The sequence below is a fragment of the Pseudorasbora parva genome, chromosome 11 (genome assembly GCF_024679245.1).
Source record: "Pseudorasbora parva isolate DD20220531a chromosome 11, ASM2467924v1, whole genome shotgun sequence".
In the NCBI taxonomy this organism is placed as follows: Eukaryota; Metazoa; Chordata; class Actinopteri; order Cypriniformes; family Gobionidae; genus Pseudorasbora; species Pseudorasbora parva.
This window is the reverse complement of record NC_090182.1, coordinates 32,199,684-32,343,862: the sequence shown is the minus strand read 5'-3', so window position 1 is coordinate 32,343,862 and position 144,179 is coordinate 32,199,684. Positions and strand designations below refer to the sequence as shown.

Here is a 144,179-nt window from a genome sequence, read left to right as displayed (position 1 = left end):
CATCTCCAAGAAGATGTCTTCACTGTCAAGCCTTATCAAGCTCAAATGCCAAATCTGCTTCAGAAATCTGAAAAACATTAACCCAGAGACTATGGCATCTCCTTTCTGTAAACCATCTACTTACCATGGACTCAGTGGATTATTATAATAACACTCTCAAAAGCATTCTGGATCTTCATGCCCCAGTCAAAACCAGAACAGTCACCCGATCAGCCCCCTCGTATACTGGTGAACTACGGAAAATGAAGGCAGCTGGGCATGCCATTGAGAGGAGATTCAAAGCCACAGGTCTCACTGTGAACAAGCTCACTTTTCGGGAACACCAAAAGGAGTACTCCAAGTCACTTATGGAGGCACGGTCAAATTTCTACTCAAATGTTATCAGTAATAGTCCCGGAAACAGCTGTTCTTCCCCATAAATCATCTTCTCAAACCACAAACCTCCTCACTTACAGAAACTACAGAAGAGCACTGTAATAACTTCCTGGACTTTTTCAAAACAAAAAAGACTCAATTCACTCTACCTTTCCTGGATCCTCACCACAATCCACCCTGACAATCCACTCACACCCTGCAATTTTGAAGCACCTACATCGCTTTACAGAAATCACACAGCAAGAGGTTGAGAATATAATTAAAAGGATGAAACCCACCAGCTGTGCGCTCGACCCTTTTCCTACAGCTCTAGTGAAAGTAAATGCCTCTGTCCTAAGTCCTCAGATTACCCCTATAATAAACCACTCTCTCCAGTCTGGCAAAGTTCCATCTGCCCTAAAAACTGCTATAATCAGACCACTTCTCAAAAAACCCACCCTTGACCCAGATGTGCTTGCAAATTACAGGCCCATGTCCAATCTTCCATTCATCTCCAAAGTACTGGAAAAAAGTTGCAGCTTCCCACCTCCAGGATCATCTCAAATACAACAATTAAAAAAATATAAGTCTTGTTTCCTTTCCGCACAAAGTACGGAAACAGCCCTGGTTAGAGTCACAAGCGACCTACAGATGACAGTTGATGCAGGCTCACAATCCCTCCTCATACTCCTTGATCTGTCGGCTGCTTTCGATACAGTGGATCATGGCATACTCCTTAACCGGCTGCATCAAACCACTGGACTCACTGACACTGCTCTAAACTAGTTTAAATCTTTCCTCACTAACAGAATAGAGTACATTTTGCAAAACACAGTTACCTGCGGGGTCCCTCAGGGGTCAGTCCTTGGCCCCATTCTCTTCATCATTTACATCACCCCCCTCGGCCACATCATTAGCCATTATGGAGTCTCATTTCACTGCTATGCCGATGACACACAACTGTACATGAAATCAGAAACACACACCTCTGCAATTTCACCAACATCATATTCAACACTCACTGCCTGTCTGGAGGAGATAAGATTGTGGATGAAGCACAACTTCCTCCAGTTAAACAGCCCCCTCCTAGCTCTAAACTGAAGCAATTATTGTTGGCACACCACATCAAATACAGTCTTCCTCCATAACTGGTATAACTATCTCTGGTCAGGACATTCCCCTCTCCAACACTGTCACAAATCTTGGTGTAATATTTGACTCACAACTCAGCTTCAAAGCCCAAAAACCTCTGCAAGACATCTTTCTATCATCTCAGAAATATTGCAAAACTCAGCGGATGCTAAAAACTGGTCCACGCCTTAGTCTCCTCCAGACTGGATTACTGTAACGCACTTCTCAACGGGATCCCTAGCAAAAGCTTGCAGAGACTGCAGTATGTTCAGAATAGTTCTGCAAGGATCCTGTTGAGAGTTCAAAAATACGATCACATCACACCTATTCTCCATTCACTTCACTGGCTTCCTGTTTCTGCCAGGATTGAATATAAGGTCTCCATTCTAACCCACCAGTGCATCTATGGAAATGCTCCCTCCTATCTGAAAGAACTACTCCTTCACCTTCAACTACAACTCAAACCTCCTTCATCCTTCCAAGACTAATCTCAGCACTATGGGTGATCAGGCTTCCTGTTCTGCCGCTCCTCGGATTTGGAATGCCCTACCCGACCATCTGAGGGCACCTCAAGCTCTTGAGACTTTTAAAAAAGGACTAAAACATTTATTTTTATGACTTATGACTATGATTTTATCTTTTTTTTTAATGATCTTAACTGTAGCACTATGTCTCAAATGTAAATTGCAATACAAATAAAATGTATTATTATTATTATTATGAAACGAAACGCAATATTTCCATCACAGTCATCTTTACATTTTCACCTTCCACTTCAGGGATACCAGCAATCAGTAGATTCTGTCGTCTTTTGTATGCCTCCAATTCATACCGAGACCGAACCGAATTGTTATAACCGATAGAGAGTGTCACGTCTCAAATAGCCAACTAGCAGGCTAATTTCCAAGAGCGTATAGGAAACAGCCATCATCCTCAAGAAAAATAAGGCTTCTTAATTTTGTCAGATTAATATTTAACATATCTACTCATATGAGGAGAGGTTAGATCAAGAATTGCACAAAATAATTTTGAGAGCAGCTAACAACAACACTTACACAGGCACCATCTTGGCCCGTCCCCTCCATTAGTTTTGTAATATCGGATTCACCAATAAATGTTGGAAAACGCCAACTAGTGAACGTTTTGAGAATTGCGTATTGCAGCCCGCCATTAAAGGACTGCGTCTGAGGGGAGATGAGTCAACAACAGTGTTCGAAGGTAAAATAACCTGCATCCCTTAAAGCTACACTGTGTGATATTTTCCCCCATCTAGTGGTGAAAAGGTATATGACCATCCAGCGAATATTAGTTTCTGTTCCTCTCAATTCTGATTTCGTTTTAACTTACGGTGGCCGATTTAGTCCAAGATTAACATGGCAATCCCCCTCCTCACATTCCACACGGCCATCGAGTGTTAAAACGCATTAGGCGAAGCTTGAATTTAAGGGTCTGTCCCTCTTTGATTAATATTAGTTTCTGTTCCTCTCAATTCTGATTTCGTTTTAACTTACGGTGGCCGATTTAGTCCAAGATTAACATGGCAATCCCCCTCCTCACATTCCACACAGCCATCGAGTGTTAAAACGCATTAGGCGAAGCTTGAATTTAAGGGTATGTCCCTCTTTGATTAATGTACTTTCAAGATGGAGGGGCAACATGGCGACCAGCATTCAAACCCCTCACCCGTATGTATTTTCAATGGCATTTTATAAACTTACGAGAATAGTTTATTATTTGAAAGAAGTAAATATACATTAATGAGCACATATATTTTTGAAAGAACTAAGGGTTTTTAGCTAAGAATGAACTAAAAAAGTTACACAGTTATTAAACTTTATATAACACAACAGTAATGCACAAATGAGATATGCACAAATAAGATTTTATGAGATGTTACTATTTAGTTATGTCGTTTTAATATTTGGCGCTAAAAAATATAAACAAACTTACGGAGTCAGTCATGTTACGCCCCGTCTAGGGGAAAAGGGTGCAACATGAAAACTCTGAAACCGGTGTAATGGAATAAAGATGAATTTATTGATTTGAATTGAGACCTAAGATTCAAGAGCTGACTGGGCCAAAATAACAAAAAAAAACTTCCTTGTTTTAAACCTCTTTCTTAAACCCTAAACCAAAAAAAAAAGAAAAAGAAAATACAGTATATAAACCTAACTCCCTAACCAAAACAGAGATCAAAATAATTTACAATAAACAAAAGTGGCGTCAGACTCCCTACTTTCCCAAATACTCAGTATTTACAATATGTGTACAACCAGGCAAACAAACTGAAAAGGGCAGTCCAAATCAGTGTCAGAAAACAGGCAAAAGGTCAGTTATACCAAATTACGTTCCACTGATACAAACAGTGTCAGATTTAAACAAACAAACAATACTCACAGTTTCTAATATTCCTAACACAGTCAAACTTTTATAACACACAAACAAACAAACTCTGCATACACAGGTCCAAACTCTCTCTCAAAACACAAGATCTCTCAATTAGTCAATCGTCCTACAGGAAGTGATGACAAGCTTTTTAAAAGACTGTGGACGAATCAGGACATGACAGCAATCAGCCTGCAGGAAGCAATAAGATGAACTTCCTGGTCAGACAGAGAGACTCACAAAACAGAGAGGTCACAAGATACAAAACATAGGTTTGTAACACCCCCACACATAAGAGTAAACATGGTTACAAGTTTACAAATGACATCTGGACAAAGAGTCTGCAATAACATTGTCAACACCTTTCTTGTACTTAATTAGCAAATTAAAGCCCTGACAAATGAGTGCCCAGCGCATAAGTCTCTGGTTTTTGTTACACATACGCTGCAGAAAGATAAGTGGATTATGATCAGTGAATACGTCAACAGGTTGAGAACTGGAGCCAACATAAACTTCAAAATGTTGTAGAGCTAACAAAAGAGCTAGTGCTTCTTTTTCTATGGTACTATAATTTAGTTGATGGCGATTGAATTTCTTAGAATAGAAACATACAGGATGGTCAATTCCTTGGAGATCTTCCTGTAGTAGGACAGGTCCGGCACCCGTACCACTGGCATCCACTTCAAGTTTAAAAGGTCTAGAGAAGTCTGGAGCAGTTAAAACAGGAGCATTGCACAACAAATTTTTCAAAGATTCAAAGGCAAGTTCACATTGAGAATTCCAATTAAAAGACACAGCTTTACGAAGGTTATCTGTGAGAGGCTTTACAACATCAGAGAAATTTTTACAGAAATTTCTGTAGTAACCAGCCATACCGAGGAAACGTCTAGGTTCTCTCTTAGATTTGGGCATAGGAAATTCAACAATGGTCTGGACTGTAGCTTCTAAAGGGCGGACGGTACCATGACCTACCTCCTTACCCAAGTATGTGACAGTAGCATGACAGAATTCACATTTTGCCAAATTAAGGGTAAGATTAGCTGCTTGAAATTTTGAAAACACTTCTAGTGTTTGCAAATGACTACTCCATGTATCTGAGTAATACACTACATCGTCAAGGTAAGCCTCACAATTTTTCACATTGGCTAATACCTGATTCATTAACCGTTGGAAGGTGGCTGGAGCATTTTTGAGGCCAAAAGCTAGGACATTATATTGCAGAAAGGCATCAGGTGTGGCAAAGGCTGAGATCTCTGAAGCACGCTCTGTAAGCGGCACCTGCCAATATCCTTTAAGCAAGTCCAATTTAGTCATAAACTCAGCATTTCTAATGCGATCAATACAGTCTTCCATTCTGGGAAGAGGATACGAATCTGATTTAGTTAACTGATTGATCTTCCTGTCAAAAGGAAGATCAATCAGTACAAAAGTGTGATGTCCCATCAGGTTTTGGAACCAACAAACATGGGGAACACCATGGACTAGAGCTTGGCATAGCCAAACCCTTTTCCATGAGATAATGGGTTTCTCGTTTTATTACCTCACGCTTTACAGGATTAACGCGATAAGCGTTCTGCTTAACTGGACGATGATCACCAACGTCAATGTCATGTTTCAAAACATTAGTCACAGTAGGTACATCTGAGAAAAGTGCAGAGTATTTGTCAATTAACTGTACAAGTTCATGCTGAGATGATTTAGATAAATGTGAGAGTTTAGAACTAAGACTTACAAGAGCATCAGAATTCTGCAAACGAGCACCAGAAAGACAAGCACTTCCTAAATGAAGACCATCCATGCAGGGAGAATATTCAAAAGGAACCACATCCACAGAAGTAACAGCAACAGGAGTTGACACTAGAGAACTGGCAGAATCTTCAGAGTTAGGACGAGAGACATACAGTTTAAGCATGTTTATATTGCATATACGAGTCTTTCTCTTTCTTTCAGGAGGTTGCACTACATAGTCAGTGTCACTTAACTTTTCTTCAATCACATAAGGCCCTGTAAACTTAGCTTGGAGAGCCGAGTCAGGCAAAGGCATCAATACAAGAACTTGATCACCAACCTTGAATGAGCGTTGAACAGACTTTTTGTCATATCTGCCTTTCATATGAGACTGGGCAGTTGTTAGGGACTGTTGTGCTAGTTGCCACACTGAGTGTAAACATTCATGAAATGAACTCACATGATCTAGTACATTCTTAGAAGGGGTAGCTGACTGACTTGAAGAAAGTACTTGTTCTTGTAACACCTTTAATGGTCCCCGCAGAGAATGGCCAAAAACTAGCTCGGCTGGACTGAATCCAAGTGACTCTTGTACCGTATTGCGAACAGCAAACAACAGAAGAGGAACCTCTTCATCCCAATCTTTCTTGATCCCAATCATTCTTGATCCTCTTGATCCCAATCATTCTCTGGTCCCCGCATAGAATGGCCAAAAACTAGCTCGGCTGGACTGAATCCAAGTGACTCTTGTACCGTATTGCGAACAGCAAACAACAGAAGAGGAACCTCTTCATCCCAATCTTTCTTATGTTGGAGACAGTAAGTTCTGATCATGGTCATAACGGTCTGATGAAACCTTTCGAGTACCCCTTGAGACTGTGGGTGATAAGCACTAGATATGTTATGTTGAATGTTCAGCTCTTTCATTACCTTATGGAATACTCTGGACATGAAATTAGACCCTTGATCAGACTGGATAAACTTGGGTAGACCGAAGGTTGTACAGAACTTCACAATTGCTTTCACAATTGTAGGGGACTTCAATGAACGTAGTGGGATGGCTTCAGGAAACCTAGTAGCAGAGCACATCAAGGTTAGTAAGTATGAGTGACCAGACTTGGTCCTTGGTAAAGTCAATCACAATCTTCTCAAACGGTTCCTTCATCACTGGAATAGGCTTTAAGGGTGCTGGCGAAATAATCTGATTCGGTTTTCCAGCAACTTGACAAGCATGGCAAGAACGACAAAATTGGGACACAGTGGACTTCATTCCAGGCCAAAAAAAAAAAAAAAAAGTTTCAGGAGATTATTATAGGTTTTCTTAACACTAGGGTTGGGCATCGTTTTGATTTGAACGATTCTGATTCCGATTCCGATTCTTACTTTCGATTTCGGTTCTTTTCGATTCTCGATTCTTTGAGGGGTGAAGTCAAAACATGTCACGTCGATATTCAATGCTATTTTCAATATCACGGGGGGGAAATGCTGCATATACTGTCATTTAGATATTTTTTATATAAATTTTTTTTTTGTCTGTCTTTTGAAAGTCTAGGCAATCAAAAATTTTCACTTTATATGATAAAGCTTTTAAGCTTTTTCTCATATATAAACATTGATTAATTACTATTAAAATTCTCACAAATATTTGCTAACTCAATGTATTTTTTACAACGGGGTAATTGTGTTGCAATAGCTTACACACAGCACAAGGAAGCTTGATTTGCTTGATTTCGAATGGTAAATTGAATTAACAAAGACATATAAACAGTAATAAAATAAGAACAAATAAACATATTACAAAAAATAGCACAAATAAATACAATAGAATAAAAGATATTATAAATGAAATAGAATGCTTTATTTTTTCAGGTAGGTCTAACATTCAGGTAAGAAACTGAATTAAAAAACGCAAAGTGGCTAATTTAATTTAAAATAACATTGGATAATGTTTTTTGCAAAAAATAAAATAAATAATAAATAAATAAAATAAATAAATAGTTTCATATAAAACCATTAAAGTTACACAAGTTGATCAGTCAAGAGCAGTGTGATCGTTTGTCTTTTTGTAGTTTGACGTTGGATAACAAATAACTGCTGTCCCTTTAAGAACTGCCGCACTCATGGATCCTGAACACCGTTCCTGTTACTCATTCTTCATTTCTTCCTGAACTGTTTATAACTGTGTTTACATTAATACTCTTCAAAATGTGCACTGAGAATTTGTTAGAGTGTATTTGACTAATAATAAGCTGGAAAAAGAAGCAAATATTTGCACTTGTATGTCAGAGGGGGCTTTATTACGGTATGTGTGTGTGTGCTTCAGATGTGAGCGCGAAATCTGCGGGGATTCGTAGAATTATGTGCATTCCAGTGCGAAATTCAGACCGATCACACACACTAACACTAACACGCTGTCGTAAGGAAAAGTCCAGCAGAACGCACGTCCGTCGTGTTCAGAGGGTTAACCGGGCTGAATGACAATATGCGGCTGCGCGTCAACCCGCTGTCGGTCAGAGAGGAGAGGAGAGGAGAGGAGAGGAGAGGAGAGGAGAGGAGAGGAGAGGAGAGGAGAGGAGAGGAGAGGAGAGGAGAGGAGAGGAGAGGAGAGCGCAGCTGGGATCGATAGGCTACTGTAGAAACTGAGCAGGCTATCGTATCTTTACAGATATTTCAGTATCGATATTTTTGACAACACTAGTTGCACTGTGCCGACCCAGGCTTTTTAAAAGTGAAATAAATCCACACTTCAGAGAAGCTTACTGGTCTTCCATGGCTAAAAGAACAAGCGGGCGCACAAGCACCGGAAATCAGGTGGCCATGAAAACCAAAACTTGCGCACTTGGAATCGATGATCGGAACCGAAAACAAATTTTCTAAACGATTCCAATGGAATCGTTATTTTTTAAACGGTTCCAAGTTAGAACCGGTTCTCGATGCCCAACCCTACTTAACACCCAGATAACCAGAAAGTTCATGGTCATGAGCCACACTAAGTACATAGTCTCTGTAGGATTTTGGAAGAACTACCTGAAATACAAAACTCCAATCATGGTTCAAGTTCTGAGGACTCCATTTACGCATGAGCAGCCCGTCATCTAAAAAATAAGCAAGAGCATGATCTGTGAGTTCAGATTTATTAATTGTTTCCTGTCAAAAGGAAAGTCAAATTTAGGTCCAAAGCTCAAATTCTCTAAAACAACCTCCACAGTGGTATCCTCAACATCTGAACTCATGAATGAATTGGAGAGATCAATTTCATTTTCAAACTTGCGAGTTTGCGCTCGAGTCACAACACAGGAATGGAATACACTTGGGAATTCCTGAGTCAACACATCATTTCCTGAGACACAAGGTACATCAGTAACCTCAGGGAGACATGAAACTTTACTTCCTGCTAAATCGTTTCCAAGGATAAGAGAGATTCCTTTCAGTGGTAACTGAGTACGTACAGCCATTTTAACTAAACCAGTCACAATATCAGAACGCAAGTATAGAGTATACAAAGGAACTCTGACCACACCAAGTTCAATTCCCTGAACTACAACATCAGAATTACAGCTGGACTATGAAGAAAACGGAAGTACATCTGCAAGAATGAATGACTGTGCAGCACCCGTATCTCGCAAAATGCGTACAGGTTTGGATTCTGAGTCCAATTCAGAAAAGGACACTGCTCCTTCATAAACAAAGGGTTCAAAAGAAGGATCAAAGGACAACAAAGAATCAGAAGAATGAGTACGCACAAAGACCACACTTTTAGATGCATTTTGAGTTCTTCTCTGATTTTTCCACTGCAGCACAGGACAAGCAGCAATCAAATGTCCAGTGTCATGACAATAAAAACACTCCCGCAACATCATGGAAGAATCAGAAATCAGAACAGTCACTGCTGTTTTAGAACTGTGTCTGCGATCTACAACAGTGTGACATGAAGAACGTGGGGACGGAAAATAAACTTTGTGCGTGAGCACAGTGACACAACTTTTTGTTCATTCAAATAAACGACAATATTTTCCGAGACACCGTTTTTGAACTCTTCCCCTAAAATGAGCTCTTTCAACTGCTCAAAAGTTGTAATTTTGCTAGCAGCACACCATTTTTCAAACAATGTGGTTTTCTCACATGCAAATTCAACAAATGTTTGACTGGGGTTTTTCACATGTTTCCTAAACTTCTGTCGATAAGCCTCTGGAACGAGTTCATAAGCTCTTAACACGGCCGCTTTAACTGCATCATAGTCCAAGCTTTGCTCAAGCATCAATGCAGAACATACTTCTTGCGCTTTACCTACAAGTTTGCATTGTAGCAATAAAGGCCAAATAGTTCTAGGCCACTGTAATGTGGCTGCGATTCGCTCAAAAACAGTGAAATACGTGTCAACTTCACTCTCTCTAAATATAGGAACTAACGAAATTTGCCTACTAATGTCAAATTCAGGTCTTACCGGCAATGAATGCGACATTGTAGGGAGAGGAGAGGAGGCACTTACTGGACTCTGCACCGGAGTATTTCCCTGTGACACAGGAGAAGGTGGACACCGAGCATGCTTGGTCTTCAGTTCAAGCTCCAGCTCTTTCAGCCGGATGTCCTGCTTCGTCTCAAGCTCCACAGCTAGGACCTGTAACAGCTGACTCTGATATTGTTGTCGGCTTAATTCCACTTCCAGTTCTTTTAACCGGATCGCCAACAATTGGTCTTTTGGTGCGGAGGGATTAACAGGATCCATGCAAGTGTCACAATTCACCAGTGTGAGTGCCCGTGATCACCACCAGAGGGCACTCCACCCCGGACTGTCACTCCATCACAAACTACATTACCCATAATCCTTTCCCCGGACTCATTAGCACTCACTGTTTACACCTGTGTCTCATTACCTCTGCCTATATATGCCTGGTTATCTCTGTCATTCATTGCGAAGTCTTGTTTAGTGTCACAACTGCATTTCTGAGCGTTTCCCTGTTTTCATGTATCTTGGTCTTTGATTTCTTGCCTTCTCCGTGGATTACCCTTTTGCCTGTTCCTTCTGTTTTGTTTGCCTTTTCGGACTGATTTCCTGTTATGACCTTTTGCGTGTTTTATGGACTATGACTTTGGATTACCCTTCAATAAATACTGCGTTTGGATCTTCAACCAACCTTCTGTCTCAGAGCAGTTCATAACAGCAAGCTCCATCTTCAGACTTGAACTCTGCCTCTACAGACTCCAAATCCTCAGATAGTGCTGGAGACGCAACACCTGTAACCACACTCTCACCAGGCAAGATCTTTTGTTTCACAAGCTCCTCATGGAGTGACTCTTTATTCTCCCTTTTAAGCGCATTTCGAGGTACGACTATGTCAAAGAAATCCGCGATTAACAACAAATCGTCTTTGCGACATTTTTCAAATTTCTCCTCCTTGGGTGCAATCCTAAATTTATCTAGCTCGAATTTAGACGTCATACCAATTTCCATATATCTTCCCTCACAAAAAGAAAAACCCCAGGCAAACACCAAAAAAAAAAAACTAGCAAAACAAATTTGGCTAATAAAATATCTAGCCAACAGACGAGCCCCCAATTTCATGTTACATGTTACATCAAATAGCGCTGCATTTGATACTATCGATCACAATATTCTTCTGAATAGAATCGAAAATTATGTTGGCGTTAGTGGAACTGCTTTGGCATGGTTTAAATCGTACTTATCTGACCGTTATCAGTTTGTAGCAGTAAATGAAGAGATGTCACAACGATCACAAGTTCAGTATGGGGTACCGCAAGGCTCAGTGTTAGGACCGTTGCTTTTCACCCTGTATATGCTACCACTGGGAGATATCATTAGGAAGCATGGCGTTAGTTTTCATTGTTATGCTGACGATACTCAGCTCTATATTTCCTCACGCCCTGACGAAACCTACCAATTCACAAGATTAACAGAATGCATAGCTGATATAAAAAAATTGGATGAATAGTAATTTCCTGCAAATTAATTCAGATAAAACTGAATTTTTAATTTTTGGACAGAAAAGCTCCACAAGTAGTAACCGAGAATACTGTCTAACACTTGATGACTGCTCTGTCAAGCCATCATCGTCAGTGAGGAACCTGGGTGTGCTCTTTGATACCAATCTTTCATTTGAAAGCCACATTTCTAGCATCTGTAAAACCGCATTTATAAAGCGCTTTAACAGACCCTATGGCCATCCAAAGCGCTTTACATTTTTGCCTCGCATTCACCCATTCACACACCAACGGCGATGTCAGCCATGTAAGGCGCCATCCAGCTCGTCAGGAGCAGCTGGGGTTAGGTGTCTTGCTCATGGACACTTCGACACTTGGTCAGATGGAACCGGGGATCGAACCACCAACCTTTCGGTTTGTAGACAACCTACATGAACCACTGAGCCACTGCCGCCCCACAAGATTATTGTAAGATTACAAGATTATTGTAATGCTCTACTGGGTGGTTGCCCTGCGCGCTTAATAAACAAACTCCAGCTAGTCCAAAATGCAGCAGCTAGAGTTCTTACTAGAACCAGGAAGTATGATCATATTAGTCCAGTTCTGTCAACACTGCACTGGCTCCCTATTAAACATCGCATACATTTTAAAATCTTGCTTATTACTTACAAAGCACTAAATAGTTTAGCTCCCCGGTACTTAAGCGAGCTCTTAACACATTATACTCCATCACGTCTATTGCGGTCTCAAAACTCTGGCCAGTTGATAATACCTAGAATATCTAAATCAACTGCAGGCGGTCGATCATTTTCCTATTTAGCTCCTAAACTGTGGAATAGTCTTCCTAGCATTGTTCGGGAAGCAGACACACTCTGTCAGTTTAAATCTAGACTAAAAACACATCTCTTTACTATGGCATACACATAGAACATTTTTAACTTTCATTATTCAAATCAATTGACTGATTGTTAGGCTGCATTAACTAGGTCTGACGGAACCAGGAACACTTCCCATAACACCTGATGTACTCGTTACATCATAAAAAGAGTGGCATCTACGCTAATGTTAGTCTCTCTGTTTATCCCGAGGTTTATCCCGGATCTGGACCCTGTCCAGATTCGATGGTGGACCTGCTTGGACATGACCAACGCATCATGGAGTGTCTGCTGAGCCATGTCAAATGGTGTCTCCTCCGAATTTGCCTCACTGGCACGACATGCTCAAAACCCGTCTTCGGCGCAATAATTACGATCTTTCATGTATTCATACTCTTGTGTAATCGACGCCCCATCCTAAATAAATCTGTCTCTTCCGTGATACCCTGAAATTTTGAATATTCCAATCTAATATGATTTCTGACCTGTAAGGTTGCCAGAATTATAATCTTACACGGTGTGTTAATAGGCCAGAGGAGAACTGGCACCCAGACTGAGTCTGGTTTCTCCCAAGGTTTATTTTTCTCCATCATGCCCCGATGGAGTTTTGGTTCCTTGCCACTGTCGCCTTTGGCTTGGCTTGCTCAGTTGGGGACACTAAAAAATATGATTAAAGTTATTCAACTTATTATACAAATGGAATGTATGAATTAGGTCTTGTTTAATTCTGTAGACTATAGTGCTGATCTGCCAACATTGTCGCTATGTGATAAATTGGAATGGGCTGATAACATCACTGTTTTCTCCGGTGCGACTGTACAGCCAAATCTGGTTTTGTCGCAATATTGTCCTGTTTGACACTGTGAAGCTGCTTTGACACAATCGTGATTGTAAAAGCGCTATATAAATAAAGTTGATTGATTGATTGATGTTACGCCCCGTCTAGGGGAAAAGGGTGCAACATGAAAACTCTGAAACCGGTGTAATGGAATAAAGATTAATTTATTGATTTGAATTGGGACCTAAGATTCAAGAGCTGACTGGGCCAAAATAACAAAAAAACTTCCTTGTTTTAAACCTCTTTCTTAAACCCTAAACCAAAAAGAAAGAAAAAGAAAATGCAGTATATAAACCTAACTCCCTAACCAAAACAGAGATCAAAATAATTTACAATAAACAAAAGTGGCGTCAGACTCCCTACTTTCCCAAATACTCAGTATTTACAATATTTGTACAACCAGGCAAACAAACTGAAAAGGGCAGTCCAAATCAGTGTCAGAAAATAGGCAAAGGGTCAGATATACCAAATTACGTTTCACTGATACAAACAGTGTCAGATTTAAACAAACAAACAATACTCACAGTTTCTAATATTCCTAACACAGTCAAACTTTTATAACACACAAACAAACTCTGCATACACAGGTCAAAACTCTCTCTCAAAACACAAGATCTCTCAATCAGTCAATCTTCCTACAGGAAGTGATGACAAGCTTTTTAAAAGACTGTGGACCAATCAGGACATGACAGCCTGCAGGAACCAATCAGATGAACTTCCTGGTCAGACAGAGAGACTCACAAAACAGAGAGGTCACAAGATACAAAACATAGGGTTGTAACAGTCAGGTAATCCGTCATGTCACAATAAAGAAGTAACTTTACATGAATGAAATAAATCAGCCATGAATGAGAGCATGTTGGAAATAAAAGCGCCAAATTTATTTCTCTCTGTTTAAGCTGTTCTGGTGAAGTCACGTTCAGCCTTTCACTCACTGGTTGTTGCTGCAGCATAGTCGACTCACCTTATGAAACTTTAAACAAGACAGGCTCGTTTATAACTCCTTAAATTATATTAATGTCTGCTATATATCACTTATATAATAAACAAATAAATAATTACAGCTCTGTGAAAATACATTGTTAGGCCTATCTGTAAGAGAAGTGTAAACGCAGAGATGAAAACAGTGCTGTCATCCGTATTTCATAATCTATAGACCGACACAAACATTATTAATAATCTTGATAACATATCAAATGAGAATCTGTATGTATTCCCTGTTTTGTTTCTTTTTCTGACAATGTTTGCATATCCCAGAGAATATTCACTCTTTAGTCTATTAAACAACATAAACATTTTAAAACTGTAGTTTAAAATGAATGCTTAAAAAATTATGTTTATTATGGGGAGTTGATATACTCAACTCTCATTTATTTATGTTCTTCATTTAAAAACATAAGACTTTGTAAATGTATTTTGCCTGTTGTTAATATGCTGTTTTTATAAATAAAAAGATGAAACATCATTAATGTTAAAGACTTTGCACTTTATTTTTTTTAAAAGCAATCTTTTAGATTATTTATTGATGTAAAATTGTCTTGTGTTGTGTATGTAAGGGAGTGAAATTGCAAAAATTACAGTGTTTAAAAAGTTCAGTTCGGTGCTGTTGCTTTAATTGTAAAAAACAGAAATAACACAAAAATAAATATTAGTTCTTTATATCGGTTATCGACACATAAACATGCAAATAATCGGTGTTGGTTATAAAAAAAACAATATCGGTGATCAATTTACTAGTTGCCATATCAACACTATATAGAGAAAAAATAGCGCCAAAATTAAAAAATCTTTGGAATATATCACTGAACATTTATTTTAAAATAGCAAAGGTAAATTTCTTACTTAAGTTTATTTTTCATCTCTGGTTTTTGTGTTTATTTAAAATAAGAAAAATCTGATATTATTTGAATCTTATATCTGTTATTTAACAGTTGATCTTGAACAATCGTTCTTTAATACTGATCTAACAGCAGAAGACGTGAGCCACGGTTTAAATTCCAGTTGTGCAGGTGGGGTACATTGTCTATACTTTTATTATTTTTATTTTTTATTTTTTTTTAAAAAATTGAGAAACCACGAGAAAAGGATAAATGAGGACTGAGAGTCAGTTTCAGAAATTATTAATTATTATTCTTTTTTTAACTATGCTGTATAGCTGTATTTGTCAGGGTTCTGCCCTGGCAGCTTGGTCTGTTTTGTCTTTGTTAAATGTTTATGTTTGTGTTGTGTCTTAGTACTTGGATCTGTCTCTCTTTAGGCTTGTTTGAGATCCATTGGCGCTGCGCAGACTGATCAGCATATGACATCAAAGCACTGCGAGAACGACTGTAGAGCAAACTACTCCTTATGCTTTTGAATCTCTCTCGCGGTACTTTGATGTCATACACCGATCGGTCTGCGCAGCACCAAGGGATCTAGAACAAGCCATTTGTGTTTGTCATGTGTTCCTCTTGTTCTGCCTCCTTGTTTGCTGTTACCAGACCCCCTTGTTTAGTCTGGTCTAGTCCTTGTATCACTAATTGTGCTCACCTGTTCCTCATGTGCTCTGGTCCCTTTATATTGTGCTACCTTCCCTCATGTATTTGCTGGTTTGTTGCGTTTGCTTGTGCGTACATGTCTTTAGCGCCTTGTCTAGCATGGTCTAGAGTTAGTGTCTCTTATTTTTCTAGCTTTTTGTTTATTTTCATTTTTTTTTCCTTTGTTCCTGTATTTTTAGTTTAGTTTAGTTTCTGACTTTATTTTTCTTTCTTTTTTCTCTATTTTGGTACTTCTCCCTAGCCTTATTCTTCAGTTTTTGTGTTTTGGATAGCTGCCTTTTATTTTATTACTCTCCAGTTTCCCCCCTTTTATTTTTAGTTCAGTCATTTTATAGAGATTGTTTTTTTTTTTTTTTTTGTAGCTCTATTTATTATTTAAGTTTTGTTTCCTTTAGTCCTAGTTGCCTGTGCCTGTGCCTGTGCCTGTGCCTGTGCCTGTGCCTGTGCCTGTGCCTGTGCCTAGCTTTCCCTGGCCGCTGTCTCCATTGACTGACTACCAAGACGGGAGCAGATTCTGTGGGAGGGCATCTAGCCTCAGGTTCCTGGTGTTTCTGCCTGGATTGTTCCACCATTGCCCTTCCTGGTGTTGCCTCCCAAGCTGTCCTCATTCGTCATCTCCCGGATTGGACTCAGTGGACTTTCCCCCATGACTGTCGTCGTGGTGTCTGTCCCCTGCCCTACTGTTTGGACTGTAACTCCACTACCCTCTTGTGCCTTGTTGAACTGTCTTGTTAATAAAGTGTCCTTTATTGTTCAATCAGAGTCCTCCATTTCAGAGTACCTTACAGTATTAGCGATGTGTTTGTTGTCAAAATCAAAAATGTATTTATATTTATTTATTTTTATGATTAAAAATACTATTATTTTATTTCAAAAAGGTAATTGTATTTTATTGACAATATTTTAGTTTGTTTTGGATATTTTGTTGATTAGATTTTATCAGATAGCATTTTTAGCTATCATTTGCATCACATGTTTCAAAACATATTACAACCCCACCTATGGGGCATGTCACATTTCACTTCCATTCTTTCAGGATAAATCAAGAAAACTGTATTAATGAAACAAAACCACATCATTTCACTAGACGTGTGCAATTAATTTGGAAAAAAATAAATACTCTAAAGTGGATTTACACAAACTAAGAGGCTAAGGTTGTGCCACACTCTCCCCAACATCTGTGCTGCCTTAAATTGATCATATGAAGGTAACTCAGGAGACAGGAAGTGAAGCTGACATTAGATTTGGACGTGCCTTTGGTGCTTTTTTTTTAACTTTCAGATTGCAGCAAAGGAATTTGTGAGGGGGTAAAGAGAAACACAACTCAACTTCTGAAGAAAAATAGCACAGGCACTCACCAATGATGAAAATTTCCAGTGTGCACTTGTCACACAAGCTATCAGAAGGAGTATACATTGAAATGCTAACTTTACGCATACACTAAGTATTTGCATCAAAACTATAGTATACGTTGGGCTTAAGCATGGTCCCGTGAACCCCTGCTGGTACTGTAACTAACATATAAGCCCCAAAAGCATCTTTCTCCATTGACAGATATTTAAAAGTAGCTCTGTATTCTGATTAATTATTCATATAAATCACAAGTGTGAAATGGACTTGAATTTTTTTTCCCTGTCTGTTGCCTTTGAAGTCATAGCTCAGGATAGTGACTAGTGAACGGTTTTGTACCATGGTCGTTCTTCCGTGCCATCAGTTAGTCAGTGTTTTCCTGTGTTTTCATGATGTAATAGTCTTGTATCCCAGCGCAGAGACTGTGGTGCTAGCAATACCAAGGTCATTGGTTTGATGCCTAATTGAATTGTATAAATCACTTTGGATTAAAACACTAAAACAATTATTAGATTTCAGCTGAACAGTTACAGTAAGTCTCTTTTTCACTAAGGGCCCTTCACTCTTCACACATGAATCCTCCCTACAGTAACTTTAGTTTAGTTCCTGAGGGACATGTAATTGCATTCGTCTCAGACCAGCAGTACAAGCAGACAAGACTTATGCATTATTCATTTGCATTCCCTTTGCTGTAGTTCAAATTAGAGGTCATCGTCTAGCATTGGATGAGGTGATATTACACTTGCCTACTGGAAATAAACTCCTTCTGTGGTGGGAAGAAGAACCATAAAACTTGCATTGTATTTACAATACCACCATGTGGTTTAGGTATTTTTTTTCTTTTTTCGATCCAGCTCTCTTCTCTTCTCTTCTCTTCTCTTCTCTTCTCTTCTCTTCTCTTCTCTTCTCTTCTCTTCTCTTCTCTTCTCTTCTCGTCTCGTCTCTTCTCTTCTCGTCTCTCCCCCCCCCCCCCTCTCTCTCTCTCTCTCTCTCTCTCTCTCTCTCTCTCTCTCTCTCTCTCTCTCTCTCTCTCTCTCTCTCTCTCCTGTCATAATCTCTCCACCTTGACACACTGCAGGAACTCTCCCTGATCATTGATTCTGCTGAAGCAGTAGAGAGCTCAGCTCAACACACTCATCCTAACACCTTAAGAGTGCAATTAACGATAGAGACACTCTCATTTCTCTTCTCTAGAATGAAATTGATCATCGACATTATATGTTGGGTAGCGGAGGCACGGATATTATCAGTACAAACAGACAGTGGTTTATTACAAACCTTTGGGCTCTAATAAACCCTAAAACAGAATCTCCTCTTTTCTGTGCTTTGCTGATCTATCATTTAGAGCAGGGGATTTTTAAACTGTGAGGCTGTGAGATGCAAGTGGGTCCATTTAAGAAAGAAGAAATATAGAATATAGGTAACTTTTTTAAGTTAATGTGTGCACCTGAAATATTAATTAAACACTACTGTTCAAAAGTTTAGGGTCCGTAAGATCTTTTTTAAAATGTTTTTTAAGTCTCTAATGCTCATAAAGGCTGCATTTATTTGATCAGAAATACAGTAAAAAACTTGTAATATATATATATATATATATATATATATATTTTTTTTTTTTTAAATGTAATTTATTCCTGTGTAAAGCTGAATTTCAGCATCATTACGCCAGGAAACAATGCATTAAAGCTGGGGGTGAAAACCTTTGAACAGGATGAAGATATGTTAATTTGTCTTTCTTTGTTTAAAAATCTAATTGTTTAAATTATTTATTTATTTAGTAATGCTCTTCAGAAGCTACAGGAGATAATTACATGTTTCTCAGAACACAAAATAAGTACAATTTACATTGATTTTCATATTCAAAAAGTTCCATTACAGGAAAACAGTTCCTCTATTCCTATATAGGCAAATATGGGTGAATTCAGGCACTTCAGGCCATTAAGATGACTTGGAAAAAGTGTCCTATCACCCTGAATTGACCCTTTAACTAGAATATGACATCAGATGGGCCCCCTTTAGTGGGCCCCTGCCTCAGATTTTTCCCAGATTCCCAGTGATCACCCCAAGCGGTCGTATTTAGAGGTCTTTGCAACCTCAAAACAAGCATCTCTTGTATTATTTTTGAAATAGGACAGTGCCCATTTCAAGGGCATTCAATGCTGGGGACATAACACATTGTGGCAGTAAAGCACCAGCCCTTGCGATTTATCAGTCTGGCTAAATTAGTGAGATTGCAAAATGTGGTTCCCTGTGCGAATATGAACAAATGTGGCTTTTAATGTGATTGCCAGAGGCGGTTGTGCCATCAGTCAAGGTTAAGGCTGGTTGCGGTCAGGGAGTGGTTTCATAGCCATCTTAAGTGTGCGACAACAGTACATGGGAATGCTTGAAAAAAGCACCTGTTAAAATTAATGAGCCAGCTCTCCTCCCTTTATATGCATGAGATACTTCTGAAGACATGATGGCAACGCTGCATCGGATTACAAAACGCACGCTCACACCTCCGATACAAGATGCGGTAATTTACTCTGGCAAGTTGGTGGAGTCATTCATAAGCCACTCGGTTAACACATAAACAAATTTGTCAGAACAGACAAATAATCTTGCATCGACTTCTGCCGATTTGTCACACAGCATCAGTGACGCACGATCCCTCTGATCATTTTGAGCCTGAATGAGAACCAGAGGATGTGCTCTTTCACTCCAGAGACAGGTGGATTTATCATCCCCATAACAAATGCTAGACACATAATTCTCCTAAAACTGAAGCCAGGATGGAGGATTCATAACAAGCAAATCGTCTTGGTTGCAGGGTGTTCCTTCTAAAGGGAAATAGGCAACGACGCTGCAGCAAGGGCAGAAAAATTGCTGACCATTTTCAGAATTGGCATGTGTGACCTGCTAGCATTGCCTCTCCAGTGTGTCCGTGCTCCTGGATGCACGATCTCAAGCACAGGTGTGCCCATTCAGCATGAATGATCAACGTTTTGTGCCATCTTGCTGTATACAGAGATGGAGTGTGTTTTCCAGTTGCTAAAATGGGTCTATGTTTTAGGATAGAGAGAAAGCAAGGGAACCTCAGTCACACTTGAGCAAAATTACATCTCCGTTTCCCCAATGAGCAGCTTTTCCCAAAACATTTTAAGCAGATATAAATAGGTAGGTCAGTCTGATGCCAGCTGTAAAGAATAGTGCAACTCTAAAGGTCAGATCACTGTCCTCATATTATTTACCCGTTTAATGTATCGGCTGTAAATGCATGCAGAATATGTTTGCATTTCTATTGCTGCTGAACCACATGTACAGAGATGATTACCAGCAAGCTGTTTCATCAAGAGAGCGATAATATGAGCACGCTACATTGAACTTATGAGTTGGTGCTGCCTTTGTGTTTCCTACTGAAAAAAAGCTCCTTGTTTTTGATGAAAGCATACAACACATTCTCTTCTTTTTCAATTCATGGCCTTTCCAGGGGAAACACATCCTTGATTACACTAAGAATATTCCCTGTGTCTGCTTCATAAAACTAAATTAGGCCATGTAGGCTATGGACCATCATAAGTAATTTTGATTATGTCATAGCGATACGCCAGCTGCTACAAAAGCTCACTTTTCATTTAAGTATGGGTTGGACTGGGGGCTCATGGAAATGCCTAGACATTATTCACAAAACAGCATTGTATCACCAATATTTGAGTTTAGGTGTAATCCTTGACATATGCTCCCCAGGGCTGCATTTATCTAATCTAAAATGCTGTACATTTAAAATAACTTTGTGTTATATACGTGGTGCAAATGTCAAACTCACGAAGGCAAAGGAGTACTTGTAACAGGAAGCTTTAATAGCAAAACTCAGGAACATGCGAACACCACTTCGACGGACAAACACTGAGGGGAAACTGAGAACTAAATACACAGGGCTAACAAGGCGATTAACATGACACAGGTGATAGACATAATTCATTAGGAAGACTGGGGAGAAATTGGGTCACAGGGCTGAACTCAAAACACAACTAACAACCCCTCCGAATAGGCGCGTCCTCGCGCCGTAACCATAACATCAGAGGAGGGTGGGAGAGGGCTCTGGAGGGCGTGGAAACAAAGGGGAGACAGAGAGTCCAAAACAACGAAAACCAGTCCAACAGAAAAGGGAAGTCCATGGGGGCGTGGAAGGAAGGAGGAGCCAGTGGGGATCCTGGAGCAGGGGCCAGATGGTCCAGTGAACAGCCACAATGAGGCCCCAGGGCGGAGTCGGAAGAGGGAGGAACCATGGGGTTGACAATATGGTGGGAGACACCCTGAGGACGACCGACGAGGAAGCAGCCACTGATGGAGACCCCGGAGGAGCAGCTGGGTCGATATGCCCACATAAGACCGGAGGCCCAGGAGACCGAGGTGGAGCCATGGCGACGAGTGTCCAAGGTGGAGCCGGAAAACTGCAAGACAGAGGCTGAGCCGGTGGGACTGAGGATGAAGGCGGAGCAGAAGGAAAGGAGGAGCCAGACGAAGCCGAAGGTGGAGGAAGGACGACGACTGACCAAGGCGGAGCCGGAGAAGCCGTTTGGCCGAGGGTGTCCGGTGGAACAGAGGGAGGGAGGAACCAGGGCGTAGCAAATGTGTCGATGGGCCGCGGTGGAGTGTAGGGGGGAGAGGCCAGCAGTGACGATGGGAGATCCTCTGGGCGAGGCGACACTGCTAGATAGACATCTCGAGATGTATCCACACTGCTGGGAGGAGCCAAGGGGATGACGGACAGCAGTGTGGTCGAGGCAGAAGGAACTCTGAGGGCACAGGAGAACCTTGGAATACTAGAGACACAGGGGTTACTGGAGAGATAGGGGTTGTGGGAGAGTACCAGTCCATAAAATCCGCCTTGAAGATGTTGCGCAGTTCCTCGAGATGGCCGCCAGAGGTCCTCATCAGCGGGCTGATGGGTAGGGCTCCTGTTTCAACCCTCAAGCTCCGCGAGGACTCCCTCCATTACGGATGATGTAGCCGGCTCATGCACCTGGTCAGACCCTCGCTGTGGTCCGGGCCCCGGGGCGATGACTCCTCTCAACCTCTGCCTGGATTCGGGCTTGTCGATCGCGGCAGGCCGGTCTCCACGGTCTACGGTGGGCTCAGGCACTTCCTTCATGCCGGTCGTGGTCAGTGGTGGATGGCTGGTCTCTGGCAGTGGTAGAGTGGGACTGGTACCGCTGTCCTCTTCAGCGGGACAGATGGTGAATGGCGAGTGGTTATGTACCAGTACCCACTCCACGAATGAGGCGAAGTCTTCCTTTGGACCGCCCACTGGAACGCGTGCCTTCAACCGCTCGCTCAGGCCGGCGTAGTAGAAAACGCTGAGCGAGCGGTCCAGGAAGCAGGACAGGCACACGAGCTGGAGGAAGTCCCAGGTGTGTGCCTCCAGCGGGCGGTCTGCCTGCTCCATCCAGAGAAGCTGGACATCGGAGAGGGCCATGGGAAGACGAGGGACCTCAAAAACACAAAGACAATTGGAACAAAAAAAACTGTTTCGGTCCGTCAATCTGTTACAAACGTGGTGCAAATGTCAAACTCACTTTGTTTTAATATATTCAAAATGCAATTTATTACTGTGATGGCAAAGCTGAATTTTCAGCATTAAATGTCACAGAAATCATTCTAATTTGTTGATTTGCAGCTCAAGATACAATTATTATTATCCATGTTGAAAACAGTTGTGCTGCTGCTGCTTATTATTATTATTATTATTATTATTATTATTATTATTATTATTATGTAACATTATAAATATCTTTACTGTCACTTTTGGTCAATTTAACGCATTTTTATCATGACAACTCTCGGGAGATTGTTAGCATGGTAATGTGAGCCCTGTGATCGAGAAAATCATTGCGGTTGCCGCTTCTCCCTCACTCTCTCCTCTCTCATGTGAACTGAAATGACAGGGGAGCTTAAGCTCGTTAAATATGCAAATCTTATCCAATCCTAGCCATGGGCGTTTACTTCCAAGTCTCCAGTACGGGACACCAAAACCCAGCGTTTTGGAGAGAGCCCTTTTTTAATGTAAAAGCCGCATCATTAGTTGACCTCTGACAACAGTATAAAAAAACTAAAAATAGCTAGTTCCTGACACCTTTAACAATAAGTGACAGTGCTTTGTTGCAGAGCACCATTGAAAATCGACATTCGTCACACTGATCATATGAAACCAACTTTCATACAGATTAAATTAGAAGCATTTTCTTATTAGATAAAAATCAGATAAGTTAATTCAGTCCCTTAAATATATTTTAGACAAAACATTAGCATTTCTTCTAGTGTTTTTGTTGATTTGTTTTTTTTATTTATGGATAGATAAACTTCAAGCATGTAATTTTCCACTATTTTGTCACTAAAAAGTGGAAAAAGGTGCAAGAATCTGTTATTTTATCATATATAAATTGTCTGGCTCTCCGTTACTGTAGAACACAGACATGTGAATGGAAATAAATGTTTTCTTCAATCATTCTGTCAGCCTGATCAGCATATAATGCTTGTGTTAGCAGTATTTTAATGGCATATAACTCTGTAATCTTAACTTCCTATTCAAATGTTTTAATATACTGTATTCAAAACAGTCAGAAGTGACATTATTCAATTTTGTCAGTGTTTTGTGGCCCACTTACCACAATGGCAGTGTGGGAACAATGCAGAATGGTTACAATGCAAATCTACCCCCAGTCTAAGCTGCTGAGTTGTTGATATCTTTACCTTCTTTCTGTTCTGTTTGTGTTGTCACGGATAACAAAATGTAACTAAATTTCTAGAATCCTTATTAATCATGAAATATTGGGGCTGTCAAATTGTTATAGTTTGACAGAGATATACAAAGCGTCTGTGAGTCACAGTTTTGTCAAAATAAATACTTGTGGTACAACTGTAATTGATCACAGATCACAGACTGATCCAGTGAACACTTTTAAACAAAACTTCAAGATAAATACAGTAATGTGATTCATTTGAGATATGGCAATAAGTTATTTAATAAAAAATAAATAATGTTTAATAAATAATGTAATGTTTAATAAAAGGCTATTCCGTTGTCAGGTTTCTTATGTAGAAATATTTGAACCACTTGGATGCTGACCATATTGCACTATGACACTGTTCTCAAAACATATGTTTGTTATGGTTACGTCATGTTTTTTTTTGTTTTTTTTTACACTTGTTATTATGCTTGCTGTTATTATGCTTGCAGTGAAGTGACATTGAGGACAGACCTATGAATCCCAACTGCAGTACATTTCACAAGAATGACGAAGGGGTGGATGCGGGGCTAGTTGTCAAATGGGATATATATCAGCAGCTATACAGTTTTGACTCATAAGTCAAATTACACAATGGGTTTTCTAAAGCAAAGGGTTTGTGATTTAGTTACAACTGCCAAGTTTAAAAACCCTTTGAAATTAGAACGATGTTTGTGAAACATGTCTTCTAAGCTAAACTTATGATAACATTATACTGATTTTTGGCTTGAATCATACCTTCAGACATAGTAGGGTACATCGCACACCTTAAGAAAACTTTTCATTACTTACCATGGTGTATGATTGCAGAACATTTATGGAGTAACATATTTTGTGTGTAAATAAATCATAAAAGTTGTTTATTTCGTTTAAAAATCTTATAAATAACTAAATATCTTATGATGCTTTTCACTTTATTTAAGCAATTCATCTTTATTTAGCACCATTATATCAGGTTTCTGATTCAAATGTAATTGCTTTATTTTATATTGTCTTTTCCACAAAAATGAAGCAGCACCATGAGCAGCAACACTTTTAAATTCTGATAATAATCATAAATGTTTGTTGAGCATCAAATCCTCATGAGAATGATTAGTGACACTGAAGGCTGGAGCAATGATGATGAATTCAGCTTTAATCAAATAAATAAATTGCACTTTATTATATATTAAAGAGAACAGCTGATTTACATCAGAGTAATATTTCACTGTATTAAGTTTTTTACTGGAATTTTTATTAAATAAATGCAGCATATATATATATATATATATATATATATATATATATATATATATATATTATATATATATATATATCGTTTTTTTTTTTTTTTTTGAAGTCAAGTGTTTGAAGTACATAAACCAATACTAAAATTGGCATAAAATATAGGAGAAAAAAATTATAGATATTAGTGGTTATTGATCAGCAGTGTATTTGATATCTTACCAAATTAAAAGCAAGAGATGCAAAAAATTATATCGGTCAAAAAAATTTGTATTATGATATTTCTGTCCCCCTCACTTCTGAAAAGATGGCTACGCCCCTGGATAAAGGTAGCCTATATTTAAACAAAAAGGTTGCATCAGTGCAAGTTGTGTTTAAAATACAAGTTGGTCAACTATATTTTTTTGTATTTTAGGCTACTACATTTCTATTTAATGAATAATTGAAATGTGATAACATGCCATACACAAGGTGAATGAACTGCATTTTTTTATGGACAATAATGGTTAAAGGTAGGGGAGTCAATTTTCACGGCTAGCAATAGATCTCATGAAAGCATGAGATCCCACCCTCCCCTCAGAGCTTCTCCTAAGCCACCTCCTAAAACACATGAACGTGGACAGCAGGGAGCAAACAAAATCATCATGTGAGACAGTGTTAAACAGGCTCAAAGCACATAACATTACAATAATAATGAACATAACAACTTAAAGAGCTGTGACCTGTACCACCTGAATGCTGCAAATTAATTTTGCCGTTGATAGTGATGCTAAGCGAGTCACAAACCGTTCCGAGTATAACTTGTAGGAATATGTATATTCCAGCAGTGAGTCGACACAACAAAGCATTCCAGAGACCCCCTCTCCGAAACCTGAACCGATCATAAAATGAATCAAGGATGCCCCAACTGGCCCAGAGACAACATCTCTCCCCCTTTACCTGCGTTATGTCAACCAGCACAAGGACAAGATGAGTCACAGGACGTGTTTCCTCTTTGTTCTACAAGTGTAACAGTGAACGCCTCTACAAGCGTCTACAAGAACCTCACGAAGAAGGGACGCATTTATTACCGGCAGGCATAAATTTAAATTGTTATCGGAACACAGAGTCGCTAAGAGCTTTTCAAAGGCCCAGAATCAACCTAGACACGATACAGGACGCCTCGGCGTGCCCCTCCTTCCTCGACCCACGCATACCAAAGGCTCTTTGAACATCACACAAAGACCTCACACCAATGCAGACATGAGGAGTAAATTTAAACCATAGATTCAATAACATGAATTAATCCACCCAACGGCGACTTAAACATATACTAAGGTATTATGTATATTTTCATGTAACTTGTAAAGTTTCTCTGTACGCAAGACATGTGACTATCTCCTACTTACATCATGGGAATAGCCAGCTGTTTGATGTCTATGTGATGCAGAGCCGGCCCTAGACCTTTGGGGGCCCTAAGCAAAATTTGGTTGGAGGCCCTTGACCGTTTTAAGTAAGGCCTAAAGAAAAGCAACGTACGACTACCTTATAACTATACTGTACATATATCTACTATGTTACTTTAAAATTTTGTAGTCTATTAAATTATGTTTTCAATTCAGGATACAGTATTAAGGGGGGTGAAATGCTGTTTCATGCATACTGATCTTTTTACACTGTTAAAGACTTGGAATCCCATACTAAACATAGACAAAGTTTCAAAAGTTAAGGTGGACGTTTGATGGGAGTATTTCTTTGTCAAAAATACTACTTCCGGTTAGTCATAAGTTTCGGCAAGTTTTTTGAGATCATGCGTCCCCTTTGACGTTAACGGGGGCGGAATTTCCTTGTAAGGGCCTTACGGACAATTCTACCGGAAGCGCGTGAGAGAGAGCGAGGGAGAGAGCGAAAGCAACAGGCTATGCCCATCAAAGCGCTGGCTCGTAGGCTGCGCTGCACAGGTAATGTGCACAATTAACAATGACATCAAAAAGTGCATTTTTGGTTGCCAGACCAAGACAGTCCTGCACAGATTCCCCAAAACCCAGCGTTAAGGCAACAGTGGATGTAATTTGCTTTTCCGGATCAGCAACTGAGTTGCGCGAATGTTTATATCTGTTTGCTGCATTTCGGTGCCGACTGTTTCATAAACAAGGCCCAGCTCGACGCAGGATTTTCCAGATCGCCTAATGCTGAAGGATGGAGCAGTCCCAACGTTAGAAGGGTGAGTGAGACTGCTTCAAATGTCTGTGTTTTTGCCTATGCTCATCAAGTAGCCCAAACATGATCACGTATAGCTAATTGATCAATGGAGCATGCGATGTGTAGTGCGTGTACATTTGTTTAGCTGGCCACCAGTGCCGTTTCTAGGCATAGGCAAACTAGGCGGTCGCCTAGGGCGCCAACAGCTGGGGGGCGCCAGTGAGCCCCCACCCCAACACGATTTTTTAGTTATTTCATATATATTTTATTATTAATATTTCGTACTTTTGCTATTTTAAGGCATTATGATTAGTTGCGATTATTGGAGTGAAGTCGCCATGGTGATAGTGGCCCTGCTGTAATGAAATGAGATCATGTAGAGGGCGGCAGGGAACGTCGTCATCCGTGGCGTTGTAACGCTTGTGTCCGAGTGAAAAATGCGGATAGCTCACTTAATGTAACTGGAGTGGATGCAAACACGGAGGCGATTAACATCAAACAGATCACACTTTATTCCCCGCTGAACTCTCATCACAAACTCCCTTTCCGTCCACAGCATTACTTAATAAAACAAAATAACTGACTGCTAGCAACAGAAAAGAGAAAATAATCCCCACACATGGGAACTCAGTGCGCACATACACAAAATGCAGACTTCGTTCGTTTGCAGGGAGCGCGCGCAACTCTTAAAGGGGCCACACTATATTTCTACTCGGTACAGCGTGCTTTAGTTTCATCATCATGAAAAGGTCAACGCCATCAGGAGCTCAGTATCGTAAAAAGAAAAAAAAGGAAATATAAAAAAAGCGAAATATACAGGTATGTTAGCCTACTCATTGGTTACTTGTTCTCTACTAAGCTGGTTGTTCTATCATAACGTTGAGCAAAACATTACACTGAATATTAGTACTGGACGGACCACACGCCATGCTCATTTATTACAGCTGCAGAACATTATAGCAGTTCATTTGAATAAAAAAAACATTACATCAGAGATAGCTGTTTAAATTGATCAAGTAGGCTAATACTGTCATAACCATAGGCGTCACTAGGCCCTTTTTTGATGAACTTATGCCTCAGCCCCCCCTAAAAAAAAAAAAAAGTGATTAACCGTTAAAACATATGAAACTGGCGCGAGGCTTCGGCTACGGCTTCGTCCCGTCTTTTAGTCTTTGTGTCAGTGTGTTCTTCAATCCGCAGCGGCGCCGAGTGACCTGGTTTTCAAGCTATTGTTATCTAATTTTTTGGCCTTCAGAACATCTTAAAATACACACATGTAGATCATAGAAATCAACATTTTCTCGGGGGAGCATGCCCCCGAACCCCCCCAACAATCTGTGATCTCAGTGAAAATAAACCTAGCTACATTATTTGATTAATGCATGTACAATATGTCCATGAAATAAGGAAGTCATATTTGCTTTAGAAGTTAGAATGTAACAAAAAAAAAAGAGAAAAAAAAAAGGGGGGGGGGGGGGGGGGAAGACATATGAATCTTGCCTAGGGTGCCAGAAAGGCTAGAAACGGCCCTGCTGGCCACTATATGTGTAACTTTATGTTTGTGTATTGTAAAAGCACTCCAAACAACAATACACAAAGAGGGGGGAAATATGTTGAACTAAATAAGCTCCTTCATTCAAATGCGCTACTATTCCGTGTCTTTCTATGTAAACACTAACTAATCCTGCTGTGCAAAACCGGTCCGCTTACTGTCTACACAAACCACGCGTAAACACACAAACACACGTGCACAACTGCACTTCCCACATGTACACCTTCAAAGACAAAAATACGACGATATAATTCAAGTATAAATATGTAAATAACACAAGCCGCTAAGCATATTATATAGTTAGTGTATAACCTACCACATAGAGACGTCCTGCTCTAGTCGTTTTTGCTGCTGCTCCTGTTCAACTGCAGCCTCTGGGTCTGATTCTGGATCATAGATGTATGGCTGTATCTGATTAAAAGCCATATTTTTATTTTGAATAAAGTTTTTTTCCCGCTGTTAGGGATGACGCACTCGACTCAACACAATAGCAGCGCGCTGCTGCACACGTCATTATTTAGCTTTTTTCGGAAAGACTCGGAACAGCGCATCTTTCTCTGAGGAAAGCTAGGTGAGATTTTGATACAGCAAGAGAAAGACATTGATGACATGCTTTCATTTATTTGGCAAAAAAAAGGAGAATGTGTATTGCTATCTCTACAGGAACTTATGTGCCTTTTTTAGACACAAATATTGAACAGAAGAATTAACTTGCATTTATCAAACGGCCAACTTCAGTGTAGCTTTAAGCCTTGTTAAAGCTTATACTTGACGCGTCCGCACGTGCGCGGCAAAAATTGCGTCAATGAGGAGTGCGCGAGTATCGTGCGGACGCGTATACTTGACGCGTCCGCACGAGCGCGGCAAAAATTGCGTCAATGAGGAGTGCGCGAGACCCAATTTCGCTTGGCGGTGTGCACGTCAAATTTTGTAACTTTGTGTGCGGGTCCGCAACCGAAAAAGCTCGAGGCGAATCTGGCCGAGCATGACGTCTCATCACGCCTGCACCCAGTCTGCGCTTCGAGTATAATAAACACCTCCCCAAACAGATGAGGCGAGGTGCGTGCACTCTCTAGGGGGCCCTCTGCAGGCCACGGGGCCCTTTGCAATTGCAAGGGTCGCTTAGTGGCTGGGCCTCTGATGTGATGGATAAATGATTCTCGTCATTTTAATGCAAGGTAAATTTGTGTAAAATGTACTGTGATTACAATAGGAAAGTTGGGTCCTTAAAAGTGTTTAATCATACATTACACTAATGATATGCATGAACAGGAGAAGTGGTCAGGACACCCGCCCACAACATCTCATTAGCCGGAGACACCCCCAAGGAGGGACTTTGGGGCCCGTTTAAAACTCTCGGCATCAAGATATCTTTGCTTTTTGTTTTGCTGCGTGCTTTACTGAATACCATGGTTTTGCGGTGACTTCTGCTTTGATCGTGCGGGCCGTTCCTGCCAGCACACAGCATCCTCCGAGCTACCCAGAGCTTTTCATCATCACCACACTCCAAAACTCAGTCTGAACCTCGCCGAAGAGTCGGCGCAGTCGCGCCACAGAGATGCCCGTCGCGTAGCAACCAGCTAACGCAATCCAGGATCCGGCTTTTCACCCCGCAAAACCAACTATTTGTCCCTCTGACCACAACAACTGACCACCAGCCGAGCAAAGTGCTAAGAGGAACCCATGCTCGTAGGAGCATTCAAACACAAGTACATGACAATTCATTCTGGCTGAACTGATAAAAATCGTATCTAAGTGTGCAAACTAAGGTTGACCTGCTAGTATATTGATTCTCAGGTTGTGGCTAAGAAATCATTAGGACTTCACTCCTTTCCATTAACAAACATCCATTTCCCAGTGACTGTATGAATGTGTGTTTTTGTTAGTTTGTGTGTGTTTAGAATAGTTTAATAAACTTTTGTTTACCTTTTTCATCTATACAAGTGTCTTTGGCTATGTGTTTATAAGTTACTGCCTCAAACTGATCGATTGTGTTACCTAAGCTACCATAAAATTGATACTATTGCTGTTGTAATGGGTAATATCCCAATTCAAGATTCATAATGTACTCTAATTTCAATGTATCGCTGGACGAATAGTTGATTAAGTGTTAAATATAAATTTTGAATCATTTAATATGTATCACGGTTCTTTTCACTGTAATTCAATACCCCTTTGAGTTATTTCCGAATCAGTTCCTTACAACTTCATGGGTTTCCATCTCCTCAGTAGTTATGGCATGAACGCATTATAAACGTATTGTTTTGGTTCAGGAGTAACAGCATAGGAGACTGATATGGAAGAGAAGAAAGTGTTTAATAAAGTTTAAAAAAAGTTTTGCACAAAAATTATTCTCATTACTTCATAACATTAAAGGATTAGTTAACTTTAAAATGGAAATTACCAAATGATTTACTCACGATCAATCCATCCTAGGTGTATATGACATTCTTCTTTCAAATGAACACAATCTGAGTTATATTAATATCCTGATGGTTCCAAAGTTTATAATGTCAGCGAACGGAGTCCACAAGTTTGAAGCTAAAAAAATCCATCAAAAACTTTAGCCTACTCCATACATCTCCGGGGGGGTTAAAGGAAGCTGTCACGCCCTCACAGCCATCAGACACTGCCACACCCACTCGTTCCCCATCACAGGCATTCTGATCACCTGTGCACCATCACCAGCAACACTACATAAGCAATCCTCAACTTCACACTCACTGTCTGGTCTGACCTGTCCTTCATCGAAGCACTCACCTGTACCTTCTTCGTCTTCATCATCATCATCATCATCGTCCTCCTCGTCATCTTCGGCTTCACCATCATCATCGTCTTCACCTTCATCGTCCTTCGTCTGAGTGTCACCATCCACCTAAGTATCACCTGTGTCCGTAACCTCTGTTAATAAACTTTGCACTTGCACTAATCCATCTGTGTCCTCGTCTGTATCTGACAGAAGACCAGACCTACAGCGGTGCGGCAGAGGATTACAGCGGTGCGGCGGAGGATTGCAGTGGGTTTCTCTTGCAATGTTCCCTGTAAATGGAAGCGAATTCCCATCTGTTCCACAGTGAGAGAGGCCGGGTGGTGTTTATCATCTCATTACTCTCAGGCCGAGCCCTTCAGTGGGCACAGTCGCTATGGGAAACTAATGTCCCCGTCATCGGCTCAACCACCGCATTCTGCACTCATCTAAAAGAGGTATTTGGTCAACAAACTGCCGAATTATCTGTCCATGATCAACTGTTTTCTATTCGCCAAAGCAACCGAGAGACAACGAGTTCCTATGCACTGCGTTTCCGCACGCTGGCCTGTACGAGCGGATGGAATTAATCAGCCCTCGTCACTGCCTTTCGCCACGGCCTCCTTGCTGACATCAAGCAACTTATTGTGGTCTACGAGGATGCCATGGGCTTGGAGGCCCTCATTCAGAAAACCATTTGTGTGTCTCAATGGTTATCTGCCTGTGGCCTCTCCTCACCCATTGCCGATCCTCCGCTTGCTCAAACACTTGTCGCACCTCCAGCACCTGAACCCATGCAGACCGACTCATACCATCTCACCACCACCGAACGCCAACGCAGGATATCACAACATATGTGCTTCATAACATTAAAGGATTAGTTAACTTTAAAATGGAAATTACCGCATGATTTACTCACCATCAATCCATCCTAGGTGTATATAGCAACCGAGAGACAACGAGTTCCTATGCACTGCGTTTCCGCACGCTGGCCTGTACGAGCGGATGGAATTAATCAGCCCTCGTCACTGCCTTTCGCCACGGCCTCTTTGCTGACATCAAGCAACTTATTGTGGTCTACGAGGATGCCATGGGCTTGGAGGCCCTCATTCAGAAAACCATTCGCGTGTCTCAACGGTTATCTGCCTGTGGCCTCTCCTCACCCATTGCCGATCCTCCGCCCGCTCAAACACTTGTCGCACCTCCAGCACCTGAACCCATGCAGACCGACTCATACCATCTCACCACCACCGAACGCCAATGCAGGATATCCCAACATATGTGCCTGTATTGTGGGGGAGATGGACATGGCATCACGATCTGCTTCATGTGACCCACTCGGCCAGCGGTGAGTACCATCCAATTACCTCCTTTAACAGCAAACCTTACCTAGACGCCAGTATTCGTTTGTAATTCTCATTCATCTGTTGCAGCAAAAGCCCTCATCGACTCCAGGTCGGCGGGAAACTTCATCAGTCAGCAAACCCTCAAAGTTAACTGCCCAACGTCAACATTGTCCCGTCGACCTCAGAATCACCACCATTCAGGGAAAACCGATGGGCCGAGGTCGTGTCCACCATTTCTCCCCCACACTTACACTACACGTTGGTCATCTGCATGAGGAACCCATCACGTTCATGGTGCTGGAGGAGTCAACCGCGGACATCATCCTGGGATGCCCCTGGCTTAAATTACACCAGCCGCATATCCACTGGTCCACCGGAGAGATCCCACAATGGGGTGAGAACTGCTTTGATCGTTGCATTCATCGTCCTCGCCGAAAAGGTCCATCATCATCAGTTCCTTCATCATTACCTGTCCAGTCCACCTCAGTAGAGAGTCCTGAAACTCAAGTCAATGTGTCCATTCCCCCAGCTTACCGGGCGTTCCAGGATGTCTTCAGTAAGCGGTTGGCGAACAAAATTACCACCCCATCGGCCATGGGACTGCGACATCGACCTCCTGCCTGAGGCTACTCTACCCAAGGGCCGCGTCTACCCTCTGTCCATCCCAGAACAGAAGGTCATGGAGGAGTATGTGCACAAAGCACTACAACAAGGGTTCATCCGTCCATCGACTTCCCCTGCCACTTCGAGCTTTTTATTCGTGGCCAAGAAGGACAGAGTGTGTATCGACTACCGTCACCTTAATTCTCAGACTGTCAAGTTTAGTTATCCTCTTCCTCTGGTCCCATCCGCCCTAGAACAGCTCCGTCGGGCCACCATCTTCTCCAAACTCGATCTCAGAAGTGCCTAATGATGTCTTCATCACTCCCTCAGGTCACTATGAATATCGGGTGATGCCGTATGGGCTGTCCAACTTACCCTCCGTCTTCCAAAATTACATGAATGAGGCATTTCGTGAATTCTTAAACAAGTTTGTCATCGTATATATCGAAGATATCCTCATCTATTCTAGTGACCTGAGGGAACATGAAGAGCATGTCTGTCAAGTCCTGCAAAAGCTCAGAGACCATCACCTTTATCTCAAGCTCGAGAAGTGCAAGTTCCATGTCTCCACTGTCCAGTTTCTTGGGTACATCATAGACAACCATGGAGTCAAGATGGACCAGAGAAAGGTGGATACCATCACCCATTGGCCTCAGTCCACCACCATCAAAGAGCGGCAGCGCTTCCGGAGATTCGCCAACTTCTACCGCTGCTTCATAAAGAATTACAGCCTGCGCAGCTCCCCACTCACCTCTCTGTTCCAGAACCGGCCCAAGTCTCTGTCCTGGACCCCATCGACCACAGAGGCCTTCCACTAGTTGAAGAACGCCTTCCATTCCGCTCTGATCCTGGTCCACCCCAATCCTCATCTCCTGTTTATCGTCGAAGTGGACGCTTATTCGACCGGGGTCGGAGCGGTTCTGTCTCAGCAACAGGGGACACCCTCACGACTCCATTCATATGCCTTCTTCTCCAAGAAGCTATCCCCGGCAGAGCAGAATTATGACATCGGCAACCGGGAGCTCCTGGCGATCAATATGCCCAGAATTCACTCCAGCAGTCCACCACAGGGCTCACCCCGTTCCAATGTGTCCACGGCTATCAACAACCACTCTTCCTCTGGACGGGTGAGCCCTCGGAGGTCCCAGCGGTGGATTACTGGTTCTGCCAGAGCGAGAGGGTCTGGGACTCAGTGCACGTGCAACTCCAGCAGGCAGTCCGGAGACACAAGCACCACTCTGAAGCCAAACGAGAATCCACGCCGCGGTACCAGCCAGGCCAGAAGGTCTGGCTTTCCACAAGGGACGTTCATCTCTGGCTGCCTTGCCGTAAGCTGAGTCCCTGATACATCGGACCGTTTACGGGAGACAGGCAGCTGAACAAAGTCACCTACCGCCTTCACCTTCCACCCACTTAAGGAATATCACCTTCATTTCATGTATCATTAGTCAAGCCTTTCACTGAACCTGTCCCTTCTTCACCCACAGGTCCTGGTGATGGTGCCGTACCTCCTCCTCCTACCATCGACGAGGACCCATCAGTCTACCTGTTGAGAGCCATCCTCGACTCACGACGACGAGGTTCCCGGATGGAATACCTGGTAGATTGGGAGGACTATGGTCCTGAGGAGCAGAGCTGGATCTCCAGGAACGATGTGCTGGACCCTAATCTTCTCACTCAGTTTCACCAAGACCACCCTGACCGACGCGCTCCTCTGGGCTGTGGTAGACCCCGTCGCCACCTGTCCAAGCCGCCAGGAGCTGCCACAGCCATCAGACACTGCCACACCCACTCGTTCCCCATCACTGGCATTGTGATCACTTGTGCACCATCACCAGCAACACTACATAAGAACTCCTCAACTTCACACTCACTGTCTGGTCTTGCACCGATCCACCCGTGACTACCCGTCCTTCATCGAAGCCCTCACCTGTACCTTCTTCATCATCATCATTGTCCTCCTCACAACGTTGTCAGTACGATCTCTAAATGTTACAATATTACCAACAACGTTCCAGATACATACTCTACACGTAATATTTTGGTAATTTTATGACTCACTGACAATGTAACTACAACGTTGCATGCCTGTAATATCATTACAATTAAATTACCAACACACAACGTTGCCAGTACGATCTCCTAATTTTATATTAGATAACAAAGGACTTCCCAGATACGTTATGAATTCGTAAAATATTGGTAATTCCATGACTTACTGGCAACGTGAATGCAACATCACCTGCTCGTATTTTCATTATCATCATTGCAGGTTCTTTATGTTCTGATTTATTATGTTCTGATTGTCAGAATTTGCTATTTAAAATGTGTAATTAAACGTCAGACACAAGATTGAAATTCCCCTTAAAATTATTTTTAAACAATTAAGAACACGGACAATCTTTTTATATATAAAATAAGTGACGTGTCACGTGACACTGCATTTTTTTTTTTTTTCTGGAGTGTTAAACTTTTTATTGCATAATATTTTATAGAAAACGTTGTAATAATGACAGTTATGGCCTCTCTACATCTCATTTAACAGTAGTAGATACTGAACGAGAACGCGCTTGCCTGGTGGCCGTTGGGAGAACTGAGGGACCTCAAGGGGCTGAAAAACGACTCCTTGCTTGATGTATATTTGGTAATCTTTCATTTTGATTAGACATTTTTTTGGTTTTTGTTTTCATGAAGCATGTATCACTAGCACATGAAACTGCCTAATATAGCTAACATAACATTACTTAGCATAAAGTTACAATGTTATACACTTAGCTATTAGTAGAGATTGTAAATATTCAATATGATTAGCTCAAGTTGATCGCTGTCATGTTGAATTTCACAAAATTTACCTTTAGATAACAACAATGCATGTGTATAAGCTAGTACACCGCATCCATTAACTTTTTTTTAGAACTAAGTTATCTTTAGCTACTACTAATCAACAATGATTTCATCACGGAAACTCTTACATGCAAAACACAGTATACGTTATGAATCTTACACGAAATTCATCTTCATCACAGTGTGATCTTATTGGAAAAGCATGTATCGATGGCACCCGTTTTCTTTGCCTTATAAATATAACTAGCTCGTTACCGAATCAAACAAACATATATTTTAAACTTTACCAGTATTGGTATTCTAGCTTCATAGTAAGTACTAAAATACATCTTATTTGTTTATATTCATACTGATAAAGTTATATTTTTTTATTATATGTGATTCTGACATGATGTGATTACATGCACTCAGCTTGTCTCAGGTAAATAATGCATCTTCCAGTTGAGCGGCCAGTGAAGCGTGTATTTTGGGGGCGGGGCTTTGGAAAGAGCCCAGAAGGGGGAAGGTATAGTGCTGCAGAGATATCAACCTTAATTAGTAGTAGCATTACTAGCCCCGGCCCGACAGGTGTCGTAATACCAGTCTCGGCCATTGGAGGCGGTGTGCGGGCAACATAACCACCAGCCAACCTGGCGTACTTGAACCTGATGTCAATCATGTGGAAAGTACAGCCCACTACTTAATTTTAGTTCAGAGAAGAGAGTGGACGGATGGCTGAAGCCCTTGGCCCTATAAATGTATCTGATATGACAAAAATAGCTGTTTTTACCTGACCGGAAAAAGCGGAAGTGCGTGCGCCCGGCGACTGTGTCCCGTCCCGTCATAATAAAAGTCCCGGTACTCCCGAGCCGTTTAGAATAGGCGCCCTCCAGTGGACGAAAAGTTGCATAGTGCACCTTTAAAGGTGCCCTAGAATGATTTGAAACAATATGTTAAATTGTTCTCTGATATCCTCATAGAGGGTATGAGGCTTATTTAAGGGCGAAATTTGTCCAGATAGAGTTTTACAGGTCCATTTACAACCCTATAAATTGTCCCTAGGATGTAATGCTCTGTTTTTGCCTTATTTGGATGAGTCATGAATATTAATGTTGATCTCTGCTCTGATTGGCTTATTTCACCAGCTCACAGCACACAGCAATTCAGTTGCTCAGCGAAGCGGCTCATGAGTCCTGACCGTCCTGACAGAACACAGACCGACTAAATGACACTTTAAGCAGAACATCTCAAATGGAGATTGATAAAATGCAGCCTACTTGTTTATTGGTGTTTTCAGATCATCTGCGAGAAAGAGCTTGCGTGCTTGTGGTTGCCAGATATCAGTAATTTAAATCCACCAAACAGAGCTTTTCTGTGAAAAGAACACGTACTATCAGCAATCTCCATTTGAGATGTTCTGCTTAAAGTGTCATTCAGTCTACATTTTAGACTTGTCTTTTTTCGTCAACGATATTGCAAGTTTATATAACGTTAGTCACACAATGTAGGCTACGCAGTGACTGTGATGTAGCCTAATCTGAAATAGAAGCATGCAAAAACATCATAGGCCTACTTCAGCTCTTAAAAAAAAAAAAAAAAAAAAAATATATATATATATATATATATATATATATATATATATATATATATATATATATATATATATATATATATATATATATATATATATATATATAACTTATATTTTTACAAAATGAATAGCCTTGTCAAATGACTGTCGTTTTAACTTATATGGTGGAAAAGGTGACATTTGGTAGAAGGATCGAGTGAATGATCTGTAAGCAACATATCTACGGATGTATTTTGTAATACAAAATAATATTAACCTGTCATTAGGCACACTATTTAGTTTTGTATCGTACTTGGAGTTTCATATTGTTACTGTACTAGCATCTTGCGTCATCTAGACAATGTGGTCTCTCTAAGAAACTTTCCATTTAATCAGAAATTTTTTAAACAGCTAGTCAATAAGTGGATAAATCACTACTTACTGCTTGCAGGAATACTGTTGACCTTTTCTTAAGTTTAAGACGCTGAGCGAAGCTTGCTTGAAATGGGCCAAACGATTTTGAAATAAATTGTTGTGGTATCCGATTATAATAAACCTCAACCATGACTGATGTCATATGAAAAGTCCAGACATCCCCTGCACAGCCTGAACATGACGTGTGTCATGAGAGCCGTTTTTGCTATCCTCCAGTGTCTTGTTGCAAACTGCATTCCCAGTTACCGTCATTTCCGCCTGACAATGAACATGTTTGGACAGATGCAAATGCTGGGGGCGTGCATATAAATGATCCCCAATGCTTGCATCACTGTTGGGTTTATGTTGAGAAGCACTTATTTTTCCCTGGTGTTTTTGATTCACAAGATTTATATATGAAGGAGGAGGCAATGGTGTTTGAGACTCACAGTATATGATGTCCATGTACTGAACTCTTATTATTTCACTATGGCAAGGTTGATTAAATTGTTCATTCTAGGGCACTTTTAAAACATACGTGAGAGGTCTACAGACACTCAATTTTATGCTTTCTTTTTCAGAGTAATTGCATTTTAATTATGTATTGATAGATAAAGAAAGTTTAAACACATTTGGAAAAAAGGTGTTTTAACCTATTCTTACCTACCCTACCTTTAACTTGCAAATAATAATAATAATAAAAAAATAAAAAATAAAAAACACAACTGACTTTCTGCGTAAGTTGAATATGGAAGGCAATATGGTGGAAGCTAGTGTGAAAGCTTTAGGATATTTAGCACTATACTGTAACTCTGATTTTGTTTATCAGAAAGAAAAAGTCATATACACCTAGGATGGCTTGAGGGCAAGTAGCCTAAATCATGTGGCAATTTTCATTTTAAAGGGAACTAATCCTTTAATGTTGAATTGTAGTCACATGGACCATTTGAATTTTGAACTATATGTCTTTCCTACCTTGGGCCTTTATAGTGCTAATAAAGATTTCATCAATATCAGATTTCATCAAAAATATATATTTTGTGTGTTCTGAAGATACACAAAGGTCTTTTGTTTGGAACAATATGAGGGTGAATAATTAATGACAGGATTTTAATTTTTTGGTGAACTAACCGTTTAAAAATGTCTTGTTTGTTAAAACTAGTTAACCAACATGCACTATTGCATTTATTAACCTTTGTTGTTATTTAATAAAACAAATATAATGTTTGTTTACATGCATTAAATAATGTTAATTGACACAACATTTGATATTAAAAAGGTATTAGTAAATGTTGAGATTAATATTAAGATTCATAAATGCTTGTTTGTTTGTGTTAACCCTGCTGAAAACAAAACAAAACAAACAAACAAACAACAATAGAAACCACAGCATTTTAACAGGGAGCTTCATGTCAATTAATCTTAAATATATAGGTAATAAAGTGTTTCCTTTTAAGATAAAGTATTGTGCTTAAAAAATAAATAAATAATAATAATAATAATAATAATAATAATAATAATAATAATAATAATAATAAAACACCTCTTTGCTATTTTGGTAGAGTTCAGATTATGTTTTTCCTCTTCAATCTAAACACATCCAAGCTGGTTGGTCAGAAATACCCCGGTGGCTTGAACACAGGATCAGCTCTGCCATGCTAATGTTTCTGAAAACGGTTCCATACATAAAAAAATATACATTTGCCCCAAAACAGCGTAGCCCTCGAAGTCCAATATTTGGCGAATGCCTATCTCCAACGTGGAGGAGGCATTTGTCTAGAGTGCCATTCAGACCAATGACAGCAGCATGTGGGCGTGTGTTGAGAGTGTGTGAGGTGCTTTTTGAGTTTAGTAAATGACTGCAGCAAGAAATAATGTGGGGCTGGAGGGGCTTTTGAGCGATGGAACAGACCCTGTGTGCTGAAATATCAACGTTTGAGCTTTTCTGTCGAGGATTCAAGAAAACGTTGAAACAAAAAAATGAGCAGCGTCTCTTAACTGGACCAGACAATGGAAGTAGCTTCATGCAGCACTAACAATTCACCCCAGGGAAACAAGTACGTACTAAAGCAGACTACCTCAGCCAGAGGTAGCTAAAACTAACGTGTGGCTCGAAAGCGACACATTTCTTCATTGGGATGCATGTAACAAGAAGCGTGGAGGAAACGAGCAGACGCGTATGTATCTTTTTCCAATGACTTTGGTGGCAATCCGACACTGTGAGGTGATTTAGTGTGTAGTTTCGTTTGTTTTAATTTTTTGCGATGGAGCGTCTTTAGATATCTTTGGCGACTACGCATCTAATGCTGCTATGGATCGTCCGGAATGAACATCTGAATTTATCTCATCGAGTTTTTCCTCAGCGCTGCTTCTTCCACCTGAAATTCCGCAACCCGTATGAAACAGGAGCTCCGCTTCACCTACACAGACGCTGTCGGGAAAATGACCAGCTCGTGAGATTTGTTTGGCCTTTCTGGGAATCTGAAACAAGCAAAGGACGAATTGTGCACCCCAGAAGTGAGAAAAGAAGGAATTGTATGGTTCTCTGAGCTGTAACTAAATCTACTCATCTCTAACCGGACACAATGTTCGCACTCGGGATTTATTTGTGGGAAACTATTGTATTTTTCAGGTACGTATCACGCTGTTTTGATGTAAGAGTCCCTTTTTTATTCATACATGCTATTTTCTTGTTTTCTATCGGTATAAGTGGTTTCTTTACTTTTGCTGAGAATTTTGTTCCATATTAAAATTAAAAACACACAAAAATCGAAGTATCAAGAAATGATTGAGTCGTTGGTCTGCTAGTTCATTTGTTGCAATGTCCTGTCTGCTAATTAAAAAAATACAAATAAACTAAGTCATAATTTCGTGTCATTCAGCCATTCAAGTCAGATTAACCAGGATTCATTTTAAACCAGACTAAACAGCGAACACTATTGGTCATTCGATGAATAGAAAGTTATCAACAGGCATACAAAGGTAACAAACTACCTATTATAAATCATTGTGTATATATATATATATATATATATATATATATATATATATATATATATATATATATATATATATATATATATATAATGCATATGCATACACCGGCAGAAATGCTATAATATATTTTATATATATTATAGAATTTCTGCCAGTAATCTTCTGACAATACGTCTTCCATAAATAGCAATTAGCAATACAGTCAACTAATTTAAAGGCATAACAAAACACCTAACCTTTTTCTTTGTGGTGGTCGGGCCTTAATTAGTGGGGAAAGAATCCCTATAAGAATTCCATTATGTCAAACTAGGGATATATTATGGCAAATGTGTTGTAATTGAAAATGTAATTCCATCCATTCAAGGAACAATGCATGAATTCGGTGTCTCCCATTATCCAGTGCAGTTATATTACAAGAAAATATAGGCCTATAAAAATCTTACACCACCATTATGCCACCATGTTTATACACATTTATTCACATTACTGTTTAATTAAAAAAGGAATATTTGATTTGACAGATGCAATCTATGTTAATGCTGAAATAGTCAGCATTCGATACAAAAAAATGTATCTTAATGCTGATTATCTCAAACTTAAGAACCTTCTATAACAAAATCATATTCACCTTATCTTACTGGTGGTTTCCAGTAATTATTTTGCATTCTATGGGTACTGTTTAGTTAATGAACTAGAATCAGGATATTGCGGTCTCAGCTCTTGCTGCTGAACTTTTGCAGAGGCTGTTAATTGATATCTCTTTCCCAGTTTCAGCCTACACCCCAACCTCGTATCACATGCAGACTTATTACTAAACATTGATCGCTCTGTCAATACTAATGCAACTGACGAAAACAAATTGTACACAAACATAATTTGTTCTATGAATTGCATCTCTCTAATTGATTTCAATATTAGCCTGTACATTTTCCATGCAAGGATTGGACTTGGACGTGAGAGGCTGCTGTGTGGATGTCACTGGAGAAGCTGAGGCATTGCTAATAAAATACATGCGTAAAGCAGTCATGATGTCGTCATCACACTAAAATATGCACATAATGTTGTGTTTTTTACATGTACAGCATTGTACATGTAATGTATCTACATTGTAACAAAAACATGATTTAATATGACTGAATAAACCTTAATTTAGGCCAACGGAATCAACGTATTAAATTAAATCATCAAAATGTAATGATATTGGACAGCGTAATTTAACTATCAAATATCTGAGGAAACAAATGTTTTAATAATACTAAATAAGAATTGCTCTTAAAAAAAAAAACTAAAAAAAAAAATATTCTAAAATTGATAGCAAAAAACAAAAAACACTATGCCATCAAAACCTATAACATAATACAAATAAATGCTTTGGTTTCAGATTTGTTCAAGCAGTCGGTTTCATTTGTTGGTTTCAGTATGGTTCAAACCATACAAAGCAATGACTTAGTCAATATCAATGTCCCTTTATTTAATTTTTTAATTAATTTTTTTTTACTTTGTAATCTCTTTGCTGATTTGCATGAACACCCGCTTTGCATTGATTTGGATATTATTGCATAGTCCTTTTTCTCTTAAATTGTCCTTGCCTCAAGGGTTATATCTACTAATAGAGATTAGAATCAGAGTTTAGTTTCTGTCTCTGGTAATTATATATGCATAGGTAGTGACAGAAGCAGATGCATATCCTCTCAAAAAAAAAAAAAAATCAAAACTAATTTTCCTCATTTAAAGTAAAGGGAAATGAGGGGAAGGGAGGCTAGTTCAATATCTGAGGAAAAAAAGCAACCATTATTTCATCTTCTTTGCAGCCACTATTATTTAGGAAGGTTTGTTCCCAACTGCTGATGCATCATTAAAAATGAAAGACAGAATTGTACCACAAATAGCACTGACCCATCACCAGCAATAATCATTTTGATTTTGGATCTCCACCATCTTTCATTTATCTGAGAGGTTATTATTTATTGAGGATTTAAAGATAAAGTACTTTTGATTTTATTCTGGTATGTTCTTTTCTGTCCTTCAGTAACCGCACTGACAAATTGAGAGCGGCTTGAAGAAATGCCATCTTGGTGCCAAAGAGGCCTTTGATTTCTTGAGTGTTACAAGATCAATAAGGATTGTGTTCATCAGTGGTCCTTTAGAACATAATGAGCTACACTTAAGGCTAATGATTGGATCCTCACATTAAAGTATGCAGGTTTTTGGGTTGTTAGCATATATTTTCTGGCAGGAGGCTCTGATTTGGTTCCTGCTGCATCAGCAGAAGGATCAGGCCCTCTCTGCTGCCATGACCAGCATCGATCAAGGTTAATTTTTTCAGTGCTGACTTGATCAGTAAAACCATTAATTACTAAAGATGCAGTTTAAATGTATGGTTGGCAATTTCGGAGAAACTAGCAATAGCAAGCTAGCTTTGAAAGCACAAGATCCCACTCTCCCTTCAGAGCATTTCCAAAATGCAGATTCTGCGTCTGTGAGACAACATATTTAAACTACCTCATGTCTAAAAGCACATAACATTAATGTAAACTGCTTACAGATCTCTTACTTGTACCACCTGACTGCTGCAGATTCAATTTCAGCATTGATGGTGATGACACAGAAATGCATAAATCCGAGTCCAAGGTCTCAGATGATTGCATCACGTGTTGCCTTTTCATAGTTAGTGTGCGCACAGCATAAACATGTTGTTTTGGTTCGGAAGGCTGCTGTTTGTTTGCAACGCTCTGTGACTCTGCCTACAGCCTCATGAAATGTGCGATGGAAATACATAGGTTGACAGGCAGATTGGGCAGCGTATCATTGCATTCGTTCCGAATGGATGCATTTTTTTTTAATCCTTCCACAGAAGATGTATGTACAATTGCTTAATTTTTTAGAGCACTTCTATTGTGTTTTTTTCTATTGATTGAAAAAAATTGGCTACCCTAACTTTAAGACCCACATTACGTATCCAGCCTACTTCATCCTTTGTCAGCTGGTTACAATGAGATGGATATGCAGGGAACCAAAACTAATAGAGAGTGTTTCCTCAGATTTCACACTGTCACCAAGATTTTTTTCAATGGAGTGTTCATGTAAAGAGCCTATAGTTACAGATAATAGCTTTGGAAGAGACTCGATAATCTGGCATACCATGACTAATCTCATTATGCTTGCATTGCATTGCATTTATTTTTTCATTTATTATTTTTTTACATGAAACTCAAATGAATGTGTTTTTCACAACGTGATAAACAATTCACACACACACACACACACACACACACACACAAACACACACACACACACACACACTATATACAAGATAAAATGTTAAACGATTTTTACAATACTTTGGTATGTCCATTATAATAAAGACAAATAATTATTGCATTTAAATGTTTTATCATAAGCTAATGCCTTTTTTTTTAAATTACACTAAGCACTTTGTCATGTCCCTGAGGCACTTCAGTTTGTACGAAATGTGCACAGTGTCTATGATTTTTGACAATATTGTATTTATTTGTTACTTCAAAAAAAAAGAAGAGAAAATTTGTATTAAAAAAAAAAACTATAACAGTATGTCTCTGTCTGATCTCAACCCTGTCATGCCAACCATTCTCTGCCTATAACAATTCAGACTCCACCCACGTTACCTCATTTACCAGAAATTATGTAATTCAGGTCTTTTTAACAGTGTTGCAAAAGATGGTAAGTAGTTGCATACTTTTTATTCATATTTTTGAGGTGTATTAGTCAGGGAGGATGCTATTATGCTTAACAACTCAAACCCATCACTTAAAATTAAGATGGGAGATTCTTTTTTTTAAATAATTTTATTTTAATCCATAAGTATATACAATGTACTTATTTATTTGCTGCCATATATGATGTATATGAAAGAAAAGAAAAAGATTTACAATTATTCCTAGGGAGCCGGGACAATTCGGTATTGCTGAATATTGGTTTGGACATGTCCTTATAATGTCCCTACTTAATTCTAGGCTGTATATATTTTTTACCTGTGATGGTAAAGCTTAATTTTCATCTTCATTACATTACACAGTCTCACATAAATCATTCTAATATGACGATTTGCTTCACAAAAACATTTATAATTATCATCAATGTTGAAAATGTTAGTATTTTTCTGGAAACCTAATACACTTTTTTCAGGATTTTTTCTCTCTCCAATGAATACAAAGTTTAAAAGAACAGCACTTATTTAAAAAAAAAAAAATTCTGTACCTTTTATCTACAGAGTTGAGCATTTGGATCTTTATTGACACTTTTTTTTTTCCACTTATGCTGGTCATTTTGAACTAATCAGCATGTATTAAAATGAAAGGGTTTCATTAAAATTGATTAACAGTGTCTTTTTTTTATGTGTTCTTAAGACAGATCACACAATTTTCTTTTTGCTTTAAAATAGCTTTTTTCTCTCTATGATGTGTCCACATTTAAATGCCATACACTTCTCCAATGTAATATTTACGCAACACCAGTAAATGTTAATGAGGAGAAAGAATAATGATGTGCAGAATGAAAAAAGTCTGACTATTGGTTATTTCGAAAACAGCAGATAAGTGATGACGCAGAAAGTCAATGGACATGAAAGAATAATGTTATGCTGGCGAAACAGTTACACAAGATTCAGAGGCTGGTTAAGAAAATAGAGCAATTCCCCCCAAAGAAAGACCCATGAAATTGCAAGAAAAGGGCCATGTCTCAAGGACTTAGGTGCTATTTTATGATTATTAATCTCCATTTTTGTTAGACACACTGATGCTGTAAATGAAAAAAACGTCCATAATTCCTGTGAGTTTTCAGCAGTAATCAGGTATGTGGGAGGACTTGAATAAGTCGATACATATCAAAGTCCGCCATGTAGCACAGAGACTTGACAATTAAATGTAGGGCAGATAAAGAGCCCTATGGAAACCATTAAAATGTGACTAATCAGCAGTAAAAGTGGTCTTAGGCTAAAAATCCCATGGGATAAGTTATCATGTGACTTGCAGGCCAGCTAGTGACCCGGCTTTTAGTGTGAACTTAGTTGATACAGAGGTGTCAAAGGGATAGACATGCACCGTTATCACTTATTAAGCTCTATGGCTTCCAATGCTAATGAAGATGTGGATACTAATGTTTGACAAGGTCGCCATTCATTACCATGTTCATTTAGCTTTTTCATGGATTCTCTTTTGGTCTAGAGTGTATGAGCTTGGGCTCTGGAGGTTTAAACCCAAAGCTTATGATAGTAAATTGTTTAATATCACTATTAAAAATGACAGCATATGATGCAACTTTGTACATTTCAGCTTTTAAGCGATTTAAGTATATATAATTTATACACTCACTGATCAGCCATAACAGTATGACCTAATGTTGTGTTGATCCCCCTTTTGCTGCCAAAACAACCTTAACACGTCGAGGCATGAACTCCACTACATCTCTGAAGGTTTGCTGTGGTATCTGGCACCAGGATGTTAGCAGCAGATCCTTTAAGTCTTAAAAACGATAGTGCATGGTGTAGCAAATATAACGTTAAATGAACAAATTCGAATAAAAAAAGCATAGTGCATCCTGGTGCCATGTGTTCACACACGCACTTGGCCATTTACATGATGTAAAAGAAAACGTGACCAACATCAGACTAAGCCACCTTCTTCCATTGTTCCGTGATCCTGATTCTGATGCCTATGAAGTGGTTCTGATGCACTGTTGGCAGTAGACAGGGTCAGCATTACTGGTCTGCAGCTCTGCAGCCCCATACGCAACCCAAACTAATGCACTGTGTATTCTGACACCTTTCTATTAGAACCAGCATTAACTTCTTGAGCAATTTGGCAGCTTGTCTGTTTGATCGAATCTCATGGGCCAGCCTTCGCTCCTCAGATGCATCAGTGAGCCTTGGCTGCCCATGATCCTGTTGCCGGTTTACCTCTATTCCTTCCTTAGACCACTTTTGCTAGATACTGACCACTGCAGACCAGGAACTACCCACAAGAGCTGCAGTTTTAGAGATGCTCTGACCCATTTGTGGCCATCACAATTTGACCCTTGTCAAACTGTCTTGTTTTTCCTGCTTCTAACATATCAACTTTGAGGACAAAATGTTCCCTGTGCCTGATATATCCCACCCAATAACAGGTGTCGTGATGGAGATAATCAATGTTATTCACTTCACTTTGAGTGGTCATAATGTTATGCCTGATTTATCATCCTGCAGTGCCTGTCCTCCTTTGTGCATTAACGCATCTGTCTTTCTCCTATTCCACAGCTTGGCAGCATCCCAACAAGCAGCGGCTCGGAAAGCTGCTTCTCCCATGCCCCCATCAGAATTCCTGGACAAGCTTATGGGAAAAGTGTCCGGATATGATGCAAGAATCAGACCTAATTTCAAAGGTAGGTGCATCCACAAAGACACTGCTGGATATCACAGGAATGTAGCCAAGAAGAGATACTTAAAAATAAATACTTAATCTCATTAAACAAAAAGTTGAATGCAAGAATATAAAAGAAGATAAATGCTTATAGGCTATTAACCATTTGTCAGTAAATGGAAACAAGGGATGTATTGTTATAATAATCCAACATGTTTCCATCAGCATGTAGTTTTCCTCTAGATTCTGATTTCAGGTTCTGAGTTCAAAGGATATTCCATCCAAACCTGAGACCCAAAATTGAATTGTTCGCTCCAAAGATTGTTGAATAATAATAGAATAGCAACCTGCTAGTGCATGACACGTACTGTTATAATTATTTAGGATAGATACTTTCTGAATTACTCAGGATATCTAGACCAGATGTTATATTAAGAAACCTTTTCCCAAGCTGGCTACATTGCTGTTCATGTTCCATGCTCTTGAGTCATTATCCTGAGTGAATGTCTGGTGTTACTTAGTATCCTATATATTATATTGTGACGTTTGCTGGCAATGTTAGAAATAGACACTGCAAGATACATGTCAGAGGTTTCCTTATATTCAGCAATATATTAATGTCAATCACTGCAAATTACAGTCTGTCTGTTTCTATATTCTTGGAAATACCCCCCCCCCCCATATTAATCACAAAATATAAACAATACAACTGAAAAGAAATCGATAGAAAAAAATAAATCATATTTTGGAATTATGTGTGATTGCAAGATTAAAAGATGATATGTTTCTTTCTCTTACACCCCCCCTCCCACACACACACACACAAACACATTTATAGTGACTACTGCACTAGAGTGCATATAATGTGCAGCAGCACATAATTAAATAAAGTGTATATATTGACTCCTTGTGTATTGTCTTTGTGTGTATATATATATTTTGCATTCAATTAGAATATTGACCTGGTTTAATGCATATTGTTTATATAGCTGAATGTATCAGTTGTTTAATATTTTGCATGTGTGTAGACCAGTAACACTTTATAATAAATATAGCAAATGATTAAATTATATAATGCTTAACAAATCATTATTGTATTTTCTTTCTTTTGAAATGTGAATGTCTGATCTGTTAAGCTTTATGTGAAGTTTAATTATAAATGAAAGTTATTATAAAGTGTTCTCTTTTGACCAAGATTTGTTTCATGTAATGCAGACACATGCAGTTTGCTAAATTATATTTTTAAAAATCTAAAAAATGTCTGTTTTTGTATATGTACAATCTCACTCTTCCTTTAAAAATATAGGTAGGTAAAACCATTTCTAAATTATAGGAACATTACAGTAATGTATGCTTGGATTTTGTCCAGACTGTTAAACCTGCTTGAATGCTTAAATGGCAGAGGGACGCTGTCTGATTTTGAGAGGCCTTGCATCTTAACCTTGCTCGTGGCAACAACAAAAAAAAATCTTCTTTTATTTATTTATTTTTGTTGAGAGTCAGTGCTGTGATATGGTGAATGAATTCTGACATCTTAAATTTTGCTGTTTGCTGAGTTTTGCTGCAACCTGAACGGCGTCATATTGCGGAGTTGGTTGATTGTTTTCTCACTTAAATTTACCCTGAATAAGCAAATGTTCTCAACATCATAAACTCTGCTCTGCCTTTGTTTTCAATGTATAATTTAAACCCGAATTGTTCAAGATTAAACTTGGTAATTCTTATATTAACATTATATGTAACAATGCCAGTTGATACCGCTGTCTAAATAAACACTGGCCCTCGTTCGTGATCTCATTATGTAATTCATTCACTTCATTTTATGAGTGCACATGGGTCACATGGTCACATGACCAGACCAGACCAGACATTATGAAATACAAAGGTTTGTCACGGCTGTCAGGTCAAGCGTGTAACTGCACTCTGAGCCGGAAGCTTGCGCGTCCTCGACTGTAGAACGCATCTCTTAAATTCATGTAGCAGGCAGCCTGACAGCATATCTTGATACATTTCTGAGGAAAAAGTTGAGAGAACATTTCAAGGGTCCTAGGCTTCTATGTAAATGGCATCTAATGTGAGAAGACATTTTTTTCTAGCCCATGTGAGGAGGAGTTCACCTCCTCTGATTACTGCCTCTCCTGCAAATTGTGTCGTACAGCAACAGTGAAAAAGGGAGTGAAAAAGATGAGAATTGCCTGAAGCAATGAATGTGCTGGCATGAGAAGAAATTACACTGATCATGACTGGGACTCTCAGTGGGAAATCCTTCCAACTGATTTAGCTGGGACCAATTGAAATGGAAAGTTCATAGCCTGGCACATTTGGGGCACCCCATGCAGCTAGGACCAGGATAGTTTTATTTTCAAATCGGAATCCATCACATGTACCTTTTTCTGTCAATGAATAAGAATTATTATTATTAATATTAGTTATTTATTTATTTTTTAAGGCTGAAGTGCCTTTTTTTTCCACGTTAAAATACACGTTTTGGAAACAATACCTTTCCAATAAGGTTAATGTTAATTAGTTAATGCATTTAGGTGTCTAGTCATTGAGGTCTGTGTTCATTTTTCCAACTTTGTTCAACTTTTTTTGCATACATTTTATATATATATTATATAATATTATATAGTTAAAAATTAACATATTACAACTGAATATGAATTTACAAGGAATGAATGTACTTTTTTTATACAAGCCTTGGTAACACTTTCTATGAAGCCCATGCTTATAATTAAATAAGTATAAATGGGGCTATAATTCATTATAAGTCAGTATTACTATTCTATAAATATAAAGACTCAATAAGACCTATACTGCATTATAAGGTTACATTTATATTATATATTTTTAATAATTACTTATAAGTCATGAATTTGCTTTTTCAGTGTGAAATATTGAAAATATTGTTGCAGTGTTTTGCTAGTATGTAACATTAAGAAAATACATTTTTATACTGTATCGAATACATACAGATGGTTGTATTAAGGATTTCTGTTTTTGCCACATTATTTTATTACAATAATTATTGTTTATTAATTACAATATATACAAATAAACAAAATGTATAATAAGCCCATATTCACTATTTCTTAACATTTGCTTTAGGAAAATTGCATCCTATGTTTTCACTTTACTTAAAGCCATCGCTGATGCATTTATAGGGGTTAATAACTGTATTATTAATCACAATAAGTATTTATAAGAACACACTATGGCTATTAATAACTATTTTCACTTAGAGAGAGAGAGAGAGAGAGAGAGAGAGAGAGAGAGTGTGTGTGTGTGCGTGTGTGTGTGTGCGTTAGTGCTGCAACGACGCGTCGACGTCATCGATGACGTCGACTACGGAAATACGTCGACGTTCGTGAAATGCGTCGACGCGTCGTGTCACTCAGACGTTCATCTCGCGTAATGTTGGTTTCTGCTCCTGGTTCTATCACAAAAACCTAGACCGCGAATATCAAAAGTATGGGAATACTTTAAAGGGTTACTTCAGCCATTAGCATATGGCTTTGTATCAGTAGAAACCCTGGAGTATATTCAAATTATTGTGCTTTCCCCCCTCATATCTCCCTGAGACAAGAGATTTATGCATTTTATTTCTAGAAAAATTCCTCCTATGATGCAAATTGACGATTTTTGCATCATAGGAGGAATGTTTGCCCAAAGGCTAAAGACTACAGCCAGCAGAGGGAGCCATTTCCGCATGTTTTGAATCTGCGCATGGGGGATGGGAAATTACACTCATCTCGCAGGAAGAGCTCAGCTGGCAGGCACTCATTTAAACGGAGCTATGGTGTGCAATGTAAGTCTTTTAACATCTCAAATTAATTTCTATGAAAGTTAAGCTTGTAAAGGCATGAACTGAAACGCGCCAGACTGAACTCGCGTTGTGAATGTATGCCGCGAGTGTAGTCGCGATTACCTCAGCTCTCATCACTCCTGCAGTCAGTGCTCAGTGCTGTGATACTCGCGCGGTGACTCACTCATTATATTGAACAGACACGTTCAGTTTTTAATTGTAGTGTCTCCTCTAACTCAGTCACTGTAATCAAGTTGGTGGTGTTGGGGAATGGCACAGGGCAGCGAAGCATTCTGGGAATTGTAGTCTTTCATCCCCATGGGACAAAAATACATTTTCTGTCTTTTCTCAGTCTAGAAAGCACCAAATTCAAAAATAATTTCACATTTCTACTGCATTGATGACCCAGTTCAAATACAGATTCATCTTCCCAGCGCTGAAGTACCCCTTTAAACAGAGGCCAGACAGTGTTTCCCACACATAGACTAATTTGTGGCGGACTGCCACATAATCAATAACGGCCACCACATTCGTCATTCATTCATTTTTACGCTATTTAAAAGACTCACGCATATTCGTTTAGCTGCATTTCCTTAAGTTCTCTCGCGTCCTTTTGCGCGTCTCTTATTCACTCACTTACACACACACCACACACGCGCGTTGCATTCGACCGTAAAACAAGTTTTATTGCATTTTGGCGCATTTAGTATGACATAGCTTTTAAAACCAGAGCAGTTGAATAACAGAGTTGCGACAAGCCTTCATCACGCAGCAGCGCGCGGTCACGGCGCTCATATAATTCTAAACAAACCAGCGCGGTGTCAATCAATACAGACCAGTGTTTCCCAACCGGGATCCCGAGCAAAAGTTGCGGGGACGCACCTACACTTCGGTTCATCTCGCATCTGATGACGCATATGGGTTGTAACTTGAAAATAATGCTGTATGTATGTTTCTGTCGATGGATACACGCGCTGACTCCTCAGGTATACACTACAACAACAGCGATAATAAAAGAAAAACGTGGGCAAAACGGTCTCTCTTTGTAAACTTTATAAAACGCATGCGAGTGCTGCTGTACGTCCGAATATGAGCAGTCATTTTCACCGTCATCACCCACCCCCGTGTAGCCAGGAGACGCGAATGAGAAGATCTGTCTCTGCACTCGTCCCAAAGCGCGCAAATATTGAGTTATCTTTCAAATCCTGTGCTTAAACGGACAAACTCACAAAAAGTATGTCAAAATGTCATAGCCTACTCTATGCCTTAAGTGAACTTTATACAGAAAATACGACGACTATCCGTGGGTCTTAAAGGGGCAGTAGCATTCACTGCTGTCTGTTTAATGTCAAACAAAAGATAAAGACATCACTCACTGCTCCTGACTGAATAGCTTTTGTAAGTTTAATAAGGATTATTTTTTTGATTTTAAACAGTTAAATGTGTGGTTATTTTACTTTTGATTACTTCATTCCATTTCTCTACCTAAAAACTAATGTTAGACCTACCTGAAAAGCATTGTTTATTTTGTTCTCATCTTTGCTCAATAGTATTTATTTGTGCTGCTGCTTATATTTAAGTTATCTGTTCTTATTTTCTTTATTTTCATTTGACAGTAGTCCTTTTTCCCCTGAACATAGCAAATACCAAACTGTACTGAAACGTGAACCTAAAACCGTGATACAAAGCAAACTGTGAGCAGTCTGTGCTGTTACACCTCTAGCGTAACTTATGCGAGGGGGTGCCACAGAATTTTGAACGATTTCAAAGAAAAAAAAAATCGTTAGATTAGTCGACTAATCGAAAAAATAATCGTTAGATTAGTCGACAGAAAAAATAATCGTTAGTTGCAGCTCTAGTGTGCGTGCGTGCGTGCGTGCGTGCGTGCGTGTATTCATTATAACCATGGGATTCATAGAAAGTGTTACCGACGTCTCTTGATCACCAAGGCTGAATTATATTAATATATTTTTGTATTGTATCATATTTTTTTTGTGGGAACTATGATGATAATTTTTTTCAAGATTCTTTAATTTATGGAACATTCAAAAGAACCTAATTTATTTGATAATGGGAAACTTTTGTAACAATATAAATGTATGTCACTCTTGATCAATTTAATGCTTTACTTTTATATAAAAAAGCTTACTGAACCCAACATTTTAAATTGTATTTATTTATTTTAAAATTCAGTTCATGATTGTTATTAGCTAATGTTAACTAGTTTACCTTATTGGTAAATGTTACTTTCTCCTATGCCATTTTCATATGCATTTCCCCAAACAAACAAACAAAAGGAAATCTTGCACACTATCAATACTTGCAAAAATCAAAAACTTTTTATTTAGCAATGTTTCGGTCTCATGACCTTCATCAGGCATATATATATATATTAGGCATGTGCCGATATCAATTAGGCATGTGCCGATATCAGTTTTTCATGTTGCGATTAATTGATGAAGCTTTTATCATGGTATACGATATTATCACGATATTGAAATAAGTTGCAAAAAAAGTTGTCTTAGCATAACAGCTTTAAGAACTATTTTTGTAATAACAAAAATAACTACATGTTGAAATACAATAATACAATGAAAATTTGAAAAAAAAGAATTTTTTTTTTTTTTTTTTGAAAAATGCATTTGAATGCATTTATACGATTGATGGGCAACGTATTCTTGAGTGCATTATAAAAAATTTAATAATTGTAAATAGATAAAGTGGCCATGATAACAATATCGTGCATATTTATTACCGTGATATATCGAATTACCGATATAATAATCGGCACATGCCATATATATATATATAAAAGGCATGTGCCGATATCAATATACAGCTCTGGAAAAAAAATTAAGAGAAATCAATGTTAAGTGGTCTCTTGATTTTTTTTCAGAGCTGTAAAAGTACAATTTTCAAACAGATTAAAGTGCAAAAGAATTAGGCTATAAAAAACAACAGGTAACAAATTACAATAAGGTCTCATTATTTAATGCATTAACTAAGACTGAGCAATAGCCACATTTGTTACAGAAAGTATAATGTTTTTGGTAATGTTAGTTAAGAAATTCTGATCATTGTTAGTTTTATCTTAGGTCCATTAAAAATGTTATTTTGATTTTAATGTTATTAAACAGTAACTAAGAAATTAACATTACTTAAATACATACGTATTTTTCATTGTCAGTTTGGTAATAATGAATTAACATGTTAACTAATGAAGTCGTATGTCTCAAAGTTTTACTGAACAATAACAAATAATTAGAACAGTTCTAATTATTAGGGCATGTTGTAGTCCAGATTAAAACATAAAAAATGTTTACGCTTGAAAATAAATAGGCTTTAAGTATTAGGTGCTGTGATGAAAATTGAGATTACAAAAAACGAATGGCTGTTTTAATAACTCCTTCACTAGCGCGGATGCTTTTGTTTGCGGGGTTTCCGGGGTAAGTGCTGCATTCTGCCGTTCCATCAGCACCCTCTGCTGTCACTGAGAGGCACTTCAGGATCGCGTCTCCTTCACTCATTCAGTCATCTGAGCGTGTCCATTTGACGCAGAACAGCAGTGTTGAGCATTTATACGGTTGATGGGCAAAGTATTCTTGAGTGCATTATAAAAAAAAAATATTATTGTTAATAAATTATTTACTATATTTTAAAGTGCCCACGATAACAATATCGTGCATATTCATTTATCGTGATAAATCGCATTATCGAATATCGCCACATGTCTAATATATATATATATATATATATATATATATATATATATATATATATATATATATATATATATATATATATATAATATACATATTATTATTATTATTATTATTATTATTATTATTATTATTATTATCATAGTGAGGAGAATGCATATTTGAACACCCTGCTATTTTGCAAGTTCTTCCACTAAGAAATCATGGATGGGTCAGAAATTTTCATCGTAGGTGACACTGTCATAAGACATAATCTAAAAACAACAACAACAAAAAAAACTTCTAGAAATCACAATATGTGATTTTAACTATTTATTTGTATGATACAGCTGCAAATAAGTATTTGACCACCTGAGAAAATCAATGTTAATATTTGGTACAGTAGCCTTTGTTTGCAATTAAAGAGGTCAAATGTTTCCTGTAGTTTTTCACCAGGTTTGCACACACTGCAGTGGGGATTTTGGCCCATTCCTCCACACAGATCTTCTCTAGATCAGTCAGGTTTCTTGCCTGTCGCTGAGAAACATGGAGTTTGAGCTCCATCCAAAGATTCTCTATTGGATTTGGGTCTGGAGACTGTCTAGGCCACGCCAGAACCTTGATATGCTTCTTACAGAGTCACTCCTTGGTTATCCTGGCTGTGTGCTTTGGGTCATTGTCATGTTGGAAGACCCAGCCTCGACCCATCTTCAATGCTCTAACTGAGGGAAGGAAGTTGTTTCCCAAAGTCTCACAATACATGGTCATCCTCTCCTCAATACAGCACAGTCGCCCTGTCCCATTTACAGAAAAACACCCCCAAAGCATGATGCTACCACCCTCATGCTTCACAGTAGGGATGGTGTTCTTGCGATGGTACTTATCATCATTCTTCTTCCTCCAAACACGTTTAGTGGAATTATGACCAAAAAATTCTATTTTGGTCTCATCTGACCACATGACTTTCTCCCATGACTCCTCTGGATCATCCAAATGGTCATTGGCAAACTTAAGACGGGCCTGGACATGTGATGGTTTAAGCAGGGGAATGATTCCGTGCTGTGCATGATTTCAAACCATGACATCTTAGTGTATTACCAACAGTAACCTTGGAAATGGTGGTCCCAGATCTTTTCAGGTCATTGACCAGCTCCTCCTGTGTAGTTCTGGGCTGATTTCTCACTTTTCTTAGGATCATTGAGACCCCACGAGGTAAGAACTTGCATGGAGCCCCAGTCTGAGGGAGATTGACAGTCATGTTTAGCTTCTTCCATTTTCTAATGATTGCTCCAACAGTTGACCTTTTTTCACCAAGCTGCTTGGCAACTTCCCCGTAGCCCTTTCCAGCCTTGTGGAGGTGTACAATTTTGTCTCTAGTGTCTTTGGACAGCTCTTTGGTCTTGGCCATGTTATTAGTTGGATTCTTACTGGTTGTATGGGGTAGACAGATGCCTTTATGCAGCTAAGGACCTCAAACAGGTGCATCTAATTTAGAAAAATAAATGGAGTGGAGGTAGACATTTTAAAGGCAGACTAACAGGTCTTTGAGGGTCAGAATTCTAGCTGATAGACAGGTGTTCAAATACTTATTTGCAGTTGTATCATACAAATAAATAGTTAAAAAATGTATTGTGATTTCTGGATTTGTATTTATTTATAGATGTCTCTCACGTTGGACATGCACCTACGATGACATTTTCAGACCCCTCCATGATTTCTAAGTGGGAGAACTTGCAAAATAGCAAATACCTATTTTCCTCACTGTATATGATATGCTTGATGAAGGTCATGAGACCGAAACATTGCTATTAAAAAGTTTTTTATTTTTGCAAGTATTGATAGTGTGCAGGATTTCCTTTTGTTTGTTTGTTGAGATTTTTGGATCTGGGTATCCTTCGTCCTATTCACCTATCTATTATCTACAGGTGTGGGATGGTAATTTTGCACTAACATATGCATTTCTCCAAAATGTGTATCAAAAAGAGCATCCTGACCAGCTCAACCTTGACATAACCTTAAGGCAGTGCTGTCCGTCTAGCTGACCAATAGTGGACCGGGAAGTAACCGGTAAAGTTTAAAAAAAAAAATCTGTTCGGTAATACAGATTTTACACACGTTAGCCTTAAGCCTTAGTTTTTAAAAAACATCCTCCCTGGAATAGACCATTTCTTAGCTCTCGCTGACAGATCAAAGTGCTTCTTTAAACAAATTGGGGATGTGTGAACCTGAGAGTAGCAGGGACTGTTCGTCTGCAGACAGGCCGCTAGTTCGAGCTGTAATCTGCGGCCGCTAGTGATGAATGGTTTAGAATGCAGCTGCGCCTCCCGTACCCACGTTAACCTTGTCCCTTCTCATCAGTCACAGAAAGGAGCTACGAGGACGACAGCCACGAGGTGCTACAGATTCTTCCCAAATTGCACAATCATCGGCTGCTTGCGCCACGGTTTCTCATAGAGCAGCAGTCTCCCTCCCGCCCCGTTTCAAACGAGCTGCCACCATGCATTATAGTCATGATCAGCGTAATACTTTCTGATTACTATGTCACTATGCTTCTGAATGAGTTCGATGAGACAAGTGTACATTTTGTAAATATACATTCTGCTGCAGTATATTTACTGATTGCTTTATTTCCTTTTGGATGTTTTGTATGTCTCCGTTACCTCTTTGCATTTCCTCCTCATTCATGTAAAGTGCAGAACCAAAGTGTTATTAGCTGGTGGAGCTTGATGTTAATTTGGTGCTATCAGCACATGCTTAATGAGACTTTAATAGGATTAATGGGAATTCTCTAATGGGTCGTGGTGCAGCGTTCACATACAAACGGCAATGGTGAACCTACTGATGCTTTTCACTCGGTTTAAATGATGACAAATGACTGAAATCCTGATCAAGACTGTTTCTTATGTGATGTTTGAAGCTACTGGAAGTTATCTGCAGAGAGCAGCATCCCCAGCAGAATGTATGTATCTACTTTAAGAGGCAGCTATAAACGGTTTTGTAACATCAAGCAAGCTTTCAGAGATGCTATGAACTGTATTTCCACCATGGGGGTAACAAAGCATCTCCGTATCACGCTAGATAATTGCGTTTTTATCTCACGGGTAGAGAAGGCGATGTGTCGATGTGAGGGGGCTGCAGGCCTCAAGAAACATCACAACAGAACAATCAAATGACACTGAGACAGAGCAAGGTTAGATGTGATTTTAATTTTTCATACACGTTTTAGCTCATCGCCTACAAATTGTTCCAGTTCTCACAGGGCTGCAAAGACAATCATCCATGGAAATGTAATTTTAAAACTTCTGTTACTCGCATCTGAACTTGAGGGTGCAACTCCAGAGCGATTTATCACTGTCTGCACACTGGGAAAAAAAAATGGTGTTGGGTTTACTTTGATCAATTTTCACTCAGAAATTGCTAGTACTTCTCACAAATAATTACAAAGAAGTGAGTAACATTGACATTAATGTGAAATGTTAAAGTTGATAGACTGAAATAGAATTTGCCTGTACTGTACAACATACAACATTATATTTGTTTTATTTATAACTTGGAAAAAACATTTTCAGAGTGCAAAAGCGTTTGATTCACACCATTTTGGTGACAATTTTTTTTTTTTTGTGGGCGGATCTTCCCTGGTGGCAGAAAATGAGTGTAGTGGCAGCTGTAGTGAAAAAATGAAACCGCCAAAAGTAAATCTTTGTTCACTAGGGAATCTATGGAAGCCACATTATAAGTGTAAAACATGTTTTAATTTTGAGATCAAAATTCTGATTTTTATTCTAACGTTGCAATTAAGACTATATTTCACAATTGTGAGTTGCGAGATCTTTTTTTTGTCCTGTAAATTAAGAGTTTTTATCCCACATTTTTTCTTCTTCTCAGAATTGTGATATAAACTCACAATGGTGAGCTATAAAATCCAAATTGGGCGCTATAAACTTTTCAAAGTCAGAATTGCGAAATGTGTTATAGGTTTACATTTTATATAGGTAAAATGTTATAAGTTTAAATATTATTTCATGATTTAACTGTTGGGATAATGTGAACTCCTTATGCCAATATTATGTAGATCTATTATTTACATCAAATTTGTGCTTTAATGGTAGGGTAATCGACCCAGGTCAGTCTAGTCCGTCCATTTGGCTTGTTGCAACCATAATTGTCTGCGTTTAGCTTCAAATGGCATATTCAACCATGATATTATGTAAAAATTAAGACATCCTTTGTTTTTGTTTTAGCTTTCCAATTTTGACATACAAAGGCAAAAGACAACATTTTCTTACTCCATTTTTTGCTCATATTCCTTCAGTGTTTTTTCTGCCACTTAAAGTGTTGTACTGGTACTGTGACATCTGCTCCCAAATGGTCTACAGTGCATCCGTAAATTAATCTTATACAGCCTTATTCCAAAGTTGATGAAATTATTTTTTTTACTCAAAATTCTACAAACAGTACCCCACAATGACAATGTGAAAAGTTTGTTTTGAAATCTGTGCAAATTTATAAAAAATAAATAAATAAACTGATTCACAGCCTCTGCTCAATACTTTTTTTTAAAGCATCTTTGGCACCAGTTACAGCCTCAAGTCTTTTTGTGTATGTTGCTACAAGCTTGGCACACCTATATTAGGCAGTTTCTCACATTTGGACCTCTCAAGTCTCATTAGGTTGGATGGGGAGCATTGGTGCACAGTAGGGGTTGCACGACTAGTCGACTAATCGACAATGCGACTTTAAGGCTTTGCCAGGACGCTTTAAGTTTGACGTTGACTAGTCGCTGGCCTATAGAGGGCGCAACAGGATAAGCAATTTCCTGACACGCAGGCTCTGCTTTCAACAGTTAAAAATGACAAATAAATGCATAGTCCGAGAGTTCTCCACAAGACCTGTTTGATTATGCCATCTGGATGCTCAAAATTGATTGGGAGAATGCACGTTTATTGTTCAAGTAAGTTAATCACCGCGCTAAACCAGTGCGTGCTGCATTGCAACGCACACACATAGCCAATTGAACATCACGCAGAGATTGCACGCACCTCACACAACCAGTAGCGAAATTTATATTAGAAATGTATATAATAGAAATTTATTGTCAACCATTTTTTTCTGTGATTTGTCAATAAAAGAGCTTAGAAACTTAAACGTGCCCTAGAATGAAAAATTGAATTAACCTTGCCATAGTGAAATAATAAGAGTTCAGTACCTGGACATCACACACTGTGAGTCTCAAACACCATTGCCTCCTACTTCTTATGTAAATCTCATAAATCAAAAACACCATGGAAAAAAAGTGCTTCTCAACATAAACCAAACCGTGATGCTCATTTATATGCATGCCCCCAACATCTGGCTGCATTTGGCTGAAAACGACAATGTTTTCCCTGCTAATCCGACCATACAACACAATTTTAACATCCAGCTAGTTTCATCTTCGATTACCCCTTCAGGGTCGGTCAGAAATCTTGGAGTAAACTTTGATGACCAGCTATCCTTCAAAGACCACATCTCAAAGACAGCTCGGTCTTGCAGGTTTGCGTTGCACAACATCAGGAAAATCAGACCGTTCTTACTAGGGGTTCGGATATCGGCCGCGATACTTACGACAAAGCGGGATCGGGGGATCGGAAAAATGAACAGATCCACAGGCCGATCCAGGTGGGGTTTTTTTTGTTGTTTTTTTTTATCGCAGAAGAACCCTACATCATTCGTCAGCTTCACGTGTGTCGCATGCTCAAAGCAACATGGATCGAGCCAGAGAGTCGGATGTGTAGAGAGATTTTATTCTTGCCACGCAAACTAGTTCGTCTGTCGGCAATACTACCAAATTTAATCCAGAAACACCATGTTAAGGAGCACGCTGCATTCCTGCAGCTCAGCAAACCTAAAGGAGTGGTGACTGATAGTGGATATGGATAAAGGTTAATGTAGTGAACTGATTGTAATAACACACTGTTGACGCTCGCCCATCTTGAGGAGAAATCAAAAAAGCGCCACTCACACATAGTAATTGCGTTAACCATTCAAAATGTTACGTTTTTATCTTTATAACATATGAAACAGTTAAACAACATCACACAACCAAATGTGCTGTTTTCCTGAATACCATCACGATTGAAAATGTCACTGATTTCCTATGACAGCTCCATAAACAATCATTAACATTAGTTACTTACATTTTAGATGCAATATTGAGTCTTTTTGTTCTATTTCAGCTGCGAAAATAGTTCCAAACAAAGATTCCAAGCAACAAAGTTCCAAACAGCAGAACCATAACGTGTGTTTTGAATGATTCAGTTGTTGAATAAAAGATTCAATAACCTGTTCGTAAATGACTCAATCAATCAATCAATCAACTTTATTTATATAGTTTTTTTATTTATATAGCGCTTTTACAATCACGATTGTGTCAAAGCAGCTTCACAGTGTCAAACAGGATAATATTGCGACAAAATTAGATTTGGCTGTACAGTCGTACTGGAGAAAACAGTGATGTTATCAGCTTATTTTAATTTATCATATAGCGACAATGTTGGCAGATCAGTATTATAGTTTATAGAATTAAATAAGACCTAATTCATACATTTTATTTGTATAATAAGTTGAATAACTTTAATCATATTTTTAGTGTCCCCAACTGAGCAAGCCAAGCCAAAGGCGACAGTGGCAAGGAACCAAAACTCCATCAGGGCATGATGGAGAAAAATAAACCTTGGGAGAAACCAGACTCAGTCGGGGTGCCAGTTCTCCTCTGGTCTATTAACACACCGTGTAAGATTATTATTCTGGCAACCTTACAGGTCAGAAATCATATTAGATTGGAATATTCAAAATTTCAGGGTATCACGGAAGAGACAGATTTATTTAGGATGGGGCGTCGATTACACAAGAGTATGAATACATGAAAGATTGGAATTATTGCGCCGAAGACGGGTTTTGAGCATGTCGTGCCAGTGAGGCATATTCGGAGGAGACACCATTTGACACTGCTCAGCAGACACTCCAGGATGCGTTGGTCATGTCCAGGCAGGTCCACCATCCGATCCGGACAGGGCCCAGATCCGGGATAAACCTCGGGATAAACAAAAAGAGTGGCATCTACGCTAATGTTAGTCTCTCTATGATGTAACGAGTACATCAGGTGTAATGGGAAGTGTTCCCGGTTCCGGCTGAGCTAGCTAATGCAGCCTAACAATCAGTCAATTGATTTGAATAATGAAAGTTAAAAATGTTCTATGTGTATGCCATAGTAAAGAGATGTGTTTTTAGTCTTGATTTAAACTGACAGAGTGTGTCTGCTTCCCGAACAATGCTAGGAAGACTATTCCCCAGTTTAGGAGCTAAATAGGAAAATGATCGACCGCCTGCAGTTGATTTAGATATTCTAGGTATCATCAACTGGCCAGAGTTTTCAGACCGCAATAGATGTGATGGAGTATAATGCGTTAAGAGCTCGCTTAAGTACAGGGGAGCTAAACTATTTAGTGCTTTGTAAGTAATAAGCAAGATTTTAAAATGTATGCGATGTTTAATAGGGAGCCAGTGCAGTGTTGACAGAACTGGACTAATGTGATCATACTTCCTGGTTCTAGTAAGAACTCTAGCTGCTGCATTTTGGACCAGCTGGAGTTTGTTTATTAAGCGAGCAGGGCAACCACCCAGTAGAGCATTACAATAATCTAGCCTTGAGCTCATGAACGCATGTACTAACTGTTCAGCATTTTGCATTGAAAGCATGTGCCGTAATTTAGATATATTTTTAAGATGATAGAATGCAGTTTTACAGATGCTAGAAACGTGGCTTTCAAATGAAAGATTGGTATCAAAGAGCACACCCAGGTTCCTCACTGACGACGAGGGCTTGACAGAGCAGTCATCAAGTGTTAGACAGTATTCTCGGTTACTACTTGTGGAGCTTTTCTGTCCAATAATTAAAAATTCAGATTTATCTGAATTAAGTTGCAGGAAATTACTATTCATCCATTTTTTTATATCAGCTATGCATTCCGTTAATCTTGTGATTTGGTAGGTTTCGTCAGGGCGTGAGGAAATATAGAGCTGAGTATCGTCAGCATAACAATGAAAACTAATGCCATGCTTCCTAATGATATCTCCCAGTGGTAGCATATACAGGGTGAAAAGCAACGGTCCTAACACTGAGCCTTGCAAGACCCCATACTGAACTTGTGATCGGTGTGACATCTCTTCATTTACTGCTACAAACTGATAACGGTCAGATAAGTACGATTTAAACCATGCCAAAGCAGTTCCACTAACGCCAACATAATTTTCGATTCTATTCAGAAGAATATTGTGATCGATAGTATCAAATGCAGCGCTAAGATAGAGTAACACTAATAGAGAGATACAACCACGATCAGATGATAAGAGTAAATCATATGTAACTCTAATTAGAGCAGTCTCGGTACTATGATACGGTCTAAATCCTGACTGGAAATCCTCACATATACCAATTACTGAATATACATATACTGAATAAATCGTTTGAATTAATGACTCAATGACTCATTGAGACTCGCCTACTGCCACCTACTAGTGGTTTAGTTTCCTATATTTTTCAACATTTAATTTGTTTATTCAAAAATACAAATCTCATAACATTATTTAATGCAGTAGTAATTTTTCTGGGTAAATAATTAAATTTGATTGGTCTTATTTTATTTTATTTTAATTTAATGTATAGATCAAATTTAAGAATATCATATGAAACCTGAAGCATAGCTTATATTTAATAAGATTATGGGAAAATGCCCTTTATAAAGGTAAAATATCACAAATATGCAGATTTAAAATATGTCAAAGCTGTTTGAACACTGAGAATATTGCTTCAGAATAAGTTATATTTACAACACACACAAGCACATTTTTTACTCAGACAAGTGAATGACCATTTTACTTATCCGAAGAAGAGACATGAGTATGCTTAATGTCGAGCCCTAAATTATATTTTATATTTGAATGCACAATTGTTATTTAAATAAATAAGAATTCAACACTTTGTATACAAGCATACAGACTGTTATTTTGTCTTATTATCTTTATTTAGTAAAGTCTGGTGCCTTTAGTCTCTTCAAGGAAGATATACAGTTTATTATTAATTTAACGCGGAACGGTATCGGGTATCAACAGATACACAAAGCCCAGGCATCGGTATCGGGACTGAAAAAGTCGGATCGGTGCACCCCTATTCCTTACAGAGCATGCAACACAGCTTCTTGTCCAAGCCCTGGTAATTTCTAGACTTCACTATTGCAATGCGCTTCTGGCTGGACTTCCATCTTGTGCAATCAAATTGCTGCACACGATCCAGAACGCTGCGGCACGTCTTGTATTCAATGAGCCCAAAATGGCTCATGTCACTCCTCTTTTCATCTCTCTACATTGGCTACCACTCGCTGCCTGGATCAAATTCAAAGCTCTGACTCTTGCTTATGGATCTTCCACAAGCTCAGCACCCGCATACTTCGACTCACACCTACGAGTCTACAACCCCCCGCCAGAAGCCTTCACTCAGCTAACGAGCGAAGGCTTGTGGTACCATCACAGATAGGCATGAAATCCCTCTCCAGAACTTTTTCTTTCAGTGTTCCTGGTTGGTGGAACGATCTTCCGTCCTCCATACGCACGACAGAATCACTCGCTTTATTCAAAAGACAGGTTAAAAACTGATCTCTTCCATGAGCACTTAATCTTATCATTAAAAAAAAACCCTCTTCCTCCTCTATTTCTCTTTTCTTCTTCCCTTTTTCTGATTTTGCTACTCTGAGTAGAATACAAATCTTGGTATATAGGGCACTTTTTGCGTTTCTTTGCCTCTTCTTGACGGATCGCTTTCTGTACTCATGAGCTTTGGATAAAAGCGTCTGCTAAATGCATAAATGTAAATTTGCATCTGTCCAAACGTGCAATGTCAGGTGGAACTGCAGCCGAATCATCGAGACTGCAGATAAACAAACTTCTCTCATAGACACGTCATGTTCCAGGCTGTACAGGAGACTTTTCTACCCTTCCCACAGATAAAAAATGTGAACAGTCATGGTTGATGTTTATTATAATCAGATACCACAACAATTTAATTCAAGATTGTTCGTTTGTTCGGCCCATTTCAAGCAAGCTTCGCTCAGCGTCTTAAACTGAAGAAAGTGGCAATTACAACTGTATCCCTGCAAACAGCAAGTAGAGATTTTATCCACTCGATCCTTCTAGCAAACGTCACCTTTTCCACCATATAAGTTAAAACAACAGTCATTTGACAAGGCTATTCATTTTGTAAAAATGTAAGTTATATATTTATTTTTTTAAGAACTGAAGTAGGCCTATGATGTTTTTGCATGCTTTCAGAGTACATCATAGTCACTGCGTAACGTTAGCCTACATTGTGACTAAAGTTATATAATCATGCAATATCGTTGACGAAAAAAGACATGTCTAAAATGTAGACTAGATGACACTTTAAGCAGAACATGTCAAATGGAGATTGCTGAAATGCAGCTTACTTGTTTATTGGTGTTTTCAGATCATCCGTGCACGAGAGAGAGCTTGCATATGGTTGCCAGATTGGACATGTTTAGGTAAAACACCGGATAGTGTACGAGTTCTTTTCACAGAAAAGCTCTGTTTGGGGGATTTAAATGACTGAAATCTGGCAAATGGAAGCACGCAAGCTCTTTCTAGCACGCGGATGATCTGAAAACACCAATAAATAAGTAGGCTGCATTTTATCAGTCTCCATTTGAGATGTTTTACTTAATGTCATTCAGTCAGTCTGTGTTCTGTCAGGATGGTCAGGACTCACGAGCCACTTTACTGTGAACTGCTGTGAGCAGAGCTTAACATTAATATTCATGACCCTTCCAAATAAGGCAAAAACAGAGCATTACATCCTAGGGATAATTTATAGGGTTGTAAATGGACCTGTAAAAGTGTATCTGGACAAATTTTGCCCTTAAATAAGCCACATACCCTCTATGTGGATATCAGAGAACAATTTAACATATTGTTTCAAATTATTCTAGGACACCTTGAAAAAAAAAAAACGCACAGCTTGACTATTAATAGAGAGACGCTGTCAGATATAATTAATTAACACGCAATCACTCACTAATGCATTCATATCTTTATTGTGCTATTTTATCTGTATCTTATTCAGAACGAGCAGAAATATGTGAGAAATATAATGACCATAAGACAAAAGAACTGATACAAAAGCTGTTATGTAGGACCAATAGCCTTATGGGCAGGGCTGTATCATATGTCCTGAGCAAAAGAAAATCCGATTTAGGCTTATTTATTCATTAATGACGTCATCAGCAGCAACTAGTCGACATCTACTTGACTTTCATCACATAAATGTCGACTTAAATCGGAAGTCATTCAACACCTAGTGCACAGTCCTTTTCAGATCTAGAGATGTTCAATCAGGTTAAAGTCTGGGCTTTGGCTGGGCCACTCAAGGACATTCACAGAGTAGTCCCGTAGCCACTCGTTTTTTATCTTGTCTGTGTGCTTGGGGTCATTGTCCTGGTGGAAGATGAACCTTCGCCCCAGTCTAAGGTCCAGAGAGCTCTGATGCACCTTTTCTTCAAGGATGTCTCTTTACATTGCTGCATTCTTCTTTCCCTTCATCCCGACTAGTCTCCCAGTCCCTATCGCTGGTAAACATCCCCATTCTTTATTGTAGGGATGGTATTGGCCCAGTGATGAGCGTTGCCTGGTTTCCTTCAGGAGCTCAGAGTTCAATCTTTTTCATCAGAACAGAGAATTTTGTTTCTCATGGTCTGAGAGTCCTTCTGGTGGACTGTCATGTGCCTTTTACAGGTTGTTCTTCTGGAAGGTTCTCTTCTTTCCACAGAGAAATGCTGGAGCTATGTCAGAGTGACCATCAGGTTTTTGGTCACCTCCCTTACTAAGGCCCTTGTATTCTGATTTCCCAGTTTGGCTGGGCGGCGAGCTATAGGAACCTGTTGGTTCCAAACTTCTTTGGAGTTTGAGGTCACTGTGCTCATTGAGACCTTCAATGCTGCAGAAATGTTTTGTACCCTTCCTCAGATCTGTGCTTCAATGCAATCAAGTCAAGTCAACTTTATTTACAGGTCCTTCTCAAAAAAATTGCATATTGTGATAAAGTTAATTATTTTCCATAATGTAATGATAAAAATTTAACTTTCATATATTTTAGATTCATTGCACACCAACTGAAATATTTGTATTGTTTTAATACTGATGATTTTGGCATACAGCTCATGAAAACCTAAAATTCCTTATCTCAAAAAATTAGCATATTTCATCTGACCAATAAAAGAAAGTGTTTTTAATACAAAAAAGTCAACCTTCAAATAATTATGTTCAGTTATGCACTCAATACTTGGTCGGGAATCCTTTTGCAGAAATGACTGCTTCAATGCGGCATGTGGCACTGCTGAGGTGTTATGGAGGCCCAGGATGCTTTGATAGCAGTCTTAAGCTCATCCAGAGTGTTGGCTCTTGCGACTCTCAACTTTCTCTTCACAATATCCCACAGATTCTCTATGGGCTTCAGGTCAGGAGAGTTGGCAGGCCGATTGAGCACAGTAATACCATGGTCAGTAAACCATTTACCAGTGGTTTTGGCACTGTGAGCAGGTGCCAGGCCGTGCTGAAAAACGAAATCTCCATAAAGCTTTTCAGCAGATGGAAGCATGAAGTGCTCCAAAATCTCCTGATAGCTAGCTGCATTGACCCTGCCCTTGATAAAACACAGTGGACCAACACCAGCAGCTGACATGGCACCCCAGACCATCACTGACTGTGGGTACTTGACACCAGACTTCAGGCATTTGGGAATTTCCTTCTCCCCAGTCTTCCTCCAGTCTCTGGCACCTTGATTTCCAATTGACATGCAAAATTTGAGCAACAGTCCAGTTCTGCTTCTCTGTAGCCCAGGTCAGGCGATTCTGCCGCTGTTTCTGGTTCAAAAGTGGCTTGACCTGGGGAATGCGGCACCTGTAGTCCATTTCCTGCACACGCCTTTGCACAGTGGCTCTGGATGTTTCTACTCCAGACTCAGTCCACTGCTTCCGCAGGTCCCCCAAGGTCTGGAATCGGTCCTGCTCCACAATCTTCCTCAGGGTCTGGTCATCTCTTCTCATTGTGCAGCGTTTTTTGCCACACTTTTTCCTTCCCACAGAGGTGCCTTGAAACAGCACTCTGGGAACAGCCTATTCATTCAGAAATGTCTTTCTGTGTCTTACCCTCTCACTTGAGGGTGTCAATGATGGCCTTCTGGACAGGGTCGGTTCAGCAGTCTGTGTTTAGAGTTAATTAGTTGTTTCAGATGATTAGGTTAATAGCTCGTTTAGAGAACCTTTTCATGATATGCTAATTTTTTGAGACAGGAATTTTGGGTTTTCATGAGCTGTATTCCAAAATCATCAGTATTAAAACAATAAAAGACCTGCAATATTTCAGTTGGTGTGCAATGAATCTAAAATATATAAAAGTTTAATTTTTATCACTACATTATTGCAAATAATGAACTATTACAATATGCTGATTTTTTGAGAAGGACCTGTATATAGCACTTTTACAATGACAATTGTTTCAAAGCAACTTCGCTGTGTTAAGCAGAAAAAATATTGCAACAAAATTTGATTCGGCTGTACAGTCGCTCTGGAGAAAACGGTGAAGATATTAGCTCATTTCAATTTAACATATAGCGACAATTTGGGTAGATCACTAATGTAGTTGATATAGTTAATTTAGTTGATATAGTTAATACATTTTATTTGGATATTTAGTTGAAAACCCGACTGGGCAAGCCAAAGGCGACAGTGGGACGGAGCCAAAACTCCATCAGGGCATACTAGAAAAAAATAAACCTTGGGAGAAACCAAGCTCAGTCAGGGTGCAAGTTCTCGTCTGGCCTATTAACAAACAGTATATGATTATTATTCTGGCAACCTTACAGGGCAGAACTCATATTAGATTGGAATATTTGAATGTTTGAAGTATAACTCATGAGACGTGTTTATTGAGGATGACGAGTCGAGTAAACAATTATTGAATAGGAATATTCGAAGGATCAGAGTCATCACGCCAGAGACTGTTTATTGAGAATGACGTGCCGATGAAGCAAATTTAGAGGAGACCCTAATTGACAACTGTCTCTGCAGATACTTCAGGGATGCGTTGGTCATGTCTGGGTGCAGGTTCACCATCTGATCTGGATACAGCCCAGATCCAGCTGACTGCAGTAAACCTTGGGATAAACAGAGAGACTACCATTAGCGATGCCACTGTTTTTATGATGTAACGAGTATATCAGGTGTTCTGATGATCATGTGTTCTGATCAATCCTGTATCTGAGGTCTACAGATAATTCCATGGACTTCATGGCTTGGTTTGTGCTCTGACATGCACATAACTGTGGGACCTTATAGACTGTGCCTTTCCAAATCATGTCCAATCACCTGAATTTACCATTTTTTGAGTGTCATGGCAAAGCTGTGAATTCTTACATCAGGGGTCTCAAACTCAAATTACCTGGGGGCCGCTGGAGATAGACTCTGGGTCAGGTCTAAACAGATCTAAACTAAACTTTGATGTCAAGTAGGGGGCCACAAAATATAATCCTGCGGGACGCAAGTGGCGGGAGTTTGAGACCCCTGACTTACATGATTATTTTTTGTTTTTTTTTAATGATTATTTTTTTATTTCAAACAAACTTCTTTCACTTTGTAATCATAGGGTATTGTTTGTAGAATTTTGAGGAAAATAATTAATTTAATCTGTTTTGAAATAAGGCTGTAACATAACAATGTGGAAAAAGTGAAGTGCTGTGAATATTTCTGGATACACTGCATTTAAAAAATATAACAAAATCTCAAATAATCGGTACACAAAATAACCTTGAATAAAGATTCAAACGGTTCATGAATCAGTGAATCGATCAATGATTCGGATCGCCAATGTCACATGATTTCAGCCGTTTGACACGCGATGCAAACTGCTGAAATCAGGTGACATTGGCGATCTGAATCATTAATCGATTCACTGATTCATGATCCGTTTGAATCTTTATTTGAGGAACACGGAAGAGAAGACAATGCTGAATAAAGTTGTAGTTTTCGATATTTTTGGACCAAAATGTATTTCCGATGCTTTAAGAGATTCTAATCAACCAACTGATGTAACATATGGACTACTTTGATGATGTTTTTATTACCTTTATGGACATGGACAGTAAAGTGTGCATAGACTGCATATGCTCTAGACTAAAATATGAAATATCTTAAACTGTGTTCTGAAGATGAACGGAGGTCTTACGGGTGAGGAACGACATTAGGGTGAGTCATTAATGACATAAATTTCCTTTTTGGGTGAACTAACCCTTTAAATTGTTATAATCGTTCTTTTCTTTTATTCAGAACGTTTTTCTAACCATTTAATATGCTATGTTCTTCTCTGAGCTGTCTCAATATTAGCTTTGTATGATGCGACTGGTGATGGAAATGCACAGGGATCACCTGTACTCTAACTGATAACAAATGTGATGTGATTCTCTTAAATATCTGTCGCTAATATAATTTCTCTAAGAGCCTTAGATAGGATATTCAATGCTGGGTCATGGGCGCTGGGAACTGAATGGTTAACGTAGCTCTTTCACAAAGGATATGCCTCTTGGGAAGTCCTGTATTATGTATGCGTCTGCATCATTGGTGAACATGGAGTTTTGCTTTTGGAGAGGAAGGACTATTAAGTCCTGAAATCAGCCTTCTACATATCATGTTTGTGTATGTTAATTAGGATCCACTGGATGAGTGATTTCTGTTTATGGTAACACACAAATGACAGCAGCCACCAACACTGCTGTTACTTCAACAGAATAGATTGAACTGCATCCGCTGTGGCGCATTACTGGACACAATATCTGTGGTCACACATGTGCATGGTAGTGTTTTATAAGGAACATCTTTAAACTTGCTATTACCATACAGAACTGTACAAGAGAAACACTGTTGTAGTAGTTTCTGTATGGTCTTTGTGAATATCACAAGAGGAGACTGACTGGAATATAATGCACTGTGACCTGACGTATGTATAGGTTAAACATTTAGGGAAAATGCCCCAAATTGGTTCTCTTTGTAAAATGAAAAAAGGGGAGCTGTTTTCTGGTACACATTGTAAGTTCCCATTCCTTTTGTATTGCAAAGTCCTGCAACCCAATGCCAGGCAAATCAATTTGATCTACCGGTCAAGACAAAATCTTGAAGAAAACAAACAAACACTTTTTACAGTTTGTGTAAAGCTCAAAGTGAAGCCAGTTTGACATGTAGTCTTTGCATTTTCCCTCATAGTGTATTGCATCTATTAGTGCATTTTGCTAATCTCTGCCTCCCGTGACCAGATATGCATTGCAACCCCCATCCTTTCTTTCATTTCAGTGCTTTGCCTCTTGTCCTGCCCGCTCTGAAGTTTTGGACGAATAAGTGCATCCCTCCTTACCTGCTCTTGCCCTTAGTATGCCCTTAGCACCCAATATTCCCTGCCACACACTTCAACGCATAGTGTTGGCGAGTGTAAAGTAGAATAAGTGAGCCATGCTGCTTATGTTTTTTTTTTCTGTTGTTGGTTCCGCAAAAAAAAAAAAAAAAAAAAAATCTTGCTGTTAGAATATCATGTTATTAATCCTGATCTTTTTTTCATTAGACCCACAAGGCTCCAAATCGGATGGTACTCACAAGAAAGGTACTTCCTTTTTATTTATCCAGGATTTTACAAGCTTATTGATTCATGCAATCCGGGCAATATCTCACCTGAGAATCAGCTAAATGATATAATGAGTTAAAGATATCTGTGTGTTTTGTTAATGTTGAGAGTTACATAACTGAAGCCTTTGCCCGCAATGTAACTGACATCTGACGTGCGTCTGATCTTTTTTATAAATGGCATGCTAACTGATAACACCAAAACACAAATCACGTGGGCATAGAGATATTAGTTTATCTTTTCTGATATAATTGGATATAATTTCTTGACCTTTCTTTACCGATGGGAGGATCAGAGTAATTGGGCTTCAGGCAGGGTATTTGAAAATAGCAAACGTTTATTTATTAATTAGCTTCCTTTTGCTCTCTTGTTGTGGAAATGACTATTTATTTAATTTTGTGTGTAGCCTCCAGTTGTTGTTTTAGAATTGGAGCTTTGTGACTGCCATTATTTAGTACCCTTTTTTTATCTTTGCACCACTGATTTTTTTTATTTTATCCTCGGATCCTGTCTTGAATTAGAATTAAATTGGCAGAACAACTGAATTTCTACACCTGACTGAAGAAAAAAACTAAAAATTTACACTTTACACTCATTTATTTATCTAATCAAAGATTGCTTTCGATAACAAACTATGGTTTCAGATATTGCATTCAAATAATATATTTGATTCTGATGTACAGTTGTCCCTGTGGTGTATGTAATATTAAGGCTGCAGAGATGCAGCTGTAGTCCTGTGGGCCGAACTGTAGATTCTGAGATGAGATTCTTATTAGAGCTCATTTATTTAGCTTTATTAAGGGCATTATACACAGCTCACTCCCTTTATGTAGACTAATGTAAAACCTTCTAGATATTTGTCACGGCTCCAGTGTTCTCAAACGAATGAGCATAGAAGCAGTATACACAAATCACATTAGAGTATTATTCTGCATTTGTCACACAATGTTTAATCATCATTTATCCCAAATGAGATTACTGGTGTGCTCTAAAATGTATCTGCAGTGTGTATAATGTGTATTGTGTGCATATATTAGCTGTGTGTTAAGAACCATAATGTTCGTTATGAGTTATTTACAGTTATAGTTAGTTATTAGTCCTGTGCTTTTTGAGTTTTTCAAACCATGGTAACTTAAAATGACTATGTAACAAACTTGTAGTAGGTTGTAGATGTGTTTGAATACGATTTTTAATTTGTCAGGGATGTAGTTCCTGATTAGATGTTGAACATTAAGTGTTTGTTTTTATTGCATAAGTCATTTACGCATCCAATATACAGCTCAATTTTGTGAAGAACAAGTTCACTATGAAGTCACAAGGAAATATACATTTACATACTGTGTTAGAGAAGCGATTTTAAACTTAAGTTTTCCTATAAGCTAATTAATTTTGTAATAGTTAAACTCTAACTCTTGTCAATCCATTTTAAAAGAAAGTACTTGGCTGCACCACAAGTCATGTAAGTTGTGAGTTAGGGTCTCCATGGATCGGACTTGTTTGTTCAGCACATCCCGCAGATGCTCGATTGGATTGAGACCTGGGGAATTTGGCCATGCTGCTCCACAACAAACTGCGATGCACTGTGTATTCTGACACCTTTCTATCAGAACCAGCTTTAACTTCTTAAGCAATTTGATCTATAGTAACTCGTCTATTTTGATTTTTGATTTTGATCGAACCTCACGGGCCATCCTTTTCTCCTCACATGAATCAATGAGCCTTGGCCGCCCATGACCCTGTCGCCGGTTCACCATGGTTCCTTCCTTGGACCACTTTGGATAGATACTGACCACTGCAGACTAGGAACAACCCATAAGAGCTGCGGTTTTAGATATGCTCTAACCCAGTCATCTAGACACCACACTTTGGGCCCTTCAAACTCGCTTCTTATAGAAGCAAGAAGCAAAAATTCTTATGCTTATGCTTCTAACACATCAACTTTGAGGACAAAATGTTCACTTGTTGCCTATATATCCCACCCACTGACAGGTGTCATTATTAAGAAATAATCAGTGTTATTCACTTCACTGTTCATAATGTTATGTCTGATTGGTGTATTTGTTAGATTAAGTTAAAAGGAGCAATATTTGCAAAAGATTTGGTATCTTCAAACTTATTGCATATAATTATATAAACAACGTATATCTGAACTGAAAACAGTTAAAAATTTATAGATTATATGATATAATATAACAGATAATATTTGTTTTGCTACAGAGGAAAGGAGATAAAATACCTGAGAACTGAATGATGATTCAAATAAATTTGTGAATAGTTTTTATCAGGTTTGTTAAAATATGTTGTTCAAACAGATATATTTGCTGAAAGGTTTTAACTTAATTTGAAAGAAAAAATACATTCTTGTAGAAAATATTTGATTATTACCTATGATTTGGTCAACAGAGATATGTATCATTTTGTCATCTACACATTTAAAAAATGTGCTTATTAATGAAAGAGCAATTTTACACTATTGAAAAAAAAAGAAGTGCTTAAGTTAGTTGTTTTAATACTTTTACCTGGTTACTTCCCAACACTGTGTGTGTGTGTGTGTGTGTGTGTGTGTGTGTGTGTGTGTGTGTGTGTGTGTGTGTGTGTGTGTGTGTGTGTGTGTGTGTGTGTGTGTGTGTGTGTGTGTGTGTGTGTGTGTGTGTGTGTGTGTGTGTGTGTGTGTGTGTGTGTGTGTGTGTGTGTGTGTGTGTGTTTATGTATGTATATTAGAATTTTAATATTATGGACAGGGAAATCTGGATTGGACAGTAAAGAAGTGCCAGCGCTAGTCCAGCTGAGATGTCGGTCAGTTTAATAGAGATTCATCATATTAATCAAATTTTCTCTAAATTGTTAGAGATTGTCTTTATTATTCACATTAATCTCTAATCTTATGATGGCATACACATATCCATAGCCTGACAAGCCAGACCCAAATCAAGATGTTTGGTCTGGAAACTCACCATTAACAGGGCTCAGTCCGAGGGGCGGGATAAACGGTTGTCTTTCAAACTCCCTCTGCACGCAATAGGATAGTGCTACACCAACCAGAGCATGAAGGTGAAACACAGGTTGTTGATAGATTAAACATTCACCGTATCCAGTCGGCAAAACCCCGAACACATCTTCCCTTTTTAAGAATGGCTTCAGCGCCGTTCTTTGTTCTTTTCTCAGAGAAAAGCTTAACTCCAAGTCTTCCAGAGTCTTTCGAATCAGGTCAAAGCTTATTCGAAAGACCGCCGTTCGCCAGTTTCTGTGTTTACTAGAAGCATGCAAACGCAACTCGGCCGTCGTCAATATGGCCCCGCCCACCGACTCTATACACGATGTGATTGGCCCAGTAAGAGTTAGGTGATTACAGCTCAGAAGTGTATTGAGAGTTGCTAGACGACACTCGCGGGCAGATTAGATTTGTTGCCGCTAGGGTGTGTCTAGATTTCTAGGCTAACATATCCACAGAGTATAAGGAAACAATTGACACAGACTCTCATATCATTAAAACCATCAGTTAACCTCAGTGTGAATCAATTTCGCTGTAATATAGACCGTTTTATCTCATGACTTCTGCAGCTGAAGCTACCTAGGTAAACCAATGTAATCAAACTGTAGTCAACTCATTCCCCATTCTGGACTCAGTGCCACAGCCCTCCTATTGATTTATGTCTCTCTTCAGCCTCCCTCCTCCAAGGCTGTCATGTTTCCCCTATCAGTGGTGCTAGCCTCAGGGGCAGGAAGAGATCCTGGTAATTTAGCAGTGTGTCATTACTTATAGGCATGTGACAATGCTAACTCAGACACTCTCTCTGAAACTAGCTGTCACTGCACGGGCATCTCTCCCTGTCTGAGCCGCTGCTGTCCGACTCTTATGAATTTTAATACAATCCCCTTAATGGTTAGGGTCGCCTCTAGCTGAACCGAACCTGGAATGATGGATGGCTGTGACTTCTCAATCTGGATTTGGTTTTGTTGGAGTGGGTTGTTTCAAGTAAAAAGCACATAGAATGTTAAGTCAGGGCCCATATAACTGCTTTCTATGTCCATTTACCAGGTTTTTAATTGTCGAACATTTTGTTGTAGTCATTTGACAACATATTTTAGGTTGTGTTGTGCTATATTGCATTTTTGTTTTTTGTGCCTTTTTTGTTTGTTTTTGTAATATCCTCCTAAGACCCAGGGGAAAAAAAATTATGTCATTACATTGTTTAGTATGGTGGCCTAGTATTGCACAACACAACGAAATCAAGCCACAACACAATGAAAAAGCCACAACATAAGGAAAAAGCCACAACTGAAATAACCACAACACAATGAAAATGCCACAAAACAATACCCTGACAAGCCAGACCCACATCAAGATATTGGGTCTGGAAACTCCCCATTGACAGGGCTCAATCCGGGGGGCGGGATAAACGGTTGTCTTTCAAATTCCCTCTGCGCGTGATAGGAGCGCTACAACAAACCAGAGCAACCTGAAGCGGATCTAGTTGATAGATTTAAATTCCGCCGTATCCGGTCGGCTCATCTTCCCTTCTTAAGAATGATTTCAGTGTTGTTCTGTTCTTTTCTCAAAGAAAAGCTTAACTCCAAGTCTCCCAGAGTCATGGCCAAAGCCGATACGAAAGACCGCCGTTTGGCAGCTTCTTTGTTTACATGTAGCATCCAACTCTGCTGTCATTATGTTAAGCCTGCCCACTGACCAGAGATTTTTAAAGTACTAGAGACCCAGACTTGAGTAAAAGTACAAGTGCTCTATCAAAAAATTACTTGAGTAGAAGTTGAAGTGCTCTTTAAGCACCACACTTAAGTAGAAGTACAAAAGTATTCAATAAATGTTGTACTTAAGTATTGCTAGTAGTTTATTTAAAAATGTACTACTCAAGTACTAAAAGTAAAAGTATTGTGTTATGTAGTAATTAAAGAAAGTAGTCAAAAGTTCAAGCATCATATTTCCTTACCAAAAAGTTTTTTGTTTTTTTTTGACTAATAGTCTAATTTTCTACCATATACAATTTAAAAAAATTAACAGTTAGCTAACAACAACTTGCTTTGCACTTTTTTTCTGTTTTCACCTCACTCTAAACTCTAAAAGTCTAAACTAGGCTAAATTATTTTTTAGGTAATTTTTCTACACATTGTCATATAAATAACCTGAAAATACTGTAGTTCATCAAGATTAAATCTTACTAACCACTCTTACTAAAAACAAATATAAGCATGCTTATATTCTTATTTCAAGAGGTGTTCTGAGTAAATTATTTGTTTTTAACACTTTACAATATGGTTTGATTAGTTAACATTACATTAGTTCATGTATTAGTCTAATAACTAACATGAACTAACCATGATCAATACATTTGTTACTGTATTTATTAATCTTTGTTAATCTTAGTTAATAAAAATACAGCTGTTCATTGATTGTATGTTACTTCACAGTGAACATTAACTATAAATAGAGAGCAACATAAGGGAGCACTCAGAGTCCCCTAGTGGTCATGAGCATTTTCATTGTGTTGTGGTGTTTTTGTTGTGTTGTCCCCTGTTGTATCTGTAAGTTTCCTATATTATTATTATTCTTCCTCTCCAATGGGAGTTAATGGCAGCCCTATGAACCGTAAGTAGGAACATGATGAAATTTTGCATAATTGTAGAGATGTTCATCAATAGTAAATGGTCCAAATTTGGAGTCTCTAAGACCAACTCCATAGCGCCACCACAAGTTCAGATATTCAACATTTCAATAGTTGTAGCTTTTGAACAATTTGTAGTAGAGAAATGAGAATTCGTACAACTGATTCCTCTCTTCATGCTGATCACAATATCTTACATTAAGACTCCACCCATTTTGAAAAGTACAGTATTTAGTTTTTTTCGCTACTACTCCTTCAAAATTTGTCCAATTCATACAAAACTTGGTGGAGAGAATCTTTGGACTGAGCCGCACAGAAATGACAGAACAGAATTGTTTGTCCTTTGGGGGAAAAAAAAAAGTTATGGTGTCTCGAACTTAACGAGGTCGACCCAAAATTGGTTCTGAGGCTGTATCTCGGCCAAACTTTGACCAATCGAAACGGAAACTGGTACGCTTCATCAGACCCACTGATCTGAGGGTCCATGTCAAAGTTGGGAACAGCACCACCTAGGAGTCATGACATGAAAAATGGACCAATCCATTTTTAGATCAATTTGGGGATACCAGATATGTTAGGATTATATGAACCAGGTGACCGCCATTTTGAATTGTCATAAATTGCGATATCTTTAAAAATATTTGACATATCTGCACAAAATGTGGTATGCATGACCTGAGCGTAACTGAGAAGTTTCAAAACAGCGCCACCTAGTATTCCAGAGATATGTTCTTTTTTCAAAAATGCTTATACATTTTAAAATCATTTTCTAAATTTGTTCTCTGGCTTATGCAGATTCCGACGATGTCTCATATGTCATTTTCCAAACATGTGACTGTCCGCCATATTGAAACAAGTGAAAAACTGTTTTTTCGCTACTCCTCCTTAAAAAAGATCAAAGAGATGATCTTTGGACCAATTTGCACACAAATTACGCAACGGATTTTTGATATTCGCTACCGCTCCTGAGAAATTGGTCTCTGAAGTTGACCTTGGCTGTGTTTGTGTCTTTATGCTAGTTAGCTTAGCATTCTAAATGGTTATTTGCAAAATTTGCTTCCGTTCCAGACATTAAATACTAATGAGAATTATTTAAACCATTTATTTTAAATATATATTGGTGTTCATTCAAATAAAAATTCTTCATTTTGAGTTCTATTCTAATGTGAACTATAGACCTACGACATGTCATTGAACACGTCTTCCCTGTGGTGCAATGAGATGAGCATCAGATACTGGATCATGATGTTATGGGTTTCAAGCCCTGTGGGGGACAGCTTTATGTAACGTTGTGTCATTTAGTGGCAAAAGCTGCAGTTTTGCCATCAAAAACTCAAGCGTTTATAAAATTATACAAACCATTGTATGAGGCATGCTGTTTAAAGCAACAGGCTAAAGCTTTGAAGATCGATTGGTCAAATTCCATGGGGAGCAAGTTAAGTTAAACTTATGTTGTTTAACCCTTAACCCCTTACCTGTATTGCTCCATTTTGGCAAATGGCGCATTTAGACATACTCTAGTATAAAGACAGCTGCTCGTACGGTATTCTAAATATACACATAACCAATATATATTTAGAAAGCCAACACTTGAGAGTTTACACCTGAATACTCAGAATTACTCAGACAGTTATTAATATATAGATATATAGGCTAAAACATAAAAATTAAAAATGTCCTATATCCTATATGCTGAGTTTCGGTTTATTTATGAGACCGCTCCGGTTCATGTGCAATGCAAATGATCGCTCCGTCACGGTTTGTCTGCTATATTATTTATTAAAGCTTATTTATTAAATTCAGGCAAATGATGAAACATTTATTAAAATTAAGATACAATTTATACAAAGCTTTCTACAAAACCAAACTTAATGAATTGCTCCAACTCATTTCTGACCTGATGTCTTTGACAGTTTGCACATCTGTGCATGTTTCATATCATCAATTTAACCTAGATGAAATTTAAAAATAACATTATAATATTTAAACATAACTATAAAACAAAATACATTGTTTGGCTAAAAAAGTAGCCTAGTCTTCCCCTTGGTGCGGACTTTGATGTGTGAAAACGCACCATATTTTGTACTATTATACTATATTCTGTATTATTCTTTTTTTATTATTCTATATTATGCTTTGTTTTTGTAGTATTATAAAATAAATTGTATTTTGTTTTCTGTAATATTCTATACCATATGTAGGGAAGAGATAATCCATGGCTAGCAGTGTATTGACTGACACGTTGCACTACCTGGAGGCAAATAATCACTCAGTGTGAAGCGGAGATGCATTCAAATGGTTTAATGCACAGCTTGCTGTGGATTTTTGCGCTTATACCATGGTAATTTGCCAACATTGGCAACTTCAAGCTGTTATTGACGTTTGCAGCGCAGTTGAGCGGAAGGATAAAAATGACTGGTATTTTCGTCAGATAGGCTTTGGCTTTCTACGGCATTCTGCCCGCTTTGAATCAGATGCAGAGATAAAGTAGTGCATAAGATTGCATTTTTTAGAATTAATGAAATATAGAATTTATTTGAATTCATTATTGAGGGGGGTGGGAGTGAAAGATTTGTGTTAGCCTTCCGTAGCCAGTCCTTCAGAGTGTGACGTGACATCTGAGGCTGTGACTAGATGTGTGTATGAATTCCCTATGTCTGTTCAGTGCCTCTCTCTATTAACAATAAAGAAGTCTAGTATAGTTTATTTTAATTTATGTACTATTCTGTACCATATTATGTTTGTAGTATTCTATTTTGTGCTATTCTATACTGCATAGTGTGTGTGTGTGCGTGCGTGCGTGCGTGCGTGCGTGCGTGCGTGCGTGCATGTGTGTTTTAATATTCTAGTGTAGTATTTAGTTTATTCTATACTGTGCTCTTTTTTAGTATTTTATTACTAGTGGTCTATTGTAGTCTTGTTTCTGTAATACCATATTCTATTTTTGGTATTTAAAAACTATTCTATTTTTAGTTTTCTTTATTAAATTGTGTCATTTTTGTTGTTATTTACTATTCTATTTTTAGTTTTCTTTATTAAATTGTGTCATTTTTGTTGTTATTTACTATATTCTCTTTTTACAGTATTCTCTACTTTATTCTATACTATATTTATTTTTTGTATTATTTAGATTTTTAGTCAAGTCAACTTTATTTATAAACTGCTTTTACAATGACGATTGTTTCAAAGCAGCTTCATAGTGTTAAACAGGAAAATATTGCAGCAAAATTTTATTTGGCTTTACAGTCGCTCTAGAGAAAATGATGTCATCAGCTTATTTCAATTAATCATATAGCTATGATCATATAGCGACAATGTGGGCAGATCACTGATCACTCTGCTGATACTTTCACTGTGATCACATCAAACAACCAAAAAATCTCAATAGAAATGTATTATGTAGCTACATGATTTCTTTCTTTTTTCATTTTACTCTTCATAAAGAAGCCCATCTCTTTCACTGGGTTTACCCCCTTTTTTGTTTTTGTTTACCCTGTCACTGTAACTAGAGCAGCGCAAATTGAAAATTGCCCCTTGCCAATAGATTTACTCAGCATCAGCCCATATGTCATTGCACAAGGAGTAAGAGGAAGCCCTTGACATTTGCCCTGGTGTTGATTCAGTGAGGTGTGCTAACATGGAAAAGCTGGTAGGGCACTTTGCTGTCCCTTTGTTACCAGTGGATCTCACTCCAGTTGAAAACTGCCTTGCCAAAGACCTTATAGGTACAGCCGAAGCCATATAAATATTTAATGCCTCTGTGCCATTGTATTTCTGCTGAGAGCAGCTCAATTTTTAACATGTGCAATATCATTAAGCTTTCTTTATTTATATCAGACACTTTCATTTGTGGTGGTCCACTTACCTGGGAGGCATCTTAAGTACCCGTTGATTGTAATAAATCTGTTTTGCTCCCGCATTGAGAGTGTCCTCTGGGTACAACATCCCGTGCACCATTTTCCCACCAGCTGACCAGCGTAAAACAGACTAATGGCTTTTGAGGCTGTATCATTCTCCAGTTGCTGCTAGGTAAAGAGATGGACTCTGGTATTGATCACTTTAGACTTGGACCTTGTTAATGAATAACTATAACCTGGTAACTGTAAAGATGAGTTGTGGTTGTTGGTTTATGAAGAAGTAATTGGTCTCTGCTCACTTTCCTTCTTTTTTTATTCTTTCTTTTTCTTCTGTTCAGTGGCAAGTATGTAATTTATGGGCTTTCTAAGGAGGTTATACTTACCCAAGGGACATTTGATTAATGATTGTTCTTTTTATGCATGAAATTAATCACAATAATGATTCTCAGAATGTCTTGATTTTTCCTTGTAAATACTTAATTGTGCACATCAATGCAGTACGGAAAAACACCCTTCCCTCATTTTCTCCTTCTCTGTCTCTGATGAGCTCCAGGAAAGACAAGGCTGATCTTTGCGACTCGCGTGTCCTGTTTGTCTGTGTAATAAAGAGAAGCGCAGTGAAACGTGTGAGGCTTTCAAACTACCGTCACCTCTACGAGATGAGAGTGGAGGCATGGCTCATAAATTAAGGTCTGATTTTCTGGGAAAGACCGAGTGAAAAATGTATAAATAACCTCAACGTCCCATCGCCGGTGGTTGCTTCCCTCTGCAGTGAGCTACTCTTAGGAGAGCAGGGTGCATATTGTTTGGCAAAAACATGGCAAAGCAAATCATTCTTGGCGATGACTCACCCTTTCCTGACAGTTAATGAGCTCTGTCTTTCTCTCTCTCCTCTCCTTATTGGAGGCTAGGCTCACAAATGAACTGCAGTGGGGGTGAGGACATTAGATTTCCTCTGCGCTGCGTCACATACGGCAGGGAAAGCCAAGAACAGACAAATGATTATAGTCAGTATAATACCCAGTGGAAAGAATAAGCCAAGAGCAACTATGGGGCTTGACACTGCCTGACAATATGATACAATTTGAGCCAGTTCCAAAACCAGTGAGCCGCCTATGAAGGCAAAGTCTGGTTCAAAAGCTAGGCAACTGAACAAGCTAAGAAACGTTGCTTAACCTCGTTAAGATTCTGAGGCAACATCACACGTGGCCTTCACAGATTTTTTTTTTTACTACAACCAGTGAAATCCAAGATGGCGGACAAAGCAGTGTTGGTTTGTACATGATTAGGATTGGGTGATATACTGGTAGACGCAATTAACCAGTAGAAATTTGTTAAACTGTTTTTGGACTATCGTTGCATTCATTTTTAAGCACTGTGGTTGAAAAACAGGTGATTTTAAACAGTTAAAGCACATTAGCAGTGAAAGAACTAATTTCAGCATATGCGCACAAGAGACTGAGAGACGCTTAACATGAAGCTGCTGTTCATAGAGTGTGTGGAAACTGAACTGAAGGCTTTTTGTCGCATAATTGGGCTTGAACTGTTAAATATGAATACCTATGTGTCAGTGTCACATTTGACATGTATTTGCAAATAAACAGAGTAAACAATGTACAAGTATAATGGCTCGTTCAGACAGTCTTAAAGTGACAGCATCCAAATTTACCTGCTGTCATTATTAATGCTAATCAAACAACAAAAAAGGGAGAAAATCTCTCTTTAATAAGTACTTTAATAAGAATAAATGTATATGTTATTTACACAGAAAAGACTTGGTTGCTTTTTTTATACATCTGATAACTTTAGACATTTTATGTAGTAATTCTAGCGCTTGAAATTTTTCAGGTAGGTCTGTTTCGTTTGGGTCTTTGTTCTATCATAATGTCTATTTGTTCTTTCTTTATCACTGTTTATTTATCTTCAGTAAGCTTTTTAAAAGCTACAGTGCCTTGCGAAAGTATTTGGCCCCCTTGAACTTTGCGACCTTTTGCCACATTTCAGGCTTCAAACATAATGATATGAAACTGTAATTTTTTTGTGAAGAATCAACAACAAGTGGGACACAATCATGAAGTGGATAGAAATTTATTGAATATTTCAAACTTTTTTAACAAATCAAAAACTGAAAAACTGGGCATGCAAAATGATTCGCCCCCCTTAAGTTAATACTTTGTAGCGCCACCTTTTGCTGCAATTACAGCTGTAAGTCGCTTGGGGTATGTCTCAGTTTTGCACATCGAGAGACTGAAATTTTTGCCCATTTCTCCTTGCAGAACAGCTTGAGCTCAGTGAGGTTGGATGGAGAGTGTTTGTTTCAGATCTTTCCACAGATTCTCGATTGGATTCAGGTGTGGACTTTGACTTGGCCATTCTAACACCTGGATATGTTTATTTTTGAACCATTCCATTGTAGATTTTGCTTTATGTTTTGGATCATTGTCTTGTTGGAAGACAAATCTCCATCCCAGTCTCAGGTCTTTTGCAGACTCCATCAGGTTTTCTTCCAGAATGGTCCTGTATTTGGCTCCATCCATCTTCCTGTCAATTTCAACCATCTTCCCTGTCCCTGCTGAAGAAAAGCAGGCCCAAACCATGATGCTGCCACCACCATGTTTGACAGTGGGGATGGTGTGTTCAGGGTGATGAGCTGTGTTGCTTTTACTGTGCCGCTCTTCTATAAAGGCCAGATTTTTGCAGTATACGACTGATTGTTGTCCTATGGACAGAGTCTCCCACCTCAGCTGTAGATCTCTGCAGTTCATCCAGAGTGATCATGGGCCTCTTGGCTGCATCTCTGATCAGTCTTCTCCTTGTATGAGCTGAAAGTTTAGAGGGACGGCCAGGTCTTGATTTGCAGTGGTCTGATACTCCTTCCATTTCAATATTATCACTTGCATGCTCCTTGGGATGTTTAAAGCTTGGGATATCTTTTTGTATCCAAATCCGACTTTAAACTTCTCCACAACAGTATCTCGGACCTGCCTGGTGTGTTGCTTGTTCTTCATGATGCTCTCTGGGCTTTAAACGGACCTCTGAGACTATCACAGTGCAGGTGCATTTATACGGAGACTTGATTACACACAGGTGGGTTCTGTTTATCATCATTAGTCATTTAGGTCAACACTGGATCATTCAGAGATCCACACTAAACTTCTGGAGAGAGTTTGCTGCACTGAAAGTAAAGGGGCCGAATAATTTTGCACGCCCAATTTTTCAGTTTTTGATTTGTTAAAAAGGTTTGAAATATCCAATAAATTTCATTCCACTTCATGATTGTGTCCCACTTGTTGTTGATTCTTCACAAAAAAATACAGAGTTATGTCTTTGTTTGAAGCCTGAAATGTGGCAAAAGGTCGCAAAGTTCAAGGGAGCTGAATACTTTCGCAAGGCACTGTAGTATTAGCTTTTAAATTATATTAAAATTAGGAATTATGAACTTTCATTGGTATCAAAGCATTTGATCATAACTTCATTCAAAGCAAAAACAACTATTTTGTGATATAATAAAATGACTCTGGGTAAACTTTGGTCAGATCGCCCACGTCTATACACAGTGGTGTAACGTAACGAATTACAAATACTCTAATTACTGTAATTGAGTAGTTTTTCTCAGGAATTGTACTTTTTAAAGGTCCCATGGCATGAAATTGTAATTGTATGAGGTTTTTCAACATTAATATGAGTTCCCCTAGCCTGAATATTGTCCCCAAGTGGCTAGAAATTTTGATCGGTATAAAACGAGTTCAGGTTGTCTTTCTTTGCCTTTGAGAAAATGAGAGTTTAGACGAGCTGATCTTGAATTCTCCTGTTATAACGTCATACCAGGAAAGGTTACCGCCCCTTCCTCTGCTTTGCCCGCCCAGATGATTAGTCGAGAATGGAGTCAGTTTATTAGTCGCGATGTCAGCACAGGCTTTACCATACGGATTCAACAGCACCGCCGCAAACAGTGAGTAACAGTGTTCATTAATGCCTGATCTGGGATCAGTGAGTTCTGATGTGTAGCTAATCATTCAAGTTCACACAGACTTTTTTTCTAAATCGTTTAAAACTGTCAGTCCTGCCGCTGGCTGTCTTGATCCATCAGTGAATCAAGCCCGTGACTAAAACCATCAACTTCACGTCATTTCTGTTAGCAGCATGAAACAAATCTGTTATTTAAATGTTTAAACTACAGAGAGCGATCAAAGAACACTCTTTATAATGTTCGGATTAGGGCTGGGACAACGCGTCGACGTCATCGATGACGTCGACGCAAAAAATACGTCGACGCAAAAAATGCGCGTCGATTCGTCAGATTCAAAATAAAGATGGCGGCGCCGGAGAGTAGTAGCAACCATAGATGTACATAATAAAGTATATTATGTAATTAAGTATATTATTTATTATGTATATCTATGGTAGCAACACGAGTGGCTCCTCAGACTTTCAGAAGTGCAAGGCTTGCGGGTTGGCCACAGTCTATGGGGTTGGCGCGCGGTGCGCACGGAGCATCACAGGCATGCGCGTCTGTGTTAAGAGCGCCTGCTCCAGGCGCGCACGCGTTTTGTTGTCACGGCTACATAAACAAATTTCTGCACACAGGAAGACGTTTTGGTAATATTTGATGTATTTTAATCACAAAAACAAACGTTTGCATCAAGTGAAAGCATCGGACACATTGGCTACGTTACCTACATAATAAGCTGTTTTAAATTTAAAATGTTCAATGTCTAACCGCGCTGATGTGACCGAGGGTATCCATCCTCTAAGTGAGCAGTTTCATCCCAGGACTATTCCGGTTTTAAACGGAATATTGGCGCCCATAATGCACTCTACATGTAACTTTTTTCACTGTCATGCCACGGATGCGCGTGGCGTTTCTGTTGCGGGTCAGCCACGGGGCTGCGTGGCGTTTTTTCTGCCTTTGCACACTAGAAGCGTGTCTGACGCGGCACTGCTGCTGCTATTGATGCGGAGGGAAGCCCTATTCCTTATGTTAAACATAAATAGCCTACTGATACAGCAAAGAAAACATCGGGAGTAGCCACATATCTATGGTATTGACGGCAAATACTAGGCTACAGAATATTTTGTTCTGTATTGACAGTTGCAATATTTCAAAATCGATAATTGACGTTTTTTATTATTACAATTAGGCCTATATCTGCATTTATGTAAACCTACAGACTTTCAAACATGAAAATGTAATTTAATAATATGTATTCGTGTCAAAATTATATATAAACATCTTTTCCTATTCTATTTTGCCTGGAGACGCTCCCAACACACGTGAAAAATAGGCGCTCTTCTATTTCTAGCATGCACGCGTTTTCCGCGCGTCACAGTCAGTGCAAACTCCAACCTGTTAACATGTGAGCCGAAACAAAAACGGACACGCCACGCAGCCGAGACGCTCACGCTTGCAGTGTGTCCCCAGATTTGATTAACCAATTTGTTGATATTTAATCAATGGACATAGCCTGCAGGCTGAGTTGCATACATAGAAAAATCGTGTGTGTGTGTGTGTGTGTGTGTGTGTACTTTATGTTTTGAAGGTTTTATTGAATGCATTGTATAGTCTTACTTTGGAATTTTAAGAGCAATAAACATATATTGCAATGTTAAGGAATTCGTTTTTTCATTCAGATAATTAAATCAACATGTATAAATTGCTATTAGGCAATTAATGGGGAGATAATCGGTAATCGAATCGAATCGTAACCGAATCGGACAGGAAAATTAATCGTTAGATTAATCGATGCATCGAAAAAATAATCGCTAGATCAATCGTTTAAAAAATAATTGTTTATCCCAGCCCTAGTTCGGATCGGTCAATCACCCGTTTGAATGATGCTGCTCTAGTAATTATGCTCAACAGAAGCTCTTACTGTATTCATGTCGATGTTGTGTTTGTTGATAGCTGTGGTGAAAGCATTTTGTGAGAGAAATAACGTTGCAAAGTTCACTCGTGTTTATTCAGAGCTCTCCGATACAAACAAAATAAACTTGCGCTCTCAAAAACTCGGTACAATAACACTTCCTCAGCAATCTTTCCCCAGTTCTGTCTCTCTCTCGACTCTCATTTCAAATGCAGATATCAGCCAATCACAACAGTGGGTGTTTTCACTGCTGTCTCTCAGCAGACATGCCCCTTGAAACAGAGCGTTCAAGCCAGAGGGCTAATATCAGTATAGAAAAAATGCCTTTTATTTCTAAATTATGACATTTATTTGATGTAAAAACCATACTAACAAAATAAGTACACCCCAGGAAACATTATAAAATAATAAAGCAATCCATGCCATGGGACCTTTAAGTAATTTAAAAACGGTGTACTTTTACTTGAGTATATTTTAAGTGCTGCGTCGGTACGTTTACTGCGCTATTATCCTGCCGTCGCTACATTTGTTTATTTATTTTTCCTGTTAGCATGATTGGCTGAGACGAATAATCAGTCCTGCGTCTCCATGCATCACGTGTGACTCCCGTCAAATCAACCATATGTGTTATAACCAATTACATAACCAATGTAATGTGTTCTAACATGGAGATTTAAAATTGTAGGCCATGTATATAGCAAATAACTTTTATAAAACATCAGATTTATATTTGAATCAGGTGTATTTTTTAATTGCAAACAAACATAATCAACGGTGAAAACCATTTACTCGATGTTACTCAATTCTGATTTCTATTCCTTTTACAGAGAAAACGTCCATTGAAATTAAAGCAGTACAACTAATGCGTCTTGGAAAGAAAGAACTTTTCTTTGAAAAGAAAGATTTCTTTTTTCGTTTTTATACATGTTTTTTTTTTTTTATACGTAAAATTATAATGTACAACACTTTGCAACCTTTTTTAATTAAGTGAAAGAAAACCTCTACAGAATGGTTGTCATAATTGTTACCAGATTATTGGTTGATTTCTCAAATATTACATGGCTGTATTTTTAGTGCTAACAGTCAAAAATAAATATAAATATTTAAAGAAATATTGAAATATTTTTTGGTGATATGTTTTTTGTTCTTACTGAGATTTTTAATTGGCAGGGTATGAGGTGGACTAACATTCATAGCATAATACTCATTACTCACTACTCTTGAGTACTTTTAAAACGGCTATTTTTTTACTCCTACTTTGAGTAGTATTTAGGACAGGCACTTTTACTCTACTTAAATAAAAAAAATTTACAAAATAATAGTACTTCTACTTGAGTATGCTTCTTCAGTTCTCTTTCCACCACTGTCTATACATAATGCTTTATTTACATTAAAATGCAATATTACATTTCACGCAATAATTAATTCTGCTGAACTACTTATTTTTATGCTTGTTAGAGAATTGTGGTTTTAGCTTGGCACCATGCTAATGCAAACTCTATTGAAATATATTATCAATCAACTTTATTTATATAGCGCTTTTACAATCACGATTGTGTCAAAGCAGCTTCACAGTGTCAAACAGGATAATATTGCAGCAGAATTAGATTTGGCTGTACAGTCGTTCTGGAGTAAACAGTGATGTTATCAGCTTATTTTAATTTATCATATAGCGACAATGTTGGCAGATCTGTATTATAGTTTATAGAATTAATTAAAACCTAATTCAATTAATTTTATTTGTCATTCATTTTATTTGTATAATTAGTTGAATAACTTTGATCATAATTTTAGTGTCCCCAACTGAGCAAGCCAAGCCAAAGGCGACAGTGGCAAGAACCAAAACTCCATCAGGGCATGATGGAGAAAAATAAACCTTGGGAGAAACCAGACTCAGTCGGGGTGCCAGTTCTCCTCTGGCCTATTAACACACCGTGTATGATTATTATTCTGGCAACCTTACAGGTCAGAAATCAAATTAGATCGGAATATTCAAAATTTCAGGGTATCACGGAAGAGACGGGTTTATTTAGGATGGTGCGTTGATATAATGAGTTGAAGCTTTCATGCAGAATGCTAATTATATGTTACAAATTAGTTTGATTGTGGTTAGGATGCTCCCTTAGAAGGGAACTGCCTTTGTAAGATATAGACTTAATCGATTATGTAGATTATGAACTGTTTATGTAAATACCTAATCCCCTCTCATGCTTCAGACAAAACAAAACTCTATAGTAGATGGTAAAGGCTATATAGTTCACTGTGGATCTTGCATTATGATGTGACAGACAACTAGTTGAACAATGCGGTTCGGTTCATTCAGCACAGGTTTGTCGAAAATGCAGTTGAGTCCTGAAAATGTACAGATGCCATTTGGGTTATAGAATGGGGTTGTCACGCAAAAAAATACAAAACGCTGTGTGAATGCAACTGTATTGTGGCACTGCCATACTATCCATTAGCATCTGCTCTGGAGATTTGTTTTGTGAAGCGTGACAGGGGATTAGGGATGAACATAAACAGTGCATAATTGATGTAATTGATTACTCTGACGCATTGTTCCTGCCTTAATATAGACCTTAGTCAGGGTTTTGAAACTTGCATATTGAATAAAATTGCATGTATTGTAAAAAAGTACTAGATCAGGTAATTTTCAAAACTCCAGACATTCAAAATTATTTTATGGAGTTTTTGTCTACATAAATGTTTTATTTATTTATTTTCAGTATTGAAAAATTAGTATTGTTCATCAGTAATAAGTTCACCCAAAAATCTATTCTGTCATTAATTACTCACCCTTGTGTCATTCCAAACCCATAAGGATTTCGAAACAAATATTTATTATGTTTTATACTAAAAGTATTCTCTTTGCTTTGTAACATTTAAGATTGAATCACTGAAGTCACATGTTTTACCAATGTCTTTACTACCTTTTTGGGCCTTGAAAGTTGCAATGACTTTGCTGGCTATGGATGGGGTCAAAAAGCTCTCGGATTTCATCAAAAAATATCTTAGTTTGTGTTTTAGGCAAAACAAATGGGTTTTTGTCTCATGGGTTTGGAATGCTACAAAGGTGAGTAATTAATGACAGAATTTTAATATTGGGGTGAACAAACCATTTAAACAGTACAATGAATAGCTTCATTTTCATTCCTGTCTAAAATTAAATATGGCACTACCAAGACTATCTAAGATCTATTCCTAAATTGAAACATTTCTGATGGCCCAACACTATCAATTGTGTGTAAAGATTTTGTCAAATCATTACATATGAGGTAAAAACTTTTTTCTGGTAATAGTTTTCTAATACTTAGTTCACATTTTTATAGAAGGCCTAATAAATTGTGCAAGACTTTGCAGATTGCAATATTTTTTTTTTCTCAGTAATCTACTCATTCAGCACCTTATATGCTGTGTGTGGCTCGTCAGCAGGCAGAGAAATGGGGTTCAGAGTTTCTCCATTCTGTTCAGCAGCTCTGTATCTAACCGAATCAGAAGTCTGGAGCCGCCTGACAGGGTCTTTACGAGGCCATGAACACCGTGTCACTCCAAATATCTCCCTCTATGTGTTTACAGAGCCATATGTGATGGATCGCTTGTTTTGTTTTTTGTTTTTTTAACAGCAGTGGGCTTCTGTTCAGTCATACACATCTGTCTCTTTGACTGCAGGTTTTCATTAATTCAGCATAAGAGATTTTCTTTCAATATTTCTAAAACAGAAATGGGAGAAACAATGTCTTTCCCTTTAAGGTTTTTTTTTTGTCCTAATAATAATAATAATACTGTTGGCCTTTGTCTTTACAGAAGACTCACCTCAACATATTTCTCACTGAGATGATTAGTCTAATTAACCATTTTACTCCATATTTTAACAGCATTTTTATTTTAAGGCATCTTCGTAAGCTAAGACAATGCATGTATCTTAAAAATAAGATTTACATGCTTATTGTCAACTATAATGCGCTTATTTAGTATTGAGCAGGTAAGTTTTGTTTAGTATTTGTAGTTGATTCTTAATAAAGAATAGGTTTCAAATTTGGTAAGATTATAATTTGGAGAATAAACTGTTCTTATCAGTTTCATTTAACTTATTTTTTGTTGTTTTTCTCTTTTCTTTTCCCACAGGTCCACCTGTGAACGTAACATGCAACATTTTTATTAACAGTTTTGGATCTATTGCTGAAACAACAATGGTGAGTGTATTGATAAAAGTGAGGCACATGATATGTAACTCTATAATGTTTTGGTGAAAAAGAAAAAAAAGATGAACAAACTTCAAAACTGAGAAATATTCTTTTAAATTGCATTTTTATAATTTAAAAACATTTTTGTTAATACATATAATTAGCATAATGAATGAATGATAAATTGAACTGAAATATTTAACATATATCTTTCGCGGTCTTTCGGATTAGACGTTAAATCGAGGTCCCGACTCTCTGTGGTCGTTAAAAATCCCAGGATGTCCTTCGATAAAGAGTAGGGGTTTAACTTTTTTACCATTTTTTAACCTTTATTTTACCATCCTGGTAAAATTTGCACACTGGCCACTGTCCATTATGGCCTCCTAATAATCGCCTTATCCTGATTGGCTTCATCACTTGGTCTCCTCTCCACCAATCAGCTAGTGTGTGGTGAGCATTCTGGCGCAATATGGCTGCCGTCGCATCATCCAAGTGGATGCTGCACATTGGTGGTTGAGGAGATTCCCCCTTCTATGTAAAGTGCTTTGAGTGCCTAGAAAAGCGCTATATAAATGTAATTAATTATTATTATTATTATATTTAAATACGCTTATTTGTTTAGTTTTTTTCAGTTTATTTCAAAGTTTTAATTAAAATCCAGATTTTGGATATGGTCACAGACTTTTGGATCCCATTGTAAAGGCCCATTTACACTAAGGATCGCTCCAAACAGGCTCCAAAACTGAGAAAAATTATTTTATATTGGATTTTCCTAATTTAAAATAATTTTTGTTAATACATATGATTAGCATTACAAATGAGTGAGAATTTTAACAGAACAATTTACATACATTTAAATATACTTCTTTTTTCTGTTTTTTCAAGGTTTTAATTAAAATCCAGATTTTGGATGTGGTCTCAGACTTTTGGACCCTATTCATTTCAAGGATGATTACGATAACTTTAAAGTTGAATAATAGCCATTCTATTTCTATAATGACAGTGGGATAGAATTTATTATGGTAATTTTGCAACTATAAGTCATTAGAATTGTAGACTGTTACTTATAGTCAGTAGAATATCTGTTGGTGTAGCATAAAATAAAGTGTAAGCAGATATTAAGCAGACATTCTACCAATGCTTTAATGACTGGTAGCTGCCATGGTTGGTATATTGTCGAAAGTGGACCATTGAAATAAAGTATTACTAAATTTTAAATCCACACCTCATCTATTACAAAAACGATTGTTGGGATCAATTTCAGAATGGTTGTTCTGAAAGTAAAAATACTGACAGCCATTCAGCATCCATCTGACTTGAGCTTTCAGCATTTAGAGTGATAGATGTAATGACAGTGCAAATTTCTAATAAACAAAACGTTACTGCCATTGGTGTAAACCAGGGGCTTACGACTTTAACGACTTTAATAATCTGTCATGACACTTTAAACTTGACATTGACTAGTCACTTATCATTTTTGGCCTATAAAGGGCACAGCAGGATAAAAAAAAGTCCAGTTTTACACTTTATTTCAGTTAAAATGACAAATAAATATATATGCCAAAAGGCGCTCCATACGATATGTTTGATTATATCATCTGGATGCTCAAAATTGGGCCCGTGAATGCATGTTTTTACACATCTAATTGTACAGGTAATTGCCATTCTTACTAATGCATGCTACATTATAACACACACACACAGAAAGAAGCCCACACATCACGTTAAGATCACACACACAACCATTCAGTAGCGATGCTAACGATTCATCTACGATTGATTCATTGTCGATAATAATTTGATCAATAAAACTTATTGATCATCAATTAAAAGGATACTTCACTGGAAAGATGAATGTGTATTTAAATGGTGTCAATTATGTAGTAAAAATGTTAAATCATTTTACAAGTTGGTGCCTTCTAGACTGAGAAAAGCAAGAAAAAACAACTCCCAGAATTCGTTGCCCTAAGAGGCCACTGCCAAGCCACTCCTGACGCTTACATTACTTAATTTAGTCAGAGAACAGACACTACAAATAAAAATTGAACTTGTCTGCTCAATACAGCGTGAGCTAAACGAGTTCCTCAACACAAACGCAGCAGGAGTCAGATTTCATTCATCATGAGATTGGGGAATGAATGACAAGATGATCGCGGAAGATTTGGTTTCAAAGCAAAATATAAACGCCTATTTAAGCAAGTTTGTCATTGTACCATTGTGTTGTTGTGTTTTTCCCGCCCCTGAATTGTGCTAATTCTAAACCAAAACTAAAATGAGCATGGCTGCATGGGCATTCATTCACGGCCTGACAGTCATTCACAGTGTGTGTCCAGTCTGACTCGTTTTTATTTTATATTTATGGTAGCTTAACTTTCATTGGAATTAATGGAAAACACTGGCTTTGCTCCGCTCCATTATGAATGCCCATGCACATTTACATTCTGTGAGTGGGATCCCACCCCTATGGGCGGGTTAAAAACATGCGGAACAAGCTCCTACCACTGGCTGTACTCTCTAGCCTCTGGCCAAATGACAATTTTGGCATCATCAGAAGTTTTATTTCATTGAAAAAAATGCATAAATCTCTCATCTCAGGGGGACATGAGGAAAGGAAGCACCATTTGAATATACTACCGGCTTTCTACTAATACAAAGCATAAGGCTAATCAGTGAAGTATCCCTTTAAGCAAGGTCATGTGCATGCCTGCTGCTCAACAATTTAAAATTGAGCATGCCAGAGTCATGTTTGGAACTATTTTAAAAGGCTAGAATTACACCTTCATTACTATAGGTTTGCGTGTGGATTCACAGCCTTTTGTTTTGCATATGTAAGTTGTAGGGGTGTGACAGGATCTCGTGCCATGAGATCTCGCGAGACTAAGCTGTGATGAGATTTCTTGTCGAGGTGAAAAGCTGTCTCGTCATATTCTCATGACTGGTCATGAAGAAATGTGAGGGTAAAGTTTATTTTACCCCTCCACTCTAGTTTTGCATTATATAGAAATAAAAACAATTTCTTTCAGGTGGATAATCATAACAGGCGCTTTAATTCCATCAGCTCATCTAGAATGTGTCGTTCGAGGCTTGCGCAGCAGTGATCAAGCGACGAGAAGACAAGTGTGTGTTATGAGTGTGTGTTTGCATGTTAGTGAAGCACTCGCATTCAGCGTGAGTTACGTGTGTGTGTTACGAGGCCAATCCCAAAGCCACCGCTACTGGTTTACTGTGACTGGATCACTTTCCCATCGCATTAATTTTCATAAAATCAGTTCAGCTGGAGAACAGACAGTACAATTAAATACTGAAACGATCATTCGAATATACTCCCGGGTTTCTACTGATACAAAGCTTAATGCTAAATAGCTTGATTGATTGTTTGTTAACTTAAACGTTAAATAATCATGGGAAATTATCATCCATAGTAAACACTGTTCTGTGATAAAAAAGCTTAAAAACTGTAATGTTCTAGCATATATCTCTAAGTAAAACCCACCGCTTTACTATTAGTAGAGAGCCAGGTAGAATAAATGCACACGCAATCTGTATCTTATTTAGAAAGAGCAGAAATCTGTGAGAATTATAACGACCCAAAGACGAAAAACTGATATGATCTGTTATGTAGGAGCAATAGCCTTGTGGGCAGCACTGTGTCATATTTGTTTATCAATGACATCATCAGCGACTACTCAATGTTGACTTGACACAACACATAATCGTCGACTTTTTTAATCAACTTTTTTTATATAGCGCTTTTACAATGACGATTGTTTCAAAGCAGCTTCACAGTGTTAAACAGGACAATATTGCAACAAAATTTTATTTGGCTGTACAGTCGTTCTGGAGAAAACAGTGATGTTATCAGCTTATTTTAATTTATCATATAGTGACAATGTTGGCAGATCAGTATTATAGTTTATGGAATCAAATAAGACCTAATTAATTAATTTTATTTGTATATTTAGTTGAATAACTTTCATAATTTTAGTGTCCCCAATTGAGCAAGCCAAGCCAAAGGCGACAGTGGCAAGGAACCAAAACTCCATCAGAGCAGGATGGAGAAAAATAAACCTTGGGAGAAACCAAGTCTCAGTCGGGGTACCAGTTCTCCTTTGGCCTATTATCAAACAGTGTATGATTATTATACTTGCCACCTTACAGGTCAGAAATCATATTAGATCGGAATATAAAACATTTCTGGGTATCACGCAAGAGACGGGTTTATTTAGGATGGCGCGTTGATTACATTAGAGTATGAATACTTGAATGATCTGAGTTATTGCGCCAGAGACGGGTTTATTGAGGAGGACGTGCAGGTGAAGCAAATTCAGAGGGGACACCAATTGACACGGCTCAGCAGACACTCCAGGATGTGTTGCTCATGTCCAGACGCAGATCCGGATCTATTGCATAAGAGATCCGGCCGACTGCAGTAAACCTCGGGATAAACAGAGAGACTAACATTAGTGTGGATGCCACGCTTTTTATGATGTAACGAGTACATCAGGTGTTATGGGAAGTATTCCTGGTTCCGGCTGACCTAGTTAATGCAGCCTAACAATCAGTCAATTGATTTGAATAATGGAAGTTAAAAATTTTCTATGTGTATGCCATAGTAAAGAGATGCGTTTTTAGTCTAGATTTAAACTGACAGAGTGTGTCTGCTTTCCGAACAAAGCTAGGAAGACTGTTCCAGAGTTTAGGTGCTAAATAGGAAAAGGCTCTACCAACCTGCAGTTGATTTAGATATTCTAGGTATCATCAACTGGCTAGAGTTTTGAGACTGCAATAGCCGTGATCTAGTATAATGTGTTAAGAGCTCGCTTAGGTACTGGGGAGCTAAACCATTTATTGCTTTGTAAGTAATAAGTAAGATTTTAAAATGTATGCAATGTTTAATAGGGAGCCAGTGGAGTGTTGACAGAACTGGGCTAATATGATCGTACTTCCTGGTTCAAGTAAGAACTTGAGCTGCTGCTTTTTGGACTAGTTGGAGTTTGTTTATTTAGCGAGCAGGGCAACCACCCAGTAGAGCATTACAATAATCTAGCCTTGAGCTCATGAAAGCATGTACTAACTGTTCAGCATTTTGCAATGAAAGCATGTGCCGTAATTTAGATATATTTTAAGATGGTACAATGCAGTTTTACAGATGCTAGAAACGTGGCTTTCAAATGAAAGATTGGTATCAAAGAGCACACCCAGGTTGTTCCTCACTGACGACGAGGGCTTGACAGAGCAGTCATCAAGTGTTAGACAGTATTCTAGGTTACTACTTGTGGAGTTTTTCTGGATAATAATTAAAAATTAAGTTTTAAAAATCTGAATTAAGTTGCAGGTAATTACTATTCATCCAAATTTTTATATCAGCTATGCATTCCGTTAATCTTGTGAAATAATAGCAATGGCATAGAAATAGCATAGCAATGGAAATAGCAATGGAAATAGCATAGCAATGGAAACTAACGCCGTGGTACCTAATGATATCTCCCAGTGGTAGAATAAACAGGGTGAAAAGCAACGGTCCTAACACTGAGCCTTGCGGTACTCCATATTGGACTTTTGATCGGTGTGACATCTCTTCATTTACTGCTACAAACTGATAGCAGTCAGATAAGAACGATTTAAACCATGCCAATGCAATTCCACTCATATTTCTCGAGTCTATTCAAAATAATTTTGTGATCGATAGTATGGAATGCAGTGCTAAGATCGAGTAAAACTAATAGAGAGATACAACCATGATCAGATGATAATGATATGGTCTAAATCCTGACTGGAAATCCTCACATATACCAATTCTTTCTAAAAAAAAAAGGAAAATAATTGTTAAGACATAGCCTTTTCTAGTATTTTTGATAGAAACGGTAGATTTGAGATTGGCCTGTAATTGGCTAATTCTTTAGGATCAAGTTGCGTTTTTTTAATAAGTCGTTTAATTATAGCCAACTTTAAAGTTTTCTGTACATATCCTAATGTCAAGGATGAATTAAAAATATTAAGCAGAGGAACTATGACCTCTGGAAGCATCTCTTTTAATAGCCTAGTCGGTTTAGGGTCAAGCATACATGTTTTGATGATTTAACAATTTTAGCCAACTTTTCAACTTTTCATTTTTATAATTTTATTCCAATATCATCAATATTACCAGTATTATTAATCTTACTAGTAAAGAAGTTCATAAAGTCATTACTGCTGTGCTGTTTACAAACATCAGAAGTTGAAGCATTATTTTTTGTTAATTTAGCCACTGTATACAATTAATACCTAGAGTTGTGTTTGTTTACTTCTAAAAGAGTTGAGAAATGAGCAGATCTAGCAGTTTTTATGGACTTTCTGTATGCAATCATGCTCTCTTTCCACAAATTGCGAAAAACCTCCAATTTTCTTTTCTTCCATTTTTCTGGCTGCTGTTTTAAGGGCCAGAGTGTGCTCGTTGTACCACGGCGTTGGCTTATTTCCTGTTTGGCACGTGCTGAGCAGGTCCAAAACTTCAGAAGCTTGCAGAACCCCCTCAAGCAGAACAAATGCAATGCTTGCCACTCTTTCTTTCTTCCATAACCAGCAAAATTGATCCGATTTGCTCATGTTCGTGTTCTTACTGAGCAAGCGGTGGCGAGGTGGAGGGGCAGGAGCAGGTAACGCGAGCGATATCGATAAATCTTTAGTGCTTGTAGGGCAGCCGAGAACAATGTTTCATCCAGTAATGATCTGACTGACTCCGGCCACTACTGAGACCATCGTGTCCCCCGGCCTTTCGCTGTCCTAATTGTTTACCTTTTTTGTAAGGCAAGGGGCCCATGGGAGAAGCGAGTGGCTATTTAATTAGCTTGGCTGCTCTTTCATTTTCTTGAGAAAGCAAGAGTAAATTTCAACGCCCGTCATTTGTTAGCAGAGTTGGGCACGCTAGAGTCGTGCAAACTTTTTCTAATATGTCACCGTCAGGATAGGATCTGGCCTTGGGCATGAATCGCATTATGAGTGGGCTGTTGCTATAAATCACTCTCCTTAGCCTAGAGAAATCAAATCAGGAGAAAAAGTTGTGTGTGCGCTGATGAATGTGCGCCCACTCCTCGCTTGTTTGCAAAATCATTCTGTCGGAAACTAGCTGTACATTTGAAGGGGAGCGTTTGACTTCAGGCATCCTGTTTAGTTGTAGTAATGGATGTCAGAAAATCACAGTAGACAAGAGCAAAAGGTCTTGCTAATTTTGCCACATGTGTGTGATGTTAAATGTGTGTAATGGCGGTTTGCCGAAGAGAACAGATGTGTTTACATAACACCTGAGTAATTGGGAGATAATGCTACTGGTAATGAAGCCGCAATGTATCGCTCTGTTGTTTTTGCAGGGTTCATTTTGCATCTACAGTGACCGTGGGCTGTTTATCATAAAGGAGAAATATTGACAAAGTAAAATCGATGGGACTTGTTCTTTTCCCGTGCTCTCCGAGAGGCAAATCTAATAACCTGAGACAGATGAGTCTCCTCCATCAAAATATTTTGAAATCCTTGGGATGAACCGGTCACCATACATTAGGATAATTGGCCTGAAATGTCCTTGCATGTTGTAGCTGATTGCCATTGCAAAGGTCTTCCACTATATTTTGTGCCATGCGGATCTTCCCAAGTCATCCCAAGGTACATTACTGCCCAGACAGTTTAATGGTTTCCCTGAAATGATATAACCGCATGCCTGTTTTAGAGAAGAATCGACAATTATGGCAGTGTGTTGGGGCGAAATGCCACCGCTTTACGGTGTCTGATTTTATGCACCAGCCATCTCACCGGTCTGCCTGCACGTAAAAATCATCTCAAGCAAAATACATAGTGAGATGATGCCAAATTTACCTGGACTAAGTTTAGATCACAAAAAAATGCTCTAGCATGTCCTTGTGAAACTTCACAGGTTCCTGAACCTGATGTTAGCTTAAAAAATGTGCTGGTGTCTCTTCCTCACCTCTGATCTGTTGTCTGTCTTTGTGCACCACAGGATTACAGAGTGAACATTTTCCTGAGACAGCAGTGGAATGACCCTCGACTGGCCTACAGTGAATATCCCGATGACTCCCTCGACCTTGATCCCTCCATGTTGGACTCCATTTGGAAACCTGATCTGTTTTTTGCCAATGAAAAAGGAGCTAATTTCCATGAGGTTACCACTGACAACAAGCTTTTGAGAATCTCCAAAAATGGGAATGTTTTGTACAGTATAAGGTGAGAATGCAATATATAATCTAGTGCTGTCAATAATACATTATACGGTGTTCATACACTTGAGACCGGGGTTAGTTGTCACACCAGAGTTTATTGCAGTCTGTGTTTCTCTGGGTGGATTGATTTCTGTGCCCTTTAAAAAAAGACATAGTTCATTAAACACACGTTGACCTTTTGTGATAACATGGCTAGGTAGTGGTCCGTGTTGTTACACTATATGGGGTAAGTTGTCGCAATGGAACCTGCCATTAAACAGCCGTTTATGTAATTTTCATCAAAATGTAATAAAAATAAAATAATTAATTAATTATTATTCAGAAAAAACATTTAGAAGTTAGCAAAAAAAATAAAAATAAAAATTATTTCGGCCAACCAATATTGTAGTTAAGAATTTTATATAATTTTTAATGCTATTTACAACATAAGAATGTATTACATTTTGTAACATTTATATGTTACAAAATATTTATATTTGAAATGCTGTTTCTTAAATTTCTATTTAATCATATGATCAGTATCAAGATTTCCACAAAAATATTAATCGTCACTATGTTTTCAGCATTAATAATAATAATAAATGTTTCTTGAGCAAATCATCATATTAAAATGATTTCTGAAGGACACTGCAGTAATGATGCTGAAAATTCAACTTTGAAATCACAGAAATAAATTAGATTATTATACAATATATTAAAATAGAAAACTGTTCATTTTAAGGATAATGTTTCACAATACTGTTTTAACTGTATTTTTTTAAATAAAAATAAATGCAGCTTTAGTGCGCATTAGAGACTTCTTTTAAAAACGTTAATAAATCTCACAGCCCCCAAACTTTTGAACGGTAGTGTATGTTGATTAAATTATACACTGTTTAGCGTGTGCACAGCATGTTTGTTTCATTATATGTGGCGCATTTTAAAATTCCTTTATTAAAAAATCTAATGTCTTTTAGGAAAAAGAGATATGAATATTCTCCTTGGCAAATTTCCAATTTCCGAATTCACTTTATGTCTTATCGTAGCATTAAAGATTACTGGGGTTGTGGTGAATAGCTGTGTGGATCGGGAAGCCTCATCTCTTAGCTTGACACTATCAAATGAACCTTTCAGATCAGTTTGGTCTTAGCTGTGAACTCCCTGTAAATTGCACCAGCCACAGAACAGAGTTAAATTGAACATTTCAGGTAAATAACCACTATCCTGCAATAGTGACGTGATTACAGCCTTGAATCAAAGCTCTGCACTGGGCTGCTTCTTTATCTAGCTTTAGGATCATATAAGGAAGAGTTAATAATCATAGATTTAAAAGAATTTGGTTGAATTTCTTAAAGAGATGTCCACCTAAACTAGCAAAATCTCTTTTTTACTCATCCTTATGTTGTTCCAATACTTTAAGCTCTTATTTGATACAATAGCAAGTCATAGTGACTACAAGCTTAGAAAAGGTCACTATAGAAATGGTTTGTACAACTTCTGAATAAGAAACATGGCATTTAAGTTATACTGATAATATTCACCTCTGCTGCAGCTCTCAAATCAAATTTGGCACCTGTGCTTCAGGTTGGACATCAATAACATCAAATATTATTGGTTCTCTTGTGTCTCATAACCAGGTGTCTCATAAAACCAAAACGACCTGCAACATTTTTGATTTGAGAGCTGCAGTGGCGGTTGAAGCCATTGAAGAAAAAAGTCATTGCAGTGAGCAAATGATGCAGAATTGTAATTATTGGGTGCTGCGTTATTGTTAACTAAAAATAAAGCATACAAATTTGAAAAAACTTAAAGGGACAGTGCTTCTAAAAAATGATAATTCTGTCATCATTTACCCTCTCAAAGTTGTTCCAATCCTGTATGAATTACTTTCTTCTGAGCACAAAAGAAGATATTTTAAAGAATGTCGGAAAGCAAACAGATGATGGTCCCCATTGATTTCAATAGACTTCAATTTTAATTTGTGGGTGAACTTTCCTTTTTAATGGAAAATAAAAAATGCTGCCTTGACAACTAACTGAACTAAGTTTAAATACTGAAATTAATTACTAAAAACTGAAAAAATGACTAAAACTGAAAAAAATATTTAAAAAATTGGCAGCAGGTGACTTTTCAGAAGGTCTTACGGGTGTGGTACGACATTAGTGTGAGTCATTACTTACGTGAACTAACCCTTTAAGTGTTTCGATTTCTCTTCGAGAGGCTGCACGAGCGTCAACAGCGCGACCTTGTTATCGTCAGTTCATTATAGATTATATATAAATGAATGCACAATCATTCTTGCATTTTGGTGATTCGCTAGTTATTTTTTGTTATTGGCATTTTAATCAGGCTCTTGTCCGTCGGGTAAGTAAAAATCTCTTTCACTTGTTCCTTCAAAAAATCCACTTGTCCTGGACAAGAGGACAAGCTTTAATGTCGAGTCCTGAATTGAGATATAAAATCAATCTAATTTTTGGAACACAATTTAAGATATTTACTGGTTGGGATCGACATGAGGGAGCTAATTTAAGACAGGATTTTCAGTTTTGGGTGAACTACCCTTTAAGGGAGGTGTTTCCCCCACTCTTTTTTTATAATGAACTTGCTGAAACAATAAAAACATATACATAAGATAATGTTGCACAATTAAAACTTAAAGATGATAACGCATAAGAAAGATAACGCAGCCTCTGTTGTTATAGACATCTACCGGAAGTTAGGTTTGGGCCACAAAAGCACGCATGCGCAGTAACGTTTGTTTATGTTGCTGATGTTGGAACAGTCTTTAGTAATTGCATCTTGATTTAAGAATTGTTAGATATTTAGACTAGAAACAAGACAACATTTCTAAGAAAGAAGAGCATGTTTTGAAGCTGAATATCATGAACACAAATATACAGGCTAAAGAACATTTACACAGGAACTTTTGGCTATGGTTTCGAAATACTAAAGCAAATACAACTTGTCTAACTAATATACATTTCAAACATTTTTAAGGAAAAGTAAACACTTAGTAATTTAAAAAGAACAAATAAAAAAAATTAACAATCGCAAGAATTACATAAAACTGAACAAATTCAGATGACTGAATGATTGAAATAAACAGTGTTTTCAGATTTTCATGTATTCAGGTTCAGAATTTACTCAAATGTAAAATAACACTGCACTTTATGAATAAAATATAGATTAAAATATAGTTGTAAAAATATATTTTATTATAACTTCTTCAGAAAATGTTATGTAAGAGTGATTTTTTTTTTTTTTTTTTTTTTTTGGATTTTGTATTTCTTTTTTTGCAAGCCTTTTTTGTTAAATCAATGTTATATAGAAGGCAACAGGGATATTAGGCTACTGTCACTTTAAGAGCTGCACAGATCCAATATATTGTTACGTATGCATGCAGCACAGAAAACAACTCGCGAGTTGATTCTTGAATGCTTTAAAGTTGTATTAAAATGGACACAAAGGAATCGATGAGAGGAATCGAAATTTACATTTTATAACAATTATCTGATCAAAGTATTAATTTCACTAGTGGAATAGGAGGAAAGTAAGAGCTGATTAATGTTATCTGTTGTGGAGATTTTTTATTTTTTTTTGCTGATCGCTGGTGTTGTTGTTCCCAGAATAACACTGATTCTGGCCTGCCCCATGGACCTGAAGAATTTCCCTATGGATGTGCAGACCTGTATAATGCAGCTGGAGAGCTGTAAGTATGCCCTGATCCTTTCAGCCAGATGGAGAGGATTTATTCAGTGGTGCAGAGATGGATGTTGTACTGGCTGGCACCAGCCGTAGTGATTTAAGGCCACCTTCAAGTAGATTCAGCAGTCAGCAGAGAGACGCTTCGAACACAAGGCAACTCCGGCCCTTCCTGCCATTACAAATTTCTGTTATTTACTATTGATTCTCGAATATGCCAAATTATAGCGCATTTCTGCCGAGGAAACTTTGTTTGACCTAAGCATTTTGAAAGTTATGAGCAAATTATATGGCGTGGGTGATGGATGGGGCAGGTTTGTTTAAACAAATCTCTCCCATTAAAATCAATGCAGACAATTACAAAAAAAACAAAATCATCTTGTTAATGACAGATAGCTTTGATAGAAAGGTATCTAATGGATTACAATCAACCAATCAGTGGTCAAATTTAAGTAATCAATTAGATAATACCAATTTAGGTCAATGACCAAGCAATGCTTTGTTTTGTTCAGTCTGTGGTGTAAAAGGTCACATTATCAATTAAAGAAAAAACGCTTAAACAAAACATGGTCAGGTCAGTGTCTGAATAATTTTGTTCCCAAATTTGTATACATTTTACTGATAGTCCACTGTATGAAGAATTTTTGGGTATAATATGTCACAGTGTACTTCATTTTGCTATCCTTGTTTACATAAATGAAATATAGTGTCCTGCACCCACTAGTAAAAAATTATATCTGGTGTCTGAATAAATTTTGGGTTGACTGTATATATTATTACTTTTTCAAGAAATGCATGTTTAGTAATTTCTTTCAGAGATGTATGAGGTGGGCGATTTGCGTGCAGAATCCAATTTCAGACTATATTAAACTCTTGTCTTAAACTCTTATTTCACTTTCATGGACAACACTATTGTTTCATATTTCCTTCACTAGTTGGCTACACAATGAACGATCTTATATTTGAGTGGGACGAGAAGGGAGCCGTGCAGGTAGCAGATGGACTGACGTTACCTCAGTTTATACTGAAGGAAGAGAAGGATCTGCGCTACTGCACCAAACACTACAATACAGGTAAGTGTCATTCATCGTGTGATATTCATATACATGTGAAGCTGTACTGTTTGTTCAGAGCTGACATTGCATTAAATATGGCTAGACACAAACGCAAACTATTATTGGATCCGTTGATATGAAGCACTTGGAACCAAAATGAGTTCAATGAAAGGTTGTGGACCACAGCTCTGCTTTGAATCTTCTACATGAACTTTCGATTGGGTTAAACACCATCTGTTCAGTCAGCGTTGACAGTCAGGATTTGTTACACTCCAGATAAACTGGAAAATTGCTGAAGGCCAGACTAGTTCAGATCGAAAATAGAAGCAAGCCAAAACAGCAGGGACAGTCAGAGCAGATTTTCTCTTTTTCTTGAGTTATTACCATTGAGCTAATGAGCTTGTTTTTTCTTTTGTTCAAAAGAAATTCATTTTTGTTCATTTTTTTTTTTATCTTAAGCATTTTAAGGTCACATTTATATGATATCATAATAGGCATGATGAGTAATATATATATATATATATATATATATATATATATATATATATATATATAATTGTATATATATATATATATATATATATATATATATATATATATATATATATATATATATATATATATATATAATTGTTACAGTTAAATTTTATAATGCTCTCTGCAGTCCACTTATAATGTTATCAAGATGTTTTACATTTTAAAAAAAATCCTAATTTAGAAGTAAGGTTATTTTCTATCATGTTTTGACCCTCTCTTGCAATCACTTTGATAGTCATGGGTAACAGTTTTGAATGTGGAATAGTTTCACCCAAGACATTATCCTTTTACGCATTTGCTGGGGACACTAAAATTATGATCCACATTATTCAACTAAATCTACAAATAAAATTAATTAATTAGGTCGTATTTAATTCTATAAACTATAATACTGATCTGCCAACATTGTCGCTATATGATAAATTAAAATAAGCTGATAAAATTACTGTTTCCTCCAGAACGACTGTACAGCCAAATCAAATTTTGTTGCAATATTGTCCTGTTTAACACTGTGAAGCTGCTTTGAAACAATCGTCATTGTAAAAGCGACATATAAATAAAGTTGATTGATTAATTTGCTAACACTGTGAAACATGTATGCACATTACATATGCTTTATACGTTTTGGTTGTTGCAAATAAAGTTTAAGTACAATGGGGAAAAAAGTATGTAGTCAGCCACCAATTGTGCAAATTCTTCCACTTAAAAAGATGAGAGAGGCCTGTAATATTCATCATAGATACGTTTCAACTATGAGAGGTGTCTTTTATACTGATAACGAGTTCAAACGTGTACCATTAATACAGGTAGCGAGTGGAGGACAGAGGAGCCTCTTAAAGGTGTGGTTGCAATTTCACTTTTTTAACTTTAGTTCATGTGTAATGTTGCTGCTTGAGCATTAACAGTATCTGCAAAATTAAAGCGCTGAAATTTCCATGCAAACAGAGATATTGTCTTTTAAAGTTATGGCAGTTTATTGCCTACAAAGACGGCCGGTTTGGACTACAACAAGCTTCTTCTTGGGTTGGTGACATCATAAACCCTTCCTATTAATGCATGGAAAATTAGATTTTGGCTAGATTTCAAATTTTTTGTGTGGTTTACCGCACAATTAAATAAAACAGGCCGGTTCTGATTAACCCTTTAGGCGCCAGAGGTTTTTTCCTAAAACATTCAATTTTGGCATTTTAATTTCATTTTAACATCTTCATCTAATTTGCATATTATGACGTCATAAAGTGGTGTCAATCTTGGATTATAGAATTTTCATGAAAAGCCACATGTTTAAATGATAAAATGCAGCACTTCTTTCCCTCCAAAATGTCCCTCACCATCTGTGTGCTATATTGCACAATACTAAATGTTCAGGTAAATAGTAAATAGTAAACAAACTGTGTAAATCATTACTAATAAATGGTAGAAACAAACCGAATGCATGTAGCGGTTTGCGGTCTGACTTTCTGTAAGATCTAAATTTCTGCGGTTTGAATTTCAGAATATTGAATTTGATGATCTGAATTTGTTCTTCATCTGAAATCTTAAATCTGTATTTTCAAAAACGGAGTATTTCCAGTCTATTAATTCAGAACAAAATATCTGCTATTTGAAAATACATGTCTATACAATTTCGACATAAAAACATTTCAGATGTGTTCAATTTCAAATGTTCTATATTCAACATTTAAAAATTAAAATTCAGAACTATGTAAAATGCAACATAATATTCAATTTTGTTAGATTACACCTGTCAATAATTCAGATTTATACAATTAAAATTCTGATCATTTTGTCATATTTCTAGCTCCATACTGAAAAGCCTCCACCGAATGGTGTCTTGTTTAAAATCTCCAGTAAAACAAACATCTTATTGACGCATTCTGGAACTTAGTTAAAAATCAAGTTCATCGCTTTCTTAATGTTAGGATGGCAATACAAATCCAAAACTATTGGAAAGTTTGGTTTCAATACATTGGATTAATGAGTTTTTGTTTGTTTTTTTGTTCTGAAACTCAACATAGAAAAATGCAGTGGCCACAAGATATTACCAAATAAAGCAGCAACATCAAAAAACTTAAATAAGTCCCCCGACTCTTCCTGGTCTGCCGCATCAATCTTTCCCCGCCCGGCGAGTTCTTGAAGTCATCAGATATAGAATGTGCGATACTCTTGCTGCATCCAATGTAGACAGGATTGCTTTCGTTTTTTAGGGTGCTTGGCTGCTCGCTCCAGACACAGTGAAAGTTGCCTGATTATTTATGATGGATGGCTGAATTCAAATGACACCGTGTCAAAAAGGCCGAAGCCTCTGATGTAGGAAATAATGGGATAAAGACAGTTTTGGTTCCTTGCCACAATCGCCTTTGGCTTGGCTTGCTCAGTTGGGGACACAAACATTTTCTAAATCTAAATATTCAACTAAATATCCAAATAAAATGAATTACTAAATTAACGGTATCAACTATATTACTCCTCTGCCCACATTGTCGCTATATGATAAATTGAAATTCACTGTTTTCTCCACATCGACTGTACAGCCAAATAAAATTGAAACAGAACCATGTTTAGCATTCCTGTAGATATACAAGCATGAAGATAAACAATAAATTAAATATCTAATCAAAGAATAATTTAAGACCTGTTAGTCTGCCTTTTAAATGTCCACCTCCACTCCATTTATTATCCTAAATTAGATGCACCGGTTTGAGGTCGTTAACTGCATAAAGACACCTGTCCACCCCATACAATCAGTAATAATCTACTAACATGGCCAAGACTAAAGAGCTGTCCAAAGACACTAGAGACAAATGTGTACACCTCCACAAGCCTGGAAAGGGCTATGGGGAAATTGCCAAGCAGCTTGGTGAAAAAAAAGGTCCACTGTTTGAGCAATCTCCCTCAGACTGGGGCTCCATCCAAGATCTCACCTCGTGGGGTCTCAATGATCCTAAGAAAGGTGAGAAATCAGCCCAGAACTACACGGGAGGAGCTGGTCAATGACCTAAAAAGAGCTGGGACCACAGTTTCCAAGGTTACTGTTGGTAGTGCACTAAGACGTCATGGTTTGAAATCATGCATGGCACAGAAGGCTTCCCTGCTTAAACCAGCACTTGTCCAGGCCCGTCTTAAGTTTGCCAGTGACCATTTGGAGGATCCAGAGCAGTCATGGGAGAAAGTCATGTGGTCAGATGAGACCAAAATAGAACGTTTTGGTCATAATTCCACTAAAGTGTTTGGAGGAAGAAGAATGATGAGTACCATCCCAAGAACACCATCCTGGGACAGGGCGACTGCACTGTATTAAGGAGAGGATGACCAGGGCCATGTATTGCAAGGTTTTGGGGAATAACCTCCTTCCCTCAGTTAGAGTATTGAAGATGGGACAAGGCTGGGTCTTCTAACATGACAATGACCCGAAGCACACAGCCAGGATAACCAAGGAGTGGCTCTGTAAAAAGCATATCATGATCTCCAGACCTAAACCCAATAGAGAATCTTTGGAGGGAGCTCAAATTCCGTGTTTCTTAGCGACAGGCCAGAAACCTGACTGATCTAGAGAAGATCTGGGTGGAGGAGTGGGCCAAAATCCCTCCTGCAGTGTGTGCAAACCTGGTGAAAAACTACAGAAATCATTTGACCTCTGTAATTGCAAACAAAGGCTACTGTACCAAATATTAACATTGATTTTCCCAGGTGTTTAAATACTTAATTGCAGCTGTATCAAACAAATAAATATTTTAAAAAAATCATACATTGTGATTTCTGGGGAAAAATTTTTTTAGATTATGGGTGCTTTCACATCTCTAGTTCGGTTCATTTGGTCCAAACCAAGGGCAAACAATTATACATTGTTGCATTTTTCAGCTTTTTTGGTTCCTTTTCACACCACACTGATTGCTTTGGTCCGAACCAGTTGAAACGAACCAAAACGCAGGCACGTGACAACATCCACATCACTCATTGGCCATGGCGTATTTCCTAAACTGCTTTTCGATTGGTCAGAATTTACGTGTGGGAAAATTCCAGCAGAAGAGGCAAAGCCAGCAAACTATAATAACACTATGGAGAGACGACTGCACGGGCCAGTTTTGTCCCTGGCCATAATCTACTACACTGTGTGTATTTACCACAGTATGCAAACAATACGTTTCTATAATGACACGCGGATGCGACGTGAAACAACATTCTAATGCACTGCAGACGGCGACCGCACATCACTCGTCACTTCAAGAGGAGGCGTGCATTAATTATTAACTCTTGACATGCTCATCTTCCCGAAAATATTGCCAACGATCTATCAGGTAATAATATCATGCACACAATGTCAGCGCAGCCGACTACAGCAGCTGGTTCAGTCCAAAAATGATCAGTACTTTTGCAGTTGGTTCTGTTCGAGGTCGGATCACGTTCTCACCACAAACAAACCGCTCCAGAGTTCGTTTGTAATCGTACCGAGACCAGCTCTTCAAGGAGGTCTCGGTACGCTTGTTTGGTCCGCTTTTGGTGCGCACCCGAGTGCGATTGCTGCTTTCAGACCTGACCAAACGAACCGCACCAAAGAGGGAAACGAACTCTAGTACGATTCAACCGAACTAAATGAGGCAGGTGTGAAAGCACCCTAAGTCTCTCACAGTGGACATGCACCTATGAGGACAATTTCAGATCCCTCCATGATTTCTAAGTGGGAGAACTTGCAAAATAGCAGGGTGTTCAAATACTTATATATACAGTGTGCATATACACAATATGATTTCAATGAGGAAATAATTGTTTGTGGTGTTTTTAAAAAAAAATCATAATTTTTGTATTTTTTTTTTTTTTAAACGTTTGTTGCCTCAAGGCAACATTGTACCAAAATGGACAAATTGAAACATTTTACATTTTTATGTAGAAAAAAATAAATATGTTTATTTGAGACATCAATCTCTTTTTAAAACACATTTAATCAGTTTATAATCTATTACAAATTTCATATTTAATAAAAAGTAACATTTCAAATTCAGCTGTTGCTCTCAGGCAACATTGTACCATTATGGAACACCAGTGTTACTAAACCATTACATCAAGCCATCACATAAAGTTATTACATCAATTTATCACATCAAGTTATCATATCCATCTTGATCCACTCTCTCCCTGCCGGATTGTCAGTATCTTCCTCATCCCATGACACCTCATCCTCACCTTCATCAGCTGTGTTTTATACCTTTTTTGAGTGCTATAGAAAATGTGCCGATCATATGACTATTTTTGCTATTATTACTATTTTTATACATGTATTACAATATTGTGCAAAAATGCAAATTCGCCTGGTATGGCCTTACGCGATTCCATTATGGTACAGTGTTGCCTTGAGACAACACACAGTTTTTTGTTATTTACTCTAAAACATTTGATGATATATAATGTAAAGTTCTTGAAAATACTTCTTTACTTACCAGTGAAGGTGATTCATGTTTTTTGTGGGTGATTAACTGGATGGAAATTTGTGAAAAAAAATGCCCTTTTCATTGAAGAAAATATGGAGCCATGTGACCTGTGCCCATGTGCAGAAACAGGACACAAAATGGACCCCTGTTTCTGAGTTCTACTTCCCTGAGATAGGTTTGAACAATAAAATGGTGTTTCATTTGATTAAAAAGAATCCAAAATCCAAAATGGATTATGTTGCCTGGAGGCAACACCGTACCATAGAGGGATATATATATATATATATATATATATATATATATATATATATATATATATATATATATATATATATATATATATATATATATATATATATATATATATATATATATGTATGTATATGTATGCACGGAACGGAGTGCTCGCTTGTCAAACGAACCAAGCTTTGGGGATCAAATGCTCTCGGGCGCGGTTCATAACGCCTAGTATGAGTACACCGCCGTGTTTGGTTGCAATACTTAAATTGCATATGTTGCACTTTGCTGACTCAGCTTCCACTTTTATAAAGTCATTGGCATTGTGAAACGATGCGGTAGAACACATGAGAAAAAAACAACTACACTTGTATTGTGTGACTGCAACTGCGAGTATCTTCAGAAATACTCCCCTTCATTTGGTGGTGGACAGCCAATCACAGCTGCTTTTGGACCTTACATGCAAGTATGCTACAGGCTCACACAGATACAGCCGCTTGGCTTTTGGAACTGACATTTGGCACCGAAAGATAAATAGTTTTTCAATACTCATAGTAGAGTTTTCGTTTTGTCAAATCATTGTTTGATGTCCAGCCCTATTAACATTACTTTTTTTTTCTTTTTTTTCCTAACATTTAACTTTTTTTCACACAGTTTTCAAAGCTTCCAAACTCCTCTTGCCAATCTCACCTAGAGCACATTCCCATTATTATCTTGTTCTATTATAAAACATTAGCCAAATACTCACAGCATTGAGACTCATTCATGAAACACAAGCTGAATGTGTAAAACATTATAAAGCTATTAAAACACAATTTATTGTTTTTTAAATGTATTTATTTAAGATCAAGACAATTACGGTATATGTGCTTATTGTTTCTTCATTTATTTTCTTTGAAAATATGGATTAAAGAAATGTAAAAAATATTTTTCCTTGGTTTATTTTGTGTATTTTATGTATTTATTTAATTTATTTATATGAGAATATTCAAATGTTCGCTATAAAAGTCTATAAAATTGAGTTTAAAAAAGTTCACTTGGAAATGTGTGCTTATATTGATTTTGTATGTATAATGTATAATAATTGTATAATGACACTTTTCTCTTATCTATCAGATTACTAATATCAGTCAGATTTAAAGACTAATAAGGTTCAATATTTGCTCAAATCTCTCATATGTGCCACAGGTCATATTTCTTCGGTGTGCTTACTTCACCTATCACCTTTGTTTGTGTGTGTCAAAGACCCTGAAAATGGCTTAACACTCTAATCATCACTTACCTTCTCAGTGCTTCTCTCTCTCTCTCTCTCTCTCTCTCTCTCTCTCTCTCTCTCTCTCTCTCTCTCTCTCTCTCTCTCTCTCTCTCTCTCTCTCTCTCTCTCTCTCTCTCTCTCTCTCTCTCTCTCTCTCTCTCTCTCTCTCTCTCTCTCTCTCTCTCTCTCTCTCTCTCTCTCTCTCTCTCTTCTCTCTCTCTTTCTCTCTGCATAGTCGTGTTACTCCAGCACGAGCACTGGACAGTCAGTACATGTGCTCTGCTGCTCCCCAGTCAAGCATTATCCGGAAATTAAAGTGTCGTTTTTCTCAGATTTATTAGCAGCAATCTATTTTGATTTGCAGAGCAGGCCTAAGCTCTGCAGTCCAGCCTCCTCCTCTCACTTTGTCTTCCTCATTTGAATGCGTCCTCCATGTCCCTTGGGAAAAATAGGCTCTTGTGTAGCTTTAATTTTAGTGCTGGTCAGTTGCATCCCTACTGTTTTTCGCTTGGCTGTTTACGGTCAACAAAGATTGCAGTTCAAAGAAAATGTTTGCTCTTTCTATTTAAGCTTCTGTTTGAGTCGATACTTATGTTTGCTTTTAGTACTAGCAACTCCCATTATGTCTTTATCTATATTCATAAATGCAACATTGCAGTCAATATATAATATTCCCAGGAGTAAGGGAATAATATAGAGGTTTATGCTGCATTGACTCTGTAACAACTGCAAAAGCTTGAGTAAATGGTGGAAGTTAAATGAACCTTGACCCTGACATTTTCAGCTCAGCTGTCTAGTTATAGTGAGGGAACACACATGAAAGTGTCATGGGGCTATAAACTAGGAGTGGGATTTGATTATTCTGGTTCCAAGTCTGATTCCTTTTTAGAAGATACTATTGACAAAATGCATAATGTGTATGCAGTGTATATACACTGTTCTTTTTAGTGAATTAAACATATGCTGGTTAGGACTTAAATCAGAGTAATTCGTTCATAATTGGACCACTGGTCATGCTCTCTGTTTTGCTTTGATACACTGTCTGTATTTTAATTTGGTAAACTTAACTTAACAGGGTTGCAAAGCAATAGCTATATAACCAATAATATGGTTTCTAAATATTAACCAAGTATTTTGCAACCCTGTTTAAAAGGCCTGTCTTAAACCTGCAAAGACAAAGCAATAGAGAATCAAAGACAATAAAAGCCACATACTATTTGTGTTTCAGGGAAGTTTACATGCATAGAGGCTCGTTTCCACCTGGAGAGACAGATGGGCTATTATCTGATCCAGATGTACATTCCCAGTCTCCTGATTGTCATTTTGTCTTGGGTGTCTTTCTGGATCAACATGGATGCTGCTCCTGCCCGTGTAGGCTTAGGCATCACAACTGTGCTGACCATGACCACTCAGAGCTCAGGATCTAGAGCATCTCTTCCCAAGGTCAGTTGGGTCTCCAGCATAAACATCTCCACAATACAATGCCCTTATGGTGTAGAGTGTACCCTGTTCACAAGCATATTTTAATGTATTTGATGTATAACACTGTAATATATCATGGGCTGTAGTGGACTCAATCACCCTTCCCAACAATTATCACTTCCCGTCTACATAAACATAATTCTGACCAAACTCAACCTCATAAAAAAAGATTTTAAGACTTAAAGTCCTTGTTCGGAAAAAAGGGCTTAGATAGATTAGGCTTTAGAAAAAAACAGGAAAAGTAGCCTTTTATAAACATGCCTTAGAAAAAAATTGCTGGGGTGTATTATGTAAAAAAAATTATATTTCTGTATATTTTAGTCTGGGACTAGGCTTGTCAGCAAATAATTATTCTTATCATCATCATTATTATTATTAAATAGTCAAATATTACAAAAGTATTTATTTTATATTTTTTTTGTCCAATTTTTATATTTTTGTAAGAATAATAATAATAATTAATCGTATTATTTTGTAGCATTATTAGTATATCATCTCAAAATTTTGGCCAAATTGTGCAGAAAACCTAGAATTATTTATAATCAAAATTGTTATCAGAAAAATGCACAATTAGATTTTTCTCCAAATCGTGTTGCCCTATAAGAAAGCCAAATATGTAATATGTATCTAAGCCATGATGTGTCTATAAATTAACTTATACAAAGTGTAAAGCCACTGCCAAATTTCATCTATAGGAGGGAATTTCTTATAATTAATGTTTAGTGCAAAATGTTTATTGCCAAAATGCTGATTGTCAGAGACATCCCGAATAGACATACATTCATAAAGAGTAACCAAGTCTTCAGATGGTTCTTCGTACTTATTTAGCTTATTGCATTGGTAAAGCTGATTCAATATTCATTAATGCTTTGCATTGATATCAATTTGTGGTGAGAATTTTTCAATGACCTTCTATAGTTGCCCATTTCTGTATTTCTTTCTTTATTTAAATCTTATTTCAGTTCTTATTCTCATGTCCCCTTTTCTTAGTGTGTGGTTTTTGAAGATTGTTGACATAATTGCTTTATAACATGACAGAAATTGTAACCATAATTTCTCTGTACCTGTTTTACTTACTCAGCCTGATGTAGTACTTTATAGATTTTCAGATCTTACATGCAGTGCTAAGATGAGACAGGATATTGCTGTAGTTTGAGATGCTGCTGATCATCATTTACATGCATCATGACTTGGCACACGCAGCCTATCAGGTTTAAATAGGTTGTCATGCTTGACATGAAAACCTCTAGCTGGATTTATGAAATGAACGTTTTTTTCATTTTTTTTTTTTTTTAAATGAAGTCTTGGGAGATTATTTCCAGTTTTGATATTTGGCAGATGATTTTGAGTCTTCTCATTGCAATACTGATCATGCAGGTTTTGATACTGATCATGCAAAAACGCCATGTTTTTAATCTCAGTACTAAAGCCATGTCCTTGGACGGCTGCTACCTTTATCTAAAAACACAACTTTGTCTCTTGGCTAAAGCTCCAAAGACTATTCGGTTTTGATGATAGTAGGTGTTATTGATGGAAATAATTATAAAGATTTAAATTAAAGAAAGGGAGCCATTTTCATAAAGGCATTTGAGATTAGCGGTGAAGATCAGAGTGGAGTATTTCATCAGCGCTGTCTCACCCCAGCGCGCTCCCGTCATTTCAACAATGCTTTGTGAACCGTGCACTTTGTAATACCACCTAAACTCCATAACCACTTTGGTCACTGGCTTGTCAAATAAAGTGACTCTCAGCCAAGCGGTCGGGCTGGCAGCCCAGCTCTTTTCCAGGCCAAAGAAGCAGCTCTCAGCACGTCTCCCCGAGCACACTTCAATTGCCTCTATGCATAGAGACCGGGCCACGATCTAAAAGCGATCACACAAAAAATATAAATAAATAAAAAACATGCATAAAGACTCAGGTGATGCACTGCTAAGACTAAATTCTTAAAATGTACATATTTTATTAATTAAAACTTTGATCCCTATCTCAGTCTTGGCAGAACAGTCCTTTTATCTCTCTGGATTTCAGATGAAAGGTATTGTTAGCTATAATGGGCATATTTTACGACTTTCTTAACTAGAACGTTCTGAGCACTTGAGCTAAGCGAGTGACTCAGTGAGTGAACTTTGAGGGAGGTGGTGACTCAGAGTTCTTCTTCGTAGCTCATTGCCAATCCTGGTGATTTCTGTCTTGCTACAGGTCTCGTATGTGAAAGCCATTGACATTTGGATGGCAGTGTGCCTTCTCTTTGTCTTCTCTGCCCTGCTTGAGTATGCGGCCGTCAACTTCATTGCACGCCAACACAAGGAGCTGCTGCGTTTCCACAGGAGGAGAAGGCATCTTAAGGTAAGCCCTACAGTACAAGCAAGCTTTATCTACAAGCCCTGTAGATGCAATATTGCACAGTTGGAGAGATTTTTTTAATGTTTTTGAGTAGTGGTTGACCAACATTGTTTTTTTTGATGGCCGATATCTTTAAGAGCAGGGTGATCAATGGCCGATATAAAGCCAATATATACATAATTTATATATTTATTTTAATTAATATTTAATACATTTGACATATGAAAATAAATATATTTAAAAAATATTTCAAATAAACACACTTATACTTTAGAAGTCAACTTCTTATTTTTCTTATGATTCTGCAATCATATTACAGTATTTCTCACAAATACATTTTTTTTAAATATATAAATAAAAAGGAAGTAAACACTCTAATCTGGTAAATTTGGGAACAATGGTAATTATATTTGTTTCAAATGCAGACAAAGTAGCATTAATTTTACATATAGCACTGGGTAAATTACATTAATATGACATTGGTAAATTATATGTGGTCAGCTGAATATAGGCATAGCACAGCATATTTTAAAATCAAAGATTTAAATGAAATGTTTATTGGATATTCAGAGATTTGTTTTAACAATATAGATGTGTATTAGCTAAACGTTGACAGTAAATTATTATAGCTTATTTTTTGCCTTTTTGTTGCTAATAATATAAAAGCAAACGCTATTCTTTTCGCAAACCAGTTACTTTCCTTTAACATGTCTATATAATAACGTATTCGAAATGACTGTATAACAGAGGCCATAAACTAATGAAGACCCTCAGTAGAAATCGCATTCGCGGGGGCACTGCGGTGCGATCGAAAAGGGCACTTTTAAAGGGGCAGAGGAACACAAATCCCCCCGACAAACACACACACACACACACCACTGTTAATTGGCCGCTACTTTTTGAATGGTCTAATGTACACAAAGACCCCATTTGTTTGATAAAACGGTAACAAAATGTTTCTATTGTATTGTATTTTATAATGTAATTTATTCCTGTGATGGCAATGACCTTCTTCTGAAGTCACATGATCCTTCAGAAATCATTCTAATATGTTTATTTGCTTCATATTTTTGTGGAAACCATGATACATTTATTTCAGGATTCTTTGATCAATTGAAAGTTCAAAAGAACAGCATTTATTTGAAATAGAAACATTTTGTAACATTTTAAAACTGTTTTAATAATGGGGTCATTCAGAAGGGGGGAGTTATATTTGAGGGAGCTGGATTGATCTGCTCGCCTGACTTTAACATACTGAGACTGAAACCAGCATAATGTGAGTTGAAGTTGAAACATTAATGCTCCTTCCATTCATAGAGTAATGTGAGTTGGCATGAAGAAATATTTCAAGTATCTCAGAAAGCTCAGAATAAATCCTGAATCCCTCCGTTGTAATCCTCAGTTTGCCTTTGGGCTGCATGTAATGGGTACAGTGAGATTAGTCTCTGGTTCCCTTTAGCCCTATACAGGTAAATCCACAGAGACCGACTACGCAGCCCTCGCTGATAGCAGTCCTTCCACCATTCAGACGCCAAGGGCAAATGGTGCAAACTGTAAATCCAGCTGTTTGTGATAAATGCTACAGATTTCCATCCAATAAGTTCACAACCCAAGCATTAAGGGTTTGGCTTGTTTGCCAATGCTGGTAAATAACTACGCCATTCTGGGGGCAAAAATCATCTTAGTTCATTGACTATTGAAAAAAAAGCTCTTTATTTGGACAAAAAGCACAAGGTGCTTTGTTAGGTCTGTTGAAACAGTGTGTTGTGATTGGTCAACCTCTTCGATCGATCAGATTGTAGGGGGTGAATTTTATATGATGATGATCAACAGTAACATAATCATCCACATCCCCAAAGAGCACATAGGTTGAATTTGTTCTAATCCTAAACGGAGAATTTTTTGTGTATGCATTAACCTTTACTATTTCTCTCAAATTATGATTGTGTTAGAAAGTACTCTGTGTATCCTTAAATTCTTTTACAACACTAGCAAGGATTGTTTACTCCCATCATCATCTACTTCTTCCAGTGTCCATGCATGTGAGTTCTGTTCATAACTATGCATTGCTCAACATTTGTCACTTACTCTGTTTTTCTGAGTGCAGAGGCATTTTCTTTCCTGGTTCGACTGAGAAACACCACATAATTACAGCCCAATGGAGCAGTATTAGACTCATATTCTGATAAGAATCTGAATATTACAATGCAATGCTGAATATTACAGTTCTTAATATTTTTTGTGAAAACCGTGATACATTTTTTTCCATTTTTTTTAATGAGTAGAATGTTTAAAATGTAAAAAAAACTGCATTTTTTTTTTTTTTACAAAAAACCAATATAAAATGCTTCACTGTCTTTTGTGATCTAATCTTTTTATGCATCTGTGCATATCTTTTTTTATACTGACCCCAAACATTTGAATATCTACATATTTCATTGGTGGATTTGATTCATATTTTAAAATATTTTTCCATCTGTTTTTGGCATCACGGCTTTGCATAGCCATTTACAGGAACACTCTCAGATAGCTCTCCAAGCAAGAGACTCCATGTAATGGCATGTGACCATGGTTGCATGATTAAATATTTGTGTGTATATGGAGTGTTTTTCATTTCAGGAGGTGCAGCACAGCAGTAGGTTGGCTGCATTATCATTATAACCCCCTGGTTAATGAAACTCCCCAGCTACAGTGATCCACGGCTGGGGTTCAGCCCTTCATTCTGCCTCACTGGGGCTATCAGTCAGTGCCTGCTCTCTGCACTGCAGCCCGGAGCTGTCACCTCCCTGCACTACACAATAAAACAACTCTCCAGCATTACCATGGGAGCTTATCGACCTCCTCCTCCTCCTTCTGCATATGCCTCTGAGAGGTTTCGGGTGTAGAAAGAGGATTCCCCCTGCTGGACAGTGCAGTGAGATATGTGCTCAGCAATGATTGGAACGGCACCAGAGCAAGAGATTGCTGTCCTGAATAAATAAAAATTGGATTTAAAAATCCGGATTTAAAAATAAATGATAGTGTGGCAGGTAGTGCACAGTGTGCAACCTGAATCTGACTTGCCACTCACACCTTAGTCTCACTTAGATAAAATAAGATAACTAGCTACTGGGTGCCTCAAAAACAAAACATAAGTAGGTACTTATTTTGAATGAGTAAATACGTTGCAATTGTATGTTCTATATAGCATGAATGGATGTAATATGACTGAAATCTGGACATTCAACTGTGTTGCTTCCCTGCCCTTCACAAATCCTCTTCCCTGGCCTCATGGGATAGTAAAGTGTCTAGAGTGCACCAGTCGGGTTCCTGAAGTAAAAATTCCATTCATTTTCTTTATAGAGGGACTGATTTTTAACTAGCCTGGATGCCAGCCGAACTTAGTCCCGCCCATACATTTTTTAGGTCGGGCAGTTCGGTCTGGCCTTGCTCCATAGAGGAGTAATTATCCCCGAACAGAAACTGTTCGGACCAATGAAATCATCAGGGCGGGCTTTAGACGATGACTGACAGATGATAAACAGTAATGTAATCATGCACATCATCAAAGGGGCTTGGATTATATTTGTTCAAATCTTAAACGGAGAGCTTGTTTGTATATGCATTCACCTTCACAATTTCTCTCAAAAATGATGATCATGTTGGGTAAGTACTCTGTGTATTATTATTTTTTTACAACACCGGCAAAGACTGTTTGTTCCAGTGTGCATGCAGACAGGGTTGGCAAGTTTTTTCTAAACAGTAGCTTCGCGGGGGGTTCTCCGAAAAAAATGGTGTTTGGGGGGTAAAAATGTGTGTTATTTTGGCAAGATTGCCTGCTGAAATTCGCATTCATGGGTCTATATATCACATAATAGGACTTCACTTCAACCCGCGGACATAGAAAACAACCTGCGGGAAAAAAACGCGGACTTGACAACACAGTGCAGTTGAGCTCTATTGACGTTGCTTCGTTGCTCTGATTGGTTGTAGGTCTATCCAATTAAGGCCTTTCCTGGTTCAGTTGAAACACGCCTCATAATCACAGCCCAATGGAGCAGTTTCAGACTCATATTCTGATTAGAATTGAGTATGACCACGTCAGGCTAATTTTTAACAATAACTTTACAATAAACCATTAAAGACAGACCCACTGTGAGTTAAGGTTAATTTATATTATATGTTCACATTTATTTCAATGTATTTTTTTAAATAATAATTTTCAGTGGTGGGCCGTGCATTTCAAACCTAGGCCTTCACTGGTATCCTACCTGAATTGATTCACCTCTTAATAAAATCATGACGACGCCATGGCTATAGAAACCATTAAAGGGGTGATGAATTGAGAAATCAACTTTACTTTGAGCTTTTGATATATAAAAGGTCATGGTAATATAAGAATATTATTTATGTTTCAGAGCTGAAAACTTCCTTGTTAGTCAAAGAAAAGCTTTTATACACACCAGGCCCAGAAAGCGATCGTATTCGCATTTTGACGTCATCGACTGACAAACACTGCCTCTACAGTATAATAAGCATGTGTAATTCAGTAGCCCCGCCCAGCGACTCATGGAGCTGTTTGGACGTTCACGTTGCCACGTTGCCAGCAGCAATAAACATGCCAAAGAAGATAGCAAGATATTGTGAAAGAACACAGTCGCTGCATAAGCTTCTTTCAGACCCTGGTTCGCGCTTGTATTCACCGATCGGGCGGGCCAAGTAATAAAAAAATAATATTTCAATCAATTGCGGGTGGATGAGAAACAAATCATTGCGTTTGTTTGATAAAGATGTTTACAAGCCCTGTAATCGAGAGAATCATTCCTGATGCCGCTTTCAAAACAATCCCTCCCTCATGTGAACTGAACTGACAGGGGATCTGAAGCACATTAAATATGCAAATCTTATCCAAACCTAGCCATGGGCGTTTACTTAAGTCTCCAGTGCGGCACGCTCATCAAAACCCAGCATACAGGAGAGAGCCTCAAAACCAGTGTAGAAAATAGCCTATTACTTATTATTTATGATGTTTTTGAATGTAAAACCCAAACAAACATTATTAGTTGACCTCAGACAACAGTATATAAAAAAAGCCGCATCTCTCACAAAGTGGTTTATGTGCAATGCAAATGATCGCTCCATCGCAGTTTGTCTGCTATATTATTTATTAAAGCTTATTTATTAAATTCAGGGCAAATGATGAAACATTTATTAAAATAGACTGTAATTTCGCTCTCATTCATTAATACAATGTACCTTTTATAGTATTTTGGATTAATAGGTAAATTATTTAATAGATAAATAATTTACAGCAACCTGTCCAGTTTATTGCTACACAACGTGGGTATTGCAGATTAAAGCTGACTATCAGAATGCCCCTCAGCCAGACTGCATGGCCTGACAAAGCTGTATTAATAACTGGGTGAAGCAGTGTGACCTCTGGACTGCAGATGTCTTTGCTTTGCCTAACAATGACAAGCGCGTGTTAGTGAGTAGCCTATTGATGGAGAGTAATCACCTCGTTAGGGTTGATTGTAATGCGAGGCAGATCGCTCGTAGGAAACTCTGAGCGCTGCAGCTGCCGTTCATAAGAGTGTGGATTGTCTATGCATATAAGCATAGACAATAAGTAAGAGATAAGTAAGTTACTGTCGCACTCCGGCTGGTCGTCTTCAGTTGTGGTGGCAAAGGTGCAGAGTAGAGGCTGATCCGTGTTGGTTTATTTGGTTTGGTGCAGCCTGAATTATATTGCAGCTCTGGAGAGTTTAATAGAGCCAGAGGTGTTGAGTGGACTTGGCACTGGACTGTATTTTGCTGCAAAGTACTGCAGTCTTTTGTTGTTGCTTATTACGCAACTCTTGAATACTTGAGTCTGATTTGTCAGTCTATAATTCAGCATGCAAATATTTTTTAATAGTATCGGCTGACCAGGGCAAAAAAAAAAAAAAAAACTGTTATTTCTTATCCTATTATTACAGTTTATTGAAAAACAAAAATCTCCTTATAATACCATGATATCTTCAAAATAACAATTTGTGCTGTTTACTGTTAGCTTTGAATTTTAGCTTGTATTTTCCTTAATCAGTTTTTTATGGTTTTCCTCAATTTTCAACTGACCCCCGTGGACTCCATATAGCTCTGATAATATATGTGTGGACAAACATTTACCTTTTAATTGAGAATCCACACAATATAGTGTAATAAGAAAAATAAATCAAAACATACAACCGAAGGTCCATGATCCTGCACCAGAGGACAGACACAGCAGATAAAGAGCATTTCTCTTCCAAATCTCCAATCAGCTGGATCCTTAAAAGAAAGAAATAAAAAGACATTGATTCACTGAAAAGCCCTTAAAAGGGGAGTAGTTATTAGTTTATTAAGCTGCTGCCCCTTTATGAACAAATGCACAGAATGACACATCCAGGTTTTCCCACGGTAATTTAATTTCAGACATAACATTTAAAGGTGCCCTAGAATGATTTGAAACAATATGTTAAACTGTTCTCTAATATCTAAATAGATGGTATGTGGCTTATTTAAGGTCAAAATTTGTCCAGACACAGTTTTACAGGTCCATTTACAACCCCTAGACTGCTGCTCAATGACAGCTAACACATATACCATCCGTCATGGCAATGATTTTACAATGATAGCTTTTCAACTTTGAATAACGGAACGTGTAAATATGTTGTTTTTACAGTAACATTATAGTTTGACAGTAGAGTACTGATTTAAAAGTTGATTTATTTAGCCAAACAAAGTAATGTAGAAGTCTCTCAAAATAGGGTCATGTTTACTACTTACCCGCTGCAAAATAATCATAATACGATCTGTAAGCAACTAAACAGTAGTAGTAAACATAAAAGTAAGTGGCAGGTGAACTGGGAGAAAAATAGAGTAAACTTTAAAGTTACTTACACAATGTGTATCTGATATGAATAAAACTAATTATAATGGAAAGGATTATTATTGCCTCTTCATTTTTCATCATTGTGTATTTTACAAACTCTAAATGTATTGTTTTTAGTACGTGTATGTTTGAAACCTAAAATAAACATTATGTGGCTTAAAACACTGAAAAGTTGTGATATATGACAGCTCTGAGCGCGCCTGTCTCTGGCTCAGTGCAAGCCAACGCGAAAGCACATTTGAATGAACGTGATCCACTTTGAGAAAGGCTGGTCTAGACAACACAGGGGATATTATCGTAAAGTTATCTTACTAAGAAACTTTCGATTCAATCTGAAATGGGTTCGATAAAATCACTACTTACTGCTTGCAGGAATACGGTTGGAATCGGCCCTTTCTTCAGTTTTAGACACTGAGCGAATCCTGCTAAATTGCACACTGTAAACACAATCAAGGCTTCAAAAACACACGAAAAACAGGACCTTTAATTTACAGATATTGTTTGTAATTTTAAAATAATAGACTTATTTTAAGTAGTATGGCAGTGGCTCAGTGGTTCATCTAGGTTGTCTACAAACCGAAAGGTTGGTGGTTCAATCCCCGGTTCCACCTGACCAAGTGTCGAAGTGTCCATAAGCAGGACACCTAACCCCAGCTGCTCCCGACGAGCTGCATGGCTACTTACATGGCTGACATCGCCGTCGGTGTATGAATGGGTGAATGTGAGGCAAAATGTAAAGCACTTTGGATGGCCTTAGGGTCTGTTAAAAGCGCTATATAAATGCAGTCCATTTACCATTTATGAAAACAGAAAAATACTTTATAAATAATACAGTAATTTTCTTGTATATATAAAAAAAAGAATTACTGTAATTTGTCATTAATGATATAATCCTTAAAATAATGGTCAAATTATTAATTTACAGATATTGTTTGTAATTTTACATGAATTTGTATGTTATTTATGAAAACAGAAAAATACTGTATAAATAATACAGTAATTTTCCTGTATAAAAAAACAAGAATTACTGTCATTTGTCATTAATGATATAATCCTTAAAATAATGGTCGTTATTAATTTACAGATATTCTTTGTAATTTTACATTAACTTCTATGTTACTTATGAAAACAGAGAAAATCCTGTATAATAATACAGTGATTTTACTGTATAAAAAAATGAGAATTACTGTCATTTGTCATTATAATCCCTAAATAACAGTCAAACTGTTTATTTGCAGATATTGTTTGTAATTTTACATAGTTTTAAACTTAATTCAAAATTACAAGAAAATATTGTAAAAATAGTGTTATTTTCCATAAAATGATTATTTTTTACAGTGAAGCAATATATGAATAAACATGAAATATTGATTGACTTATTTTAAGTAGTCATCAAAAAGTATAATAATTCACAGTCATTATTAACAGTATAACTCTAAATTGTAATGTAGTCACATGCAGATTTATGTAAATCTGCTTTGAAATATGTATTGTGAAGCGCTAAATAAATGTGAATTGAAGTTGAACTAAATTATTACCAAAAAAAAACAACAAGACCACAAGACATGACACAAGACCTGTCAACTATGCTTCCTGATCACCCTGTTGGGGTTTATTACTGGTGTTGATATAGTTATAGGGATTATTGGTGTAACAAACCTCTAACAGCAAGTATTTAACTTCAGCATGTCTTGTACTGCTTACTGCTTGTGCTCCAGACATGATTGACAACTCAAATCATGTGAGCTGTTCAGGAGAGGATTACATTTCTAAAATTGAAGAAGAGACCTGAGACACATGTTGGGACCAAAATATGACATTTGGATGAGCTCTTTTGACTTGAGTCAGTAAGCAACCACCCGTAAGACCCAAGAAACTCTATAGCAACATGCTAAAAACCACTCACACCTTTACTTAGGCTGCTTTTCCACAGTCGGGACCAACCATTCTCATTGCTTAATCGCTTCATTCCATGCTGATATGGATATATATAATTATCTGTAAAGAGTGATAAAAAAAAGTTTAAGTACAGATAATTGTGTGTGTGTGTGCGTGTGCGTGTGCGTGTGTGTGTGTGTGTGTGTGTGTGGGTATGTATGTATGTATATGTATGTGTATATATATATATATATATATATATATATATATATATATATATATATATATATATATATATATATATATATATATATATAAATTGCCAGGCAACAGACAAGTGAGCAATCCTTTCACTACACACTGTAGTAGTGTTAGCCAACCGTGCTGAGAATTCCAAGCTGGGAGCTGCAGTGATGACATACTTTTGTAGTCCAGTCTGGAAATTGGTATCTGTCTGGTCCCCTCAACAAAAAACCAATACGATTTTCACAATGGCATTTGGATTAATGCGATAAAAAAAAAGTTCTATGGCCAACAAAAAATTCAGCATTCTTTTGTTCATCAATGTTTTCAGTGGTGTATAAAGAATTACATTTTATACACACTTTTAATACCTTAGATAGAATAAGTCTTTTCAATCTTGATCCGCCGTGGGCCCCATCCGGCGTGGGACATAATTTTTTCTTCCTGTGTCGGCCCCGGTAGGTTCTTTATGTGCTTTGAAAGGGAGGGTGACCACAAGCATACTAGTGATCAGTGTTGGGAGTAACGCGCTACAAAGTTACTATAATTCCACTACTTTTAGCAGTAACTTGCATGTAACTAAATATTTTTTTTAGTCAAGTAACACAATTACAATTACTAAAATTTTAATTTGTTCATTACGTTACGATTGCAGATAAGAAACTCAAATCTAAGCCCTAGCCCGGCCAGTGTTTTTTTTAAATCCTCCTTATTACACATTGTTGCAATCATTAACATAGTTCAGTTTCGTTTTTAATGTCAAAGTAGTTATATTTTGTTTTGTTTCTTGATTAAGGTAATTTAGAAAAATGTTTGGAACAAAATGTTTTTTTTTTTTGCTTGTTAAATTAAAGTGTTTCTTTTTTTAACGTGACGACGAAGCAGCCAGCGGCCAACAGTGAGTTAACCCAATGCTTTAACTCTCAGATCAACACTGGGCTTGTCTTGCCAATAATAAAAAATATTTTACAAAAAACTGAAAAACACTTAGAGCATTACAAATTTAAATGTTTAGCCTATTATCACCAACACAGTATAAACTTTTTTGATTTGATTTTGAAGTTGAGTTAGGCTGATCGTATAGGTGCTCGCAAACAAAGCAGTCTACACAATCTACACACAAAAAAAAAAAAATCTGGTTATTTTACTTTAGGCTACACCTCTCTGAAAAATAAATATAAATCTGATCTTCAATTCCCGCGATATATACACTTTTAACGGAGTTCACGTCAACGAAATAAAGCAACAAAAGATTCCAGATCCATCTTCTTATCAGCTTATTTCAAGATCAAAGACCGCAAAATAGAGAGAGAGACCTAAGCACCAGTAAGATAATTTAGTCTCATTAGATTTAATGAAGATAATTTTGTTTGAGCATCTAAGACTTACTTTCAGTTTTCATTGCGGTGGTTTGCGTGTTGGCTTGCTTCACTCTTTTGTGGCGACGTGTGTCGCAGTTGTGCGTCATATCTGACTACCACATCGGTAACATACTCACACACGTTTATTTTTTTTATTAATTTGCCAGGAGTCAAATTTACATATGTGGTTTAAAGCTACACTGTGTAACTTTTTTAGTTTATTCTTAGCTAAAAACACTTAGTTCTTTCAAAAATATGTGCTCATTAATGTATATTTACTTCTTTAAAGTAATAAAGTATTTTCTTAAGTTTATAACATGCCATTGAAAATACATACGGGTGAGGGGTTCGAATGCCGGTCGCCATGTTGCCCCTCCATCTTGAAAGTACATTAGCCAAAGAGGGACATACCCATAAATTCAAGCTTCGCTTTTCGCGTTGTAACACTCGATGGCAGTCATGAACGAGGTCGAATTGGAAGCCATGTTGATCTTGGACTAAATCGCCCACCGTAGGAGTTAAAACGAAATCGGAACTGAGAGGAACAGAAACTAATATTCACTTGATTGTCATATACCTTTACACCGCTAGATGGGGGAAAATATTACACAGTGTAGCTTTAAACAGTCTTCTGGTCTTTTCAAATTCGGATAGATATCTGGTCAGAGAAAACAAATGAAATCAGCAGATGTAAAAAGGCCATAACTCTCCCAGCTGCGCTGAAGGAACGCTAGCTGCTGCTGCTGGTGGTGGACACTAGACACCGCACTACTGCTTGTTTTGGAGGCCTGTTGCCCTGTTGATGACAATAAATAGGTCTAAAAATTGTTTATTGTTTTTGACTGTTCACTACTGTTCATATTTACATTTAAAAAGCAGACACAATTAACTAAAAAGTTACTTTCCCTAGTAACTAATTACTATTGTTATAGAGTAATTGGTAAAGTCATCTATCCATCCATCCATCCATCCATCCTCTTCCGCGTATCCGGGGCCGGGTCACGGAGACGCCCAGACTTCCCTCTCCCTAGCCACTTCCTCCAGCTCCTCCAGGGGAACCCGAGGCGTTCCCAGGCCAGCTGGGAGACATATTCCCTCTAGTGTATCCTAGGTCTTCCCTGGGGCCTCCTTCTGGTGGGACGTGCCCGGTACACCTCGCTGGGAACTGGCTCAACTGGCTTCTCTCAATGTGAAAGAGCAAAGGCTCTACTCTGAGCTCTTCCCAGGTGAACGAGCTTATCACCCTATCTCTAAGGGAGTGCCCAGCCACCCTGTGGAGAAAGCTCATTTCAACCACCTGTGTCTGGGATCTTGTCCTTTCGGTCATGACCCACAGCTCATGGTGAGAGTAGGAAGTAGAGTGACCGGTAAACGAGAGCTTCACCTTATAGCTCAGCTCCTTCTTCGCCATGACAGATCGGTACATCGCCCGCATTACTGCAAATGCTGCACCGAACTGTCTGTCAATCTCCCGTTCCATCCTCCCCTCACCTGTGAACAAGACCCCAAGATACTTGAACTCCTCCACTTGAGGCAGGAACTTTCCACCAACCTGAAGTGTTTCCACACCCTTTTTCCGACTGAGAACCACAGCCCTAAGCAGGGGGCCCCGGACGGACCCCATACTCCCAGAGCACACTCCACAGGGTGCCACGAGGAACACAGTTGAATGCCTTATCCAAATCCACAAAACACATGTGGACTGGTTGGGCAAACTCCCATGAACCCTCCAGCACCCTGAAAAGGAATTACTTTATAAAATAAAGTAACTTGTAACTTTAACTAATTACAAATTTTCACTAACTTGCCCAACACTGCTACTGCTAAGTTTCATGTTACTGACGAAGTCTGTAGTCCCTCTTAGCAAATTCCTTATTCAAAACGCGTAAACACTAAATAGGCCAGAGTAAACTCTAATAGGCCAGAGGAGAACTGGCACCCAAACTGAGCCTGGTTTCTCCCAAGGTTTATTTTTCTCCATCATGCCCTGATGGAGTTTTGTTTCCTTGTCACTGCTGCCTTTGGCTTGGCATGCTCCGTTGGGGACACTAAAATTTGGATGTAATTTATTCAACTAAATATCCATATAAAAGTTGCGTTTGCGTGCTTCTGTTGTCTAGTAAACACAGAAACTGGCGAACGGCGGCGGTCTTTCGAATCAGCTTTGACTGCGATTATGGAAGACTTGGAGTTAAGGTTTTCGCTGAGAAAAGAACAAAGAGTGGCACTGAAGTCATTCTTAAAAAGGGAAGATATGTTCGGAGTTTAGCCGACCGGATACGGTGAATGTTTAATCTATCAACAAGCTCTGTTTTACCGTCGTTGCTCTGGTTGGTGTAGCGCTATCCTATCGCGTGCAGAGGGAGTTTGAAAGACAACCATTTATCCCGCCCCTCAGATTGAGCCCTGTGTATGGTGAGTTTCCAGACCAAACATCTTGATGTGGGTCTGGCTTGTCAGGCTAATATTGTCCTGTTTAACATTGTGAAGCTGCTTTGAAACAATCATGATTGTAAAAGCGCTACCTAAATAAAGTTGACTTTACTTGACGGACTATGGTTAATTTCAACTGTTTTTCAAATAAAAGATTTCCTGTATCATGAATCAATTAACTTTTTTAAAACAACCATATAACAAACATTTTTAACAAACATTAAGCAAGTAGCACTTCCTAGAACTTTCTTGAACTGTTCAGAACTTTTAGGACTGATGTCACATATGGACTACTTTGATGACGTTTTTATTACCTTTCTGGACATGGACAGTATAGTGTGCATACACTTCCATACGCTTTCATACACTTTCATTTTTGGGTGAACTAACCCTTTAAAGGGGTACTTCAGCGCTGGGAAGATGAATCTGTATTTAAACTGGGTCATCAATGTAGTAGAAAGGTGAAATTATTTTTGAATTTGGTGCCTTCTAGACTGAGAAAAGACAGAAAATGTATTTTTGTCTCATGGGGATAAAAAACTACAATTCCCAGAATGCTTCGCTGCCCTGTTAGGCCATTCCCAAAGCCACCTACTGGATTACTGTGACTGAGTTGAAGACACTACAATTAAAACCTGAACGTGTCTGTTAAATATGAGTGAGTCACCGTGCGAGTATCACAGCACTGAACACTAACTGCAGGAGTGAGAGAAATGAGCTCGTGATGAGAGCTGAGGTAATCGCGACTACACTCGCCGCATACATTCACAACGCGAGTTCAGTCTGGCGCTTTTCAGTTCATGCCTTTGCAAGCTTAACTTTCATAGAAATTAATTTGAGAAGTTAAAACACTTACATTGCTCACCATAGCTCCGTTTAAATGAGTGCCTGCAGCTGCCTGCTGAGCTCTCCCTGCGAGCTGAGTGTAATCTCCCATCCCCCATGCGCAAAACATGCAGAAATGGCTCCCTCTGCTGGCTGTAGTCTTTAGCCTTATTCCAAACATTCTTCCTATGATGCAAATATCATCAATTTGCATCATAGGAGGAATTTTTCCAGAAATAAAATGCATAAATCTCTTGTCTCAGGGGGATATAAGGGGGGAAAGCACAATCATTTGAATATACTCCAGGGTTTCTACTGATACAAAGTCATATGCTAATCGCTGAAGTAACCCTTTAAGTGCTCATGGAAGAGTGAGTTTTTACCTGTCATTTGAATTTAGCATGTGATTCTGTTGTGCGTATGAAGGACAGAAGATCGTTCCACCAACCAGGAACAGCAAATGAAAAGATTCTGGAGAGGGATTTCATGCCTCTCTGTAATGGTATACTCACCTAAAGGATTATTAGGAACACCATACTAATACTGTGTTTGACCCCCTTTCGCCTTCAGAACTGCCTTAATTCTACGTGGCATTGATTCAACAAGGTGGGCCAACATTCTTTAGAAATATTGGCCCATATTGATAGGATAGCATCTTGCAGTTGATAGAGATTTGCGGAATGCTCATCCAGGGCACGAAGCTCCCGTTCCACCACATCCCAAAGATGCTCTATTGGATTGAGATCTGGTGACTGTGGGTGCCATTTTAGTACAGTGAACTCATTGTCGTGTTCAAGAAAGCAGTTTGAAATGATTCCAGCTTTGTGGCATTGTGCTTTATCCTGCTGGAAGTTGCCATCAGAGGATGAGTTCATGGTGGTAAAGGGATGGACATAGTCAGAAACAATGCTCAGGTCGGCTGTGGCATTTAAACAATGCCCAATTGGCACTAAGGGCCCTAAAGTGTGCCAAGAAAACATCCCCCACACCATTACACCACCACCTGCAGCCTGCACAGTGGTAACAAGGCATGATGGATCCATGTTCTCAATCTGTTTACACCAAATTCTGACTCTACCATCTGAATGTATCAACAGAAATTGAGACTCATCTGACCATGCAACCATCCAGTCTTCAACTGTCTAATTTTGGTGAGCTTGTGCAAATTGTAGCCTCTTTTTCCTATTTGTAGTGGAGATGAATGGTACCCGGTGGGGTCTTCTGCTGTTGTAGCCCATCCGCCTCTAGATTGTGCGTGTTGTGGCTTCACAAATGGTTTGTTGCATACCTTGGTTGTAATGAGTGGTTATTTCAGTCAAAGTTGCTCTTCTATCAGTTTGAATCAGTCGGCCCATTCTCCTTTGAGCTCTAGCATCAACAAGGCATTTTCGCCAACAGGACTGCCACATACTGGATGTTTTTCCCTTTTCACACCATTATTTTGTAAACCCTAGAAATGGTTGTGTATGAAAATCCCAGTAACTTAGCAGACTGTAAAATACTCAAACCGGCCCGTCTGGCACCAACAACCATGCCACTCTCAAATTTGCTGAAATCACCTTTCTTTCCCATTCTGACATTCAGTTTGGAGTTCAGGAGATTGTCTTGACCAGGACCACACCCCTAAATGCATTGAAGCAACTGCCATGTGATTGGTTGATTAGATAATTGCATTAATGAGAAATTGAACAGGTGTTCCTAATAATCCTTTAGGTGAGTATATATCTTGAGCTTGTGTTAACCAAAGACCTTATTTCAGACATTGAGTTTTTCAGGTTTTTGGACTCATTCCTGTTCTATTGTGGCTGTGACTTGTGTCAATTTTTGTCAGGGTTTTTTTGTTGTTGTTTTTGCCAAATGCTTTGTTAGAAGAAATTGTAAAAGGCTACATATTTAGTACAAAAGGCTTGTTTAATTTAATTAGTAAGCATATTTAGAATCAATACTTACTCTTGAGCCAGCAGTTCTCATTATACTCTGGAGGTCACCGCACAGGGGGACAGGAATAGAGAGGTTTTTTTGATATGGTTGGTCGATGCAGCTGATGTCAGTGGTTGTTTAATTCCAAAATAGGGTTAAAAATGATTTTGGCTATTAGAAAAAAACCCGAAAGGCATAATATGCTTGCATGAAATACACCAAACAAATGCTGTTTGTCTGCTTCTCATTTGAATTCTCAGCATTTATGACAGCACAGATGTTTATCGGAGAAAAATCTAAAAATTTGTAAGCATATATTCATTCAAGGCTCGCAACAATTGGGCATATCAGCATAATGCCTAAATCTGTTTCATATACAGCTCGTAAAATATTAATTCCTAGTCACCCATAGGTGATAAAACAACAGACATATGTAAATGCAATGCATTGTAGTAGCCTACACCGATAAATGTAGTACATCATCCCAGTCTCAATGTGACTTTCACTTTAAAATATGCTTTTATTTAAAATTGTCCCTATCCCAGACATCTGTTGCAAAACATTTTAAATATATACAGATATATATGATAAAGGCATGAGGCTGCTACTTAATGGCCGTTTCAGTTTCTGCCGTTTATCACAACACCCCAATAAAAGACATCAAAACATCAGTCACATCTAGGGGCTTTGATTGATGAAGGAGCCGAGAGGTCCTGTATATAGTAGCGGACGCCACACCCCTGATTTGCAAACTCCGCCGTGAGCTGCATTCTGATGTGCAGCGGTTATATTGCACTCTGCTTTAAACCTCGGGCATGCAGGCTAGCGGTCTGCTTATTGTACTGCTTATTCCCTCTAACAGTTTGACTGGGAACGCAGCTGGCACGCATAATGCAGTAATGGTGGAGTTTTAATTAGAAAGGGAGGGTAATGAATCTGGCAGGGGCCGGGCCGGGAGGGAAAGTGACGCAGGACGCAGCGGTGCTGCAGCCCGGCTCCTCTTTACAGCTTCACGTCACGTCTCGGAGCCACCACATTAATCATATGGCAGCAGAAATAAAGCAGAGCATCCGTAATACTTACAAATGGCGAGCCAGTACAACTGAAGGACAAGGAAAGGTTGTAGCACCCTGGCATCAAAGACAGCGTCGTATACAAAAACAAAGGGGCAGTGGAATAACATCACCCTTCACACGCACACACACATCCTAGTGTGATTTTCCATTTACCCCGGCACACATTAACAGTTATAAATGGGATGGCTGAAAGACAAGGACAGAAGGAGGACAAAGTCTCTAAAAATGGAGTCCTGTGTAGAAAATGGCTGATCTTTCATTAAATGCAAGCGGGATGGTTCCCGATGCTAGATGTTTGCACCTGCAAATTGAAAACATGCATTACAGACATAATGATCCCATTTCGCTTCTGCGGTTTGTGTTTAAATAGGCACAATCATGGTAAAATATCTACCCAGGCTGAAATGTAATTAACTGAGGTGGTTATTTTGGTTCTGTTTTCATTAACGTGTAAGAACGAGTCCATCTGCTGAATTTCAAATAAGAGCATGTGGAGGTGGGGAGCAAGGCAAGGGCACTCCATTAACTGAAACATGAAATATTGTGACCTCTGACTGTACCATGTGCCGGCTAGCTGACATATGTCAATAGTTAATACTCATAAAAACGTGTAATCCATTTGACAGGAATGGAGAACACTTCACCAAAAAAATAAAATAGGGGGATTCTTCACCAAAAAAATTAAATAAAAAAAACATTCTCTTACCATTTATGTATGTGATGTTCTTTCTACAGATGAACACAGAGATTTTTAGAAAAATGATAATCTATGTGAGTCCATTTTTTTGATGCCACAAAAACTGCACAAAACATGACTGTAATCAATTCATATGACGGACAGATGGACGGATAGATGGATTTCAACTGACCTTTAGCATCACAACCAACATAATTTAAAAACTTGTTAAATACGCAAATTATTACTTTTTGTCTTATTATTATCCCACTACAGGGTCTCAGCCTCAGATTTCATGCCCACAGAACATTTGTTGAACGTCTGATGCATATGGCATACTTTTCTGGAAACACTTCAGGAGTTTCAAAGTCATTACCTGATTGGTTCTACAAGATGTCCGTGAGACGTGTGTTGCGTTCTCTAGCAGTCCGACTGGAAACAAATACCTTGAGGCCAAACTCCCTCATGGAACAAGAACGCTGTCATGTTTACAACTCTGAAAATGAGTGCTTACCAGGATCAACTAAACACTGGATTTTCAAAAATATGTAAAGTTTGCGGCTTCATTGTTGTGGTAAACTTGCACTAAATTCTTAAATGAATCATTTATAGATGCATTCTATAATGATATAATGACATATATACTGATGCGGCCTATTGCAGAGACATCGGCTTTACAACATGCGAAATAGCCTGATTTAATAATAAAATCTTGTAAATACAGTTTACTTGCATTGTTGTCTTATTAGTTTGCATGCAAACCCGTACAACAGGTTATTTCAAGTTATTAGCGTACTGTGTGCATGTAAACATGCTTATTGTAAACCCAGGATAAACAGAATCCATCTTGTTCCACGTTTCACACTGCTCATACTTTAGGGTTAACAATTAATTAAAATTTCATACTGTACATTGTTGAACCCTGGGTTACCGGTTCTTTTTCATATTTGCGGTGTCAGTGTCATTGTCATTGATTGATCGAATGCAGAATGTTACCTGTTTACAAAGTCTCTAGCATTGAGCATACTCCTATTATACAGTGCTGACTGAGAGATCAAGTTTTTCCTGAACGGACACATCACCCTTTGACATCACCTTTTGACACCCCCTTCGAAACTCTGAAATGCTGTTTATGTGCAGCCTTTCCATGCACTTTAATATGAAACACTGTTGCTAAGCATCTAGACATAACACAACATAGTCAAACCAAAATGTATTCATACACATTTAACATTTCATTTTCTTACATTATCACAGTTTATTCGGTATAGTTTAGAAAATTGTAATAAAATATGATAAGAACTCATAGTTAAACTGTGTCAAAATAAATTAGTCTTGTCTTGATAATGCCAGATAACTTTGATAGAAAGTTATTTAAGGGATTACAATCAACCAATCAGCTGTCAGCTGTTCCATTTAAGTACACAATTAGATACACATTTAGGTCAACCAATGACCAAGTGTCACATTAACAATTAGAGAAGAAACACTGAAACAAAATATGGTCAGGTCAAAGTGTCTGAATATTTTTGGTCCCAAATTTCTATACATTTTACTGGTGGTTGACTGTATGGAGAGTTGTTGTGTATAGTATGTCTCAGTTTACTTTATTTTGCTATCCTCACTTTGCTATCTTCACATAAATTAACTATAGTGTCAGCCTAGCACACACTAGTAAAAAAAATGATATCTGGTCTCCTCCGTGATTGCAGGGCTAGCCCTGCTTTTAAAAATCACAAGTATGAAATTTTCCTCTGCCTAGGGTTTAAAAGCCATGTAACCCCACATAATTGCAGCTTGAAAAGCCCTATGCACTCACCAAGATAATGGTTTTCTTGAAGATGTGGGAGAAATTACATCTTTGGGTGGATTATCCCTAATAAAAGTGCATTGTTTAAGGTAGAGAGTGTGAATAATGGGTTTCTTATACCCGATCAACACCTGTGCTGTTTTGCAGGAGGACGAGGCTGGAGATGGCAGATTCAGCTTCGCCGCCTACGGCATGGGCCCAGCGTGTCTCCAGGGCAAAGACGGCATGGCCATCAAGGGCAACAACAACAACGCACCCTCCTCCGCCAACCCCCCTGAGAAAACCGTTGAGGAGATGCGCAAGCTCTTCATCAGCCGCGCCAAACGGATCGACACAGTGTCGCGTGTGGCTTTTCCGCTGGTCTTCCTCATTTTCAACATTTTCTACTGGATCATTTACAAGATCATACGCAGCGAGGATGTTCACAAGATGGTTTAAAGCGATCTGAATACACCCGCCTCTACACCCCTCCTCACGTCCCACCGTGCCCGCCTTTCTCTCACTGCAGTGCTCTCGCTCGCTTTTGGTGATGACGAGTCCCCGTCAGAGGTATTTTTTCCTTTTTTTCATCTCTTTCTCTCCTGTCCTCCCGAATAATCCGGACCTGTGCAATAGCAATGCAGTAAAATGCATGATATATGAATGTGGCAATATATTTACTAAAAAAAATGAAAATGACTAAAAGTAAATATTCAACTTAAGAACTTCTGAACTGATGACTGGGAATCCAAGAGAAGAACTTTTTTTGCAACTTGAAGACGCACTGCATTGCGAGAAAATGGAGAAACATTACTGCTGTAATATATAATATATTTAAATGAGAAAAGTTCCATAAGAAAGACATAGAATTTTTTTTGGGGGGGGGGGGGGGGGGGGGGTGGGGGGGTGTCTAGAGGCAGTTTGGGGCTTCCATGAATACACAATGAAAATGTTGCAGAGACCGAGATTCGTTTTGGTATAGTACGTCTCCTGGGGTCTCATAATGTTTCATTCTGATGTCAATTATTAATGGATCTTGATGAGTGCCAGTGAAAATAATTATAATATTTATTCGAGCTGTGGTCAATGTGTTCCTCTATCTGTGCTCATTTAAAAAAAAAAAAAAAAAAAAAAGTGTTTGTTCTGTTCATGTGCCAAACGTCATCTTTTAGGTTGACCAAATTCTTTTAATTATTTACCATGTTCACCATTTGATATATTAAAAGCCTAAATAACCCTGCTAAGGGTTGAGAGGGGGAAATATAAATCATTTATCAAATCAATATAGATATATGACAAATAAATAAAATGTACCTTTAAGCATCTTTTGTTTTGCCATCGTTTTCATCATCTCAAAGTATGTCAGAAACGAACAGAAAGAAAAGCAAAGGGATCTTTAATATCTCATACTTCAACAGTGTTATTTTTATAAGCTTGGTTTAGCAGTACAGCCAGTGCCATGATACTAGATCTATATTTCCAACCAAGTTGTATATTACAGTGATTTTACAGTGATAACTATGTGTATAAACACTGCATTTTGCGACGAGAAAAAAAAAAAAACAGTGCACAAAGGGTTAATTTATGATATTTAGGATACATCTTCATCTGGCTTCTCTATGCAATAATCGTATATGCAATTATTTTCAGTGTTCATCAATGTCAAATATGGCCGTTTTATTCTGAAGATGCTATTTCCTACATGTTCAGTTTTCTCTTCCAGTCATGCTCACTTGTTGTCTATGCATGGCTAGGCTTTTTGTTTTTGTGGTGCAGATGATATAGATGTCATTTTACACTTTTGTAGCATTTTGTTTGACTGCCAAACTGAAGAGATACACCATTATATAAAGCGAGCATGTGTCCAGGCTGGGACATAGATGCTCTACATAGGATATGCAAGATTTTTGCCATATGTGACATACATTTTGTGTAACATTTTGTTTGTTTGAAACCAAAGAGCAGTTTTGTTACTCTGTAGTCATTTGCCTTTTTGGGTTTTCAGACCAGACCTGTTTTTGTTGTCTCCATTTCGTCCTGTTTGACATTGACCAATTTTGTAAGACCTGTAACATTTGTAATTTATTCAGTTTTTCAAACATTTCTTCAAGAAAACCTACAAGCAAATATCTTTATACACTGCGACTAGACATTTTGTGATGTAAAATATTACCAACAAATACGAACTTCTATCTAGGTCCAAATAGTGGTATCATAATGTTTTGATGTAGGTATTGAGAGGTCATAGGTAAATGATGGCACGTTTTATCAAATTATTTAATGATTTGTTTAAATTACATGGTACATTTGAAGGGCTAATTTTGATGATTAATGTCAAATCTTCTCCCTCAAATGAATCTGCTTGTGATCTGAGGACTGGCTTATACCTCACCAGTAAAGACACTGGGTTACACTATACGTTAGACCTCCCTGTATGATACATTAAGCAGAAGCTGAATTCATTGTAATGTGAAACGCTATCCACATGCAGCACAATGTAGCAAGAACACATTTCACACGTCATTTGAATGTTTACACATGATGAATTGTACTGAAAGGAGTGTTCGCCACTGAATCTGTAACATTACAAAAAAGATTAATCATTGTTGCTTCGGATAGTCATTCTTCCAGCAGGTTCAACTTCATCTGTGAGACTGATAGAGGCACACGATGTATGATATACATCACGGTGTACATTGTGGAAAGTGATAAAGTTGCTTTATACACTTGAATCTGAAATGGGAAATTCATATATGTAGTCAAAAACACATTTCGAGAACATTTGTAGAAATATGTTAAGCTTCATGCTGTTAATGAGCAATTTCTTTCTTGATGAACCCCGCTTAAGGCTATTGGCGATGGCTGGACTGTCCCGTGTGTAAATGACAGCAGTGACGCCCCGGGCCCTCACACATGCAATATACAAGACGAGTTATAACAAATAATAATGGCTCGGGAAACACAAGGACAATGTGATGTGAAATATGTGCTATATGCAAAATACGATTTGTTATTTGGCTTAATAATCATGAAAATATCAAGTTAATGTCCTGATGATTTTTGAGGCATGTTTCTTTTGTCTGTGTTTATCATTCATTTATTTTCCCTTTTTTTGTTGTTGATTAATGCCACATTGGATTTGATCGCAACTGCCCAGGAAGTGCTGACCTCTGAGTGACAATTGGCATGGCGATCATATGTAACTTATGTACGCAAAACTGTGGGTAAAAGTTTTATTTTTGCACAAGTTGGTATGGCCTTAATTTTGGGGTTTATTTGCTTCTATTGTGTATTGGCACAAAGTGCATCTCTTGATTTGCTTCTTGTCATAATTCGAGTGCACTTCCAAGCAGTGAAAAGAACAGCAAATTCTTATTTTTATGTTCCAATACTAGAACATGGAATTTTTTTGCATGAATAGAATTAAATGGCAGATATTTTTGGCTTGTACAGAAGAAAAACGGAATGTACCATTTCTGCTATATCTGTATATAACACAATATTTATTGAAATATGTCATAATGCTAAATCAAATTCTACTATTAAAGGTTTTCTGAACTAAAACATCTGAACAGCTTGTGAGAATTGTGAAATTTGTGTGAGCTACACTAAGTGTGTGTGTGTGTGTGTGTGTGTGTGTGTGTGTGTGTGTGTGTGTGTGTGTGTGTGTGTGTGTGTGTGTGTGTGTGTGTGTGTGTGTGTGTGTGTGTGTGAGCCTGTTTATGTGGTTTATGAGGACACAAATTTGTATAACTACATGGGTATTACACTGGTATTACACTATAAATGTGGTTTATGAGGACATATCAAAATGTCCTCATAATTCAAATCGCCTTAAAAACATACTAAAATATGTTTTTTTGAGAAAGTAAAAATGCAGAATGTTTCCTGTGATGGGTAGGTTTAGGGGCAGGGGCAGTGTAAGGGGATAGAAAATCCGGTTTGTACGGTATAAAAAACCATTACGCCTATGGAGAGTCCCTGTAAACCACATAGACCAACATGTGTGTGAGTGTGTGTGTGTGTGTGTGTGTGTGTTTGTGTGTGTGTGTCCAAAAAAAAGCATTCCACAGTATTTATTAGTAGTAGTATGGTTTTCCAAATAATCATATATGTAATAATATATATATATATAAAATCTATTTTTATATATACACAGCATAATACCGGTTACATCAATTGCCCACCGCAGCATCATTGTTTAGATTTTTTTTTATAGTAATAAAATAATTTTGTTCAGTTAGAGAACAGACACTAAATAAAAACTGAACGTATCTGATCAATACAGTGTGAGTTGAATGAGAGTCTCAGCACATCAGCAACAGGACTCATTCATCACGAGAGTGAAGAACTGAATGACAAGATGATCACCAAAGATTTGGTTTCAAAGTGAAATGTAAAAGCGCCTATTTAAGTGAGTTTGTCACTGTACTGTTTTGTTGTGTTGCGCAATGTACTGTTTTGTTGTTGCGCAATAACTCTGATCTTTTATGTATTCATACTCTAGTGTAATTGACACGCTATTCCTAAATAAACCTGTTTCTTGTGTGATACCCAGAAATTATGAATATTCCGATCTAATATGATTTCTGACCTGTAAGGTTGCCAGAATAATAATCATACACGGTGTGTTAATAGGCCAGAGGAGAACTGGCACCCCGACTGAGTCTGGTTTCTCTCAAGGTTTATTTTTCTCCATCATGCCCTGATGGAGTTTTGGTTCCTTGTCACTGCTGCCTTTTGCTTGGCTACTCAGTTGGGACACTAAAATTATGATCCAAATTATTCAAGTAAATATACAAATAAATTAATAAATTAGGTCTATAATTCTATAAACTATAATACTGATCTGCCAACAATATCGCTCTATGATAAATAAGCTGATAACATCACTGTTTTCTCCAGTACGACTGCACAGCCAAATCAAATTTTGTTGCAATATTGTCCTGTTTAACACTGCGAAGCTGCTTTGAAACAATCATCATTGTAAAAGCGCTATATAAATAAAGTTGATTGATTGATTGATTGATGTTTTTCATTAAGAATAATAAGCTAATGAACCCACCATTCAAGCGAGCCACCCCCGATTCAGCGCTAATTCTAAAATAAAAGTAAAATGCGCTGCACAAGCACTTAAATGTGACGGTGATGGAACATTTTCTCACTATCACATCCCTAACGGGTAAAAAGGCTAATACATTTGTATTCTATTATTCAATTTTACACAATGACAAACTAATGCAGTTTAACCAAAAAATGCAAGTGCTTCTTCCATATAAGCTCATGCAGTTGTTTGATATAAATCATAATTATACATAGTACGCACACACATTATGTAAACACAAACTTTGATTTTGGATGCAATTAATCATGATTAATCAAATGCCCAGCACAAATATATATGTGGTGAAGAAGCAGGAATAACTCTGTTGTATTACCCTTCTTATTTCTTTAAAAAAAATGAAAGTCATTCATCTTGAATATTGACATTAGTTCACCATTTGTTTTTTTGGAGCTTTATACCCCAAAACATTCTTAGAGGAATGTAAATTAAGCAGATTCAGGCACTGTAAAGTACACTTTGGCAGAATTTCCCAGAGGCCCTGTATGGCTGCATTTGAATACATCCTTATGGCCATTCTTGCTCAGGCTTTTAAATTATGCAAGTGGATTATGAACCACAAAGGCTCAGTCAATTTCCCCCCTCGCTTGAGTAGTTTGGAGGAGCCTCCTCCTCCATCTCCAGACCACCCGGCCCCTCGGACTGCCCTGCGCTTTACACCGGGATTGGAATTACACTGAAAACCGCCGCAGGGCCTGAAGCCAGTGAAACATGAAGGCTTTGACAGAGTGTATTTTCCTTTAATATATGAGAAATTTATATTTTCAGTATTTGCTGAGAAACAGAGGTGTCGAATTTGTTTTATTATTAAAAAAAACTGTGGAAACTGTGATGGTTTTTTCATGGAACACAAATGGTGGAACACTTTTTAGGTGTTAGGGATGTGTGAGACTAATGGGTTAAATGATACTGTTGGCATGGCCGAAGCTAGGGTATCCGGGGCCCCAGTGTCGGTTGCTGAAATTTGGGGGACCCTAGAATCATCACCACCTTTCGTCCATCTAGCACTGGCCCCGACTCCTGCTATAGTCAAAAAACTTTTTTTTTCTTCACATTTTGCTTTTTTTTTTTCTTTTTTGCTTTTTTTTTTACAAAGGCTACATCTAAATTACTGTCACCCTAATGTTACATTTAACAAAGCAAAACATTTTTGTATAAATTATAAAATAAATTTTTACTTCGGACCTGCATGCATTCATTTTCTCTTTCACTCGTGGGAGGCTCTTTGATTTGGCTCAAAGATTGACTTTGCATGCACAAATATTTCTTTTTTTTTTATTTTCTTATGCCATGTCAAACTGTTAGGCTTGTTATATTACAGGTAATGAAGGACAAGAATGTGTATGTGAATGTGAATACTGGTATGAAAATGACATTTAGTGCTGTTATCGATTAAAAAAGTAACTAATTAATCACATTTTTCTGTAACTAAACAGAATTAAAAACATCAGATTTTTTATACTGTAATAATTTCAGTTGCTCTCCAAATTATTGTAGAAACGTTTCAAAAAGACAAATTAAATATTTGTTGTAATGACATATTTTTATGAACAAAGTCCAGTTATTATATACTTATATCCTTATATACTGCTACTAATGTCTCTGCGAAATAGATTTTTTTAAACATTAATTATAGACATTCAATGTTACAGTATAATTGATAGATTCATCTATTTCAACATTTATTAGGCTTTAAAAAATTACTTCTTCACATAAACCCATTAAAATAAATGTCATATTTACTTGTGACCTTCCTACCTGTCTAACAGGCATGAAAAACATACAGCAATTGAATAAAGTTATAAAATGTATTATTTATGTTTAGTTATATTTATTGAACACAATTGGCTAGCGTCTGCTCTAGGGTATTGAGAATGAGGAGATGTCGTCACGACAACGCGCCCCTCCCCCTTCCACCATTTTGGGAGGATGGTCCTCCAGGTATTGGATTCGGACAGAGACTGGAGAAGAGATATTCTGATGATTACCATGTACATAATTTTCCAAACTCAATGGAACATGAAGTTTTAATCCACCCCAGCCGATCTGAGAAAGCAGCTGCTGGTGAACATACGCCATTATTTCACCACGGGGTGTCAGACATCGTCTTACTAGTGACCGCGATGCTGGAGTGTGTTGACACCCGATAAACACGATCCTTTATTTATTTGTATTAAACATTTTGAAAACTATTCTGTCATTTTTCTTTGTCAATAATTTTATTTTATGTAATTTACATGTTAATGCCAAAATTATTAATATTCAAAGCAACTTAGGCCTATAGCTAGTTGACTGTCATTTTCCTCTAACGTTACATGTACGTACTGAGCATTTAGTCTAACGTTACTTAAGAGTGGACTAAAAGCACCAGCGCACACAAGCGTTCCTTTTTATTAGTTAAATTCATTTAGAAATGTAAACTTGTCATCAGGTATTAAATATGGTCAGTATGAGAAAAACACTGTTAATGAGAGGACGAGCACTAGACTCTTGCAGGATAGTGGGGAGATATATTTATCTATTATTCAGAGTGCACACAAAAAAAAATAGAAACATTTCAGCTGCAGGCGAGCAGTATGGATTGACGTTTTTGATATCATCCAGCTCCTCTAAATACCTCTGCCTGGTGCTGGTAGCAATTTCTCCCTGTAGTTAACCTCCATTTCTTTTTATTTTCCATTTTAAAAAATTTCCGTTTAAACGACGTGATAATTCCTCGAGCCGTCTTTCCTGCTCCGATCTCTGTATCGCTCTTACAGTGTTGCCCCTGGCATCCCAAAATGGTGGACGGGCCCAACACTGCCCAATTTGTCACGTGACAGCAAGCTACCATGACGTATGTCCTCATACTCAATTTGCATAGGGCAATCTGACTGAATGACGCCTGCACTGGCGCTTGAAAAGTTGAGAAATCTTCAACTTATGCTGCTTGTGACACGAGTAAAGCCTTGTTTATACTCGACGCGTCCGCATGAGCGCGAGGGTGTGCGCGGCAAAAATGACGTTGACGCGGAGGGGGCAGTCGTGCGCGTTGTGTCCGCAAGACCCCATTTCGCCTGGCGGTGTGCAGCGGATTTTTTGTAACTCTGCATCCGAAGATGAACGAGTTCTCTGCAAATCTAGCCGGGCATGACGTCTCATCACGCTGGCACCAGTTTGCACATACAAATTAGGTGCTTATATTTACAAAATGAGCCTACAAAAGCAGATATAAGTCCTGTTAAATAAAGATCCATGTTTAATACCAAATAAATAAATTAATCACGACACTAAAGTTTAGTGAAATTAGAAATTATTTAAGAGATCATTAATTTAGTGCATATTTTGTTCCCATGTCGCAAGTAAAAATATATCAAGCAAAGGTTTACTGAGTTTTCCACAATTCTTTTGTGGTGTGGTTTTTGGTGAAATGTAGAAAAGACATCCTTAATATAGACAAAGTTTCAAAAACTAATGTTGGACGTTTGATGGAGTATTTCTGTGTCAAAAATACTCCTTCCGGTTTCTCACAAGTTTCGGAGAGTTTTTTTTTGAGTATGGATCCGCTTGACGTCGACAGAGCGGAAGGTCCTTGTATGGGCCGTACGGGCTCTTCTCCCGGAAGGGTGCGCGCATGACTAGAGGCGAGAGAGCAAATGCACGCCCATAAACACTCTCACAGCTGCAGATCCACTCGTCCGTGAACACTTATGTCGTTATAGTCCGTGCCACGCTCCACTTTATTCCTATGGGTGACATCAAGTGACTTCAACGCTTCAGCACAGCATTCTGGGAAGGCAGCGCTGCATTTGAACCGATTTGAACGCAGAAATGATGGGATGACAACATCGCTTCAGTCGCGTCGCAAAAGTGGATCTCCACGGTCACTGCTGTCACAGGACTTCACCAAATCATACCAAAGAAGTGTGTTTTTGACGGAGCGGTCCCAGCGATAAAGGTTCGGTCCTGCTTTAGAAGCAGGTGGTGAGTAAAACTGCTTCAAATGTCTATGTTGTTGGCTATCGTCGCGTGAGTAAAAATCTGTAAACGACACGATCGTGTATAGTTCATTTATCAATGGAGCATGCGATCTATGGTGTGTGTTTAAATACATTTGTTTAGCTGACCTATATAGGTTTCAGTTTGTTTATTGTAAAACCACCCAAACCTAAACCTAGCGTTCTCACAAAGCGTGCTTCGTCATTCAAATCCGCTAACGTTACTCCATTGT

The 144,179-nt window shown here is 38.0% G+C and overlaps 1 protein-coding gene and 1 long non-coding RNA gene across 3 annotated transcripts; one reads left to right on the top strand and one right to left on the bottom strand.

Annotated features, from left to right (window-relative positions):
• Positions 1-40,183: 40,183 nt before the first annotated feature.
• On the top strand, positions 40,184-135,722 carry glra1 (glycine receptor, alpha 1). Of its 2 annotated transcripts, XM_067457820.1 has the most exons (10): positions 40,184-40,999; positions 47,636-47,760; positions 71,949-71,987; positions 91,473-91,540; positions 99,519-99,742; positions 103,344-103,426; positions 104,355-104,492; positions 113,158-113,372; positions 115,611-115,757; positions 135,016-135,722. In XM_067457820.1, exons 1-10 carry the CDS (start codon positions 40,953-40,955, stop codon positions 135,304-135,306), a joined length of 1,377 nt encoding a protein of 458 aa, XP_067313921.1. In that variant the 5' UTR covers positions 40,184-40,952; the 3' UTR covers positions 135,307-135,722. The 2 variants fall into 2 exon arrangements, with proteins under 2 accessions (XP_067313921.1, XP_067313922.1); XM_067457821.1 differs by lacking the exon at positions 71,949-71,987.
• On the bottom strand, positions 69,322-81,634 carry LOC137093095 (uncharacterized). The gene is made up of 2 exons (XR_010908389.1): positions 81,492-81,634; positions 69,322-69,498 (listed from the first exon to the last, which is right to left on the bottom strand). It is a non-coding gene; the product is annotated as an uncharacterized lncRNA (long non-coding RNA).
• Positions 135,723-144,179: the final 8,457 nt, after the last annotated feature.

What these genes read in the sequence shown, in the direction of transcription:
- glra1 (XM_067457820.1), top strand. Translation starts at nt 40,953, where the DNA reads ATGTTCGCACTCGGGATTTATTTGTGGGAAACTATTGTATTTTTCAG. An exon ending in AATCAGACCTAATTTCAAAG is followed by an intron (nt 47,761 to 71,948) that starts GTAGGTGCATCC and finishes TTTTTTCATTAG; the next exon opens with ACCCACAAGGCTCCAAATCG. An exon ending in GGATGGTACTCACAAGAAAG is followed by an intron (nt 71,988 to 91,472) that starts GTACTTCCTTTT and finishes CTTTTCCCACAG; the next exon opens with GTCCACCTGTGAACGTAACA.